A 142,425-nucleotide genomic window follows, 5' to 3' on the forward strand; every position below is an offset into this window, starting at 1 on the left:
TACTCCCATTTGAATGCAGAGTTCCAAAGAAGAGCAAGGAGAGATAAGAAATCTTTCCTCAGCAATCAATGCAAATAAATAGAGAAAAACAACAGAATGGGAAAGATTAGAGATCTCTTCAAGAAAATTAGAGATACCAAGGGAACATTTCATACAAAGATGACCAACCTAGACAGCATATTAAAAAGCAGAGACATTACTTTGCCAACAAAGGTCGGTCTAGTCAAGGCTATGGTTTTTCCAGTGGTCATGTATGGATGTGAGAATTGGAGTATAAAGAAAGCTGAGCGCCGAAGAATTGATGCTTTTGAACTGTGGTGTTGGAGAAGACTCCTGAGAGTCCCTTGGACTGCAAGGAGATCTAACCAGTCCATCCTAAAGGAAATCAGTCCTGAATATTCACTGGAGGGACTGATGCTAAAGCTGAAATTCCAAAACTTTGGCCACCTGATGCAAAGAGCTGACTCATTGGAAAAGACCCTGATGCTGGGAAAGATTGAGGGCAGGAGAAGGGGACAACAGAGGATGAGATGGTTGGATGGCATCACCGGCACAATGGAAAAGGTTTGGGTGAGCTCTGGGAGTTGGTGACTGACAGGGAGACCTGGCGTCCTGCAGTTCATGGGGTCACAAAGAGTCAGACATGACTGAGCGACTGAACTGAACTGAAAATGAACTGTAAAGTGGTGATGAATATTGGGGTGGTGTGCAGTGGGCGAGGATGCAAATGACAGGAAGAGCATAACTATCAAAGCTGTTAATGAGCATTCACTGAATTATTCTGCAGGTTTTACATTTTAAATCTTCTATAATAAATTGTTAAAATAACATCAACACTGGAATGCAAGAATAATAAAGAAAAAACTGAGAATGATTTTTTTCATTTCCAGGTGAGATCTTTGGAATTGTCTTGGTCAATGTCAAAAAGTGAGACAAGATTTTTTTTTTTGCTCAAACTTTGGAAAATGGGCAAAAAGTAGGCTTCTCATGACTTTAATTACTTCCTTACAGACCGTGCACAAGAAAAACCCAAAGGCAGCCGACATGCCTGCTATGTGGTATCTGGTTGACACGGTGGGGGGAGAGAACCTACTGGTTTTGCATGTGTGGTTACCACGCCCACTCCCTTCCATGGTTTCCCCTTATTGTTCAGCATGTCTGACTAGCAACCACAGGTAAAGCTTCTACATTTCTGACCAGAGACAGCAAGTGCAGACCTACATGGTGGATCTCACATGTCTTGGTCGGGTTAGTCCACACAGCGCTGAAAGACATGTGGTTTTATGGTCATTTATTACGAAGACTCAGTTTATCAAATATCAGCGGTATGTATTTAGTCTAGGTAAAGTGAAAGTGAAGTCACTCAGTCGTGTCCAACTCTTTTTGACCCCATGGATTGTAGCCTGCCAGGCTCCTCCATCCATGCGATTTCCAGGCAAGACTACAAGAGTGGTTGCCATTTCCTTCTCCAGGGGATCTTCCCCACACAGGGATAGAACCTGGGTCTCCCGCATCGCAGGCAGACTCTTTACCATCTGTAGGTACATAGTAATTTTTTTCCTGAGCATTTTAATTTTCTTTTTTAACTTGAGTGGGCAGAAATTGGTCTTTTTTTCTGGTTCTCTTCCTAATGAATTTAATTGAAAAAGAAAAGCTAAGAGTCACTCAAGATCCAACTGTGTGGAATTTTTGCTTTTACAAACTGTGTCACTGAATTCTGAGGTACTTCCACTGCCAGAAAATGTACTGACAGCTCCACACTGGACGATAAGAATATAGGTCTCACTTGTTGCTCCAGAAGAATCAGAAGCTGGGTTTCTCAGTGCCTCGGTCACAGAATGCAAAGGGTTCCCAGATCTTTTAGAATGTGTATTCCATCTCAGAAAGGGTCATTAACATATAGGGGATGGGTCTTTATATCACATTTTGGGGCTAATTTAGGAAATCGTGGAAAATGAAAAGAAATTGGCTCCAAAGGGTTTCTGCTGCCTTCACCTATGGCCATAGGGATCCTTTAAATCTTATTTAATCTGAAACTAGGCTTCCCTGGTGGTTCAGTTGGTAAAGAATTTGCCTGCAATGCAGGAGACCCAAGTTTGATCCTTGGGTTGGGAAGATCTCCTGGAGAAGGAAACTACTACTCACTCCATATTCGTGCCTGAAGAATTCCATGGACAGAGGAGCCTGGTGGACTACAGTTCATGGGGTCACAAAAGTCAGACACAACTTAGCAACTAACCCAGATGAAACTGATGGAATAGGAATCATGGAATAAAAGGACAATAACGCCCAGAAACCATGTGCCCTCCTGAGAATCAACCCCAGGAAGAGGGTGCCCATCAGACGTTGTGGGGACAGCACACACAGAGCCACCGTGAACTCATGTGAGGCACCAGAAACCTCTCACCCCCGAGAGTGACATTACAAAGTCTGGAGTGAGATAACATTAATTTGATCTCAGGATGAAAATAAGAGAACTTGGTACTGTGACCTTTCGCCCCTCCACGCAGATGTGGCAAGGGAATGGGTGGAAAAGTTTTGAGCTCAAATCTTCCCAGCTTGTTATTTTCCAAGAGAGAATCAAGTCAAGGGACAAGTAAAACGTTCCACTGGGGACACGATGGTTCTGTTGTCCCCAGCCAGATCTTGTCACATTTCTACAGACATGAAAATTACAGGCCTGCAGAGAGATGAGGTAATGACATCCTTCCTTAAAACTGTGTGGGTCCTTCTCACATGCACAGATCACCCCACACGCATCTGGGTAAGTGCCTCTTTATTCCACACACTTAGAATCGGTGCGTGGGTAGGATCTAGACAGGGCACGGAAGGAGGAAATCAGGTCTACAGTGAAGCTTTTTGGTAGCCTCAGATTAGGCATCCAGCTAGCCATCTACCACAGCTCAGAGGACAGCTTTGTCTACAAGGCAATATGAACATTCTAAATATACTTATCATTTAATTTGATGACTCATAAAAATTACTTGATTCTCAAATGAGTAGTCAATTAATTTTAGGTACCCATTCAATTTTTCTGAATAAAATGACTCACTTATTAACTGTATCAGTTCTCAAGTTATATATGATTATATTATCTACTCATTTTAGGCTGAAATTTTACTAATTTATATTTATACTCACCATGAAAGGATAAATTTTAGCTCTGGCTTTTAATTAAACATACTCAGTTTAATTCTCTTCTAGAAGCAACTAAAACTATTATATTTATTGTGTCTTCTGTAGTTGGTATAATTTTTAAAATTTAGATTCCTTATGAGGAAAGTAGGTTCTTTGTTCAAAAAACTGTTTCATAAAGAGACTTTAACTGTGCATAACTATAAAATATTTACAGTATTTTTTCATGAAAACTTTTTTTGTCTTGGTTTTAATACCACAAATGTCAATGGTGTCAGCACTTAAACCTATGTTTTAGCAGCTAGAAAACTTCAAATCAAGAACAGTGAAAGTGAGGCTGCAGTTATATTAAAAATTAAGAAAATAAAGTGATGATGATGATAGAGATTTCCTATGCTCGTATAAGGATATTATCTCCCAGAAATTTGTGAGGAGAAAGACTATTTGGATCCATTTGTTTATCTTTAATCCATATATTATCTCATATTCATTAAAAGATTTCCATTGGTAATGGATATGCCAGAACAAATTTCATTAGGAAGAAAATCATAACCCTTATCTCTATGCTTGGGTTTTACATTTTCTTTTTCTTTTCTTTGTGATTTTTCAATTGAGGCATAATTGATACACATTATATTAGTAATTTATATTTGTATATGTTGTAAAATGATCACCACAGTAAGTCTAGTTAACATGCATCACCGTAAATATTTACAGAAATATTTTTTTACCTGTGGTGGGAACTACATTTTACTTTTCAAACTGTATCTTATCATGCATTTATAATAAACAGATAAATGTGAACCAATCTCCCTTCTACTAAATCTCCTTCCCTACTAAAATACCAAGATTGTGATGATAAATGTAAGTAAAAGCAGTTTAGCAAGAAGGACTTTCTGCTCTTATTTTGCCATTGATTGATTAGGGAAACCAAGTCTTACACAGGACTCTTTGTATTCCTGAAGTTTGACAACTTAATATTTGTGACATGTAGTGCCTCTGGAGTTTTAATGTTCCTTTAATTGGAAAAATAATTACTCTTCTCATAATAGATAAAAAATATTTACACTATAAATACTGTGGTTCAAGTGAACACCTGAGATTGGACTTCACAGTCCTTTCACTTAGGAAAATCAATAGATCATTCTCACCCATGTCTTCTGAGAAATAGCTGCCATCCATCAACTCACAGACTCCCCAGGTTTTTCCTCCTCATTCTGGGGTTTATAAGTGTCATAGATGCTCTGCACACTGCACTGACGTCTAGCTGATGCTTGGGCTTTCCTGAGAGTGCTAGCTGGCTCTCTACAGTTCTCTTAGGAATTTTCCAGCAACAGCTGTGCTTCAAGGTAGAGAATATACCCAATATGCCCACAGCCCCAAACCCACTGGAATGGTACGTGATCAACTGCATCTTATAAATGCCTTTGGACCATTTTAGCTTGATTTGTGGATGACAAATGTAATAACAAAGATGAAGCTGACCTATAAAATAATGATAAACCAAAATGTACATGCTCTTTCACATGTCTCAGGCCAATTCCTGAGTGCTGACATTAAACATATTATTTACACATCATCTCCACCCTAATAAGTGTGCATTATTATGATTCTGTTGCAAATGAAAAAGTGCATGTCCTTTCTTCTCTTCTTTTAACCTGTGTCTATGAAATATTCAAATCCTCCAGGATGTTTTCTAACAAAAACACTCTGTTAGCACAGAAATGGCTACATATCTTCATAATGCAGTCAGTCCTCTGTATGTGTGGGTTTCATATCCACAGATTCAACCAACCAGGGTGGCAAATACTTTTTGTAACTCCAGAGAATTCCAAAAAGCAACACTTGAATTTGCCACATGCTGGCAACCAGTTACATAGCACTTACATTGTTTTAAGTATTATAAGTAACCTAGAGATAATTTGGGGCTTCCCTGGTAGCTCAACTGGTAAAGAATTTGCCCGGCATGCAGGAGACTCCAGTTCAATACCTGGGTCGGCAAGATCCCCAGGGGAAGGGACAGGCCACCCACTCCAGTATTCATGAGCTTCCCTGGTGGCTCAGCTGGTAAAAAATCTGCCTGCAACATGGGATACCTGGGTTCGATCCCTGGGTCGGGAAGATGCCCTGGAGAAGGGAATGACAGTGCACTCCAGTGCTCTTGCCTGGAGAGTCCCACAGACGGTGGAGCCTGGTGGAGAACAGTCCACAGAGTCGCAAAGAGCTGGACACAACTGAGCGACTAAGCACAGCACAGCACATCCCGAGCAAGTAAGCATCAGAGAGCTCCTTGCTAAGTACCCGTGAAAATGTTACAGCCTCATTTACAGGTAACAGATCTGTGAAAGTGTCTAAAGCCATTTTATGATGCCATGTACCTCATATTTATAAGACTTGACTTAAATACTTGCATCACACAGATAAAATATCCCTATAGGCTATCACCAAATTCTTGAGTATGAACTGTATGCTCGGTCCTCCTGACTAGCGAGATAGCACTGCTTGCTTCAAGGACACCTGCCTGCTTGAACTCCTGTATTGAAGCCCTATGAAAGAAACCTCCTTCAGGGTGGGGTGAACACCAGATTTCTAATTAAAACCTGCAAAGAAAACAATCCAGAATCTATTTAAACTGCTGTTATATTTACTCACCCTGGTACCACAAGTCAAAGGATGGAGAGAAAAGAAATCTGTTCCTGCTAATGATTGACAACTCAAAGAGTCATAAAGTAGTGTTTTCAGGTTAGATAATGAAATATATGTAGGATGTGAAGTTATCTTTGAGGATTCCAAGAAAAGACCAACACTCCATCAGGGCCCTATGAACAGATATTTTTCAAATGGTCCACAGTTTTGGTAGTGATTCCCCCTCTCCTCTGAGGCAGGAGCAGAGCTTAGGAATTATTAAGAGAACTGTGCCAACTCTCCCAAGTCACATGTATGAGGAACTAGATAATACTAAAAACAGTATCTAACATTTCTGTAGAGACTCTTACACATCACACACTCTTCTCCACTTGGCATGTTTCATCTGTTTATTCTCATACTATTTCTAGCATAGAGGTAATGTGGTTTACCATGTTCCACACAAGAGATAAATAATTGAGGCTCAGATGTAAAGTGGCTGCTTGGAGCCACACTTGGGCTCAATGTCCAATCACACATTTTATTTCAAGCTGCCAATTCAGGGACCATGCCTCTCAACATTTAGTCTTTGTATATTTGGTCTGACAATCAATAAACTAGAGGAAAGATAGAACCGAGATAAAACAACTCTGTGCATGGCGATCTAGTTGACATCCTTTGTTTGAGGACCTGATGTCCACCTGTAGACATTTCTCCTCATTCTAATTCAACAAAAATGATAGAGCTCTTTTTATATGTAGCATTATATCGCGTTTCTGCAGATAAAAGGCAAACCATTTTTTACTATAGAGGAAATCTCAAGTACTATGCAAGTACAGCAATGAGATACACAAACCAGTGAAGCCTGGGAAGTAGTAAGACTAGAGAAATACTGGGGATGGTATTTGGGCAGAGGGTAAGTAACACAGTCTTGTGCACTGAATAGTGGTAAAGTATAAATTGGGATCAACCCACCTACTTATTTTTAATATTCATTCATTTATGTAGCTGCACCTGGTCTTGGTTACGGCATGCAAACTCTTAATTATGGCATGTGGGATCTAGTTCCCTGACCAGGGATGGAACCTGGGCCCTCTGCATTGGGAGCTCAGAGTCTTAGCCAGTGGACCACCAGGGGAGTCCAACCCACCTATTCAGATGGTGGCAAGAGTGCCAGTTGAGGTTGTTGACACTGGTCATATTTGTGAAAAAGAATTTTTCTTGAGTTTCTCCACAGGTATTGACTACATGCTTATTTCCCTCCACAAAAATGAATAAAAATAGACTTTCCAGTTTCATTGACATAAGAAATGCCTTTTTCTCCGAAGTTGCCATTGGGATCTTGGCCAACACCATCCTTCTTCTCTTCCATGCCCACAACTTCCTTCTTGAGCACAGAACCAAGTCCACTGACCTGACCATTGGTCACTTGGCCCTAATCCACATAGTCATGCTACTAACCGTGGCATTTATGGCTACGGACACCTTTGGGTCTCAGAAAACTTGGGATGACATCAAATGTAAATTGGTTGTCTACCTGTACAGTTTGATGAGGGGCCTCTCCATTTATACCACCTGCCTGCTGAGTGTCCTCCAGGCCATCACCCTCAGCCCCAGAAACTCCTGTTTGGCAAAGTTCAAACTTCAATCATCCCATCACAACCTGTATTGCATTCTCTTCCTGTGGGTCTTCAACATGTTCATTAGTGGATACTTCTTAGTGTCCACTGTTGCCACCCCCAATGTGACCTCAGCCCATCTTCTACATGTCACTGAATCCTGCTCACTTCGTCCCATGATTCACTTCCTCAGGTATGTGCAGTTTGTACTGAGGACCTTACAAGACGTCTGCTTGTTGGGACTCATGGCCCTCTCGAGTGGATACATGGTGACTCTCTTGTACAGGCATAAGAGGCAGACCCAGCATCTTCACAGCACCAAGCTTTCTCCAAAAGCATCCCCAGAAGAAAGGGCCACCCAGACCATTCTGTTGCTCATGAGTTTCTTTGTGGTCATGTACTTTTTGGACATAACTGTCTCTTGGTTCTCAAGAATGTTGTGGAATATCGACTCTGTGCGTATGTGTGTCCAGATGCTTGTGGGAAATGGCTATGCCAGCATCAGTCCTTTGGTGCTAATCGGCACTGAAAAACGAATAATTGAGGTCTTAAAATACATACGGGTGAAATGACATTAAATATGTAATTATTCTGCAATGAAAGTGAAAGTTGCTAGGTCATGTCCAACTCTTTGCGACCCCATGGACTGTAGCCCACCAGACTCCTCTGTCCATGGGATTCTCCAGACAAGAATACTGGAGTGGGTAGCCATTTCCTTCTCCAGAGGATCTTCCCAACCGAGGGATCGGACATGGATCTCCTACACTGAAGGCAGATTCTTTACCATTGGGCCACCCGGGAAGCCCATTCTGCAATGAATGAACCATTTAAAAGATGATTTAAGGTACTGACTTCAAAATTATTTTTTTTAATGCACCACATCCTCTGTATTTTTATTTATTTATTTATTTTTGGAGGCTAATTACTTTACAATATTATATTGGTTTTGCCATACATTGACATGAATCTGCCACAGGTGTACATGTGTCCCCATCCCATCCCTCTGGGTCATCCCAGTGCACCAGCCCCGAGCACCCTGTATCATGCATTGAACCTGGACTGGCGATTCGTTTCACATATGATAATATACATGTTTCAGTGCCATTCTCCCCAACCATCCCACCCTCACCCTCTCTTACAGAGTCCAAAAGACTGTTCTATACATCTTGTCTCTTTTGCTGTTTCACATACAGGGTTCTCGTTACCATCTTTCTAAATTCCATATACATACGTTAGTATACTGTATTGGTGTTTTTCTTTCTGGCTTACTTCACCCTGTATAATAGGCTCCAGTTTCATCCACCTCATTAGAACTGATTCAAATGTATTCTTTTTAATGGCCGAGTAATATTCCATGGTGTATATGTACCACAGCTTTCTTATCCATTTGTCTGCTGATGGGCATCTAGGTTGCTTCCATGTCCTGGCTATTATAAACAGTGCTGCAATGAACATTGGGGTGCATGTGTCTCTTTCAGATCTAGTTTCCTTGGTGTGTATGCCCAGCAGTGGGATTGCTGGGTCATATGGCAGTTCTATTTCCAGTTTTTTTAAGGAATCTCCACACTGTTCTCCATAGTGGCTGTACTAGTTTGCATTCCCACCAACAGTGTAAGAGGGTTCCCTTTTCTCCACACCCTCTCCAGCATTTATTGCTTGTAGACTTTTGGATAGCAGCCATTCTGACTGGCATGAAATGTACCTCATTGTGGTTTTGATTTGCATTTCTCTAATAATGAGTGATGTTGAGCATCTTTTCTTGTGTTTGTTAGCCATCTGTATGTCTTCTTTGGAGAAATGTCTGTTTAGTTCTTTGGCCCATTTTTTGATTGGATCGTTTATTTGTCTGGAATTGAGCTGCAGGAGTTGCTTGTATATTTTTGAGATTAATTCTTTGTCAGTTGCTTCATTTGCTATTATTTTCTCCCATTCCGAAGGCTGTCTTTTCACCTTGCTTATAGTCTCCTTTGTTGTGCAAAAGCTTTTAAGTTTAATTAGGTCCCATTTTTTAATTTTTGCTTTTATTTCCAATATTCTGGGAGGTGGGTCATAGAGGATCCTGCTGTGATTTATGTCAGAGAGTGTTTTGCCCATGTTTTTCTCTAGGAGTTTTATAGTTCCTGGCCTTATGTCTAGATCTTAAATCCGTTTTGAGTTTATTTTTGTGTATGGTGTTAGAAAGTGTTCTTGTTTTATTTTTTTACAAGTCGTTGACCAGTTTTCCCAGCACCACTTGTTAAAGAGATTGTCTTTTCTCCATTGTATATTCTTGCCTCCTGACTTCAAAATTATTAATCAGAGTGTACAGTCTGTGCTCTCTGGGTTAACTGAAATATGTGGACTTAGGCTTTGTCTGTTTAGTGTCTTCACTTTGATACATGTAGCTCACACATACATGGCAGGTCATTTAACAACATATCTATTTGAGATAATTCATGAGTTTCATTCAAATCCCAGTCTTAAGAACTAAACCCCTTACCCAGTAACGAACTGTAAAGTGATAGAAAGGATATCAGTGACTGTCTGGGAATGCATGAGGGGAAAAAGAAAAGCAGAGTTAAGATTTTAAAATGGCATGAAGAAAATTTGGGGGATTGTAACAGTTGTTTTACATGTCTAATACACATTGAAAAGAATCCACTGGTATGCTTCAAATTCGTACAGTTTACTATATATCAGATAAATAAAACAAGGTGTTAAAAAAAAAAGTTAAAGAAGAACAAAGACCAAAGACAGAACAAGGAAAGAAGTCATAAAGATCAGGCAGAAATAGAGCCAGAAAAAAAAAAGGGCGGGGGGGGGGGGCGGAGAAAAGATTAATGAAACCAAAAGCAGTTTTTTCTTAAAGATAAACAAAATTGGTAAGCTTTTCAGTTCAGTACAGTTGCTCAGTCACGTCTGACTCTTTGTGACCCCGCAGACTGCAGCACACCAGGCCTCCCTGTCCATCACCAACTCCTGGAGCTTGCTCAAACTCAAGTTCATTGAGTCGGTGATGCCATCCAACCATCTCATCCTCTGTTGTTCCCTTCTCCTCCTGCCTTCAATCTTTTGCAGCATCGGGGTCTGTTCTAATGAGTCAGTTCTTCACATCAGGTCGCCAAATAATTGGAGTGTCAGCTTCAGCATCAGTCCTTCTAATGAATAATCAGGACTGATTTCCTTTAGGATGGACTGGTTGGATCTCCTTGCTGTCCGAGGGACTCTCAAGAGTCTTCTCCAACACTACAGCATCAATTCTTTGGTACTCAGCTTTCTTTATAGTCAAACTCTCACATCCATACATGACTACTGGAAAAACCATAGCTTTGACTGGATGGACCTTTGTTGGCAAAGTAATGTCTCTGCTTTTTAATATGCTGTCTAGGTTGGTCATAGCTCTTCTTCCAAGGAGCAAGCGTCTTTAAATTGCATGGCTGCAGTCACCATCTGCAACGATTTTGGAGCCCCCCAAAATAAAGTCTTTCACTGTTTCCATTGTCTCTCCATCTATTTGCCATGGAATGATGAGACTGGATGCCATGATCTTTGTTTTTTGAATGTTGAGCTTTAAGTCAACTTTTTCATTCTCCTCTTTCACTTTCATCAAGAGGCTTTTTAGTTCCTCTTCACTTTCTGCCAAAGGGTGATGTCATCTGCGTATCTGAGGTTATTGATATTTCTCTCAGCAATCTTGATTCCAGCTTGTGCTTCATTCAGCCCAGCATTTTGCATGATGTACTCTGTGTATAAGTTAAACAAGCAGGGTGACATTATACAGCCTTGACGTTCTCCTTTCCCGATTTGGAACCAGTCTGTTGTTCCATGTCCAGTTCTAACTGTTGCTTCTTGGCCTGCATATAGATTTCTCATGAGGCAGGTAAGGTGGTCTGGTATTCCTATCTCTTTAAGAATTTTCCACAGTTTGTTGTGATCTACACAGTCAAAGGCTTTGGCATAATCAATAAAGCAGAAGTAGATGTTTTGCTGGAACTCTCTTGCTTTTTCTATGATCCAACAGATGTTGGCAATTTGATCTCTGGTTCCTCTGCCTTTTCTAAATCCAGCTTGAATATCTGGAAGTTCATGGTTCACATTCTGTTGAAGCCTGGCTTGGAGAATTTTGAGCATTACTTTACTAGCATATGATAATGAGTGTAATTGTGCAATAGTCTGAACATTCTTTGGCATTGCCATTCTTTGGGATTGGTAAGCTTTTAGGCACTCCCACTTAAAAAAAAGAGGGAGGACCCAAATAAATGGAATAATACATGATAAAGGAAAAGGTATAACTAATATCACAGAAACACAAAGAGTCATAAGAGAATTCTATAAACAGTCATATGATAATAAATTGGACAACCAAAAAGAAATAGATTCCTAGAAATGGATAATCTTCCAACACTGAATCAGGACAAATAGACAATCTGAAAAGACTGATTACTATTGTATAGTAATTATAGTAATCAAAAAACTCCTAACAGTGTCTGAGACCAGGATGCTTCACAGGGAACTTCCACCAAACTTTTAATGAGGAGCTACTACCTATTCTTTTCAAATGATTCAAAACTATTTGGGAGGAGGGAACACTCCCAAGTTCATTCTACGAGGCCACCATTATTACCTTGCTACCAAAATCAGACAAAGGGATTACAAAAAAAGAAAATTATAGACCAATATCTCTGATAAATATAGATGTAAAAATCCTCAACAAAATATTAGCAAACCAAATTTAACATTACATTTAAAAAAAATCATGCACCATGATCAAGGAGGATTATTTTCCCAGGGATGTAAGGATGGTTTGATATTCCAGAAATCAATCAATGTAGGACACCACATTAACAAAAGGACAGGAAAAAAATCACACAATCATCTCAATAGATGCAGAAAAATCATTAGACAAAATCCAACATCCATTCATAATAAACTCTCCTATCAAACTGGGTATAGAGGGAACAAACCTCAATAAAATAAAGGTTATGACAAACCCATAGCTAGCATACTCAATGGTGAAAAGCTGAAATCTTTTTCTCTAAAATTAGAAACAAGACAAGGATGCCCACACCTGCCACTTGTATTTAACATAGTATTAGAAGTCCTAGCGACAGCAATCAGACAAGAAGTAAAAAGCACTCAGATTAGAAGGGAAGAAGTAAAGAAACCACTATTTTCTGATGACATGACACTATCTAGAGAACACACTAGAGTTTCCATCAAAAAACTATTAGAACTAATGAATGAATTGGTAAAGTTGCAGGATACAAGATTAACATACAGAAACCTGTTATTTTTCTATACACAATAATAAACTATAGAAAGAGAAAGCAAGAAAACAATGCTGTTTAAAATTACATCAAAAAATAATAAAATACCTAGGAATAAACTTAACTGAGGAGGTGAAACACCTGTACTTTGGCAACTGTAAACTACTGATGAAGGAAACTGAAGATGATACAAAGAAGTGGAAAGATATTCTGTCTTAACGAATTGGAAGAAATAATATTGTTAAAATGTTCATACTACCCAAAAGAATCTACAGATTTAATACCAATCTTATCAAAATACTCATGATATTTTTTGCAGAACTAAAACAATTAAGCCTTTGGGATTTTAATGTATACTAAACCACAAAAGACCCTGCATAACAAAGCAAACTTGGGGGAAAAAAGAAAGCTGGAGATATGCTCCCTAACTTCAGACTATACTACAAAGCTATAGTAATCAAAACTGCCTGGTACAGGGACAAAAACAGACATACAGACCACAGACAGCTCAGAAATAAACTCATACACCCATAGTCAACTAGTCTAGGACAAGGAGGCAAGAATACTCAATGGAGAAAAGACAGTTTCTTCAATAAATGGTGCTGGGGAAACTGGACAGCTACATGTAAAAGAATGAAATTGGAAAATTTTCTCACACCATATATAAAAGTAAATTCAAAATTGATTATAGACTTAAATATAAGACCTGAAATCACAAAACTTCTAGAAGAAAACATAAGCAGCATACTCTTTGATATTGTTCTTAGCAAAAAAAAAAAAAAAAAAAAAAAAACTGTATATGTCTCCTCAGGTAAGGGAAACTAAAGCAAATGCAAACAAACAGGACTATAAACTAAAAATATTCTGTGCAAAACCCAAAAAGACCACTTATTGAATAGGAGAAAATATTTGCCAATGCCATATCAGATAAAAGGTTAATACCCCAAATATACCAAGAACTCATACAACTCAACATCAAAAAATAAGCAACCCAGTTAAAAAATGGGCAGGGAACTGAATAGACATTTTCCCAAAGAAGACATACAAATGGCCAACAGGCACAATGAAAGATGCTCAACATTCTCATTGTCAGGCAAAGGCAAATCAAAACCATAAGATATCATCTCACACCTGGCTATTGTCAAAAACACAAAAAATAACAAGTGTAGGTGACGGTGTGCAGAAAAGGGAACCCTTATGGTGGGAACGTAAATTGCTGCAGCCACTGTGGAAAACAGTATAGAGGTTCCTCAAAAAACTTAAAAGACAACTGCCATAAGACCCAACAATGCCACTCCAAGGTATTTATCCAAAAAAGACACAAATACTAAGTAGAAAAGATATATGCACTTTATGTTCATTGCAGCATTATTTTTAGAATAACCAAGATATGGAAGTAACCTAAGTGTCCATGTGGTTTATATATACACAATAGCGTTTTACTCAGCCGTACAAAAAGAATGAAATCTTGCCATTTACAAGGCATGGTTGTACCAAGATGGTATAGATGAAATAAATCAGACAGAGAAAATCAAATACTGTATGATTTTAGTTATATGTGGAACTTAAAAAACAAAACAGATGAACAAACCTAACAAAACAGAAGCAGAATCATAGACATGGGAACAAACAGGTGCTTGCCAGAGGGGAACAGGTGGGGGGAAAGAGAGAAATAAGTGAGAGAAATAAGAGGTACAAGCTTGCAGTTACAAAATAAATGAGTCATAGGGATGAAATGTACAGTGTAGAGATTATAGTCAATAATTACATAATATCTTGGTATGTTGACAGATGGTAACTAGATTATTGTGGTCATCATTTTGCAATGTATAGAAATATTAAGTCATTGTGTTGTGCATCTGGAACTAACATAGTGCTGCAGGCCAACTGTAATTCAAAACTGAACAAACAAACTCATGAAACAAGAGATGAGATCTGTGGTTACCAGAGGTGAATGGGAGGAGAGGAAGTGTGAATGGGGTGAAGGTACTTAAAAAGTATAAAATTTCAATTATAAGATAGGTAAGTACTTGAGATGTAATGTACAACATGATAATATAAATAATGCTGCTGTATGTTACATAGGAAAGTTGTTAAGAGAGTAAGAAGAGTTCCCATCACAAGGGAAACATTTTTTCCATTTCTTTAACTTTGTACTGTATGAAATGATGGATGTTCACTAAACTTACTGTGGTCATCATTTCATGATGTATGTAACTGAAATCATTTGCTGTATACCTTAAATTTTTACAGTGCTGTGTGTCAATTATATCACAATAAAACTTGAAGAAAAGAAAAGATATTGGAAAACTTCCAAAATGTAAAGAGTAAACATAATAAATAACTTACTCTTACTATATTTCTAAAAATAAGTAGACGATCATCACAAAACTACCCAAATGTGATTACAAACATGGAATTTCATCAAACTTCAAACAGGAAAAATTAAAAGAAAACCATCCCTGGGCAGATCATGATTAAACTAAAGATAAAAAATACTTATTGGGAAACAATGATTCAAATGACCATAGACTTCTCCTCAGCAATAACAGACATCAAAAGACAGTGGACGATATTTTTAAGAGCCACAAGAGAAAAAAAGAAGATGAGAAACCCGGTTTTATACCCAGAAACAATATATTTCAGGAAAAACAGTAAAATCAATTAATTAAAGTACAACTGAGAGGATTTGCCAACCAATCAGCTCCTGGAGGAATGCTGAAGAACTTCATGCCGAAGGGAAACATGGTACCTCAGAAATTAAAAGAGAGCACAGAAATGGTAAACACCTGGGTGCCTAGGAAAGATTACTTTTATCTCTTCTCAGATTTTCATTCTGAGAACAGTTTAAAGCAAAATGTGTAACATGGACTAGTGGGAATTTCACTATATGTAATAAATGTAACAGCAATGGTGTTGTGATAAACCTATAGGGTGTTGAGATTCTGAGAAATTACATGAAGTGCTACTATGTTAATTCTAAACTGATTGGAAAAATTAAATATGTATATTGTAATACCCTGGGCTACAGCAAATAAAAATGTTCAAAGACATATTGCCAAAATGTCATTTTTAGCAGAATATTAATATTATTCAAATAGGGACTTCCCCGGCGATCCAGTGGTTAAGACTCTGTGCTTTCAATGCAGGGGGCAAAGGTTTGGTTCCTGGTCAGGGAACTAAAATGCCACATGCACACGGGGCAGCCAAAAAATTTAAAATTAAAAGCATATATTATTCAAATAATTCAAAAGAAAGCAAAGGGAGAGAAAAATAAACAGAGGAGAAAACTAGAAAACACATAAAAAATGATAGATCCCCAAATGTTAAAATCTAAAGCATCCAAATAAATGCAAAGATGGAGAATGATTTTTGGAAGTCCATATTATCTGCATTCTAAGATAGGAACACTTTAATACAGAGTGAGACAGACACCACACATATAGAGTGAGCAGGAGAAGTTTCTTTTTAATGTCAAGTAAAACAAACATAGGGTCACTGCATCTACTTTTTAAAAACTGGGATAAAATACACAAAGCAAAAAATGTAACATGTTCACCGTGTTTAAATGTATAGTATAGAGGAATTACAGAGAAGGTTATGGCACCCCACTCCAGTTCTCTTGCCTGGAAAATCCCGTGGATGGAGGAGCCTGGTGGGCTGCAGTCCATGGGGTCACTAAGAGTCAGACACGACTGAGTGACTTCACTTTGATTTTTCACTTTCGTGCATTGGAGAAGGAAATGGCAACCCACTCCAGTATTCTTGCCTGGAGAATCCCAGGGATGGGGGAGCCTGGTGGGCTGCTGTCTATGGGGTCACACAGAGTCAGACACGACTGAAGCGACTTAGCAGCAGCAGAAGCAGCAGCAGCATTGAGGCACTAAGTACAGACACACTGTTGTGCACCACCCATCTAAAGAACTCTGCACTTTGAGTAACTGAAGCTCTGTCCCCATTAAACGCAACTTCCCATCCACTTCCCCAACCCCTGGCACCCACCATCCTATCAGTGCTTTCTATCTCTATGACACTCACTACTCTAGGTCCTCACGTAAGTGGAATCATTCAGTATTTGTCCTTTTGTGTCTGGCTTATGTCATTCAGCACAATGTCCTCAAGGCTCATACTCACTGTAGAAGGAATCAGAATTTCCTTCCGACTTTCAGAGGCCCCTCCTCCTGTTTGCTCTTTGTCAGAACAACATGGTTTCCGTTATAACTTCACGAGAGAAAAGAAACGGGAAACTCACCCTCATGCAGTATGTATCTCCAAAGCACTCCCTCCATAACTGGCCCACTTTTGTTTACTTTTCAGAGTTCTTCAGAGTTGTCTTTTATACTTTGTTCAAAGATTTTCTCTGCAATTAGCAAGAGCAATGGGTTTCACCATAGCACAATTGAAACTTTTCCACCACATTTTCACTTCAGTTTTTTAACTTTTCATTTAATTTCTAGAATTATCATATGGATCTGGTAGTGATGAAAGTTTTCCTTTATGTTACTTGTGACTTCAGATTAACAAACGTATGTGATAAAGAATACATATTCTCTAGTTGTTAGTCCTCCAGAGCAAGAAAGAAGCAAATAACAATTCAATCATAAAACATTCTCCAGAGGAAGATGAACTATATATGAGTGGAAAAAACTAAATTTTCAGTACACTGAAAAATCAAATATCTATTGAAATTAATGAGGAAAGAACAATGTATCTCTAAAAGTACATATCCTGTAATGATCACGTACGTAACATAAGCATAAAAAACATTAAAGAAGTAAGTAAGGGAATTAAAAAACATGAGCAGAGGTCAAAAGACTTTAAAAACACATAAAAATAAGTAAGGTTCCTATTCCTTCTCTCTCATGGGTCTTTTTTCACCAATGAATTGGCCTGGAAGTGGTTATAGGAACCATATCCATCTGGCCGGAGGACACAGAAAAGATGCTTTTGAGGGCCAGAGAGTGTGGGAGGGAATTCCAGAGGGGAGAACCTACAGAGGGGTCCTAATTCCATGTGTGTGCCTGCAGGTGTCTCAGCCTAATCCCGAACACACACAGCTTACAGCCACAACAAGAGCTAGCTGAACTAGGCACACAGGTTGAACCACACCAGGCTAATTGCCTTCTACAGCAAAACATCTCAAGGGGGACAGAACAGGACTGAAAACATAATACAACATCCAAAATGTCTAAATATAATTTAAAGCTATTCACTATATAAAGAATCAGGATAATGTGACCAATTTTAAGGGATAAACATGATCAATGGATGCCAAACCTTCACCATACAGATGCTGAAAATGTTAGACATTTGTTATATCAGAAGATCAGACTTCAAAAATGGATTTAATGAAAAGCACAAAATTACAGAAAGAAGTCAAATTCATATTTCAGCATTATTTCAGATTTTTGGTAGAATGAGAAAGACTTCATTTTGTGAATTAAGGCTCAAATTCAATGCTTTTTCTCTATATACATAAGGAAACATTATGGAATTACCATGTAGATGAGCAACTCTATGACTCACTTACGACCCACATCTCAACATCTCTGAATCATGTTGGATCTTATAATCATTGAACTGATACAGATTAAATGGGAATTTTTTTTTTAAAAGGTCTTAGTGATACATAAAATCATGTTACTTCTTAAAATATGTAGCAATTCTAGTTTGATAATATGCAGTACATGACCCTCATAAAAACACATCTTTTTAAATTTGCTATTTAAAAGTGAAGTAAGATACTGAAAGTTATAACTTCCAGTTATAACTGAAACATATAGCTAAAGTTATATCCTATTATATTCCTACTCCATTCAAATATATGGAATTTTTACTCTGTTACCTGAATTATTTAACATGGAAAAAATTATAAACTTTATCCTGAAGGCTCATGGTCTTATAAGTTTTTATCTTTAGTTTGGTATCAAACGATATCAACTTTTGAATATGTTTATATGAGTTTCACATTTTCCCCAAATTAATAAAATAATTAGGTTTGTACACAACAGACATTTAGTGATGCACAAAGAGGTTTCATTTCCAGATGATTTTCCCAGACTGGTTTTTCCACCCACATGTATCTCACCTATTTTTTATTCACATGCATGAGTTCTTGCATGGTAAGGAACTTAGGTGCTTGCACACATTCTGATGACTTTAGTACATTAGTAAGGGTAGTGTGGCTTCCCAGGTGGCTCAAGTGGTAAAAAATGCAGCCATTATGGAAAACAGTAAGGAGGTTCTGCAAAAAATTAAAATAGAACTACCATATGATCCAGCAATTCCACTTCTGGGTATTCACTCAAAGAAAACAAAAACACTAATTTGACAAGATATCTGTACCTCCATGTCCACTGCTGCATTATTTACAATAGTCAAGATATGGGGAAAAACCGTGTATCCATCCATAGAAGAATAGATTTTTAAAATGTGATATATATATGAAATATATAAAATGAAATATTATCCAGTCACAATAAGGAATGAAATCTTGTCTTTGTGACATAGACAGACCTTGATGGCATTATGCTAAGTAAAATAAGTCAGGCAGAGAAGGACTGTACAAATACTATGTAGTTTCATTTATATGTGGAATCTAAGGAAAAAAAAAACAACGAAAGAAACAAAAAAAACCCCAACACCTCAGCTCTCTATGGAGAAGAGACGTGATTACCAGAAGTGAGGGTTGGGGGGCAAAATGGGTGAAGGGGATCAAAGGGCATAAACTTCCAGTTATAAAATAAATAAGTCCTAGGGATATAATGTAGACCATGGTGACTACAGTTAACAATGCTATATTGCAATTTGACTGCTGTTAAGAGAGTAAATCTTAAAAGTCCTTATCACAAGAAAACAAAGCATTTGTAACTATGTACGGTAACAGATGTTACCTAAACTTATTTTGCAATATATACTGATAACAGATCATTATGTTGTGCACCTGAAAGTAATATAACGTTATATGTCAATTTTACCTCAGTATAAACATATATTACTAAGTATGAAATCTTTGGGGTAAATGAACTCCTTTCCAGCTAAGGTTTTGTTGACATTATACTCTTGGGATTTCTGTTCAGTGTGCATTCTCTGTGGTCAATGAAGCATCTGAAAGCTTTTAAACATTGATTACCTTCAGAAGATTTATATACATTATGAATTTTTCTTATTGAATAAGAGAGAAGTTATTTTGAAAAGTTTTCCCCTATTAATTGCAGTCATAGATGACTTTGCTCCAGGATGAATTCTCTGATTCCTAATGAGGATCATTTAGAGTTGAAGACTTTCCTACCCTGTCTGCACCCAACAGAGTTCTTACAACTGCTGAAAAAGAGTTGAGCTATAGCTGAAGGATTTCACACATTTACTACATTCATAGAGTTTAATGGATTGAATGGTGTCTCCTTCAAATTTAGAGGTTTTATAATTGGTTAGAAGGTTACCCTATTTGGAAATGAAGTCTTTGAAGATATAACTATTTAAGATAAAGTTGTACTACACCAGGGTGGGTCCTAACTCCACTGACTGGTTTCCTTATAACAAGCGAGAGGACACACAGACACGTAAGAAAGAACAGCACCAAGGAAGGATGCTGAAGGTTACCGGTGATCCGGAAGGCTGGGAAAGAGGCGTGGGACAGACCCCTCAGAGTCTTCACGAGGAACTAACCTGAACTACACCTGTTTTTCAGCTTCAGGTTTATTGGCTGAGCTGTGAGAGAATAAACTAATATGTGTTCAAGACTGGGTGTGCATGCATGCTACGTCCATTCATTCGTGTCTGACTCTTTATGACTTCATGGACTGTAGTCCTCCAGGCTCCTCTGTCCATGCGATTCTCCAAGCAAGAATACTGGAGTGGGTTGCCATTTCCTCCTCCAGGGGATCTTCCCGACCCAGGAATCGAACCCGCATCTCTTAAGTCTTCTGCATTGGCAGGCAGGTTCTTTACCACCAGTGCCATCCCGGAAGCCCATTTATGTTCATATCTGAAAAATTAATTAGATACATAAAATTCATTGAGAGGTGTGCTAAAAAGATACAAGCTGCTAATAAAACAAGTTTTAAGTGTCTTTCTAAAAAGCCCAACATGTTCAGCGGGCGCTAGAGAAAGCCTTGCGCACCGTTCTGGCGCCATCTCGTGTCAACACCGAGTCGACCACTTCTAAATATTCTAAACGAGGGCGGGGGCGGCGGGAAGCAAAGAGCAGAGGGATGTAGCCAAGCGTTCCTGAAAATCCGGGGAGGGAAAGGAGATGCGCCTGGTAAGGCAGACTGGGCTAGCTCTGATGGAGGCCTTTACCTCATTGGCACTGAAGGGCTCTTAGCACCTAAGTGACACGATCAAATGTGTGTTTTAGAACAAACCATCCTAGGAATACAGGCAGGGACTGTGAGAAGGGATCAGATGGCCACGTGGACAGCTGGTCCAAGTTGTGCTTCTGCCTGAATTTTGGGGCCAGATCACAGGAATAGCTGCCTCCTACCAGAATGCAAGCAGGGTTATATGTTCTGGGTTATATGTTCATGTCTATGGGCGCCCCCCACCCCGCCCCCAGCTTAAACAGTGCCTGGCACATAACACTTTTTATTAGGAATTAAAATGGGTGACATCTTACCACATAAAGACCACAGGATAATACTGCCGAAGTCCTTACCCCAAGCATCCCCTAAGCCCCTTTCTGAACATTCCGAGAGGCGGGCGTGTCCCCCCATCTCACAGGTGACAACCAGGCTCAGGAAGGTCGCCCCTCGCCTGGGCCAAGGGACTCCTTCACCGCCCGGAGCCCAAGAAGCGCCTCCCGCCTCAGGTCCAAACGCCGGCGCAGCCCAGGCTCGGCTGGGGTCGTCTGTCCGTCCATCCCCCGCTCCGGACCGAGGACACATTCGCTAGACGACTAGGCGGGGACGCGCTTCTCCGAACAACCTGGCGGGCAATTTCAGCCCAGTAGGCCTGTCCCCCGGAACCCCTCCCAGGCTAACCGGGCCCGACGGCCCCAACCCAGAGAGGCGACACAGTCCCAGCAGACAGGGCACAAGGTCTCCACCATCCACCGCCCGAGCTGGGCAACCGGGAAATCGGCCGCCACAGGAAAAGACTCCTCCGACGTTACCTCACGGACCTGGCGAACGAAGCGCCCCTACCTCACGGACCTGGCGAACGAAGCGCTCCGCTTCCTCTGTTTAGACTGAAAAGGCGGTGTCTAAACGCGAAGGACCACAAGACTTCCAAAGCAGCTTCACTCCTACCAAGTCCCGCCACCGCCTCCACTAGGCAGGACCCACTCAGTCACCCTGCGGTCACCCGCTCCGCTCCTGGGGACTAGCTCGGCCCCGCTCGGCCCCGCTCGGCTCCGCTCGGCCCCGCTCGGCTCTACCCGATAGCTCTGTCCACCTGCTCGGTTCCGCTCGGTTCGCCTCAGCCCCGCTCGGCCCCGCTCGGTCCCGCTCGGCTCTACCCGACGGGCTCTGTCCACCTGTTCGGTTCCGCTCGACTCTCCTCAGCCCCGCTCGGCTCCGCTCGGCCGCGCTCGGCTCTACCCGACAGGCTCTGTCCGCCTGCTCCACTCCTATGGGCTCTCCTCAGCCCCGCTCGGCCCCGCTCGGCCCCGCTCGGCCCCGCTCGGCTCCGCTCGGCTCTACCCGACGGGCTCTGTTCACCTGCTCGGCTCCGCTTGGCTCTCCTCAGCCCCACTCGGCCCCGCTCGGCCCCGCTCGGCCCCGCTCGGCTCTACCCCACGGGCTCTGTCCACCTGCTCGGCTCCGCTCGACTCTCCTCAGCCCCGCTCGGCCCCGCTCGGCCGCGCTCAGCTCTACCCGACAGGATCTGTCCGCCTGCTCCGCTCCGCTCGGCTCTCCTCTGCCCCGCTCGGCCCCGCTCGGCCCCGCTCGGCCCCGCTCGGCCCCGCTCGGCCCCGCTCGGCTCTACCCGACGGGCTCTGTCCGCCTGCTCCGCTCCGCTCGGCTCTCCTCAGCCCCGCTCGGCCCCCCTGCTCTGCCGCTATCGACCCGTGGAACAATCGGGATTCGCGCGCTTCCTTGGCTGGGCGCTACGGTCCTTGCCGGGTCCGGCTCGGCCCTCTTCGGCCCCCCTTCGGCTTGTGTCCCGCACAGCCGTCTCCACCCGCAACCTCGTCGCCTTCTCCGGTCACCCGAGGAGCCCCCTGCCCCTGCCCACCCGTCAGCGGCGGGGCCGCTCTGAGGGAGCCGCTTGTACGCCACCCCGCAGGGGTCCTCGCGGGCTTCCTGCGTCGCACAGGCCACGCGGGCTGAGGGGCAGCCCTGGGTTTCGGACCGTCGCGGCCTCGGCTCGCGTCCAGGCCCCCACATCGCAGCCGGGGGGCCTTGGGGCCGACCCCTCCCCGCCGAGTCTCGGCCTCTGCCTCTGCGGACGGGAGCTGCTGATCACCCCGCAGTCCCAGGGCTCGCGGCGGGGCTGAGGAGCCGGGGAGCGCGTGTCGCGCTGTGAGCAAGCCCGAGGGTGGACGCGGGGGAGAGCCAGGCACAGGACAGCCAGAGCCCGGGCCCTGAGTGCGGGGACGTGCACGGAGGCCCGCCCGCTGCCTGTCCGTCCAGAGCTGTGCGTCTTCCAGGAAGCCGCCCAGTGTCCTCTCAGTGAAGGACCAGCTCCTTTACAAGCAAGAACTCTCTGTGGGCGCCCCCGCCCGGGACCCGGAAGAATGAGGTTGCACAGGTGTCCCATTGCGCGTCCTTCAGAAGGCTGGGCTGAGGGAAGGATAGTCCGTGGCCTCCACTGAGACTGATCCACAAACCTTTCCTGGCCTGGAACTCAAAGCTGGGGAGGCAGGGCAACAGGTGGGTACTTGAATTGCAAGCTGCAGAAACTGGATTTAGGAATTTAAATGAAAACAATTGTTTGAAAGGATATACTGAAAGGTTGGGGAATTAAGGGAGGCCTGAAGAAGAAAAAAAACAAACAGTAGAAGTCAGTAAAACAGAAGCTGGGCTGCCCCAGGTGGCCTCAGTACCCAAGACCTCTGAACAGTCACCCCGGACGCTGAGCTGTCACTACCTGGACTGTGTCCAGACTAGAGGATCTGATTAATGGGACGTTCGTGTCAGGAAATTCTTCACATTGGAGTCGGTTTTGGAGGATGAATAGAAGTTTGCCAAAGGGAGAAGAATGGGGTTTCCATGTAGGAGGAGCAGGGACAGGATGCGCTATGACAGGGCAGGGATCTGGGGGCCACACTATGCCAGGTGCTTTCCTGGTCATCTTATTCAATGCTCACAAACCCTACGAACTAAGTGCTGTTAGTTTTGGGGGGAAATGATTTTATCTTCATAAAATTGCTAAATGCCTTTCGCCTTTCTAAAGAATTCAAGCTAGATAGCAAGATGCTGCAAAAATTGGGGGTGGGGCTAGGGATAATCATAGCAAATTCTAGTACCCCAAATGTCCAAGATTAATATTAGCAACATCATCACAGTTATCTTTGTAGGCCTGTATATGGCAGGAGGCAAGAAGGAGAAAAGACTGGAGGGAGATTGAATGGAAGGGAGAGAGGGCAAAAGGGATCAAAGAATTCTGTGAAGGGGGATCACACTATTTGCTACATTTTAAAATAAATATATGAAGCTTATTATACTTGAATTTAACAAAATAAAAAGAATTTAAATGAAATAAAAGCAGTTTCTAATTTGATTTATTGTTTGCTACCATGACAGGTATTTCCTACAAGACTCCCCCCCTCCCAAGATTATGAAGAACATTGAGAAGTTGGGGGTCATTGTTTCTCTTTAAGTTACACGTTTTGCTCTTGGCTCAATTTTTCCCTACTATGAAAGTGAAGTTGCTCAGTAGTGTACAGCTCTTTGTGATCGCATTGACTGTACTCTACCAGGCTCCTCCGTCCATGGCATTTTCCAGGCAAAAGTACTGGAGTGGGTTGTCATTTATTTCTCCAGGGGATCTTTCCGACCCAGGGATTGAACTCAGTTCTCCTGTATTGCAGGCAGATGCTTTACCCTCTGAGCCACCAGGGAAGCCCTTTGCTCTACTATGGAGGAAGGAAGGTAAGTTCCTCACACTTTCTTCATGCCCACACCCAACATTCTGCTGTTGGGCTATTGTTCTCATAATGCCAAGGTCTTCAATATTACATTTACTCTGCCACCTCCCTTCCCTTGGATATTTAGTGCTAGTTCTGGGCTTATTTGGGAGCATTACTCACCTCTAGCCCTATTACCTTGACTTTTCTCCCTCTGAGTTCCATATTTAGTTTTATCTCTTGATGGGCATAGCCTCAACTGATGAATGTGAACTTCAAGCTTTGTTCAAAGACACGTTGCCTATGGCAGATCAGTGGAGGAGTCAAGATTCCAAGTTAGATTTTCCTGACTCCAAAGACTACCCAGGAAACAGGAGCTTTTGGTACGAGGTTAGCATCTGGGGAAGAGGAGAGTCACTCTCCTTGAACCTTCTGGGGAGGCCAGATGGGGCTGTCAAGACACACGGCTGGGTACTCTTTTGCCCCCTTCTGATGTCTATGTCAGAAGCTTTCTCTATCTCGTTTATACTTTAATAAAACTTTATTACACAAAAGCTCTGAGCCATCCAGCCTTGTCTCTGGCCCCAGATTGAATTCATCTCCTCCGGAGGCCAAGAATCCCGCGTTTTATCGTTCAACAACAACCTTTCATCTTGGGGGCTCGTCCGGGATCCTTCAGGACAAGATGGGAGCTAACAATTCCAGCCTCACTCCTTTGAACTGTATCCTGAAAAACTGGGATAGATTTGATCCCCAGGGCTTAAAGAAGACACACCCGGTCTTCCTATGTGATACTGCATGGCCGCAGTACCCACTGGAGGACGGCGAACGGTGGCCAGTTAGAGGGTCTCTTAAGCATTAACAGAACTCCGGGAGATGACTCCTGACCCAGCCTCTGAATCCAGCAAGCCTCTATTTGAGCCAGGAACCGAGGTCCTCGTAAAAACATTGGACTCTGGGGGCCCATCCCTCGAGCCCCTCTGGGAAGGCCCTTACCAGATGGGCCTGATAATCTATGTGAGCCTACTTCTGCTGACTCCAGAAATCCTGAGTCTGCCATTTGATCCTCAAGACAATGCCTTCCTGTCCTGGGCTCACTCCTATGCTGCATTCCACAATCTAACTGCTGGGTCTGTGGAGTGCTCCCCTCTTCATCAGTGGAAGGCTTCCCATGGTGGACATCTCGACTTCAAGGAAAAAGACTTTCTCCAAGTCTGCAAATACCTTCAACAATCCCATGTGATGCCTCTTCTTAAACTGATGACGTCTAACAACCTTAAGATGAACTGATGTAACTATGGACATAATGTGACTTTTCATTTTGATTTAAAAAAAAAAAGACACATGGCTAATTCTGCCCCAGGGCTCAGTTTCAGGGCTGGGCAGATGCCCTGTGGTGCCTCTGACCCAGCCCCAGAGGTCTGAGGAGGGAATGAGTGACACAGGCTGTTAGTCTTGTCCTAGGTTTACCTGGAGGCTGAGAGCTGTGGACAGAAAGTAGGACAATGAGGAAGTTCAAAGCATCTCCTTTGCTATTGTAGAAACAGAAATTCCCAACCAGGGGTGTAAACAATGACAAGTTTCTTTCACTTGGGGGAAAATAATAAAGCCCAGAGTTGGGCAGCCTGAGCTGCAATGGCAGCTCGACCATATCCCCCGATCCTTCTTGTTTCCAGTCTGCCGTCCTTCTCAAGATGGTGGCCAGAGGTCAGCAAAGAAGAGGGAACCCAAGGAACTAGGAGCCCGAAGACTTGCTCCTGAGTCTCCCTGGCCAGAACAGAGTTCTGCGGATGATGCCGGGAAATGCAGTTTTTTAAGTCAAAAGAAGGAAGCTTCATTTTCAGTGGTAACTTGTGTATTTCTTCATCACTTTTTAATCTATAGTCACAACAGCCTCATCATTCACTCACAGATGTTTGAAGTGTCAGCTGTGGGTCAGGTACAGACTTGTTGGATTTTTAGTGGTGACTAGATAAGGGTCCATCCTCACAGGATCACTTGAGTGCTCCCTAAGTGCCAAGCAGCTGGTAGCAATCACTCCCTTTAATTCCCCTACCAGCACTGGGAAGTGAGTACTATTTTCCCATCTGATGGACAAGTCAACGGAGGCTCTGAGAGGCTAATGATCTATTCAAGGTGCTGTCATTATATAACAGAGCCAAAATTCAAACCCATGTTGGTCTGCTTTAAAGCTTTGGCTATTCACCATTTTTCCCATCCTTCACTGTGCTCAGTGCCTGGGACCTACCCCTCAGAAATGCTGACTTACTGGTTGGAGGTAGAACCTGGGCATCCGTGTACTTGTATTACCTTCTTTAGTCTCACAGCAACTGGAGATGGTATTTTCTATTTAAAATTGGGGAAGTTAAGATCCGGAGAGGTAGACTCTCTTGCCCAAAGTCACAGAGCAAGTTCTCAGTGGAGCTGGGAGGTGTGTGCCCATCTCCTGACCTTCTCCAAAGAGCTGTCCTTGGCTCCAGAAAAAGATCGCTTCCACAACCTGGGGGGAAGCTTCCACAGTGGCCAGGCCCTCTGCCCCAGCCAGGCCGGAAGCCTCCCTGGAGATGTGTGTCCGAGGGGCAGGGCGCCGCGTGGCAGCCGGGTGATAAAGGGCCGGGCTGGGCCAGGATGTGCGGCGGACGCCCAGCCCGCTGAAGGCAGAGGCGCGGCTGGGCCAGGGTGGGGGCCGGACACAGGAATGCACTTTTTCCCCAGCACAACACGCTGTGGGTTTCCTCCGCCCCGACTGAGCCCTGCCTGATACGTCAGGCCCAAAATGGGTCCGCAGCCAGGGACTGGAGGACTGGCCGGCGGGCAGGGGCCCACGGCCAGACCCCGGAGGAAGTCACATGGCGGGGGGGTCACAGGCCTGACCCAGGAATGGTGGAGGGAGGGAGATATTTCAGGCCCGAGAGGAAGGACCCAGCCCATGAGATGAATCACCAGGGACAGATTATCCTGAGGAAGACCTTGGGGGCGGAATTGTGATAAGCACCTTCCTCCCAAGGTGACCAGAGGCCCACGTGAGCTGCCAGCAGTCCATGAGGTCTGCGTGGCTGGAGCACTCAGAGGTGTGTAAGAATAGCTCCAGGTGCTTTCCAGAAGGGGCTTCTCAGGGACCTTACAGCAGAAGGATGAGCACCTATGGCAGGAAGAGGAGAGAACAGCCTTGGGGATGAGTCGCCCGTTCAAGGTCACGGGGGCAGAAATGCTCTGAAGGGGGACTTGGCCTCTTCATCTGTTGCCACCACCACCTCCTGCTCCTGGTGTTCTGGCCTGGACGTGACGCCTCGCCGATAAAACCACTGGCTGCAGACTCCTCATGTCAAACCAGGCGTCAGGTCTCACACGTACCTCTGGAAGATGCACTAGACTTGCCCAAACTGCCCAGCTTACAGACGGGAAGGATGGAGTCCAAAGAGAATTCCGGTACCACCAAGCTCCAAGCTCCCCATCGCCTCCCACACGCTATAGTTAGTGTACAATGGCCTTGTAATGACTTTAACCCCAAGGTCAGTGGAAAATCCCATGTGAGGATCCACCTATGGGCTCGCAAACCATGACAGTCCTCGGAAGCAAATGTGGAGAGTGTTTCTTGAGCTTGAGAAGGCTGTCTATGTGCTCCTCCTCTGCACCAAATGTCCATTTGACCAATTTTTGTTACAGGCATACCTCACTGTAGTGTGGCTCAAAGATTTTTTTATTTTAATTTTTTACAAATTGAAGGTTTGTGGCAACCCTGTGTTCAGTAAATCTATCAACGCCTATTTTCCAATGGCATTTGCTTGCTTTGGGTCTCTGTGCCATATTCTGGTAATTCTCAAAATATTTCAACTTTTTCAACATTATTATATTTGTTAAGGTGATCTCTGATGGGTGGGCATTACGTTACTGTTGGAAAAAGGCCACAGCTCACTGAAGGGTCAGATGATGGTGAGCATTTTTAGCAACAGAGTATTTTTAAAGTGTGTACTTTTTTTGGACATAATGCTATTGCACATGTAACAGACTACCGTACAGTACAGTATAAACATAGCTTTATATGCACTGGGAAGCCAAAAAATTCTTGTGACTTGCTTTATTGAGATATTTGCATTACTGTCTGGATCATTGGTGGTCTGGAACCAAACCCACGATAACTCAGAGGTCTGCCTGTATTACATTGTTTAGTATATACTATCATAAAACTAAGTATAGGCTCTTCTAAAGTCAGCAAGTTACAGATTAAATATAGTCAATGGCAGTCAACACAGAGGTAAACTCAAGCAGCACAGTCAGCGGAGGGTGGCCTTCACTCAGAAAGCTGTCATCCCCAATCATCCAAGATCTGTGGATGTTCTAGTCACGTTGCACTGAAATAAGACAATTTTAAAATCCTCACTCTTGGACCCTTGAGCTTGTCTCTGGAAAACTAAGGGCCTGTAGAAGTTCCTTTGGGGGAGATGCAGACACAGGGCAGCCCTGTCTGAGCTGGAGGCATCAAGGCCCAAGACAGTGGAGACCTGCTCTTCCCACACCTGAATCGAAGTGAGCTGCCTCCTGGTGAGAGCTCTGGGCACAGTGGCCACCACTCAGCCAGGACAGGTCCAAAGGGGGATGGGCTCTGCGTGAGGCCTGGGCTCCAATGAAGCCAGACTTGGCTGGTACCTTGGGAGCTGGTTATGATCAGAGAAGCGATGCCCACCTCCACCAGGAAATCCAGGAGAGGACCTGGGCACTGGGTTTTTTTTTTTTTTTTTTTTAACCAAGTCATTCTGTTGCACCTGGAAGTTTGAAAAACACTGATCTAGATGACTTTTAAGATTCCTGAAGATTCCTAAAGGGCTGGATCCCGATATACAATGTTATCACCGAAATCATCTTCATCAGCATCAAACAGCGATCACATGCTGAGTGCATGATACCTACCAGATGCTCTGCTAAATGCTCACATACATGACAGCATATAATTCATGAGGGGGCGTTATCATCCTCACCCAGTTTACAGAGGAGGTGACAGGCAGTGACTTCCTCGGAGCCACGCAAAGTAGTGACCAAGGAGAACGTCACTCTCCTGGCTCCCACACGAGCGCCCTGCCCCATGCCCCACAGCTCTGCGCTCCTTGTGCTGGAAAGGGCCCAACTTCCCCCACAGGCTGCCCCAGGCAGCAGGTCACTGGGAGCCTGGCTCTTGGGAATCTCCACACCCTCCAAATACTTTAGTGATGAAAGCTTCGCCTCTGGTTTGCGTTGCTGACATTTTTCTCGTAAGCACAAATGAAGAGAGAGACCGTCTTACACACAATGTCCTTTCCTGCTTAGCAGTGTCACTGAGTGGCATCTGTGGCCAGCCCCATGGATTTAACATCCCAAATGTGTCCACAGCCCTTATGGTGCTCCAGGCCGCCTTCTGAGCACTTTATGTGAGCATCTCAAGCCTCACGAGGCTCGGAGGTAGAACCTGTAACCACCCCTGGTTTACAGATGCACTAAGGAGAGATGTGAAGACCTGCCCCAAGGTCACAGAGACAAACGTGGAGCCAGGCTTTGACCCCATCTAAGAGCCCACACTAAAGAGCTGATCTGGCAACCACCCCACCAGGTGTGTTAGGACCGATTACTGCAAGCCTTGGGAACCAAGCAGCCTCTCTCTGACTCCAGCAGGGGGCGCCAAAGCCCCCAGCCCTGCTCCAGGCCCGCAGGAGGTGGCTCAAGAGAGGGTCTCTAAATGCCAAATGCCCTCACCTCCCTTGCAGGGTCTGACCCTGCAAGCTCCTTGCTCCTTCCCGGCTCTCTCAGTGACTTCCAAGCCGCTCCTGCTGCTCCCGCCCCTAGCTCGTCCTTTCCATCATACTCAGCCTCTCTTTGGGGGCTCCCCCTGTGGCTCAGGCGGTAAAGAATCTGCCTACAACGCAGGAGACCAGAGTTCAATCCCTGGGTCGGGACCCTGGAGCAGGGAATGGCAACCCACTCCAGTGTTCTTGCCTGGAGAATCCCATGGACAGAGGAGCCTGTGAAGGCTACAGTCCACCGGATGGCAAAGAGTAGGACTAACACTTTCACTTTCACACTTTCAGCCTCTCTGCCTCCCAAGGCAGCGTCCCTATCCCTGCCTTGGCTTAACAGACTGCTGGCTGTGGAAACCTCAGTCACCCTCGGAAGCCCACACCCTCTCTCCCAGCACACGTTCACTTGTCTGATCAGTGACCTACAGGCACATCAAACCCGGTACCTCCAAAACGAAGTTCACGGGCCTCAGACCAGCTTCTCCTGCCCAGCTCCGGGTTGTCCTCATCAACCACCCTGCCTCCCAGGGCAGAAGCCCATCCTGGGGCCTCTTCACCCCGTCTCCCCTGCCTACAGACTGTCTGCATCTACTGGCCTCCTTGAGCCTTGTCCAACCTGAGCCCACTCTCCCCCCAGTAACCTCCCACCTCATGTCCTGCCTCCCTCTACTGGTCCCATAACAGCCGCCACCTGCCTTCTGAAGCACAAATCAGAAGCTGTCACGCCCCTGCTTCTCTTTCGGAGAAGGCCCATACTTAATTCACTTTCCTTGTTGTTCAGTCGCTGAGCTGTTCTGACTCTGAAACCCCACGGACTGCAGCACACCAGGCTTCCCTGTCCCTCACCATCTCCCGGAGCTTGTACCCTGAATTTATCCCCAGACCTCCTCTTGGGCCTCATCTCTGCAGCCCTCCCCACCCCATCCCCTCCAACACTCCGTTCATGTTAGCAAGAAGAACACCAATCTCATAGCATCGTGAGAGGACTAAATGAGTTAATATGCTGACGTTCTTGATGTCAGCACCTGGCATGCAGCATGTGCTACCTATGTGACGATTAAACTGGTCCTCAAACTACTTGCCTCTGGAGGGCAGGCACTGAATTATTTATTTGATCCACCTGCCCCAACATCCTGGTTGTGAACCAGTCCCTGGTTCTGAATGTCCCCTAACATTTGTGACCTGAGTGTGTCTTTGGTCTAAGAATGATGGTGCGTGCAGAGAAGAAAGAGCACGTTTGAGTGACCTTCTGGAGGCAGGCTGCTCAGGGCTGGGAGAAACACAGGAGGAGGATGGCTGCTTGTCTGCCAACGGAGCTCAATGGGGTCCACACGCCATCTCCCCCCTCTTGCCTCGCTGACCTTCCTTCTCTCTGGGGCACAGCCCTCATCTCCTCCTGGGGCTCCTGCCCACAGGAGAGCCTCTGTCCTGCCTTCCTGCTTCCTGCCCTGCTGGACCCTCTCCTCCCTGCCCTTCAGGTCTCACGTCTAAAATCAACCCTCCAGCCCTAGGGCTGTCTGTCCCCATCACTCTGTCTTATCATCTGCACCTGCCCCTCTGACGTCTCCAATTATGCACTGTTTACTTCGGGTCTGCCTCCCCCACCAGCTCGGAGAGAAGGATGTTGTACTTATTCCTTAAAATATCCGCGGCGCCCAGCCTGGGGCGTGGCACAGACATCTGTGCAACGGGAATGGACGCTAGAATAGGGGTTTTCATTGACCTTGTGTGATTTAGAAAAGCCATTCAGAAGTAATAGCCCTGGGGAGCCGGGAGCTGTTCACTAGAGTCACGCACGCCTTGTTTGCAATCTGGCTCGGCCACTCCTCCAGCTGGTGTCTTTAGGAAAACACCTTAGCTGCCCTGAGCTTCGATCTCTTCCGTTGCAGTCTGAGTCCCAGAGTCCCTAGCTGACTGTATCACGGGAAGGGGTCAACCCCTCTAGTAAGCTCCGACGCTGTCCCCGCGAGCGAGCCAGGCCTGTCTGCACTGCCCGGCAGGTGTCGCCGCGAGCGCGCGCTGAGCCGCCGGCTGCGCCCAGAGCCCTCGGGCCGCTCGAGCGCCACGCGTCTGGGTTGCGAGCGGGGCGTCCAGGCCTCCGCCCGACTCCGACTGTCCTCTAGGAGCGGGATCCGAGCGGAGGCTGTCTCACCTGGGCACCCACCTGCCTCCCCGCCTCGAATAGGCTGGGGTGAGGATGAATACGCTGAGCCAAGTCATCCTTCTCCGCCACTAGCCCTGCGAAAGGGGGCGCCCTCCCCCGAAGCTGTGGAGGCGGGTATTGGGGTGAGCTCCCCACGACACCCCCAGCTCCGAGCACTCGGCGGGACGGGGATGCGGGCCCGGGAGCGAGCGAGGGTTCTTGGCCGAGCCCCGATTTCCCCCCCAAACCCGAGAGCCGTCCCTGCGCGTCCGTTCACCCCGCAGTTGGCTAGTTGGCGCCGGAGGGGCGACTCGTGCGGACTCCCGTTGCCCCCCACCCGGCTGGGCGCCCGGGAGCCGGGAGGGGGCGCCGGGGGAGCGCGTGGGGCAAGCGTGAGCGCGCTCGGAGCAGGCGGCCCTGTCCCGCGGGCGCGGGGGCGCGGGGCGGGCGCTCCGGGGAGGCGGGCGGGGAGGGGGCGGGGGACGGTGGGAGGGGCGGGGGCGGGCGGCTGCAGCGCCCCCGCACGCCCCGCGCCTCGCACACTCGCCCCGGCCGCTCGCGCGCAGCCCGGCGTCGCCCCGCGCCGCGCTCGCTCCTCCCTCCTCCCCGGGGCTCGGTGGCTCCCGCGCTCCCGGCGAGGCTCCGGCGCCGAGCGCGCGGACGGGCGCACGACAGACGGCCTCGGGAAGCCTCGGCCCGCGCCTCCAGGGCGGGCTATGTGGATTGCCCCGCCAGGGCCGGCCCGCGGGATCAGCCCGGCCCGGCCCGCGGCCCCGGCGGCCAGCGGGGACTATGAACCGGAAAGCGCGGCGCTGCCTGGGCCACCTCTTTCTCAGCCTGGGCATGGTCTACCTTCGGATCGGGTAAGGGCCGCTCGCACCCCCTGCGCGCGCGTCCCAGCAAAGTTGGCGTGTCTCGGGGAGGGGTTGAGCCGCCCGCGAGCCGCCGCCGGCCGTCAACTTCCTTGGCTCCGCAGAGAGGCCGAGGGGGTGAGGTGCGGGAGCGGTGGGCGCACAAAGGGCCCCCGCAGGCGCGAGCCCCAGGGGCGCGCACAGCTCCAGAGACACGGGCAGGGGGACCGGCCGTCCTGGGAATGCCCGAGGGAGGAAGCCCCCAACCCCAAGCCAAGGACAACCGGCAGGGACGCTCCAGCGTGGGGGACTGTGAAGAGGGTCCCCCGCTGCAAAGAGTCAGAGCCTCCCAGGGACACTCAGACCGGGGCGTGGGACCGCCAGCCAGGACCACAGCCGCTCCCAGGGAGCTCAGCCCCCAGAGCCCGAGAGAAAGTGTCCAGAGAGGGGCGGGAACAGCCGCTCCTAGTGCAGGGCAGTCCCCGGGTGGCAGGCGGGGCGGGTCTGCGAGCAGGGAACAGGTACCCGGAGGGAGGGACGTTCGCTGGGCCAAAGCACAGAAGCCTGGGCACCACGCGTTTCCAGGGACCCTCAGGCCCCCAGGCCGAGGAGACAGCGCCAGCCACCCGAGCAGACGCACACAAGGGTAGAGCTGGAGATGGCTCGAGACACCCAGGGACGCAAGCTCGCGAGCCAGCGCCGGCGAGCGGCGGGACAGCCCGCCCCCTAACGCTGGGCACCCGCGGCGGCCGGCGCGTCCGCCGAGCGGCCCTCCCCGCCTCACCCCGGCGTTTCTAGGAGGTGGGCCGGGGGCGGCGCTCGGGCTGGAAGGTGGGAGGGGGCGGCCCGGGACGCGTCTTGGAGCTGCGTTTGCAGGGCCAGTCACCCTTTGTACTTCGGAGATAGCGCGCGTGAAGCGTGGGGGTGGGGGCTCCAGGGATGGATGGGGGTTCCGACGCGCCGGGGCCACCTTGGCGGGTTTCGCACGAGCGGCGCCCCCAGCTCCGCTTGGGGAGGGGGCGAACTGCAGGGTCTGCGGCGGGGTGTGTGTGTGTGAGTGTGAGTGTGATGGATCCTTTGTGTTTTGTCACTCGCTTCCCCCGCCTCCCCGCCCCGCGGCTCCGGCGATCTCGCAAGTTGACCGGCCGAGGCGGCCAGCAGGTGCTCAAGGAGCGGACCAGGCGGCTGCCAGCCGTGACCGCGGGCCGGGAGGCGGCTGCGGGACTCGCGCGCTGCCTGCCTGCGGCTGTTTTAAGTGTTATTGATTCGCCCGCGTCTGGGTGGCTTTGCTTTTCTTTTTTTTCCCCCTGCTTTAATCTTCATCTTGGCCCGCGCCCCGCCGCCCCGCGCGCATCCAGGAAGCCGGTGGGGCTGATTGGCGCTGGCCGCGTGCGGCTTTATCTCCTTTTTTAATTAGAAACGGGGCGGAGGGACCCGGGAGGGGAGAGAGAAAGGGAAAACAACAGAAAATAACCTCCTCTGGCCGCCCCGCCCGCCCGACCTCCCGCCGCCGGCGCCGAGACCTCAGCGTCCCCGCAGGGATCTAGCTGCCGGGAGGGACAGAGGGAGGGAGCCCTGGAGCCACGGAGGGCGCCCGCCTTCCGTCCCGCGGCCGCCCTTTGGGGTGGGGGCAGAGGGCCAGGTCAGGCGGGGAGTAGCAGGGTGGTTTGGGGCCAGGCCCTGCTGCTCTCTGCACCTCGGCTTATCCATCTGTAAAATGGACATGAAGGGAGAAGTTTCATGGCCCTCGCGACAGGCCCTCCTGTTTGATGGATGGCAAGGCACCTGTGTATTCTTATTTGGATAGTTCCTGTGACTCAGGCCCAAGCCTTTTGGAACATCAGACCCAATAACTACTACAGCAACTCATTTACCGAGTACTCACCGTGTGCCTGACACCTTTGGAGCACTTCCCGTGTTTAATTTTTCAGCCGCCCTTTGAGATGAGGTCTAGTTAATACCCTCATTTTAGCAATGGGGAAACCGAAGCCCAGAGAGGAGATGTAACTTGCCCAAGGTCACACAGTCTAGGTGAAGGAAGCTTCGGTAGCACCCTAGGCCTGAACGCTTAGCTTTGAGACTATTTGTGCCTGTGAATTTTTTTTTTTTTCCCCGATTATATAATTTCCCTCTCTGCCGGTGGAGAGGGTTTCCTGGTGGTCAGCTAGGTGTTCAGAGGTTTCTCCCGTCTTGTGGCCGGAGCATCTCTGCTTGACTTACTCTTTTTATGCTGCCTCTTCCTCCAATGGTGCAAACCTTCTAGCTCTGTGTTTTAGTGGCTGAGACGAAATGACTGAGAGCACTTGCCGGTTTCCGGGTCTCACTGTCTGTGAGCCTCGGCTTTCAGCTGCAGAGTGGACACGTGAGGTGAACGTGACAGGCCCTGTCCAGGAGGGCTGTTCAGAAAGGCCTCGTTGTCTGGTGTGTGTGGCGGCACGGCTGCCCTGCCTTTGCGTATAGTAGGTGTCCTGCAAAGCTCACGGATGCGTCCAAGGCATAGCTGGGGGTGCCTCTGCGTGGCAGGCACGCAGCCTGAGTGACGTTTCTGAGGCTCACGATTGGGATGGAAAGTTAGGAGGGATGGAGTGGGGAGGCAGGTTCCCTTAGGTGGGATGGTCAGGGAGGGGACCCTCGTGGTCACATGTGATGGCAAGAGGCCAAGCACGTGAAGCTCAGGGGGCGAGAGCTTCCCGAGAGAGGGACCGGCGAGGATCCAGGACCTGAGGCGGGAGGAGGAGGGCTGGTGTGTGGCAGGGGTGGCGGCAAAGAGGGCAGGGGTGGTCTGTTATGCGCTTGGAGAGCAGCGGGGGCCCCTCCCCTTGGCGAATCCCAATCCCAGAACGACTTCCCATAGCCAAGGCTGGGCAGGAAGGATGAGGCGCTTAGCTCTGCGGGGGCACTGATCTTGGCCGTGTCAACCAGAGCTTGATACTACAACCCGAGTGAGATCTTCTCGTTCAGAGGCTGCTTGATGGCCTTTCAAGGATTACACACAACGGGAGCTCCAGAGAAGCGGGCCATCTTTGTGTAAGCAGAGGGCTGGCTCCACGCTCCGGGCTGCCGTCGGAGCCTCTCTGGGGTTACCTGGATGCTAGGAGGTGGCCCCATGCTCAGGCCAGACACCCGTGGCTCACACGGTCGCCTGTCTTTCCCTGCGCCCTTGCCCGAGCCCTCCGGCAACGCTGGGCCACCCCACACCTCTGCCACCAAGGCCAAGCCGCCACCACCTCTGGCCTGCCCACGCTCCCTGTCCTCGTCCTGGAGTCCCTCAGTGCTCTCCCGCCCGGGGGTGGAGGTGGGGGGACCCTGCCAGTGACCGGCTTCCAGCCCTCCTGTGTCCCACGATGCACGGAGAACATTCCCACTGCCAGCCGTCTCCTCTCTCCAGGCTTTCCCCTTCCCTGAGCCCTGGTTCCCAGCTGGCTTCCGTGGTTTCTTTCTGTTCCTTGGCGATCCCAAGCTTGTCCCCCTCCTGGGACTTTGCATCTTCTATTCCACCCCGGCCTGGGATACTCTGCTGCAGACCTTCCCATGGCTGGCTCCCAACCCTTCAGGGCTCCGAGGCACTGTCACCTCCTCAGGGAGGCCCTCCTTGACCACTCCAGCTGAAGCTGGCCCTCCCCTCCCCTCCGCCCTCCGCTACTTGCTGTCACAGAGTCTTCACTTATTTTCTCAGTAGAGTGCATCGCTGAACGGCCTGTTGTGTTCATCTGGTGCGTGCGTTGTGGCCTTTGGTGGCCCCTTGAGGACAGGGCCTCGCCTGTCCAAGCCTGGTGCCCTGACAGGTGTCTGGTCTGGGCCTGTGCAGCGAGTGAGTGGGCAACACAGGAACCTCCCTGCCCTGGCCGTGAGCATGCTCTAGGCCACTCGTGCCTGGAGTGGGATCCACATACTCCATGGGCCTGCAGGAAGGAAAGACTGCAACTTTTATTAACACTTGTTTTTTATTTTTTTCTATTTTTCCTATTTTTTTCTTTTTTTCCCATTAAAAAAATTCTTTTCTGTTTTTTTTCTTATTTGTTTCTTTTTTGTTTTCTCTTTAGAGTTGCTTTTTAAAGGTGTGTTTATAATGAAACGCATACATCCACAATACATATATGACACATCTAAATGTTTTTTTCTTTAATGAATATCTGTGTACCCTCTGCCCTATTAGAGGCAACTGCTTCGTGAAACTGAGGGTTTACCTTTGTAGTTTCATCACACAGTTCAGTTCAGCCGCTCAGTCGTGTCCGACTCTTTGCGACCCCATGAACTGCAGCACGCCAGGCCTCCCTGTCCATCACCAACTCCCGGAGTCCACCCAAACCCACGTCCGTTAAGTTGGTGATGCCATCCAACCATCTCATCCTCTGTCGTCCCCTTTTCCTCCTGCCCTCATTCTTTCCCAGCATCAGGGTCTTTTCCAATGAGTCAGCTCTTCGCATGAGGTGGCCAAAGTATTGGAGTTTCAGCTTCAACATCAGTCCTTCCAATGAACACCCAGGACTGATCTCCTTTAGGATGGACTAGTTGGATCTCCTTGCAGCCCAAGGGACTCTCAAGAGTCTCCTCCAACACCACAGTTCAAAAGCATCAATTCTTCAGAGCTCAGCCTTCTTTATAGTTCAACTCTCACATCCATACATGACCACTGGAAAAACCATAGCCTTGACTAGACGGATATTTGTTGGCAAAGTAATGTCTCTGTTTTTTAATATGCTGTCTACGTTGGTTATAACTTTCCTTCCAAGGAGCAAGCATCTTTTAATTTCATGGCTGCAGTCACCATCTGCAGTGATTTTGGAGCCCAGAAAAATAGTCAGCCTCTGTTTCCACTGTTTCCCCATCTATTTGCCATGAAGAAATGGGACCGGATGCCATGATCTTAGTTTTCTGAATGTTGAGCATTAAGCCAACTTTTTCACTCTGTCACACAGACATGATCCCTAAATGATTATCAGTTCCATTTTGCATGATTCTAAACTTCGTCTGGATCAAATCTTCCCAAAGATGCAAAGGCAACTGGCTGAGTTCGTGTGGCAGTATGTTTGTGACTGGCGTCATCTTTCTTTGTGTCTAAAAAGGAAATTACGCCTAATAATGAATATACACAGATGCCGATGGGGATGATAAATGCGCGGACGTGGGCTGGGCGTGCAGTGTCAGAAGCTGAGAGATCCATGGTGGGAGCGGTGGGGAGGAGGCAGGGCTGGACACCCAGGCAGGGGCTGCAGGCTGGGCCCCGCCCCTCCACCTTGCTGGCCTAACGCTCCGTCTCTCTGTGTCCCCTGCTCCAGTGGCTTCTCCTCGGTGGTAGCTCTGGGCGCAAGCATCATCTGTAACAAGATCCCAGGCCTGGCTCCCAGACAGCGGGCGATCTGCCAGAGCCGGCCCGACGCCATCATCGTCATAGGAGAAGGCTCGCAAATGGGCCTGGACGAGTGTCAGTTTCAATTCCGCAATGGCCGCTGGAACTGCTCGGCGCTGGGGGAGCGCACCGTCTTCGGCAAGGAGCTCAAAGTGGGTATGTGCTACCCGGGCGCCCCGAGCAGGGTCTGACAGGCCGTGGGGAGACCAGGAGGCCTCAGGACTGCTCCGGGACCCCCTTCCCCTGCCCCAGGGTGAAACGCCCCAGCTATGAGATCCCGCAGGTGCGGCATTCAGGTCAGGTGATGGGGGGGTGGCGGTCAGCTCTCTGGTTTGAATCCACACCGCTATCTGTTCGTGGCAGAGCTGCAGACCAGGAGCTCACAGGTGAACTGGCTAATTCACCACTGATACTGATCTGCAAGTTGACGCCCAAATTTTAAAGTTATCCGTTTCACCTAAAAACATGAACTTGTGGCTGCTCTTGCAAAACTCGGAAGAGCTACTGATAGCTTCTACCTGTGTCCGCTGAGCTATCGATGGGCTGCAGCTGAGAACGCAGCGCCCTGTCGATGGAGCCTGGGCAGCCCAGTCACTGCCACAGGGCCCGTCCCTGCGCATGTCCACCCGCTGCCCTGATACAAGCCTCCTGGCCTCTGTGGGCATTCGGATCTCCAGCCCCTGTCTTATGGGACTGGTGCCTTGTGCAGTTAAACACACACAGACACGCGTACAGTGCCAGGCCACACATCCGGTCTCCACGGCGATAGTGAGGGAAGCCTGGTGGAAAGGGCATTGGAGTGATGGTGGCTGGGAGGCCCACGCTGGGTGGGGAAGGCCACTGTGTGTCTTCTCGCTGTGTGCATCTGGACCTGGGGGGCCGGGAACCCTGCAAGCCCACTGCTGAGCCGAGAGGCGGGGCGCTTCTCTGGAAGTGAGGTCAGCTGGGGTCCCCGGGCCACACTGGTTCACCCCAGCCCACTAGACTGCTCCAGGGACACCCCTCGGTTCTCCACCTCCTGCGGCCCTGACAGCGGCAAATCGAGTTCATGTCGGAAGGATCCAACCAGCTCTGCCCACTGCCCCGTGTCCTCACCCCAACCTTCGGGAGCACCTCAGGGCTCCCCAGGCACCCCCAGCCCCCTGCCTACCCCCGGCCGCCCTGAAAACCTCCCGTGGGCAGGACTGTCCCTTGTAAATGGAAACTGGACTCTGTCGTCTCCCACTTAACCTCCTGGGGAGGCTCTCCCGGCCTCAGGAGGAAATCCCACCTGCTTATCGGTCTCCCGCGGCCCCCGGTCCTCGTCTGTCCCCACCTTCTCATCCTCCCAGCCTCACCCTGCTCCCCGAGCATGCGACTCCAAGGTACGGCGCATCCCTTGCCCCTCGTCTCCTCTCCCGCCATCTTCTGAGCCCTCGCTCATGGCCCCTCATGCTTTTCTCACCTTCTCCTGTCCACGCCCCTACCCCCTGTTTCTGGGACCCAGGCCTGGGCTCTGGCATTTTAGCTGGATCTTTGTTAACAAGTGAGGTGTTACGTGTGGGGAAACCGAGGCTCGGGGGGACTTGCCCAAGGTCAGCAACAGTGAGTGGCACAGTCTCCTGGGGCTGGGCTGATTCCGGTCTCACTGGCAGTCTTGGAATAGCTAGCCTGTTGGTGGCATTGTGATAGTGCCAGGCATGGTGCAATAGTGGGGCTCCAGCGTAGGGAGCCCCAGGACAAAGGAGGCCCTGCTGGCCAGCGGCTCCCCAGCTGCCTAGAGCTGTGGAATTGAGGGGTCTGTTGCAGAGTGAGGCGGGGGGCGGGGGATACCACCAGTCTGCACTTCTCCTTTATACTACCAGTATATTCCCAGCAGGAGCGGAGGCCTGGGGCAAGGAGCATTCCTGCAGAGGAGGCTCCAGTAGAAGAGGTGGCCTCGGGGGTGGCTCCAGGAAAACCCCTGGGATTGCAGTTTTAGAGGACAGGCCTGCGAGCAACCTGGGGCTCACTCTGATTGAATCTGGGGCCTGGCTCGGGAGCGTCCGTCCATCCCGAACCATCACAGGGACCATGGGCAACAGGGCTGATGTGCGGGCCTGGGAGCCGCACGCCGACCATCTTCCAGGGAGCGGGGCGGCTCGGGCAGCCGTGCGAGGGCCGCAGGCTGGGCAGCTTCCACGCACAGTCCTGGGGATGGGGTCTGCAGTCGGGGCCCCGGCAGGCTGTTTCCTCCGGGGCCCCAGGGCTTGGTGTGTAGATGGTCACTGTCTTCCTGCGTGCTCACTCGGTCTTTGCAGGTGCCCTGATGTCTCTGCCCTCATCTCCTCTCTTAAGGACACTGGTCAGATTGGAAGACGGCTCAGCCTAGTGGCCTCATTGTGACTTAACCCCCTCTTTACAGTCCATGCCTCTAAATACAGACGCGTTCTGAGGTCCTGGGGGTTCGGACTGAGCGTATGACGTTTGGGGGACACAGCTGAGCCCTTAACAAGCAACCAGGCAGCAGGATGGTCTGCACTTTAGGGAAAAGCATACGAGGAGTGCCGGGTGCTCAGAGGTGAGACTCCAGGTGGGAGGAGCAGCCTGGACAGTGGAGATGGCCTTGCTCTGGGTCCTGAAGGGTGGGAGGGATTTCACTGGCCAGCGAATGGGATCCTGGGTGGAGGGAACCGCGGGGAAAAGACATGGGCGTGTGACTGCTCAGGGGAGGGGCAGCGGGGGTCTGCGGCCTCAGGAGGCAGGGGTCAGGAGCCTCAGGTGAGACCACAGGGCAGCCATCAGGGGCCTTACACACCAGGCATTCTATGACCTCTCATCAGGTTTATCAACAGTGTGGCCCCAGGGGACCCTGGAAGGCATTCAGCCCCCACTCCAGGCCTTTCCTCTGCTTAAATAAAGCGATGGCCTCCCCCTCGAATCCACCAAGATGACGAGGAGAGCACGTCGGTTTATACCCCTTGGGAGCATTTCTCAGGCGACTTCTGTCTCCGCCTCCCAAGTCACACTTTGCCTCTCCTGAATCTTGATGTCTGGTTTATCTACTGATAGATTCCCCGGAAGCACATTGTTTTGAGTTGTGTTTAATTTTACAGAGGAAAGGCATCACATAGTATGCGGTCTTTTGGAATTTACTTTTTTTTTCCCCATCGCCACTAACAAAGCTCATATGTGTCGTTCCTTCTGGCTGTTTTTTTAGAAACATATTTTTTATTTGGCTGCGTCGGGTCTTAGTTGGGGCATGTGGGGTTTGCGTGTGGCATCGGGATCTTTCGTTGCCGTACGTGACCTTCTACTTGTGGTGGGCGGTCTGCAGAGTGCTAGGGCTCAGTAGTAGTGGTGGGCAGGCTTAGCTGCTCTGTGGCATGTGGGATCTTAGATCCCCCCACCAGGGTTCGAACCTGCGTCCCCTGCACTGCAAGTGGATTCTTAACCGCTGGACCGCCGGGGAAGTCCCCTTGTGGCCGTGGTTGATTCGCGTCAGCCGTGGTGAATAGACCCCAGCTGTGCGCCCACACACTGGCTGAGGGGTGTCTGGGTTGTTACTCACAGGGCCCCTCCAGGCCTCCCTGTGCGCATGTCCCAGGGCCCCCGTGTGTCTCTGGCGTCTATAGTGAGCCGCGGAATTGCTGGTGGCAGCGGGTGAGGACAGACCTGCTTTCCCCAGTGACTGCGCACGTGCTGCTCCCCCAGCCAGCAGTGTTGACCTGCAGCCTCTCCAGCACCAGGGATCTCCCAGAGGTCTTCCTTGTTGCCTGCGGGGCGATGTGAAATGCTTTCTCACCGTCATCCTGATTTGCATGTCCTTGAAGTCACCAGGTTGCAATCTCTTCCTGTATTTGCTGCCTGAGCCGGTTTAGTCTTGGGTGAGTTGCCCATTCATTCTTGTCGCCCATTTTCCATCAGGTTGCAGGCGGTCGTGTCGTGTCACGGGTAGGGGGTGAGGGCTGCATCCCAGTTCCTGGGCAGGACCCCGAGGAGGGTGGGTCACCTGGGGCCTCACCCTCGCCTTTCACCTTCTCATTGAGCATTGATGGGGGGTTGGCAGAGTCAAGGCAGCCCTTCCTCATCCATCACCTCATTGGCTTCTCACACCTGCATCTCAGCTCAGCACCAGGTGGAGGCTGACCGTGTCACGTGGCGGTTTTGTGGCAAGACTGAGGTGGGTGGCGAGTCTCCTGTAGCCGCAGAGGTTCTTGTTTGTGTGGTCCTAACAGACTGTAGGGCTCTCGAGGCCGCCGTGGATCCAAGGCTGGTTGTGCCAGTGGGCTGTGGGGTGTCACCAGTGAGTCCGCGTCCCGCGGCCCCCCTCGCCAGGGGGCAGGCAGCAGCACCTCCTGGACGTAAGGCCCTGGCACTCGGAGGGTCTGGGCCATCGGGGGCGTCCCTTCACCCTCCCAGGAGGCCCCCGTGCCTCTCTGCTATGAAGACAAACTCAAGGAACTGGGGGCGCTCTGGAGTTTATTCCTGGTTATTCCAGGACAAGAAGATGTGGAATAGACAGGGGAGAGGCTGTCGCTCCCGTTTCTAACCTGAGCTCGTCATTTTGATTCTACGAAGCACATCGCCCAGTCTGTCCACTTCTTCCTACCTCCACCATCACCTCCTGGTTCCAATCTCCATCTTCAGAGAGCTGTCACCCAACTCCATCAGCCCCTAATACACTGCCCCCCGCCCCCAACCACACAGCCCCCAGCAAAGCCTCTCCTCTAGGTTGCTTGGACCACGGCGTCTCCCTTTGTACAACTCTTCCTGTTGCTCTGAGAACAAGATGCTGACCCTCCCCTGGTCCTTCGCTGACCTCTGTGACCTGCATCCTGACCCTGTCTCCCCCCACCCTCACGCGTGACAAGTCCTTCCCACCTCGGAGCCTTAGCCCCGGCTGGTCCCCAAGCTGGACGCCCTCTGCTCCTTCCACCCTCGGCTCGCTTGCCTGCGGCTCACCAGGACCTGCTGCGCAGTGTAGACTGTCGTCCCTAGTTGCCCCTCGCCTTCCGTGGTTTTCTTCGCATCACTTGCTATTCCAGGGCAACTCAGTGGAGGTGGGGGCCCCCCGGGGTACCAGTGCAGACTCCTGCCCCAGTTCCTTGTGGAACAGGGGTCAGAGCAGAAGGGCAACAGGGCCAAGCTGCTGAGCGATGGTGGGGACCTTGCATAGCCCAGCGTTGTGCAGGCCTCCACCCAGATGCTACCTCCTCCAGGAGGCCTTCTTTGACCACCTGGCCATGACAGGTGAAGGTCACTCCGTGCTGTTGCCTTGACAGCACTTACCACTTTCAGAAGTGACTGTGTGCTTTGGGAAGACTGCGTGTGTCTGACATCTGTCCCTGGCTGTGGGGAAGTCCATGGAACATGGACCTGTCAACCGTCTTCTCTGTGTGACCCCAGGGCCTGGCACCCAGTAGGTGCTCGGGAAACACGTGGAGACAGGCTTGCTTCCCAGGCAGGCCCGCTCCACTCTGCCCTCCATGTCCAGCCGCTCTGAGCCCTCCCGGGTCTTGCTCATCTTCAGGCCCCAGGTCTGGGTGCACCGCACACGGGGGACGCACCCTGTCCTCTTGGAGCGAATGCATTCCGTTTCTGAGCTGAAATGCAGCCCTGATCGTTCAGTCCTGCCCGTGGTCGTTCTGACCTGTCTCAGCCCAGCTTTCTGTTAGCTCTGTTCCCGCGTCTGCACTGCTTCAGGTGGAAGGAGTGTTGTCTAGGTCACTGCCTCGGGGAGGCCGCCCCCCACCACGGCGAGACTCAGGAGGACCTGTTACTCCGTCTCTTCTGGAGGACACAGGTCTCCAGCCCTCCCCACCCCCACCCGCCGCTCTGGGGTCAAAAGGAAGGCTCCCTGGATGATCAGTTTGGGAACTCAGCATGCTGTACTCTCTGCATTAGAGGCTCTGAGAAGTCCTGCAGACAGGAGAGCACCCTGAGCAGGCTTCCCTGGGGGTCCCCTCTCCCCAGACCTTGGGCTCACTGACAGTCTGCTGGAACTGCTCTTCCAAGGCACCCACCCCAGGGAACAGTGCTCTGGGGACCCTCATGGATGGGCCATGATCATCCCGGGGCTTTCGGACTAACCAGGAGTCCACCGGAAGTGTGTTCACCCGCCTCCGCGTCCAACATCCTTCCCCGAGGGCACAGGAGGGTGTGTCTGATGTGGACATGGACGGTGAGATCCATTCCATCCAGCATCGTTCTCCAAAGCCCCTTAAATCAGCCGCAACATTCAGAATACCTGGTCCTCTATACAAGTACCGGAAAACATTCCTGTGCGCGTGTAACATATGTACCCCAGACAGAATGAAGATACGCTGTGTGCAGAGTATTCACACAGTATTTTTTTCAAGATTCCACATATAAGTGAGATCACATAGTGTTTGTCTTTCTCTGCCCTCGTGGGCCGTCCAGGATGTTGCAGATGGCAGGATTTCCTTCTTTTTTTGTGGCTGAATAATATTCTGTTGTATGTATACATGCGTGTGTGTATATATATGTTTATATATGTATATGTATGGGCTTCCCTGGTGGTTCAGATAGTAAGGAACCTGCCTGCAGTGCAGGAGACTTGGGTTCGATCCCTGGTTTGGAAGATCCCATAGAGAAGAGAATGGCAACCCACTCCAGTATTCTTTCCTAAATTCCATGGACAGAGGAGCCTGGTGGGCTAGGTCCATGGAGTCACAAAAGAGGCAGACATGACTAAGTGACTAACACCTTCACTTCTTTTCATGTACACACACACACACACACCCCTATATGTATGTATGTATGTATTCATTATTCGTCTGTCAGTAGATTCTCAGGGTATTTGCATGTTTTGGCTATTGTAAATAATGCTGTGATGAACTTGAGGGTGCAAATATTTCTGAGTTAGCACTTGCATTTTCTTTGGCTGCATACCCAGAAGTAGAATTGCTATATGCTGGTTCTATTTTTAATTCTTTAAAAGAATATTTATCTCTTTATTTGGCCATGCCTGGTCTTGGTTGCGGCGTGATGCAGGGTCTCTAGTTGTGGCGTGTGAGCGTTTAGTTGTGTCACATGGATCTGGTTCCCTGACCAGGGATGGAACCCAGGCCCTCTGTCTTGGGAGCACTGTGTCCTAGCCGCTGGACCACCAGGAGTCCCTATTTTTAGTTTTCCGGGGACTCTCCACACTCTTTTTCCATAGTGGCTGCACCAGCCTACCATCCCACTGTACAGTATGTTAACCTTACTTCCGCTTTAGGTGCATTTGGTTGAATTCATGTGAGTGAAGTGCTCGTGGGTCTCCCCCGCCCTCGTGTCCACCCACTCATTCATTCATTGGCCCCACAGATATTTACTGGAATCTTCTGTGTGATAAGCGGCTGATGAACTGGCCACCAGGCCTGCCCTCGGGGTGCCCACCGTCTGCTGGGAACAGACAGCGAAGTCGGGGCTGAAGCGTGCCCTGGGAGTCTGCTGGAAGAGGGCTGGGCCCCAGGCGGATGGCACTGGCCTGCCTCATGGAAGGCTGCCCGCTGGGTCACCTAAAATGGGCCGCCGCGACCAGGGAGAGGAAGGGCGTGGTGGGGAGGGGCAGTCACAGGAGGCCTGCAGGTGTGACCCTGGCCAGAGCGGAGGTGGGGGGGGGGGCAGAGTGACCTGGGCACCTGCTGGATGCTGGGGGGCGGGCGGGGGACAGAAAGGGGCTGGAGACGGGTGGGGAAGGATCCTTCCAACAGGGTCTGCCAGGGGATGGGGGTGGGGAGAGCCCTCCGAAGCCCCTCTCTCTCCCCTGTGTCCGGGGAAGAGACAGGATGTGGGAATGATCAGATTCTTAGCACATATAGAAATCTGCTAGGAGTCCAGCATTATCATCAACAGAGAAACGGTGATTTCCTGACATGCGCTCCTGGGGACGGCTGCATTCTTTTTCAAATACTCACGACCTCCTGTTTGGTACGCCCCTGCGGAATTTTTCCAGGGAAGGGCTCCGGTGACCTAGGACTCAGGCGCTGGGGGCCACCCTCCTCTGCCTACCAGCCGGGCAACATGGATGTGTTTCTGGGCTTCTGCTCCCGTCCCACTTCACTGCGTCTCCTCCCGAGTGGTCTAGAGCAGCTCACCCCTCTCCCCGGGGTGACCCGCTGGGCCCAGGGTCCCAAGTCTGGGAAAGTGCATGCCTTGCACAATGGCTCCATCTTTCCCCCCATCTCGGGCTGGGCGGGTGGATGGAGCCCCTGTCTGGTGAGCGGATGACCGCTTGGAGGGGTGATTTGAAGACTTTTCCAGAGTGACACAGAAGCAAGGGGTGGGCCAGCTCCACTTTCTCTCTGCCATTTCTTAACAATACGCCATCTTGCCGGAGCAAAAGACCTATTCTTTCCCTATTCTTGTTTAGAACGCAGCTAACAAAGGACTTTTTGTCTCGTGTGCATTTTTTTTTTTTTTTTTTGCAAGCCTCAGTTCATCCTGGGTTTTAGCTCTCCTGACACTATTCTTTGAGATGACTCTTTTGTTAAAACGTTCTCTTGCCAGCTTTCCTCTGGTCGACAGACACACTTTCACACTCTCGCACGCCTTTACACGCATGTTCATTCATTCACCTGCCAAGGCATCGCAGATGAGTAATCTGGGTCCTCTGTATTGAACTCATCTTTGAATTCAACACAGAATAAGGATGGTGAAGGTGCTGAGCCAGAAGCCACAGAGGGGATGTCAGGAAGGCCCCTCGGAGGGGACCCCGAGCTGCGCCTTGAGGGAGATGGTAACCACTAACCCTCCTAGGAAGAGCCACTGCCTACCCACCCCTTCCAGGCGTGCTCTTGGCTTGGTGGCTGGTGCCTTGGCTTGTTTCATCTTCCTAACACCCTTAAGAGTCAGGTGCTTTATTATTCCCATTTCACAGAGGAGGAAACTGAGGCCTTGAGAGGTCAGACAACTCACCCCAGGCCCCACCCCCGGGAAGTGGAGCTGGGATGTCAGCCCAGCTGGATCAGCACTCCCCTGCCCCAGACCCTGCTCTGAGACCACTGGGCGACGAGGCCTGTCACCAGCTCGGTGGGAGAGGAAGGGTATTTGCAGGCTGAAGGCAGAAAGGCTTGGAGGAAGGAAGGAATGCCGTGAGTGTTTCTTTTTTTTGTAAATGTATTTACAGTTAAATCACAGGAAAATAGAGTATGCATGTGTGTGTTAACTGCTCTGTCATATCTGACTCTGTGTGACCCCATAGCTCGCCAGGCTCCTCTGTCCATGGGATTCTCCAGGCAAGAATACTGGAGTGGGTTGTCAATTCCTTCTCCAGGGGATCTTCCCGACCCAGGAATTCCTACATTGCAGGCAGATTCTTTACCATCTGAGCCAGTATCAATCAGTCATATGGCTATTTTGAATTAGATTCTGATACACCTACGGGCCAAATTATTGCAGTGTACAAGTATTAAAAAAAAACACAACTCAGGTGTTTGAATAATCTTCTGCAGGTTTGTTGTTGACCCTTGATGAGCGGCAGCAGTGTGCTCCAGCCTTGCTCACTGGGATGAGATGCTTGGTTGCAGTGGAGGCAGAAGAGAAGGGCAGAGGCTAGGGGCCAGAGGTCAGCTCTGAGGGCCTGTCCCGTCAGCCGGGTTCAGCCAAGACACGTGCCCCTGAAGCCCCCACTCTTCCGTTCATCCAGAGGCCCCCCAGTTCCTCGGCTCGGAGACAGCAGGTGTGGCATTCTGAGCCCACAGAGCGCTGTGAGCGCCATGCCACGGGCTGGCAGAGGCCACTTTTTTCCATCTGGTTTTCCAAATCATCATATATTTCGGCCGGTGTCACTGCAGATTGCTCACTCTCTGACCCATCGGCTTTAAATAGCAAAAGAGAAAAAAAAAATACAGTGCACTTTGTGGTTTCCAGTAAGATACCGTAAATACACCCAGATAATATTCCGGTTCAAACCATTTGCAGCGGCTGCGCAGGGCGGTGGAATGGAATCTTTCGGGCAGGCTTGGACACCAGTTCATTTCCTCTGTCCCCGCCGGGATCATTACGGAGCTGGAATGCAGGGAGGGCGTCAGCTGGGCTCCCCGGGTTCATCTCCCTGATAACTCCAGTCTTTACGAAGAAACTCCCAGGGAACTGGGCCTCTCTGAACAGAGAGTTTTCGTTTCATCTTCAGGGCAGCTGGGTCGTGTCCTCTGGGCGGTTCCCACTTCCCAGGTGGGGAGGCTGAGGCTGGGGAGCTGGAGTCCCTGCTTAGGGTCACCCCACTGAGTAGGGAGCAGCTAGGAGGGATGAAGACGCTCCATCATGGCCAAGTTCGGAGCTGAGGCCACCTGGGCTTCTGACTGGAAAATTACCTGGAGATGTAGGTGGCCTAGTGGAGGAGCCAGAGGTGGAGGTGAGGGCGGGATTCCTGCTTGTAGCCAGGAATCTAACCCTGTAGACCCTGGCTCTAACCCTCAGGTCTCGCTGAGTCACTGGTGACCTGGGCAAGTCTCCCGGCCTCTGTGAAGCTCTGGGTCCAGGAGGAACCCTGGGCTTTATGTCTGTGGCACGGGGTACTTTTCTCTGGTTCTGAAGACAGAGGGCCCTCTGCCCAGGCCGGGCGGCGGGGCTGGCAGGACCTCCTCCCCTGCCTGCTGCCACCGCTACCCGTGCCAGGGCAGGGCCACTGACCCTGGTGGCCGGGAGCCCTGTCTCCCTGGGCAGAAGCCCCGCCCCAGAGCCCCCTGCCCCTGTCACCTTCCTGTCCTGCACTTTGCAGGGTCCTGGCCGCCACTGAGTGATGCGATCTTGCTGTCTGTCCCCCAGAAGGCGAGGCCAGGCCTGGATCCCTCCTCTCAGGCTCCTCAGCCCCTGCATAGTAATCCCACCCAGGAGGTGCTCGGGAAATAGCTGTGGAGTGAAGGAACAGGGCTCTTGGCTTGGTCGGGGGGCGGAGGAGAGGCAGGGCAGATGGAGGCTTTTCCTCTGCTCAGGGACCAGAGGGAGACGGGGGTGGTCGAGGTGAGAGGGGGCCGAGTCTGCCCCTGGCGGGGATGGTCAGCAATGGCCAAGCCCACTGGACCCACGAGGAAGAATCCGAAAGGAGCCTGGCTGGGGGTCGGTAGGACTGGAGTGGGTGTCCTGACCTTAAGGCAGGAGAGAGGGTCAGACTCTGGGGCCAGGCTGACCGGGTTTGGGGCCTCGTCAGAGCACACCACCTCCCTGGGTCTCAGTGTTCACATCTGTAAAATGGACATAACGACACTGCACACCTCATGCAGTTCTTGCCAGAATGAGGTGAGTTGATCTGTATTGAGTTTTAGGAAAGAGCCTGGTGGACAGTTAGCATTTCATGACCTTGCTTTTCTTCTTATGAAGCGGGTGCCATTGGGTCGCCACCTCATCCTGTTTCTGCAGCGGTAAAGCAGACCCCCAAGGACCCCTCACAGACGTCCAGTGAGACACACCTACGCAGCATCGGGAAACCGCCCCACTGGAGGGCCTTCCCCAGGCTCAGAGAGGGGTGGTCCCGGGAGTACGCATGTGGTTGGGGTCAGGGGAGTCCTTCGAGGCTGTCTGTGACCTCCAGGTTGGCATCCTGGCTGCCCCTGGGCAAGTCCGCTCCCCGAGCCCCAGTTACCTACAGACACAATAAGGAACTGCTGTTCGCCTGGGGCGGGCGGAGGGCGTGTGGGCAGAAGGCATTTAAGGTGGCCTCTTATGCGGAAAGTCTGAGATTTTAAGATTTGGGGATCCTTGTCTACCTTCTTTCTGCCGTCAACCCTGTTCTCAGCAGCCCATCCCGTTTGAATGGGTCTTGTAAGTGACTTATTGATGTTTTAACCGATAACCACTGAATGGCAGAAATAAAGGCATTTTGATCGGGGTCGATGCCTTATGCCAAAGGAATCTCTCTCAACCATGGACTTTCCCACGCAGTGAGGAGCCAGGAAGGGAGGTGGGGGCCGGGACTGGGGGAGGACACTGCTGACCAGCCGGGGCCCAGAATCGCAGCCCAGGCTGGTTTGCTTCTCAGAGCCTCGGTCTCCTCCTCCTTGGTAACGTTGTGGAGAATGGTGGCCACCCGCAGGGCCATTGGGAAACAGCCTCAAGTATGGGTCTGGAGCAGAGCAGGTGCTTCACCAAGGTCCCTTTCCTTCTAACCTCTCCCTGCATCCCCAAAAGCCCCCAAACCCCAGGCCTCGGGCAGACTCTGTTCCGATGCCCTGAGTGGGGGGATGGGGAGGTTGTGCCAAACAGGTGCGGCCCATCCCTGCCCTGCACCTGCCAGGTCAGAGCCTCTCTGGACCCCGGTCAGCTAGGTTCCCCACCCACAGCTGAGCAGAGCTCTTCCCCAAAGCGCCAAGCTGGTAAGAAGCACTCAATGAAGTTTCCTCGGGTTTTGGCCACTGTTGGGAGCCTGCCTTCATTCATTCATTAAAGAGATGACGTACTGAGCACCCATTCCACAGCAGTCCCTCGGGATACAACACAGCGCTGCCTTGCAGGGGGTGAAGCTCAGAGACAGCAGGAGTGGTCGGTGCAGGGTGAGCAACAGCCAGCAGACAAATCTAACACGGCAGGAGGGCAACGGAGAACGCCAAGGCAGGGAAGTTTCTCTCCCTTCCTCCCGGGAGGCCTGGGATTCCATCTGTTACAATTATCATAATTCTCACCCCCGCTTATTCACGCGCTGGCCACGGGCCAGGTGAGTGAGACTCACAGATACGGACAGAGAGGTTCAGAGAGGCTCAGTGACTTGCCCAGGGTCACCCAGCTTCTGGCAGGGTGGAGTTGCTCATTCATTCATCCCTCCCTCACACGCTGTCGTGGGGGCTTTCAACAGTGGGAGGCAGACAGGCAGGTAACCCTGAGTCTGGCCGGGCAGCCGGATGCTGGGTCATTCCCACACACTGGCCTCCACATGGGGCAGCCGTGTCCTTCAGCCCCGGTGGTCCAGTGGCTAAGACTCTGCCCTCCCAGTGCCAGGAGATCCGGGTTCTATCCCTGGTCAGAGAACTAAGAGCCCACGGCAACTAAGAGCTCACATGCCACAGCTAAAGTTTCCGCGTGCTTCAGCTGAAACCCAGCACAGCCCAAGTACGTATATTCTTTTAAGAAAGATCTTTAATAACAGTCATAGCAGCAATGTCAATTGTGTCCGGAACAGTCACTCCATGCTGGGCGCAGTGAGTCAGCCCTGCGCCAGCCTATGACTCAAAGATGCTGTTACACCCATTTCAGAGAAGGAGCAATAGAGGCCTCGACAGGTATACAGGCTTGACAGGAGTTACGCGCCAGCCCCCTGCCCAGGGCAGCTTCCCTGGTGGTCAGTGAGGAGGGGGAAGTAGGGGGACTGGGCAGTCCTAGTCTCCCACTGGTGGGCAAGGTCTCGGTCAAGGTCAATGGCAGGAATCAGCAGCCGCCCTTCCACATCTGGACTTGAGTAGCCAGTACCTGGGTCCTGGGAGCTTGAAAGCTAAGAGTAATTGTCCCTTTGTTTCCTGGGGGCCATGGGTGCAGAGGTGAGGCCCAGCTTGGGGGCGGGGAGTCGGGGGAAGGCCATGGCCCATGATAGACGTCACCTGGGTCAGAGCATGACCTTGAACTCAGGGGAGCTGTGTGTGTGCAGGGGTAGTCGCCCTTCTCCCACCCGTCTGGGATATGCTGGGGGGATCCCCGGGAGAATGGAAGCCATCCGCATCGCTTTTGGGTTTGGGTAGGTGTCCTCCCTGAGCTTTTGGGTTGCCACGTGTTGCAGAGGGGCCTCAGAGGCCCGGGGACCCTGAGTGGGAGAGCCCCGCCCCCAGTCCCCGGCCCCGCCCACTGAGTGGGAGAGCCCCGCCCACGGAGTGGGACAGCCCCGCCCCCTGTCCCCAGCCCCGCCCCACCCCAGGGAGGAACCTGGGGGGCAGGGCAAGTCTCAGGGGTCTCAGGGGGCAGGGCAGGCTCCCCCCCCCCCCGCCCCCTCAATTTGCTGCTCTGCTCTGGGGCCGATAAAGGAGACACAGTGTCTGATCACCTGCCGAGGCCGCCAGCCGGGCCTCTGCCCTTTGCGGTCATTGGATCACTGGGGACAGGTCCCAGTCTGCACAGCTCAGCGCTGCCGCCCCACCAGTTGGGTGGCCTGAGCGAGCCAGACTTTTCTCTCGGCCCTGGATTTTCAATAACTGAAGACTCCTCCTCCTTACCTCACAGCGTTCTCCTAAGGGACTGTGAACTACTATCATCAGTATGAATTGTAATCAATCTGATACCGGGGTCACTTTCTCACGCGGGGCTTCCCTGGTGGCTCAGATGGTAAAGGGTTGGCCTGCAATGCAGGAGAGCTGGGTTTGATCCCTAGGTTGGGAAGATCCCCTGGAGAAGGAAATGGCAACCCACTGCAGTATTCTTGCCTGGAGAATCCCATGGACAGAGGAGTCTGGCGGGCTACAGTCCACGGGGTCGCAAAGAGTCAAATGCAACTAACACACTCCTTCTCACGCCAGGCTCTTTGCTAAATTCTTTGTTAATTTTAGCAAGTCCGCTCAACCTCCCTGACAGAGTGGGTGGTCCTTCTGTTTTGTAGTGGAGGCACTGGAGCACAGAGCAGTTAGGTGACCCGGCTGAGGTCACACAGCTAGAAAGTGGTGGAACGGGGCTTTCCTCCCCGTTTTACTCTCTATGTTCCCTTCACCTGGTGATTCTCTGCTGTCTGTGCGGCTCTGACCTCACTGTTGTCTCTCTGCTCCCGTGTGCCGTTTCCTTCTGGGTCTGATGCTCGGTAGTGTGAGCTGGAGCTTGAGCCTCAGGATGAGGAGGAGCTTGTTCGCATCGTGGGCTCTCCATGGCCAAGCTGGGGTTTGGACTCGGGCGTTTGGGCTCAGAGCCTCTGTGTGAGCAGGGCTGTCTTGGAATGCCAGGGTCCGGCCGTGGCACGGTGAAGCAGTGGGTCTGGCAGGTGGACTGGCCTGCGTGTCTGCAGGGTTGGGGGAGCGGGGGCCGGCGGGGGAAGGTGGCTGGGGGGCAGGGTGCTCATGTCCTGGCAGCCTGGGTGGGGGGCGTGAGAAAAGGTCTCCCTGAGTCAGGTGACAGTGAACTGGGGCTTGAAGCATCTTGGGGGTCACTGCCTCCTCCACCTCCCCGGCCCCTGCTTCAGCCACCATCATCCCCGCCCCGGTTCCTGAAATGCTTCTCTGCCCCCAGGGCCTCTTCCTCCAGGGGGCTTCCCTGACCCCCACCCACCCTGGCTCTGAGCGCCCACACCACATGCGGAGCCTGGGTTCCTCTCCTTCGCGAGTGGTCAGTGCTGCTCTCAGACCCAGAGGGGCTGGGAGGCTGGGTCCCCAGCCTGAGTGCTCCCCCGCTGGGTTCTGTCTCCTGCCCCCCAGCTACGCAGGACCCTCACGCCCCGCTGACCACCCCAGCGCCCTCCTGCTGGGCCCATGTACCTCCTTCCACGGGGCCTCCAGCTGCCCTCCCGGCCAGGCCCCGTCTCCACGTAGCTGGGAAAGCGTGTGGGGAAGCGGCCCCTCAGCGCTGGGTCTCGGCCTCCCCCCTGTAAGGTGGGGACCCCGTCACAGTGCCTTCCTCATGGGGACCCCAGGGAATAAGAGGTCGGAGTTTCGACCAGTGTCTGATGGTGGAGCACACCTGCTCCGAGATTGATTCAAGCCTGTGAAAGTGAATGGAGAGTGAGGACTCGATGCCACTGTGAGTGGGGTCCCCAGGACCCCGCTTCCCGAGGCCGGCCTGTCCTCCCGTCCCTGCGGGCGGTCCCTCTCCCCTCCCCCAGCCCTGATGGCCACGTCGGACGGAGGCTGAGGACGCAGGTCCCGGCCTTGTCTGCACATGCTCACAGTCTCGTGGGCTGGACCTCTGGACCACAGGTGACCCGGGCACAGCGGGAGCAAGACTCAGGAGTGCCGCGGGCAGGTGGGTGCCCAGAGCTGCAGACAGACTCTAATCTCTCTCTTTCTTTCTCTTTTTTGAATCCTTAGATTACTTACTTATTGACTGAGAAGTTGCTTTTATTATATTTGGTAGAGTTCTATTTAGATATTATTATTCAAAAAATAACAATAAAATATGTATTAAAGCATAAGTATAAGTTTGCACACCACGTTTTACAGAAGGTCCTTTCATCAGTTACTTGAAGGCTCAGCGTGGCATTGAGTCATCACTCTCCATTCACTTTCACAGGCTTGAATCAATCTCGTAGCAGGTGTTTTCCACCACCAGACACTGGTAATAAACCCTGATCTCTTATTCCCTGGGGTCCCCACGAGAAAGGCACTGTGGCTGGGTCCTTACTTTACAGTGGGGAGGCAGAGACCCAGGGAAGGGGTGGCGGCGACTGAAAGTAACAGAGCAGAGACTGATGTTCTGGGGTTTCGGCCCAAACCTGTGGCTCCAGAGCCTTTGCGCACTGTGGGTGCTCAAAATGCTGCTTGACGGTCACCAGGTCCTGTGTGTGTGTGCATGCGTGTGCGTGTGTGCACGCCGTGCATGCAGCCACGTCAGCGTGGAGAGTGGGTGGTAATCGGTACAGTGGGGGCCAGGCAAGAAGGTGCCCCCCTCCTCCGCTGCCCCCGCCCGCTCCTGAGGACGTTCAGTTACTGGGGATTGAATGGGGGTGCACGTGATGAGGGGCCCTGGGGGCGAGTGCCGGGCACTGTGTCGGTCCTGGCGGACCCCAGCAGAGCTCAGCCTCCCTCCTCACCCCGGATGCCCAGACCCAAGCCCAGTGTTTCCACTCTTGTCCCCGCAGGGAGCCGGGAGGCCGCCTTCACCTACGCCATCATCGCCGCGGGCGTGGCCCACGCCATCACGGCGGCCTGCACCCAGGGCAACTTGAGTGACTGCGGCTGCGACAAGGAGAAGCAGGGCCAGTACCACCGGGACGAGGGCTGGAAGTGGGGCGGCTGCTCTGCCGACATCCGCTACGGCATCGGCTTCGCCAAGGTCTTTGTGGATGCCCGGGAGATCAAGCAGAATGCCCGGACTCTCATGAACTTACACAATAACGAGGCAGGCCGAAAGGTAGGCAGCCGGGGAGGGGAGCTGGGCGGTTCTGGCTTCTTCGTTAACGGCTGGGGCTGGGGGTCGGGCGGTGGGCCGCGGGGCTCTGCCCTCAGCCTCGTTCAGCTGGAGTCCACGGTTGATCTGCTGCCGGTCGGGGGTTCTGTGTGGTATGATGCTTATCAGTGAACGGCAAGCCTGAGTAATTGTGTCCCTGTTAGAACACTGTAACTCAGCAAGATGGGACGAGGGGCGGATGTGAACTCTCATCCTGGGATCCACAAAATCAGCTGTAAAAACTCAGATTGTGGGGTGGGGGCAGTTCGGGAGTCAAAGTGAGTTCAGTAGAAGTCATCCCCATGGGGTAGTTGCCGTGGCTGGTAACGCATCCTTGCTCCGCTTAACCAAGATCTGGAGCTCACAATGATGGAGGTGACCACTCCCTCTTCACTGCCTCCTCACGTCCTCCGAGAGTCTGGGCTCAGCTTGGAAGACAGTCTGCAGTGTCCCAGGGTGGCCTCCGCCTCTGGTTTTAGACTCAGATTTTCATGCACAAGCACTTCATTTTTTCCCTGTTGGTTTTTAAAACTGGTCGTTACCAATGACTCTTGAAAAATGTGCAAGAGGGCCAAGAGAAAGAAGGTTACTCCAGGGGCTCAAACACGTGTCCTGGCGAGGGGGCCTGGCGCTGCCCGTTTGGCTTGCCTTGGTTTGCTCGGTCATGTCTAGGGGCAAGCAATCTTCTACCTCCCTCCTCACGGCATCCCTGTGAACGGCAGCGCTATTACCCCGTTTTGCAGATGAGGAGATTGAGGCACACAGGGGTTGACTGACGGGCTCTTCAGGGTCAAAGCCAGAATGTGAAGTCTGGGGTCTGGCTGGCGGGCTGGCGTCCTCTGCACAGCGTGGAGTGGCAGTGGGCCCCTGGGTTCTGATTATGGCCCTTGCCGCTCTCTTCCTCCCGGGAAGGAAGCAGAGCTGGCGGGACTGTCCTCGGTCCAGGGTGAGGAGGGGCGGGGAGGGGGCAGGGGAGCCCTTCCCAGGCCCTGGCAGCGCGGCTGGCCCTCAGCATGGGGTGGGTGTGACTGCAGATGGTGCGTACGTGTGGTGTAGGAGGGATCCGTCTGGTACCGACATTGGGGGTGGCCCGCCCGTCTCAGAGGGGAGCCGGGCTCCCTGCAGGCGGATAAGGAAGAGGTACCAGCAGCCCTCTGTCCCTCCCACTGCAGTCTTCGGCCACGTCCGCTGTGTCCGAGCCTCCCGGCTGGCCATGGTGAGTCACAGGGGCAGGTGCTTAGCTGGTCTGTCCCTGGTGATGCTGGTGGGTGGGGGGGTTAGACTGAAGGCCCTGCCGGTCCAGCCCTGTGCCGGGAGCGCCTGCCCAGGGCATCTGTCCCTCCCACTTGCTACGGTCGGAGCACTTCTTAGGGCTGAGGTCACAGGTCACGGGCTCCCTCCTAACCTTGAAGCTCTCATCCCTAGGGGGGTGGACAGGAGAAGGCAAAGTGACCTCCCTCCACCCCCGTTTCCTCCCACGTGGCTACCTGGTCCGGCCAGGGTGAGGGCGAAAGGAGAGAGCGCCTTGCCTAGCGGAAGGCAGGGGGAGACGGTTCCCTGAGCCGCCAGCTCCAGCAGGCCAGAGGGCCGTGCGTGCTCTTCAGAGCGGCTCTGGGGTGAGGCAGCGGATGGGAGCTGTCCAACATCGTGAGATCAACCTCAGGGGGCTCCCTGGAGTAGGTGGACCCCACCCAGGAAGCGAGTGAGATTGGGCTCAGCCTAGAAGAGAGATGGAGGCAAGCCAGGTCTTGTGTGGAGAGGTCATGGTCAAAGGCCCAGAGGAGGGGGCTTGGGTTCCGCTCAGTGTCCCAGTCTGGCTAGTGAGTGGGTCCCAGCGGCTGGGAGGGTGCGTGGTCGCCTTGCAGGCCGGGGAGGTGAGAACGGTGGGTTTCCTCCCAGAGCTGCTCCGCCCTTACTGGCCAGCTCCGCTGTGCCCCCTTTCAGCCCGTTCCCAGCCGTTTCCCGCGCGGTGCCTTGTTCCGGGGCCTCCTCCCCTCCCAGGTCCCAGGCTTGCCGAGGACAGAGACCTCACGTGTCACGTTCGCAGCTGCACCCCAGGGCCTGGTGGACAGAGGCACTCTGTGTCCCTGTGGCATGAAGGGGTGGGTCCCCGACGGCCCCTGGGGAGCCCCTGATGGTTATGGAGCAGGGGAGGGTGGGATCCCAGAGACAAGGCCTTGGCTGGGGTCAGGAGGGGGATCTGGGCATCTCGGCAGAGTGCGGGTTGGGCCTGACTTGACACTTCTGAGCAGGAATGGTTGTCCCAGCTCAGGGGTGCCCCTACACCCCCACATTGCCCCCCCTGCCACCACCCAGCCCCACTCTGGTTTGAGGGGACACTTGAGGGTGGCTTCCTGGATGGCCGTTCAGCCAGACGCTGTATTTCCCAGAGCCAAGAGGTAGAATCTGGGACTCCCCAGGGTACCCTGATTAACCCCCAGTGCAGCTGCTTTATGGTTCGGGGGTGCAAGCAGAGGCCCGGAGTGGGTCCTGACTGGCCTTCAGCTACCCAGGGTCAGTGGCCAGGCCCCTCGGTCAGAGCACGGCAGGCAGGGGTCTCCCTGCCCGCACCTCACCCCAGAACCGAGGCACCTCAAGTGCCCGGCCCCCGGTCCCAGCGGCCAGGAGCAGGGCCTCACCCTGGGCAGCCGAGACAGTATGTATCAGCCTGGAGTCCACCCCTCTGGGGGCCTCGCTTTCCTCATCTGTCCAACGGCACAGTGAGCCTCCGTTTGTTCTGGGGACTGGCGGGGGCACAGTTGTGGGACCCCCCAGGACCCTGCAGACATGGGACCCCATGCCAGAAACTGCCCACCCCAGGCTTCCGTGGGCCCCAGGTGCGGTGGAGCTGGAGGTCTTGGTGAGCTGGAAGTCCTGCTGAGCGTCTTGGAAGGAAGCACAGATGTGTTTATCACCGGCTCCCTCCCCTGCTGAGAGGAGACAAGACTCAACCTGACCACGGAGCTCTGGGCTTGCTGGCAGCTGGTGCGAGAGAAAAGGGGGGAGGAGGACGGGGTGTGCGTCCCGGGGGCCGGGGCGGTGGCAGACCCCACGAGGGGTGGCGCTGGAGGCTGCAGGGGCGCCCCGACCCAGCTGACTGATGAAGAAGAACGTGCGGGGAGCACCCTGTCCCCAGCTTGGTCCGGGGGGCGCTGAGCCAGGCTTCCACCTGCAGATGTGTCCGAGGGGCTGCGGCGGGTGGGGGGGGGGCGGCACCTCTGCAGCCCGTGTCCCGCTGTCTGTGTAATCGTGTGGTCAGCAGTGTCTAATCGGAGGGCCAGGTTAGAAGACAGAGCCAGCAGATCCTCTGGAGATGTGATGTTCCGATCAGAGTTACTATTGGGATTTTGTTGTTGTTCAATTCCCAAGTCGTGTCCGAATCTCTGTGACCCCACAGACCGCAGCACGCCAGGCCTCCCTGTCCTTCACCATCTCCCGGAGTTTCCTCAAACTCATGTCCATCAAGTCGGTGATGCCATCCAACCGTCTCATCCTCTGTCGTCCCCTGCTCCTCTTTCCTTCAATTTTTCTCAGCACCAGGTCACCATATTTCGGAATTTTAGGGTCACTGTATTTTGGGGTTGAAATCACAGACTGTTGAGGTTGGGGCTGTACAATGTTAATGTTTACACCCTCACACTTTGGGTTTGAAATCAAGGTCTTTGGGAGGGAGAGGGGCATCCGAAGCGGTGGGTTGGAATCTCTGGATGGTGTTGGGGTCTTTGTGGCTTTGGGCCGTCTCTTTCCCACCTTTTGGGCAGTGAGGGGATGAGCGCACCACTCATTTTGCCCTCAAGGTGCCCAGTCTGGTGAGAGAGGCGGGCAGAGGAGCTAAAATGATGGTTCGGGACGGAACGGTCAGGAGACGGCAACTGCTCAGGGGGCTCATGAGGGCTCAGCGGCGGGAGCAGCTTCTTCTTGGAGAAGTCCGGACACCTCTGCGGCAAAGAGGAGGGACCCTGGAGCAGGGCTTTAAAGGATACGGAGGAGTCCTCCACGTGGACAAGGCAGGCAGGAGGGAGGGAGTTCAGGGAGAAGTCACGGCCACTGGAAAAGCATGGTGTTGGTTGCCCAGTCGTGTCCAACTCTGCGACCCCATGGACTGTAGCCTGCCAGGCTCCTCTGTCCGTGGGATTCTCCAGGCAAGGACACTGGAGTGGGTTGCCATGCCCTTCTCCAGGGGATTTTCCCGACCCAGGGATTGAACCCGGGTCTCCTGAGTTGCAGGCAGATTCTTTACTGTCCGAGTCGCCAGGAAAGCTCTCCAGGGGCATGAAGTCCTCCAAAAGCATGGGCCTGTGGGGGCAGACTGCATACACACGGGGAGAGGGGCCCGAGGGTGACGGGGCTGCAGAGGGGGCTGGGGTCAAGTGCAGGCCCAGGAGAAAGCGTCCCCCTTGGGCTGGCGGTTCTTGCAGAGGCTTTGCAGGAGGGGTGCCAGGGCAAGTCTCTGGGGCCAGGTGGGGACAGTGCAGGGGGCGGGGTGGCAGCCGGTGCCCCAGCCCCTCCTGGCCCATAGGTGGGCAGGAGGAACTGCCGTTTAGGGGGCCAGAATGGGCGGGAACCCTCCACGGGTTGCGTCTGGGGTGGATGGGTGGGAGCCCACCTCCCTGGGGTCAGGCAGTGCGCCAGGGGGAGACTGGACATGAGGGGCGATGGTTATGAGGGTGCTCTCGGGCTTGGGAGTGGGGGACCCCACAAGCAGCAGGTGGGGAAGCCCCAGGACCGTGGGTGCCTGGAGGGAGGTCTTGGTTGGAGCCGTTTCTGGGAGCCACCAACGGGAGGTGAGAGCCGACGCCCTGGGGTTTAGCAGAGCAGGCTAGTTGAAGACGGTCCTGGGAAGGCCCAGCGCCGAGCTCAGCCCTGGGGAAACGGGCACTGGGGCAGGAACACATGGGCTGCAGAAGACGGGGAGGTGGGCCTTGGGGATGGTCCCTGATTGCTGCGCTTGGAGCTGGCTTTCTCCTGCGGGTCTGGGGGTCAGTCTGCGCCTCCGTGATGCTCCTGAACCGGGCTGAGCGTGCCTTTGAGGCCTCGCTGGACACTAAGGGCCACACGTGCAGAGGAGCTCTGGGGGCCCTTCCTGGGCGCGCGGTGCCTGAGCCCCGCGGAGGCAGCCCTGGGGATGGGGGCCCAGCCGGGACGGGGCTGGCCCCGCTGGAATGTGCTGCTTGCTCCAAGGGAGGTGAGCTCAGGGAGATGGAATTCCACCCGAACGGGAATCGCCTCCCAGCCCCTGCCCGGCCCCTGCCCGCCGAGGGTGCCGGTCTTGCCCCTTCCTGCCCTGCCCGGTCTGGGCTGGGTGCTCCCGGGAGCGGGCTTCCACCCCGCCCTGAGGACGGCAGGGCGCTGGCCCTGGGTGGCTGGGGCGGGGCCCAGATAAGGCTGCTCAGCTATGCTCCCCTCCGCTCTTCTGAGGGCCACTTGCATATTTGATCGGATGGAGTGGTCAGGTGGTACGCCGAGGGCCTGAGCCCAGCCAGGTCCCTCCTGTCTTGGAGCCGGCCGGCCGCCCAGGCTGGGCTCTGGGGAGGCCTCCAAGAGCCTCCATGTCCCTCCCAGCTCTGGGCTGGTGCCCGTGTGGGTTCTTCCCTTTCCAGATGCGACAGCTTCCAGCCGGAACTTGAGGGACATGGACCACGGGTGGCTATGGGCAAACCCCGACCCTCCAGGGCCTCCGTGTCCTCCATGGCGGGACTTTGAGTGTCAGAAGGGTCTTCTAGTTCTGATGTGAGGGGGTGGGGGGAGGACAAGGTGCTGAGGACCGACTGGACACTGGCCGTGTCCCCGGCCGTGTGCTCCAGGAGTCCTCCAAGCTTGTGTTCCTGCCTCAGGGCCTTTGCACGGGCTGTTTCCCTGGTCTGGCATGCCCTTTCCCTCAACCGTCTGCGTAGCTAATTCCTGCTGCTCTCTGCTCAGAGGACCCCTTCCCGGGGAATCCCTCCCTGACTTTCCACCTGTCTGTCCACCTCACCTCTGTACACTGTCCTGCTTTATTTTCTTCATCACACTTAGCGCTTTGTGAAACCATCTTATTTACACAGTTATTTACGTCTCTGTTCAGGGCTTTCCTGAATGGCTCAGTGAGCAAAGAATCTGCCTGCAATGCAGGAGACACAGGAGACATGGGTTTGATCCCCTGGGTCAGGAAGATCCCCTGGAGAAGGAAATGGCAGCCCACGCCAGTATTGTTGCCTGAAAAGGCTGTGGTCCAGAGGTGTGCAGAGTCAGACCCGGCTGAGTGAGACATTTAATGCCTCTGTTCCCTGTCTCTTCCCACGAGAACGTCAGCCCCGCGAGGGTTGGGATGGCCTGCGTTTGCAGCTGTATCCTCTGTGCCGAGCACGGGGCCTGGCACATCGTGAGTGCTCACACAAGATGTGTGGCCTGGTGAGTGATGCGCCAGCTGTCTCCTCTCACCTGCGGGAATTTCCCAGGCCAGGGGATGCCAGATAAAGAACAGGCCTCCTGGTCCAATTCGAGATAACGAATGGTTTTTTAGTACAATTGTGTCTCCAATGTTGTGTGGGGCACACTTCGAGCAAACATGTATTCATTGCGTATCTCACATGAAAACATCAATGGATTTCTTGCGTTTTTACATTAAAATTTTATGATGAGATGTCAACCCACATGCGGTTCTAAGAATTCAGAAGGCTCCTGCGTGCCCTTGGCTCGTTGTTCCCCGGCAGCTCGTAAAGTTATCTAACACGGCATCCCAGCCGGGTGTGGGTGAGCGCAGTCAGGACACGGATGGTTCCACGGTGAGGATTCCTGTGCTTCCCTTCGGCAGCCAGATCCGCTTCCGTCCCTCCTTATACCCTCCTCAGCCCTTGTTCAGTCACGTCCCTGTCTTTGCCACGGACAGAGTGGACTGCAGCACACCAGCCTTCCCTGTCCTCCTCGAGGAGTCTTCCAGAGTTTGCTCAAGCTCATGTCCGTAAAGTCGACACCATCCAACCATCTCATCCTCTGCCGTCACCTTCTCCTCCTGCCTTCAGTCTTTTCCCGGCATCAGGGTCTTTTCCAGTGAGTCAGCTCTTCACATCAGGTGGCCAGAGGACTGGAGCTTCAGCATCAGTCCTTCCAATGAATATTCAGGGTTTATTTCCTTTAGGATGGCCTGGTTGGATCTCCTTGCAGTCCAAGGGACTCTCAAGAGTCTTCTCCAGCACCACAGTTCGAAAGCATCAGTTCTTCGGTGCTCAGCCTTCTTTATGGCCTTCCTAGGCCCTGGCAGCCACTAATTTCTTGTCCATTTCCACATTTTATGATTTCAAGGTTGTTATATAAATGGAATTGCACAGTAGGTAACCAGTTGGGGTCAGCTTTCTTCGCTCAGCATAATCATCTCATGAGTCATTCAACTTGTTGCGTCGATGGAGGGTTGGTTCCTTTTTATGACGGAGTGTGGTTTCACGGTATGGAAGCCTTCCCCCGTTAAAGGCTGTCTGGGTAGTTTCCGGGTGGGGGCTCTGACACACGAGGCGGCTGTGAACATTGGTGGGCAGGTTTTGGTGTGAACGCGGGGTTCCAGGTCTCTGGGGTCAGTGCTGGGGTTGTATGCTGAGCTTTGTGAGAAGGGGCTACACTTCCGCAGAACGGCTGTGTCGTCTCAGGTGACGGCCAGCGGTGCGTCAGGGAGCCTGTCTGCATCCTCTCCAGCGCTGGGAGTTGTCACTGCCATTCGTTTTTGCCGTTCTGAGAGGGGTGTGCAGTTCCTCACTGTGGTTTTAACGACTGTCCCCTCATAGCTAGTGACGTGGACCACCTTTCCACGCATGTATTTGCCAAACGTACAGCCTCTTCCAGGGAGTGTCTCTTGTGCCTCATGCCCATTTTCTGCTTCAATCAGGTTTTTTACTGCTGAGTTCTGAGAATTCCTTGTATGTTCTGGATACTCGCCTCCTGTCAGACACACGGTTTGCAGACCCCCTGCTCCAGTTTATGCCTTGTCCTTCCGCCTTTTCATAGGTTCTTTTGCAGAGCAAAAGTTTTTAATTTGAATAAGGTCCAATTTATCAGTTCTCCCTTTTACGAATAGTGCTTTTGTGCTGAGAACTCTCTTCTGAGCCCTCAGTTCCGAAAATTTTACCCTGTGTTTTTTTTCCTCTAAAAGCTTTGCAGTTTTATATTTGAATCTGCCTTTGGGGGGCCTTCCCTGGTGGGCAGAGATGGTGAAGAATCTGCCTGCAATGCAGCAGACCCGGGTTCGATCCCTGGGTTGGGAAGACCCCCCTGGAGAAGGGAGTGACAACCCACTCCAGGATTCTAGCCTGGGAAATTCCATGGGCAGAGGAGCCTGGCGGGCTTCAGTCCACGGCGTCGCAAAGAGTCGGATACGCCTGAGCGACTTAACATACACGCGTGGTTTTAAATATTTTTATAACGTATCTGTTACGAAGTAAAACTCAAAAACCGAAGCCCCTACCCTGGTCCCCAGTCCCTACTGCCCTAGTCTCCAGACGGCGCCGAGAACCATGCCCATTTAGTAGACGGGAGGCGGTTCCCATCACAGAGACCCCGGCCGCGGCCAGACGCAGCGGGGGTGGGGGTAGGATGTGCGCCCAGTCCCCGCTCCCAGCTCAGCCCCCCTTGCTCTGTGCCCCCCAGCCCCCTGTGGCCGGCTGAGGCAGGGGGTGGGCTGGACGGGGTGCTGCCGTGGGGCTGGGAGGCCCCGGGGACAGCCCGCTGGGATGGCCAGGCCGGGTGTGCAGGCCCAGAGGAAGGAGTCAGGCAGGTCCGGAGCGGAAGCCGCGAGGAGGGGCTGGAGCGGAGCCCGCAGGGGCCAGGGGAGGATGCCCGGGAGGCCTGAGTGCTTTTTTCCACTTCTCCGGGTGACACAGAGAGGGCAGGGCGCAGCCAGGTCCGGTGGGTGATGCTGCGGCAGCGATAGCAATGGGAAGGGCGGGGAGGCAATGCGGGGTGGGGGCAGCCCCAGCCCTTCCCCGGAGAAGGGAGACGTCTCCGGGGCCCCAGCTCCGTGGGGCCTGGTCCTGGGGCTTGGCCCCAGGTTGCTGAGACCTCCTCCCAAGCCCAGGGGTCTTGGGAGGAGCTTAGGGCCTGAGGCAGGTGGCCTCGGAGAGGCTGTCACTGTCCCCCGGTCAGCGAGGGGCCTGGGGCGGGGCGTGGGGAGGCCGCCGGGAGGACCACTGGGCAGAGGAGGCTGGGAAGAGGCTGCCGCTCGCAGCTCTGACGATGGGATGAGCCGGAGGGCAGGTGCCTGGTTGCTGGGAGAAGGTGGGGGCTGGGTTCTGCCTTCTCGCCGACTTCATCCCCACAGGTCCCAGGAGGCTGCTGGTCTCCATTGCCGTCTCCATCTTACAAATGGGGAAACAGAGGCCCAGAGAGGGCAAGACGTGACCCAGGTCACACAGCAGGCAGGCGCTGCCTTGGCTCTGGATCCGAGCGGTCTGGCTCCGGGCCCGGCTCTTAACCTCTGACAGCTTCTCCCGCTCCAGGACCTCTTGGACCCAGACATGTTTCTCCCCACTTCTTACATGCCGTGGTTCCAAGACGTTGTCCTGAGATTCTCCAGTCCCCTGTTTGGGGCACCTCGGAGGCTCTGGGGTCCCCCGCCGCCCCAGAAGGCCCCAGTGTCTGAGGTTTGGGGATTGTAGGTTATTCGCACACCCCCTGTCCTATCCTCGCCGCTGCAGCGCTGGGGCAGCCCTGCCTTCGTCCTGGGAGAGGACTCTCCGGGATCAGGAAGGAGCAGGGCCATGTGGAGAGAAAGCTGTGCCCGTTGACCATCGCCAGCAGAAGAGGGGCCTGGGCCATCCCGGGGTGCAGGAGCTGGACAAGGAGGTGCCCAGGGTACCCAGGTCCGTGCCGGGACTCAGCACACCTCCTGTCATCGTGGGGCCTCTGGGCTGGCTCAGCCTAGGGAAGCTGGCCGGGGACCCCCATCCTGTCCCTCTGCCGACTCTCATCCCTCTGGGTTGGCATGAGAGCCACCTCGGCACCTCCCGGAGCCCGCCCTGGAGGCCGGCGCCCAGTGGGTGTGCTCAATGAGGTGGGGCGACCTCAGTACGAGACCCGCTGTCCAGAAGGGGTCCTGGGGGGCTCGGGGGCTGCAGGAGCCTGTCCCCTGCCTTCCTGTGCCAGCCGTGTAGCGGAGGGGCTGGGCTGAGGCTGGCTTGTCCTGGTGTGGGGGGCGGGCTCTGGAGACAGTGCCCACCTTTCCTGTTTCCGGGCTGTGTGACCTTGGGCGTCCTAACATGCCTCTGTGTGCCCCAGTGCCTCCCTCTGCAGAACGGTGGCAGTCACTTTCTATTATGAGAGTTGGAAGAGCAACGGAGTTGAATGTGCTCCTAGCCCTGCTGTCCTGTGTGGTCGCCACAGGCTCCGTGTGGCTGCTGAAGTTTGAATTTGTTGCCAATGAGGAAGACGAAGCATGCCCCTCAGTCCGCGTTTCCAGGGATTAGGCGGCCACGTGGCTTGTGACTCGGGCAGGAAGGCCCAGTGCACGGGCTGGCTAGGGGCGGCGGGCATGGGCTTACACCCCCGTGTCACTTCTCGGGGGACCTGGAAAGGTCTGGCAGCGAGGGGTGCAATCCTGCCGCCTCCCTGGGCCCCGGCCAGCCCAGGACAGGGCCTCGCAGAGGGGCCACGGGTGGCGGTTCTCTTGGAAGGCGTCCCCAGCGTGGCTTCGGGCCCTCCGGGGGTGGTCAGGGGGGGACACGTATTTGAAACCAGCCAAGGTGTGGGGGGGCGGCGGCCTGGCGAGGCCCCGTGAGGCCTCCCAGGTGGGGCACAGAAGAGGGGGCTCGGTTTCAGCGCGGCGGGACCAAGTCAAAAGGCGCCCACCGGGGACAATCGCCACCTTTGTGCTCTGCGGGGGGAGCGGGACTCCGGGTGTTATCAAATCTGCCCAGGCCGGGAGGGGGAGCGGAGCAGTGGGGGTGGAGGACTGGGCACCCGGGCGGCAGTGCCGCTTGCCCTGATCCTGACACTTGGGTGTCCCTTGAGGAGCAATCAAGGCGCTGTCCTGTCCCCCAGAAAGGACCCCTGGCCTGACAAGGGGCTTCTTCAAGTCCTCACCCTGCAGCGTGCCTTCGAGACGCGAGTCCTGTGGTCTGTCGACATGAGGGTGTCCGTTTCACCGGCCTGACCACCTTGGGGGGTTTCCTCGTGAGCTCCATGTCACAGATGGGCAGCCGAGGCCCAGATTCCAGGGCTGCCGCAGGCCGGGGGCTCACCTGACCTCAGGGCCACCCCGGGACGATGTGGGGAGGCGGCGGGCCAGGACCAGCTGGGGGTGGACAGGGCCAGCCCAGCCTGCTGCTCAGCATGCCTCTTCCAAGGTCTGTCACACCGCGTGTTGCTCTGGTGCCTCTGGTCTCCATAAATGAGCCCCCGACCCCAACCCCCCGGGAAGGTGGTATTGGTCCCATTTTACAGATGGGTAGAGTGAGGCACAGGCAGTTAAGGGGTAGACTGAGGTTGCCCAGGCAGAAAACATGGAAGCAAGCTTCCTTCTCAGCCAGCTGCCTCTGTGGCCCACGCTCTGCCTGTCTCTCTGGGTCTCTTCTTAGCCAGAGAGAGAGAGAGAGAGATTTGGGAAGATCCCCTGGAGAAGGAAATGGCAACCCACTCCCGTATCCTTACCTGGAGAATCCCATGGACAGAGGAACCTGGCGGGCTGCAGTCCTTGGGGTCGCAAAGAGTTGGACGCGACTGAGCGACTTTCTAACACATTTCCTTGGTCAAGCCTCGCAGTTTTCCTCCAAGCAAGCGGGGTAATTGTGCCCGTTTTGCAGGCAACCTCCTTAAGGCTCTGGCCTGCGGGCTGGGCGGTTCTGCAGGGCGTCAAGTCCTGGGTCGGGGGCAGGTCCAAGGCTCCTCACCACACCGAGCTCTTGACCCAAGAGGGGACGCTGGGCTTCTGTTCTGCACTGGGAGGTGGGAATCACAGGCTGAGGAAGGAGGTCAGAAGAATCCCGACTTTGCGGTTTGCCATGTGATCTGGGGAGGTCTCCCCGCCTCAGCCTTGATTTCCTCCCTGGGAGAGAGGCAGTGATAGCCTGCACCCCGGAGCCGTCGTGCAGAGTGAAGATGAGGCCCCGGAAATAGAGGCCCATGCTCTCCTGTGACGGGCGCTAGGAAGACAGTGGCTGCTGTCATGAGCATTGTTTTTCCTGTGATCAGTGGTGGTAGCTGCCATGGTCATTTTAAAGCCCCACTTGGGTTTTAATTCCTATGTTTGAAATTCCTTAGGCTCTTTCTAGCTCTGAAGCTCTGTGTTTCCCATGGACCATTTGGTGGCCCTTTGGGGACTTGGGGAGGAGGTGTGTGGGAACTCGTGGAGATTGATCAGTCACTTCACTGGACAGAGGTGAGGGGGTCGCTAGGGGCAGAGGGCCCTGCACGGGCCCTCCCTGCTCCGTGACAGGTGAGGTCCACCTGGGTCTCTCAGGGGTGTCAGAGCAGCGCCCCCAGGAAACAGCTCTGCCCAGGCCCTTCCCAGCCCACCCGGAGGTTCCCAGGCACCGCCACATTCTGGGACCTGCAGAGCTGTCCGTGGGGTCCAGTCTCCTGCCCAGATGTCTGTCCAGACTTGAGCCTAAGCTGCCTGCTCCCCACTCCAGGGGGTCTGCTGGCCCGGAGCCCACCTGCCCCAACCCTCACTGCAGCTCCTTCTCCCACAGACGCGCCCTGGCTTCCATCCGCCCGCCAGCTCGGGGCGGGGAGCAGCCCTGTCCTCCTCACCGTCCACGCCCCAGACCCGGGCTTCGTCCTGACCCCTGTCACTCCCTACATCTGGCACGTTGGGTTCTGCCTACATGCGTGCGTGGCTTCACTGTCCATGCCCCATCACCTCCTCCCTGGCGCAGTATGGCAGCCTCCGAACGCGTCTTTCTGCTGCCACCATGCCCCGGCAGCCTCTTCAAATGGGATATTTTTAAAAATATTTGTTGATTTATTTGGGGCTGTGCTGGGTCTTTCCTGCTGTGCATGGCCTTCCTCTAGCTGCAGGGAGCGGGGGCCGCTCTCCGGTTGGGGTGCGCAGGCTTCTCACTGCGGTGGCTTCTCTTGCTACAGAGCACGGCTCCAGCACACACGGGCCCCCACCCCTGGGGCTCACAGGCTCCGGAGGGAGCACTCAGCAGTCGTGATGTGCAGTCTTCTCAGACTAGGGATCGAACCACTCTCCCTGGCATTGCAAGGCGCACTCTTAAACCCCTGGACCCCCAGGAAAGCCCTTCAGATGTAAGTTACCTTATCCACTCTCCACTCCCAACCTTTTATCAGCTCCCAGCTCGCTCAGAGGAGAAGCTGAAGTCTTCACAAAGGCCGGCAAGGTTGTTCCCGACCCGGAGCCCGGGGACCCTCTGACCTCATCTGCTCCTTCCCTTTGCTTACTCTGTTCCGCCTGTGTGAGTGCTTGTGCATGCTAAGTCACTTCAGTCGTGCCCGCCTCTTTGCGACCCTGTGGACTGTAGCCCGCCAGGCTCCTCTGTCCATGGGAGTCTCCGGGCAAGAATCCTGGAGGAGGTTTCCATGCCCTCCTCCAGGGGATCTTCCCGGCCCAGGGAACAAACCATCTCCTGCATCTCTGCATTGGCAGGCAGGTTCTTTACCACTAGCACCACCTGGGAAGCCCACCCTTATCTTACTCCAGGCTCTGTTCTAAGTACTTGATGTATATTAAGTCATAAAAATCTCATAAGAGCCTAGTGAAGCATTATTTTTAAAAACACTGTAGTTGGTTTACAATGTTGTGTTAATTTCTGCTGCATAGCAGAGTCATTAACTTGTATGTACACAGAGTCTTTTTCGTATTCTTTTCCACTATGGTTTATCACAGGACGTTGGGCATAGTTCCCTGGGTCACACAGTAGGGCCTTTTTTGTCTCTCCATCCTGCATCTAACAATCTGTGTCTGTTAATCCCAAACTCCCAACCCTTCCCTCCCCTGACCCTTGGCAGCCACGGCTGGTCTCTGTCTGCAAGTCCATCTCCATTTCGTAGACGGGTTCACATGTGTCCTATTTTAGATCGCACGTATAGGTGATGTCATGCGGTGTTTCTCTTTCTCCTTCTGACTTAGGAAGGAAGTGCTGTGATCTCCCTTTTACAAATGAGGACACTGAGACACAGAGAGGTTCATTAACTCACTCAAGGTCATACCGCTAAAAAAACACGGGAGAGCCAGGATGTGCCTCCAGGCAGTATGGCTCCAGAATCCCTACTCTTGCCATAGTTCTCTCGTGTGCATGCATTGGCTCATTCATTCATACGGATAACACACCTTCTTTGCGTCAGGTGTGAGATTTTACAGAGCAGCAGATGACTCGAAAATGGTCTCGGCCATCAGGGAGCTCACAGTCTAGTAGGAAGTGCAAAACAAATAAATATGGGGAAAAGAAAAATATGCTCATCCAGCAAATATTCGCTGACGTCTCCTCCATGCCAGCCGTCTGTTAGGCACTGGGGATCAGAGAGAAGACACAGTTTGTGCTTCTGAGGTGCTGACATTCTAACAGCAGAGGGAAAGCGTGGATTACCACGTGGAGTCACGACAGCACGAGCTGAACTCGGTGAAGGAGGGCGGGAGACTGTGGACCTGGCAGGAGAGGTCCCAGCATCTGGGGGCTGGTTTGGGTTGGCGGGTGACGAGCAGCTGGGCAGGTGGACATGTGGGTCAGTTCAGTCGCTCAGTCGTGTCCGACTCTTTGTGACCCCATGGACTGCAGCACGCCAGGCCTCATTGTCCATCACCAACTCCCAGAGTCTACCCAAACTCATGTTCATTGAGTCGGTGATGCCATCCAGCCATCTCATCCTCTGTCGTCCCCTTCTCCTCCTGCCCCCAATCTTTCCCAGCATCAGGGTCTTTTCCAATGAGTTGACTCTTTGCATCAGGTGGCCAAAGTGTTGGAGTTTCAACATCAGTCCTTCCAATGAATATTCAGGACTGCTTTCTTTTAGGATGGACTGGTTTGATCTCCTTTCAGTCCAAGGGACTCTCAAGAGTCTTCTCCAACACAGCAGTTCAAAAGCATCAATTCTATGTGTGGATAGTTGGATGGATAAATAGATGATAGGTTGTATTTGGAAGGATGGTCAGATTAATGGTTATATGGATGGACGGATGTGTGATTAGATGGACAGATATTAAAAGATGGTTAGGTGGATGGTTGAACGGTTGGTTGGATGGATGAATAATGTAGGCACGGCATGGATATAGACATGGATGAATAATAACCACGGCACCTTGGCATGATTCACTTGCTCCCCAGTTCTTTATTTATGACTAGATGGATAGACATTAGAAAATGGTTAGGTGAATGGATATGTGGATGGACGGATAGATGTTTGGAAGGGTAGGTGGTGGTTGTGGTTTAGTCACTCAGTCATGTCTGACTCTGCCACCCCATGTAGCCCGCCAGGCCCCTCTCTCCCTGGGATTCTCCAGGCAAGAATACTGGAGTAGGTTGCCATTTCCTTCTCCAGGGGATCTTCCCGACCCAGGGATGGAACCTGCATGTCGTACATTGCAGGTGGATTCTTTACCACTGAGCCACCAGGGAAGGAAAGATAGATAGGAAGTATTTGGAAGGATGTTTGGATGAACAGTTATGTGGATAGACAGTTGGATGGATGGATGGACAGATATTTGGAAGGAGGTTGTGTTAAATGGACGGGTGAAAAGCTGAGCTCATGGCTGGCAAGTTGGACCCTGTCCCAGTGAGATCATGAGACCAGCTGAAAGAACGGGATGGAAATCCATGCATTCACTCTTTCAACAAATGTTTATCAAGCGCCTATTTCTGTGTCTGCTACTGTTTTAAGCTCTGGGATTAAATGGTCCTTGCCTGTATGGAGCTGGCATTCCAGACGGAAAGCAGGGGACAAACAATCACATATATATGGACTCTACTGTCAGGGTGTAATCAGCGCCGTAATGAGAAGGGAAGGCAGGGTGAAAGGGCAGAGAGGACCAGAGGTGGGGCGAGCGTTTTCTATCAGGGAGTCGGGACAGGCCTCTGCTGAACGGGAGGTCAGGAAGCCAGCCGCGTGGGGAACAGCATCCCAGACAGAGGGAATGGCAAGTGTAAGAGCTTGAGGCCAAGAGGCCAGTGTCGCTCACTGACTGAGGGAGACAGGAGATGAGGTCCCAGACGGTGTGTTTGGGGTCTGGGGTGGGGGCGATGGGCAGATCACCTCCTGGACCCTGGAAGGAGTGTGTGTGGCCTGGCTTATGTCTGGGAAAACCAAGGGCAGACTCTGAACCTGGGCTGCTCTGCGTGTAGAGAGGCCCCGCCTCACCCACTCCCCTGGCAGGTCCCAGCCCGGCTCCCCACACCCCCGCCCAGCCTGTTCACCATCGGGAGGCCTATCGGCATTTTGATTCCAGCACCCAGCTCTCAGCGTTTATAGCTCGACCGTGAGACAGTCCTGGGCCCCGGCACCTCAAGTGATTCACTGGCTCACCAGTTCTATATTTAGTGCCGTTGAACACCTTGGGGCCAGGTTTTCAGAGAGAAAAAGGAGGAGGAATTTAGGGAGAGTTGTTACGTGTTTTTTGTTTTTTTTTTGTAACATGCAGATTCATTTTTCAGTTGTTTTCTGAGATTATTTCCCAGCCTTTACCAAGTTACAGGGCTTCCTTGATAGCTCAGTTGGTAAGGAATCCACCTGTAATGCAGGAGACTCTGGTTTGATTCCTGGGTCGGGAAGATCCGCTGGAGAGGGAATAGGCTACCCACTGCGGTATTGTTGGGCTTCTCTTGTGATTCAGCTGGTAAAGAATCCACCTGCAGTGCGGTAGACCTGAGTTTGATCCCTGGGTTGGGAAGATCCCCTGGAGAAGGGAAAGGCTACCCACTCCAGTATCCTGGCCTGGAGAATTCCATGGACTGTATACTCCATGGGGTCACAAAGAGTTGGACACGACCGAGTGACTTTTTCACTAGGATGCCAGCGAGTGGTGGATTTGGGACATGGTGCGTTTCGAGGAGAGCCCAGTCCCCGTTAAAGTACCCTTTTCTCTTGAAAGTTTGTGTGAGTTCTTGGTGAGAGCCCGCTGGTAGAAAGGACACTGCAGACCAAGCGTGTGGCTCAGGGGCTGAGGTGTTGGTTATCTAACATTCCACGGAACACGGCTGGACTTCAGGCTGTTTGCCCCCACTGCCTCTAAGCCAAGTCCCCCAGCCCCTGGATCAAGGCACCTGCAGGGCGTCTCAGATATTCATTCGCACACACATCACCTGAGGGGTGTGTCAAGGTACAGCTCAGGGATTCTGACCCGTGCTGTCGAAGAGAAACTAATATGAGCCACATATGTAATTTCAATTTTCTAGTAGCCCCATCAAAAAGGGCGAGGGGATGACATTAAACTTAATAATATCTTTAAAATGTCCAAAATCCTGTCATTTATTTAATATGCAATCAATATGACAGTGGGCTTCCCAGGTGGTGCTAGGGGTAAAGAACTCACCTGCCAATGAATGCAGGAGACGTAAGAGATGACGCAGGTTCGATCCCTGGGTGAGGAAGATGCCCTGGAAGAGGAAATGGCAACCCACTCCAGTATCCTTGCCTGGAGAATGCCATGGACAGAGGAGCCTGGCGGGTCCAGTTCAGAGGGTTGCACAGTCAGACACTCCTGCAGTGACTGAGCAGGCATGCAGTATGAAAACATGGGAGGGTTTACTCATCTTTTCTTCCCCGCCCCCCACCCATAATGAGTCTTGGGAATCTGGCCATCACTTTACACTTAGAGTACGTCTCTGTTCAGACTAGCCCCAGTTCAGATGCTCGTGTGGCACGTGGCTCCCCTCTTGGATGGCACAGATCTCAGTCTGGCTTGAATACCTCTGGTGACAGGGTGCTCACTCCCTCCTGGATGTTCACTCCATCCCCACAGGCTCTTAGTTGGGAGTTATCCCCAGGCCAGCCGGGAAGAACCCAGCATCCCCCCCTGCATCCCGAGGCTGGTTGGCATCCTCTGCAGGGAATAAACAGTCCTGCAAACGTGGGTGCGGAGGTCCCCTCCTCCAGCTCCCCCCGGCGGGCGGGCCCCTCGGTACCCTACCCCAGCTGTGGTCTCTGCTGTTGTTCCTTCTCGTTGAACCAGGCTCGGGGATTTTAAGTGTCCCCTGATCACCCAGCCAGGATGCGGCAGAGCTGGGACTCCAAGTCGGGATGCGCACGCCTCTCTTCTGCCGTGAGAGCACCTGGTCCTTGGTGTGACACGGTTTCAGTGGATCCCCGGGTCCTCCCGAGCTCCTGTGCTGACAGCCCTCCCAGACACCGGCACAAGGGGAGCTTCTGCTCTGGGGCGGGGGCGTTCGGGGGGCCTCAGTCGTGCCTGGTCACCCGGCGCCGCAGAGCAGTAAGGAGCCGGCTCTCCCCGCACCACGCCCGCCCCCTGCCCCGGGGATAGCCCCTCACCGCTGCTGGAAACTGCCCTGGGACAGAGATAACCCGGGGTGTTTTTCCCTCTTGTCAGCCTGGAAAAAACCTGCCTCCAGCGGGGACAGGAAAGAGGCTATCTCAGGGGAGGTGTCCCCGCTCCGTGTCCCCTGGGCAGGCTGCCGGGCAGCAGGGGCTGAGGCCGGCCCGCCCACCTGCCTGGACGCCGACGCAGAGGGCACCTCTGCTGCGGGGTGGGGGCGTTCACAGGGCTTCAGCCGTGCCTGGTCACCGGGCAGGACCTCGCAGGGGTCCCGGCCATTCACCTGGGGTGACCAAGGGCACAGAGGGTGTCCAGGCAGTGGGGCCTGGGCCCTGTCTCAGTACTCTGGGGAATCCGCTCCTCTGTCCTCTGTCCCAAAGCCGCTCCCTGGGGCTTCAGCTTGGTCTTCTGTGGACTAAGTCAGGGGCCTGTCAGACCCCACCATGAAGGAAAAGGCCATCCGGACTCCCGAGCCAGGGTGCCTTCATTCATTCATTCACTCACTCGTGCACTCATTCATTAATTCACTCACTCATGCACTCACTCTTGCATTAATTCATTCACTCATTCATTCATTCACTCATTTCTTCATTCACTCATTTATGAATTCATTCATTTATTCATTCATTCACTCACACATTCATTTATTCATTCATAACTCATGCACTCATTCACTCATTCATTCACGCACTCATTTATTCATTCACTCTGCAAACACTTGCTGAACACCTTGGCCCCCTCTGGATGCCTCCTGAACAGGGCAGACAAGAAGCCGGAGGAAGGGTATTGCAGGCAGAGGAAACCGCAGGTGCCGAAGCCCTGAGGGTTGGAGTGGTTCAGAGCGGCCTGGCATGAAGTGCGCACAGCGGGCTTCCTGGAGCCGTGCAGCCATCATCACAGTCCATTCTAGAACTTTTTACCGCCGTGAAAGGAACCCCCATGCCTGTCCGTGGGGACTCCCTGCTCCCCATTCCCCAGCCAACTAGCAATCTGCTTCCTGTCTGTATGGATTCACCTGTTCAGGACCTTTTGTGCAGATGGAATCGCTATAATATATGACCTTAGGGGTCTGGCTTCTGTCACCGGGCATCACGTTGTCAAGGTCCATCCATGTTGTAGCAGGTGTCGGCACTTTACCTCTTTAAAAAAACTGTTCTTAAATTCTTTTGGCTGCACCGGGTCTTAGAGGTGGCACGCGGCTCTTCGATCTTCACTGTGGCATGCGGGATCCTTTTAGCTGCAACCTGTGGAATCTAGTTCCCTGACCGGGGATTGAACCCAGGCCTCCTGCATTGGGAGTGTGGAGTCTCAGCCACTGGCCCACCAGGGCGGTCTCCACTCCATCCCTTTTTAGGGCTGAGTGATACTGCCCTATAGTCTAGACCACATCTCGTTTATCTGTTCATCCGATGCTGGCCGTTTGGGTTGTTTTACCCTCTGGCTGCTGTGGACACGCGTGGACAGGTTTTGCGAGGACACGTGTTCCTGGTCTGAGTGTTGCGTTGTCCTTGTGCTCAGGTACCACACGTCCTTGAAGTCCATCCTCTTCGGGGTTGTCCCTGAAAGAGCCCAGCTCTGTGGGTCAAGAGAGAAGGAGGGTCTGGACGGACGCAGGCAGGACCTGTGCCCGGGTGCTCGGTCCTGCCTCTCTGCGGGGCTGGCCGGGGCCACGCAGCCCGGGTCCGTGGGGGGAGGCGAGCGGTTCTCTAGCATCTCTGCTTCCCGACTTCCCTCTGCAGTTGCCCCTGGCTGAGCCGCGTCCTCCTCCTCCCCGCGTCTGCTCGGGTCTGTCCTCCCCATGGTGGCCTCAGGGAGCCACTGCGATGCCGAGTCCCCATCCCACAGGAGGTGGGCGGCCCTGCAGCTAGACCACTGGCTTCCTCCCCACTTTGGGGCTCCCCGGCTCCCCTCCACGCAGGCCTTTGCCCGTGCTGTTCCCTCCGCCCGGCCTGCCCTTTCCTCCTCTGCACCCAGCCTGGCCCTTCTCATCCCGTGTCAGCTCGGGGATCATTTCCTCACCCCCCGCCCCAACTCTGGCCAGGCCTGCTCTCAGCCATTCACTCAGTTACTGAGCACCAGGCCTGCTCTGGAGGCCAGGCTGGGCGCCGGGGCCGTGGCAGGAGTGGACAGACTGAGTCCTTGCCCTCGGGCAGGTGGCGTTCCCGTGGTAAACAAGAGAAGCCAGGGACAGCAATGTGCGCTATGTCAGATACCGATGCCCGCGGGGAGCAAGACGAACCAGGGCAGGGGTCAGGGAGAGTCCTGGCAGAGGTGAGCTCTGAGGGCGGGAGTGCAAAGGAGAGAGCGGGCGTGCAAAGGCCCTGAGGCAGGAGCATGCCGGGCGCATGGGAGGAGCCTCAAGGAAGCTGGGGCGATCAGGGCAAACAGAGGAGGTGCCGGTTAGCCAGAGGCGGCAGGGACCGCGGGGGGCGGGAGGGGGAGGGAGGGGGACCCACGGAGCCAGCACTTGGCCAGCAGCCGCCGTCGTTCCGGTGTCCTCCCCAGGCGCCCCCAGACCTGGAGCAGCCGGAACAGCCCCTCCACGCTGCGTGCCCCCCCACCTGACTCAGCTGCTCCCGTTGTCTTGGAAGCACTTTCCAGTCGGGCTGTGGGGGGGCCGGGGGCCACTGCTGGGGGTCCGTGAGCACGGGAGGGGCCAGCAGGCATTCTTCTTCAGAGCTGCCAGTGGGGTAGGCCAGCATCAGCCTCGTGCCCGTGCGACAGTCGGGTGCAGGCCGCCTCCCCACCCAGGGCGTCAGCTTCTGGTGAGAGGGGCCTGGCCTCTTTCTGCCACCCAGTCAGGCCTGCCCGGGACAGTGATTCAATGAACACGTGGTAGAAAGTTGAAATTAGCAACTGAGTGAGCGAGTGGATGGGCGTCCCCAGTGGCTCAGCGGTAAAGAATCCGCCTGCAATGCAGGAGACGCGGGTTCCATCCCTGGGTGGGGAAGATCCCCTGGAGGAGGAAATGGCAACCCGCTCCAGCCTCTTGCCTGGAAAATCCCACGGACAGGGGAGCCTGGCGGGGTGCAGTCCATGGAGTTGCAAAGAGTTGGACAACAACTCAGCGACTAAACAGTGGGTGAGTGAATGAATGAATGAATGCCAAGGCCAATCCAGTGATGTGTCAGAAGTCGGGAGGAACGTGTTCTGTGGCTCCGCTCACTCCCATCAGCCTCCTTGCCCCTCACCCTATAGTTAGGGGCACCTGGCTGCCTCACTTGGGGCTACAGTCCACGCCCCAGGGCACGGAGCTTGCGCGGGAGGTGGTGACATGTGTGCTCTGAGTGTGCGAGAGCCAGGTCAAGAAAGAGATGAGTCTGGGGTGAAGGCCGTCTGTCCCCGAGAAGCAGTTCCTCCCAGGCCCCACCATAGGCAGAGGCTGGCCAGCCCCAGACCCCGGGCTTCAAGCCCTGGATGACAGGGAGCCAGGGATGGCGTCTGAGCCACCGTCACCCGGCCCACGCTCACTTCGGCAGGTCCCAGTCCAGACCCGGGAGCATCTCCCTCGGGGAGAGGGCTGACGCTGCTCGTTCCAGAGGCCCCAGCCGGAGTCCGCGCCCCTCCCCGGGCCAACCCGGCCGCATTCCAGCAGCCTTGCTCTGTGGAACGCGGCCTCCCCGGCCATCCCCACCGGAGGCAGGCAGGAATCCTTGCTTGGAGTCAGTGCATCCAGAGTGACTCAAAGAATGTGACCAAGGAGAAAATACTCCACGTGTTTACCAAAAAAAAAAAGCTGTCTTTCCCCTCTTTCATCTGAGTCGCCCAGAGGAACACAGCTGCAGCTGAGTGAAGTGAAGTTTTCTGCTCATGATGGATCGACGTGTGTGCAGGAGGGGTGGCGGAGAAAGGTGTGGGAGTTGGGGGGTGGGGGGCCGGGGATGGGGGGCCCCGCAGCCCCCTCCCAGGGCAGCGCTCACACCTGTGGCACCTCCCGTGTCTCGGGGGCAGCGTTCTGCCCACGGGGTTCCACGGTGCCCTAGACCAGGGTCCTCGGAAAGGGCCCCCGACGTGGACACTCACCCGCCGCGCATTTCCCGGGAAGCGGGAGAGAGGCCAGGCAGGGATGCCGAGGCTGCAGAGGTTCTGGTGGGTCCTGGGAGCGGCTCTGGGCTCCAAACGTCCCTTTAGCGTCGTCCCCGGGGGGAGGCAGGGGACCCCCCCCAGGGACCCAGCATCAACCAGGCACTGGCCATGGCCGCCCTGCCGAGGGGCTGTGAGCTCGGGTGCGGGGGCTCCTACGCGTGCTGCGTCCCATCAGTCGTGTCAGACTTCGTGACCGCATGGACCGTAGCCCACCAGGCTCCTCTGTCCAGGGGATTCTCCAGGCACGAATACTGGAGTGGGTGGCTGTGCCCTCCACCAGGGGATCTTCCTGGAGGATGATTCCAAGAGGCTGTGGGCCTCACAGGCCGACACCCTGGGCAGCTGGCTGGTGAGTGCTCGGTCCTGGAAGAGGGCCTGGGTGGGTGCCGTGGCGTCCACTGACTGTCCAGCCCTGTGACCGTGGCCTGGGGGGACAAGGCCGACCCGGCACACATGCCTGCCTGCCATCTGTTCAGCTGTGTCCCAGAGCCCGATGCCTGGGTTCACACCAGCCCAGCGCTGCCCACCTGTGAGGCCCTGGCGCCTCCGCTTCCTGCCCTGGAAAGGGGCTGGCGGGGATGAATGTGCCTGGCGGGGTCACCAGGCGGCTTCAGTGAGTCGCTGCCTGTTGAGTGCTCGGGAAGCCAGCCGATGCTGTCGGCGGCTCGGACTGGAGTCCGGCTCGGTGGTGACTGCCCTCGAGGGGTGGGGGGCGCTCACAGTCTGGCGGGAGGGAGAGGTGCGCAGATGGGAAGTTGTGACGCTGGGCAGCTTGGCGTGGAGTGGGCACGGGGCCCTGATGGGCAGTCGTCCCTACGCTCACCCCCGGGTGACGCCCGGCAACACGGCCGCCCTTCCAAGGGCTCCTTGGACCCGGGACCTCGCCGTGGATCACCGGTCCTGATGCAGCCACCACAGCCCGTGTCCCCTCGAACGTGGAGACAGAACCGAAGCCTGTGGTGGGGGCAGCTCACCCCGGGTCCCAGCCAGAGACAGGGGGCCTGGTGGACAGCACAGCTGGGGTAACACAGGGGAGTTGAGTGAAGGGGTTACTTACAGGCGCGGGTGGCATCAAGGCGCTTCAGCACCCGGGCTGGCAACTGGGGTTCCCCTGATTGGGCCTGGCCGGAGGCTGAGCATGGGGCATCTGTGGGTGCAGCAGACACAGGCTGGCCTCGGGGGGCAGAGAAGGGGGCACAGAGGTGCCCGGCACACCCAGGCCCTCGGCCTTGACTCCAGCGGGGCCCCCACCTTGTCGGCTCCTTAGGAAGTAGGCACGGGGTACCCGGCACAGCACATGGCCCTAGCGCACAGTGAGGACACCTTGGATCACACGCAGAGGCGGAGGGCCCCGTGCGGGCCTCCCTGCAGCAGGCCGTGTGGGCCATGTGCTGCCTGGAGATGGGCAGCCGGGGCCCGGGGACCATCCCCCTGCCCACGTCCCCTCCCTTGGTCCAGCCCGGCCCTGGGAGAGGATGCCTCCACGCCCAGCGGCTCTGCCCCCTGCTCTCTGCTCCCCCCAGCTGGTGCGGCCTCTCCCAGGTGGTTGGCCACCTTGAGGGGGCTTTAAGAAGGTTCCGGAGCCAGGTCTCCTGCTGGGAGGGAGTGGTTGGAGTGTGGGCGTGGGAGGAGGCACAGTGTCCCCATGGATGATGGGCAGGGATGCGGCAGGGGCCAGGGCAGCGTCCACGCGGACGGGCAGGGGCGCGGCGGGGGCCGGGGCAGCGTCCACGCGGACGGGCAGGGGCGCGGCGGGGGCCGGGGCAGCGTCCACAGGGACCGGCGGGGGCCGGGGCAGCGTCCACGCGGACGGGCAGGGGAGCGGCGGGGGCCGGGGCAGCGTCCACAGGGACGGGCAGGGGCGCGGCGGGGGCCGGGGCAGCGTCCACGCGGACGGGCAGGGGCGCGGCGGGGGCCGGGGCAGCGTCCACGCGGACGGGCAGGGGCGCGGCGGGGGCCGGGGCAGCGTCCACAGGGACGGGCAGGGGCGCGGCGGGGGCCGGGGCAGCGTCCACGCGGACGGGCAGGGGCGCGGCGGGGGCCGGGGCAGCGTCCACGCGGACGGGCAGGGATGCGGCAGGGGCTGGGGCAGACGGCGTGTGGGAAGGAGGCGGCGATCGTGCGGTGCGCCCGGGCAGGCAGCAGGAGCTGGGCGTGGGGGTCCGACAGGAGAGGTGTCCGGTGTGGGGGGAGGCTGGACGGAGGCGGACAGGCTGCAGTGGGCGCTCCCAGTGCCTCCCACCCCGGGGGAATGGTCACTCCCTCCCTTCTGTGTCTGCTCCTGCCCCAGCGACACCTGGGAGAATGTGCCCGTCTCGTCCCTCTGTGTCCCTGTCTTCTCTCTTGGGAAGTCCCCTCTGGGGCCTTCGTCCTAGAGGCAGAGGAGACCGGGGCCCAGAGAAGGAAGGGGACTTGCCAGCAGCCACACAACAACATAGGCGCAGAACCAGGATTTGGGCCTGCCTGCTCCCTCTGCCCCACGACCCTGCCCCCCACTGCTCGTGTCCCGTGCCGGCTCACCCCAGCATTCGTTGTGCAGAGCAAAGAAAACTCGAAGAGGCCTTTTAAAAAAATATTTATTTGGCTGCACTCGGGATCTCTGATCTTCCCTGTGGCAGGAGATATCTGTACTTGGGGCATGTGAACTCTTGGTTGCCGCCTGTGGGACCTGCTTCCCCCACCAGGGATCGAACCTGGGGCTCCCTGCATTGGGAGCTCGGCGTCTTAGCCAGTGGGCCACCAGGGAAGGCCCGCCCTTCTCTCCTCAATCTCCACGCTTTCCTCTGAGGAAAGACTTGCTCCTGCTTGACGACAAGGAGCAGATCTCTGAAGGTGCAAGGTGCCAAGTACCAGAATACCTCATGAGGTGTGGCTTCGATGATAGGAGTTGGCTTTTTCCTGCAAAATGGAAGTCTGGATACAGTTCCTTTCAGAGGCTCTGCAGACTCTGCAAGGCCCGAGCGGTTTCCATCCTTCCGTCTGCCCTCGTCACCTTGTCGGCCTCTGGTTCTCTCGCCTTTGGGTCACAAGGCAGCTGCCTAAGCTCCCGCAGTCACACTTTCACACCACAGCATCCAAAGATAGAAAACGGAAGTTGCCTTCTCGGGTCTCTCTTTATCAGGCAGGGTCCAGTGTTTTCCCTTCTGTGGTCAGAGGCAGCCAGCTGTGGTCAGGTCGTGGGGGGGCAGGCAGGCAGGCAGTGTGCCCTGTTTCCTTTGGCCATTTCTGCCACCACCAGCGTGTGGTGATTGAGTCTGATTGCCTGGACCGAAGCTGGAGATGCCCAGCAAGCCAGAGGCTCTCAGCTCTGCTTCCTGCTATGACTTCACACCCACCAATTAGGGACTGGCTTTGGGGTTTACATGAAGCATTGCGCTGCAGACAGGAGGACCTCTCGGCCAGGTACAACATTTTAATCCATGAGGACAGAAGCCCAACTCAAGCCAGCTTAGAAACAAAATGGGAATTCATTAGTTCACGGAAGCAACTGGTCCCGGGGTAGCGGATTCAGGGCCAGCTTGATCCAGGGCACAAATGATACTCCCAGGAGCCACGTCCACACACCCCTCCTCCTCTCTGGGTTCCTCAGCTCTGCCTTCCTGGTCAGACCACGTGGCTGCGAGATGCCCGCCCGTGGCTCTGCCCTCTGTAGCCCCTCCTGCTCCTCTGGTGGGAAATTGTGGTTCTTGTTCTGAAGGCCACACGGCCAGGCCGTCTCCTCCTGTGTTATGAACCTTAGACCACTGTTGATACGGCTTCAGATGGTTGCCTTTTTAGCAGCCTCTTAGTTCACAGTGAGCTGGTGGTCGTCTAAAGCGTTCCATCTCGCTCAGTCTCTGGCCGAACCCCAAGGACTCTCCCTCTGATTGGTCCCGACCTGCCTGAGTCACAGCCCGGACTTGGCGGTGACCAGTGGGAACTGGAGAGATGACTGGTGGCAAGTGGCAGGGAGGACTGGGCTGGGGCCACTTTAGTTTCCGTGGCTGGAGAACGCCTCATCGGGCCGTCCACGTTTGCAGAGCTTGGAGGCCACGCGGTTGGCGGTAAACAGGGGCACAAAGAGAAGGGTGTCGGCCTGGGAGAGGTCCGTGCTGGAGGAGCCCTCCTGGGCTGGGTGGGGCAAGGGCAGGGCGCTCCGAGGAGGAGGAGGTGGCATTTGCAGAGGCCCCAGGAGGGCTGGACTGGGCCGGGCCGTGTGGGGATGAATGGAGGTGCATTCCTGGAGGAGGGCCGGTCACCGCGAGGTGGGGAAATCGTCCTGGGCCGGGTATTCCCCGGGCGGGGGCTGCAGTGTGGAGGGGCGCAGTGGAGCTCAACACTGGCCAACAGCTTTCGGCTTCCGTACTCAGGCCCTCGGTCACTGGCTGACCTCCCTCCCCGGAGGACCCCTTCCTCCTCCAGCAAGTCCACCCCCAGATCATCCAGGCAGCCCCAAGGTCTGGGGCGGCCCAGGAGGCCAGCCTCGATAGTATCTGTTGGGTGTCATGAATCAGGAATTTTTGCCGGAGCCGAGTTTCTCCCGAGGCCCCTCCCAGGCCTGGGGGCCCCGCCCTGGTAATTCCGGGCTCTGGGCAGCACCTGGTACATTGTTGGCACTTCCCGGGGGACCTGTCAGGGAGAGATTGATTTTTCTCCCTCCAGCGGTGCAGAAAATCCTTCCTATTACTCCAGACAGGTTTGGTTGCTGGGCTGGGGGACAGAGGAGCAGGCTAAGAGCGGCCCCGCCCCACCCAGTTCAGGAATGGCCCCTGCAGACCCCAGCTGCCGCCCCCCTCACCTCCCAGGACAGGAGGTCCCCACCTCCCGCGGCCCCTCCAGTGCCGGCCAGTGTGGCGGGGTCTCCTGGCTTCTCACGGAGCTGGGATCTGCTGCAGGGATCCCCTGCAGCTGGGGTCCCGGTTCTGACCTCTGGACACACAGCCCCTCCCATTTACCCCACCCCAGGACAGGCCACCAGGATGTAGGGGGTGGTGCGCAGGGCCCCAGAATCTGCCTTCTCTAGGGGGGCCGTTCCAGCTCCGTCAGCCTGGGCTCTCCAGCCCCCTCGGTAAGCGTGCTCTCTGGTTCTGTCCATCCGTGGGGGCATAGCCCACTTCTGAAAGTCACACAGCCAGACTGTCTGCTCCCATATCATGAACGTTAGACCTCTGTTAATATGGTTTCAGATGGTTGCCTTTTTAGCAGCCTCTTAATTCATAGTTAGCTGGCGGTCGTCTTTCTCATTCTCTCGTTTCTTGTACTTTTGTAATCTTTTTTTTAATACCCAAAATGATGGAGGTGGGTGTCCTACTTCTGGCTGTTTTCATCCACGTTTTATCGAGGCTTTAGAAGTGACTGGATCCTGACCGAGATTGTCCACTGTGGTTGCTTAAGCTGACCGGGGCCAGATTTCTGCTCCCCCAGAGGCCCCTCTTCCCGACCGCTCACCGAGCCTGAAATGTCCCCATCATGCCCTCGACACCTGCCCTTCCCCGAGCCTGGCTCCCGGCCTGGTCCCTGGCGGCCTCCGTGTCCTGCAGAGGCCCGTGAGTCACCCGGGGCCCCGCGCTCCACCCCACCAGGCGTCACCGCCCCTGCCCCCCACTGCCGCCGTCTCCATCGGGGCCTCCAGCGTCTCCAGCCTGGGTGATGGGGACAGCCTCCCCCACCCTCCACTCTGCCTCTCTGATCTCATTTCCCCCCCTCTCTAGAGTCGGCTCTCAGGGGGTCAGCCAGATCTGATCCCTTCCTGCAGAAAGGCCCCTTCCTGGAACCCCTGCGCCCGCAGCTCATCAGGAGCGCCCCTGCCCTGAGCGTCCAGCCCCACCGCCCCCACACGCGGCCCCAGCCCCGTCTCCTCCCGCTCCTCCTGGGGGCTGGTCCGCATGCCGCCTTGGCACGTGCTGTTCCTCCATCTCCCCCAAGTTCGACTTTTTAAAAACTTTTTATTGCAGTATTGTTGCTTCACGGAGTTGTGTTTCAGGGATATAGCAGAATGACCCACCTAAACATACACATGTTTCTATGTTTCAAATTCTTCTCCCATTTAAGTTATTACAGAATATTGAGTGGAGTTCCCTGCTCTGTACAGGAGGTCCTTGATAGTTTTATTTTTTTAACGTCAGGGCTTTTCATGTGGCTCTGGTGGTAAAGAAAGACTCCACCTGCCGTGGGGGGTGACCTGGGTTCCATCCCTGGGTTGGGAAGATCCCCTGGAGGTGGGCATGGCAACCCACTCCAGTATTCTGGCCTGGAGAACCCCATGGACAGAGGAGCCTGGCGGGCTACAGTCCATGGGGTCGCAAAGAGTCGGTGTGTCTGAGTGACTAAAAGACACATATATTTAGAGAAGATTTTGGTTTCTTTTCCTTTACGTTTTTACATTTCTTTGCTTCTCTCAGGTTCCACAGAAACTTTTTAATATTATTCCAAGCTTGAATTTTCTTTAAAAAATTGTTTTATTTTATATTGGAGCACAGCTGACTAACGACGTTGCTGTTACCTTCAGGCATACAGTGGAGGGATTCAGTTATACACACATCCATTCTCTCTTTAGATTCTTTCCCCATGTAGGTTATTACAGAATGTTGAGCAGAGCTCCCTGGGCTATAGCGTCGGTCCTTGTTGGTTATCTATTTTAGATAGAGCAGCGTGTACACGTCCATCCCAAACTCCCCATCTGTCGCTCCCCCCATCCTTCCCCGTCGGTATCCATCAGTTCATTCTGTGTTTCTGTTTTGTAAGCTCAGTTGTGTCATGTTTTAGATTCCACCTGTAAGCAGTATCCCACGGCATCTGTGTCCTCTGACTGACTCCACGTGGTCTGATCATCTCCAGGCCCGTGCATGTTGCCGCAAATGCATTATTTCATCCTTTATGGCCAAGTCATGTCCCGCTGTGTATATGAGCCACCTCTTGTTTACCCGTCCGTCTGCCGTGCACGTCTGGGTCGCTTCCATGTCCTGGCTGGTGTTAAGCAGTTGAACATTGGGGTGCGTGTGTCTTTTGGAATTACGGTTTTCTGCAGATATACGCCCCATACTGCGACGCTGCGTCATAGGGTGGCTCTGCTTTTAGTTTCCCAAGGAAGCTCCACGCTTTTGCATACTGGAGGTACCAATGCGCATTCCCACCGACAGTGTGGGAGGGCTCCCTTCTCTCCACACCCCCTCCAGCGTGTATTGTCCGCACACTTGTTGATGACGGCCATTCTGGCTGGCGTGAGGTGATACCACGTTGTAAGTTTTGATTGGCATTTCTCTTCCTGATCATCTGTGTGGAGCGTCTTTCCCTGTGCCTCTTGGCCATCTGTGTTTTCCTTGGAGAAGTGCCCGTTTAGGTTTCTCTGCCCAGTGTTGGATAGGATCGGTGCTTGTTTTATTTCATATTGAGCCCCCTGAGCTGTTTGTAAATTCTGGAAGTGGATCCCTTGTCAGCTGCATTGTTTGCAAGTGTTTGCTTCCATTCTGCGGCTTGTCGGGTTTTGTTTTTTATTGGAGTATAGTTGCTTTCCGGGGCTGTTAGTGTCTCGTCTACACCACGGTGACTCAGCTACACGTACACACATGTCCTTTCTGCTCTGGGCTTCCTCCCCGTTTAGGTCGCTACAGAGCCCTGAGCAGAGAGCCCTGTGCTGGACGCAGGTTCTTATGAGTCGTCTACGTTACACACGGAGGTGTGTGTTCATCAATTAATCCCTCCCCCAACCCGCCTGCTCTCATCTGTTCTCTACGTCTGTGTCTTTCTCTCTGCTTTGCAAACAAGTTCACGCGAACCATTTTTCTACATCCCACCTATAGGTGATACGATACGGTGTTTTTCTTCACTCTGCACGACCGTCCCTAGGGCCATCCATGTCTTTGCAAAGAGAATAATTTTGTTCCTTTTTATGGCTGAGTAATATTCCACTGTAGGTACATGCCACATCCCCTTCATCCGTTCCTTTGTCGATGGACATCCAGGTTGCTTCCATGTCCTGCCTGTTGTGAGTAGTGCTGCAGTGAAGATTGGGGTGCATGTGTCTCTTGGGTTGATGGTTTTCTCTGGGCATATGGCCAGCAGTGGGATTGCTGGGTCATAAGGTAAGTTCTACTTTTAGCTTGTCAAGGAAGCTCCATACTGTTCTCCATAGTGGACATACCCATTTACATTCCTACCAGGAGTGTGGGAGGCTTCTCTTTTCTCCACACCCTCTCCAGCATTTCCTGTAGATTTTTGCGATGATGGCCATTCTGACCCGTGTGAGGTAATACCTCACTGTAGTTTTCATTTGCATTCCTCTGTGTCTTTTCATTTTGTTCATGATTTCCTTTGCTGTGCAAGAGCTTTTGAGTTTAACTAGGTCCCATTTGTTTAATTTCTGTTACTCTAGGAGATGGATCCAAAAAGATACGACTGCAATTTATGTCAAAGAGTGTTCTACTTACGCTTTCCTCTAAAGCTTTTACAGTATCCAGTCTGTCATTTAGATCTTTCATCCATTGCATGGTGTTAAAGGGTGTTCTGTGTCCATTTCTCTTCATGTTGCCGCCCTCCCGGAACCTTTTACTGAGGGGACTGTCTTTCCTCCCCTGTGTCGTCTTGAGTTTGGTGGATTCTCACAGGTCCTGCTTGGCTTCTGGTCCTTGCTACACACGAGGCAGCTCCTCCCGGGTCAGGTTTCATTTGCTCCCTGTCTCGCTCCGTCACAGCACTCTCCGACTTCAATCTGGGGCGGTATTAATTCCAGGGCTGCTCGTCTGGGTCCGCAGGCTCAGGGAAGGCAGGATGGCCGTGTCTGTCTCATGGACCCCCAGGGCCTCCGCAGCAAAGGTGAACAGGTGCTCCGTGCAGACCGGTGAGACTGAAGGAATGCGCACGGGCGCAGAGGCACAGCGGGTCCCCTCTCCCCTCGCACTGGCCGGCACCTCCTCCGCGCCAGGCTGTCTGCCCGAGGCTGCGGGTGGGGGGAGTGTCGCCGCTGGGGGCGGGGGTGGTCTCCTCGTTCTCTCTGCCCAAGGAGCAGAGGCTGAGATGGAGTTCAGTCCAAGCTGTTCATGGGGAATCAGTGAAGGGGGTTCCCAGGCGGCTCAGTGGTAATGAATCTGCCTGCCAATGCAGGAGACGCTGGTTCGCTCCCTGGGTCAGGAAGATCCTTTGGAGGAGGAGATGGCAGCCCACTCCAGTATTCTTGCCTGCAGAATCCTATGGACAGAGGAGCCTGGCGGGCTACAGTCCATGGGGGTCACGGAAAGTCAGACACAACTGAGTGTGCACACGCAAAGCGGGCGGAGAGAACAGGGCGGGGGCAGAAGTGTCCCTGCAGCATGGGGCCCGGCAGAGCCTCGGCGGGAGCTCCAGCGCGGGCATTGCCCGCCAGGGCGGCCGGACCTTGGGACCCCCGCCTTCTCTGTCCCCGGCTGCAGGGAAGGCGGCAGGTATGTGGGGCTGGGACGGCCCCTGCAGGATCTGACAGCTGGAGGCTGCCCGGTCCCGTGGTGTGCTGGAGCTGGCTCCTAGCACTCACAAGACCCCGTGTTAAATGTTGGAGATGTGCAAGCTGATGGTTAAACCACTGGTAGCTTAAAACTGGCGGTGGGGGAGCATTTATCCCACACTGGGCTCTTTCCTCCCTTGGGAGCCGGTTTACCAGCACACCACCTCAGGCAGGGGGGCTGGGTGGCAGGGCTCCATGTCCACCGCAGGGAGCTGCTGGGCTGACGCCAGAGGCTGTTAATAACTGACATACGGTCACCAGAGGGACAAAGTGAAGACTGCCCAACAGCCCAGGACAGGGATGGAAACCATGGGGGAGTCCGTGACCGCCCTGGCAATCCGGGAAGGCTCTGTGGAGGAGGCGACGTTTTTCCGACCTGGCCAAACATTCAGATGGCAGCAAGAACAATCCTACGACAAGGAAGGTGCCAGGTGCCCTCTCCAGAGGCCGCTGCTCCTCCCAGCGTCTCCCTGCTCCTCCGGGCATGTGCTCTGTGCTCTCAAGCACACACACACAGGCCTTTCTCTCGCACGAACAGCTCGTGCTCCGCATACTTTGCGCACCTCTGTTCTCTCCACCGTTGCGTCTCACCGGAAGGCACAGGGCCGCCTCGTCCTCTCCGGCAGCTCGGGACATTCCAGTCCACCGGTGTCCTGTGATTCACAGAACCGGTCCCATCAGTGGATCCCGAGAGCCTTTTGGCCTTTTGATGTTGCCGATAACGCCTCTCCGAGGCTGTCATTTTACACATGCACGCACCCACCCCGGAGGGTACATGTTCTGCGGTGGAACTGCTGGGTCGAGCCTCCGTAATGGCAGTAAAGATCGGCCTTCCAGATAAGGGCCGGCAGGTGCAGGGCCCAGAGCTGGAGGGAGGGGAGAGCGCGCGGGCTGGGAGTCGAGGGGCGGCTCGCACCCGGGCCTGCCGCAAGGAACCAGGGGGTAGCACCCGGTCAGGGCCGGGCGGCCGACACACTCCGACCAGGAAATCCAGGACAGGTTCAACCAGAGAGCCTGCAGGCCAACAACGGTGACTGGGCGGATAGAGCGCCGCACGGCCCGGCCAGGGAATATTATTCAGCCATGAAAAGGAGCGGGGTGCTGACAGCTGCTGCACCGTGGGTGAGCTTTGGAAGCATTATGCTGAGTGCAGGGGACCGGACACAAAAGGCCGCACGCTGTGTGGGTCCGTTTATACGAAATGTCCGGAATAGGCAAAAAAAAATCTATAGAGAAAGCAGAAGAGTAGCTGCCAGGGCCCGAGAGGAGGGAGAACTGGCGTGGCTACTGCTGGGCAGCGTGGGCTTTCTCGCGGGTGACGACACGCTCTGCCCTTGGCCCTGACGGCTGCACACTCTGCATATACTAAAGCCAGAGACGCGCACACGTTTAGGAGGGCAGATTGTGTGGCTGTGCATTACCCCGCAGGAACGCTGTTTTATTAGAGAGAGGGGCTAACAGAGGACACAGGTGAGGGACTCCAGAGGGAGGGTGCACCCCCTGGGGCTGGCAGCAGGGGGCCCGTTACTCCTCGGGCCGGATGGGCCGGGGGGTCGGGCTGCTGGACCCCCGTGGACGCACAGAGCATGTGGGAGCAGGAGCTGTGACCTGTGACCTGGGCAAGGGGGACGCGGCCGCCCCGTGGGACTGGCGGGGAGGAACCAGTACCAGGACTTGGCCCTGCCCCCGGGGCTCCCTCCGGGACCTTCCACTGGCCAGAGCCCCCTGAATTCACACCTTCCCGAGGCAGGTGTGCTCGGGGCCAGACCACTCACCCCTAGGAACGAGAGCCAGCTCAGCGGTGCAGCCTTCCGGGCCAGTCTCCTGGGAAGGGGCGGGAGGCGGAGGGTGGGGAGTGCTCCAGACAGATGTGTGGAGGAGATGCGGCCTGCACTGCGGTCTTGAGTCCCTTTCCTTCTCTGAGCCTCAGTTTCCTCACCTGTGAAATGGGATGGAAGTGCCTATCTCTCAGCAGGTGTCAGACCCCTGAAAACACTTTGGGTTGAAGAGCCGTGTCGGTATGAGGTCAGGATTCTTAGAGTCAGAAGCAGCCTTGGGAATCATTTAGTTCAAACCCTTGAGTTTGAAATGGGGAAACCCAGGTCCAGGGAGGCCCCCCATCCCAGCCCGTCAGCAGCAGAATCAACCAAGTCTGGACTCCAGGGACTCTCCCTGCGTACAGCCTCTCGCTTGGGATTTTTTAAAGACTGTTTCAGACACATTTTAGGTTCGCAGTGAAATTGAGCAGAAGGTGCAGAACTTTCCCAAATACCCCTGGACTCTCACACACAGTCTCCCGGCACCAGAGTGAGTGGTGCCTTTGTTTCAGCCAATGAGAGGACTTTTAAAAATCATAAATCCTGCTCCTGGCCGCCACTGGCTGTCCTGTCCTCACACAATAAAACCCCATCTCCCGGCCCAGGGAGACAGGCGGACTGAATGCCTTGGGTGGCCTGGAAGGGCTCCTGGAGCAGGAAGGGGACAGAAGGTACCAACCCAGGGGTCCGAAGGAAGTGTGGACTTCACTTAACAAGCGAACGTTATAAGAAGAAAGTGGCTCAGTCGTGTCCGACTCTTTGTGAACACATGGACCATACAGTCCATGGAACTCTCCAGGCCAGAACACTGGAGTGGGTGGCCTTTCCCTTCTCCAGGGGATCTTCCCGACCCAGGGATGGAACCCAGGTCTCCCGCATTGCAGGGAAGCCCTTAGCTCATTCATTAATGCACTGTGCTAATAAGCTGACATTGTACTGAGGTGAGATGTTAGTCACAGGCAAAAGGAGGTTGTACTGGGACCAGTAAAGGATGTACTGGGACCCTCGGTACTATTTTGACATTTCTTCAGTAAATCTGGAACTCCTCTGAGCTTCTCTCCCTCCCTGCCGTCCACCCCGCACCCCAGCCCTCTAGCTCATCGCAGGGCCCCGAGCTGAGCCCCCGTGCTGGACGGCAGTTCCCCGCGAGGCACCTGTTTGCACGCGGCAGTGGGTACACGTCAGCGCTACTTGTGGTTCGTCCCACCCCGTCTCTGCCCCACTGTGTCCACGAGTCCGTTCTTTCAGCTGCGTCTCTATTCCTGCAGGGCTTCGTCAGCACCGTTTTTCTAGACTCCACGTCTGTGCGTAAACATGTGTTTGTTTTTCTGACTGACCTCCCTCTATGACAGGCTGTAGGTTCACGCACATCGCTTCATATGTGTGGCTGATGGACGATGCTATACACCAGGAACTCGCATTGTATTCCACTAAGAACAGAAAAACCCAGCCCCAGCTCCGTAGCGTGGTCAGCAGAGCCTGTGGGATGCCCCCCTCCTGGGCTCCGCACGGCCCTGACCCTGTTCAGCAGAAGCCTCGGGCCCTCTGCCCTCCGGCCGCTGGCCGCAGTGTCTGTCCTTTGAGGGAGAATGAAAGGAGGGAGCAGGCTTGTGCCGCCCCACCCCGGCCTGCCCTGGGCCTCTGCTTCTGCTGGAGCATCCCCCCCTTCAGAGAGGATGTCCCCGCCCGGCGGGGTCACGTGGCCGCCTGCCTCCCACCCCCACGCTCCACACCCTGACCCAGCTCCACCGTCTTTGTCTCGCTTCTTCTCTTATTTGAGGCGGGGGCCTGCACCCTGCTTCCCCACGTGCTCTTGGCAAGGGCACAGCTTCAGTGGCTCCGGGTGAGTCCCTGGTTGTCACCCGGAGCGGCTTCCATGAAGGCTAGTCCATGCCCTGCCTGACCGGCGGTGACAGGTGGGGTGAGGGGCAGGAGGAGAACTCGGAGGGCCTCGTGATCTGCTCTCTCGGTGGCCTTTCCTTTCGTCCCAAGAGGTCTCTGCATCAAGGATGCTAACGTGGCATCACCTGGGAAGTCTCAGGGGCCCAGCCGTTAAGCCAGGAAGGAGCCAGAAGTGCAGCCAGGGGCGGAAACTACTGACAGCGGTCCATTCGGGCGGCTCCAGGCCCCCACTGCCCCTCCTCGGGACCCCTGATCTCCCCTCCATCCGGCAATGCAGGGCCCCCAGACGCTCGGGCTGGGTGCTCAAGCCCCGGGTACCAGTCATGCCAGGGTGTGAAGGCACCTGTTGCTGACTTCTCTCTGACTGCCTCCTGAGCGCACCAGCCGTGGGTCGGGCCAGGCCACGGGGAAGGTGCAGACCCATGACTGACTGACCCAGAACTGCAGCCCAGGCCCCAAGTGGGAGGGGCCCCGGAAGGCCCCCAGCCCTGGGCGGCTCGGAAGCTGGCAGCCAGCCTGGCCTTGGGGGTGGGAGCTGAGCCTGGCTTTGTCCCACACGTGATTCCTCTGCTCGCGCCCCCTTGCCTGGGGCAGAGGGCTCGGTGCCCGTCCAAGTGACCAGTCCTGGCCAGCGCGGCTGTGATTCCGCCCAGCTTAATGTGGACTTAACGCGATCACCGAGCTCTCAAAATGCAGAGTCTGCAGGGTTAATTAACGGGCTGTGTGTCATGCGATCAGGGGCCCATCCAAATGCTGCCAGAGCCTCAGGCCACAGTGGCCCCAGATGAGGAGGGAGGCGGTGAGCTGGAGGCGGTCTCCCGGGCGTCTGGCCCTGGCGCTGGGGCTCGCTGCCCGGGGGGTCACCACCAAGGACACACAGTGTCACCCAGTGCTTCCCCACAAGCGACCAAGGACTTTTCTTTTCTTAAAGCCAACTTAGTTACAGTCTACTGCGTACACCATGGCGTGGCCCTCACTCAAAGGGTACAGTTCCACACTGTTTGATATCTTCCCATGTATGCACAGCCATCCCCACTGTCAGCTTACCTCCAGAAGAGCCCTGCACCCTTCAGCACTCACCCCCCACTGCTCTGGTCTGCCTTCTGTCTGCGTAGCGCCAGACGTTCCCGGACGTCGCCGGTAAACGCGATCAGACCGGACCTGGTCCCGTGGGGCTGGCTTCGGTCACTGAGCAGCCCGTGGCCGGGGTCCACCCGTGGTGCGGCAGGGGTCGGCACCTCTTCCCTCTCTATGGATGTTATTCTGCTGTGTGGATGGACCGCATTTTATCTCTTCACCCGTCGGTGGCCATTTGTGTTGTTTGCACTTTGGGGTTATTGTAAAGGATGCTGATCTAAACATTGTTTTCATCAGTCTTTTAATGTGGATGTGTGTGGGGGGGCTTCCCTTCTGTTGGGTGTATTGACTTGCTGGGGTTACCTCCCCCTGGAGGCCGAGCATCTGGGGTCAAGGGGACCCTGGAGATGGGGATCTGACCTGGTCATCTCTGTGTCCCCAGCACCCACAGAGGCCCAGCCCAGAGACAGAACTAACGGCGACTTTTGGAATATCTGTTCTCTCCTGGCACTGCCCCCGCCAACTTTTGCCACAAAAGATCAAACCTGAGACTCAGAGAGGGGGAGGGACAACCCCAAAGTCACACAGCAGATAAGCAGCCAGCAACCACTCCACTCACACCACTCGGCAATAAGACCCTGGCCTCCGAACACAGCACAGACCCGCTCTAGGAGTTAGCTGACCCTTAGATTTTGCCCTGTTAAGTGGAATCGTGGAGTTACTAAGACACCACATATAAAGGCATGGACCCAGGTGTGCCCAGGTGATGAACAGATGTCTCGTTATCCTTGCCCTAACATCTTACGGAAAGACTGAAATGAACTCTGTGGCCAACCCAACACCCAGAGGGAGAATTGCTGGGTATCTCGGGCTGCCCGAGCAGCTCCCGCAGTGTGCCCCAGACTGGGCGGCACGTGAACAGACAACAGAAATGTGCTCCTCCCAGTTCTGGGAGCGGGGAGCCCGAGGTGCGGCTTTTGCCCTGGTGAGGACCCACTTCCTGGCTCACGGCCGGGACCTTCTCTGTCCTCCTGGGTTGGAAGGGTCTCTCTGGAGCTTTGTTCATGAGGCACCAATAGCATTCATGAGGGCTTCACTTGTGACTGAAGACCCTCCCTTTGGGGGCTAGGGTTTCAGCCTGAGACATGAGGGGTGAGGAGGGGAGACCAGACGCCGGGAGCACGGTCCCCAGTCATCTGAGGCGCTGCCGGGCTGTTTCCGGGGCCGCGCCTGCTCACATCACCCCAGCAGCACACGGCGGTTCCCACTGCCCCACGTCGTCCTAGAACAGCAGTCCTCGCTGCTTCCTCTCGCGGCATCCGGGGGGTGGCACGTGCGGCTCACCGCGGTGCTGGCTTGTGTTTTCCCGGAGCTGCTGACGTGCACTCACTCTCCATGTGCTTACGGGCTCCTGCGCCTGCTGCATTTTCATAAATCGCAAGCACAGCTCATGTACAAAAAAAGCTCTCAGATCATCCACAAGGACCTAAAGGAATAAAGTGCCCAAATCAAGGAGCAGAAAGCTGCCAGGACCCCAGGAGCCCCCGGGTGACCCTAGCCAACCCCAGCCCCTCAGTTCCTACCCCAGGGACAGCCACGTTCCCTACAGTCCAGTTTTGCCGCCTTTGAGCTTGACACACACGCAGTCATTCTGGGCAGAGCTCCCACGACCGCCCCCTCCCCTCCCCATGGTGTTCCGAGGTTGACCTCCGCTGCTGTGGCTGTTCAAGGTCCCTGTCCTCGAGGGCCCCATTGAGCCCACTCTCCTCCGTTCATCCGTCTTACCGTGGACGGACATCAGCTTGTGCCCACAAAGCTGTCCATGCACGCTGCTGGCAGGAACATCCCTGAATCTGATTGCGAGCACGCGGTTTCCAGGGCAAACACCTCGGAAGGGACACTTCCGAACCAGAGCTCTGTGTGTCCGCGTCCTCACCCCCCCTCAGTGTCAGCACCTGTTCTGAATGCCCCTCACCCCAGGCATCTGTGGGGGAGGCTCTGATGCTCTGAGATCCACCGGCCAGGGTATCGGGCCCCAGAAACGCCTGCTGAGCTCTGCCCTCAACACACACGACGCCTCTGCTTTTTAGGCCAACATGGAAAGTTGACACTTGGGGGCGGTCTGCTCACTGACGGAGACATCTGTGTGACTTGGGGGGCTGCTCCCCCCACCACCGGCTGCAGCACGTGGGGGTCACACCACAGTACATGCTCTGTCTATCCCATCGGGTGTCCTGAAAGCAGGCATTCAGCTGAGTCCCAGAACACTCTGGTGTGTTTGAGTGCCGACGCTGTGGGCTTCTCTTCTGTTGAGTATCATGGCCAATCACCTCCTGGACTCAGAGCGTCTAGGGCCGAGAGGACCCTGGACACAGGCCTGTCCTTGGAGACAGGGATCTGACCTGGTCACCTCTGTGTCCCCAGCACCCACACAGGCCCAGCCCAGAGGCAGAACTAACAGCTACTTTTGAAACATCAAATTCTATTCCAGCCCCCTTAACTTTTGTCAGAGAAGATGGAATTGCCATCACTGCTTGTTCACTGAAGGCAGCTGAGGCTCAGAGAGGGGGAGTGACAACCCCAAGGTCACACAGCAAGTATTTGGCCACCAAGCTCTTGACTCGCACCCCTCGGCAGTAAGAGCCTGGCCTCCGAACACCGCACAGACCCGCTCTGGGAGTTAGCTGAGCCTTGGTTTTTGCCTCATTAAATAGAATCCTGCTAACCTCACAGAGTTAAATAAGACGCCAGTGCACAAGCTTTCCTGGGGGCTCAGTGGCAAAGAACCCACCTGCCAGTACAGGAGATGCAGGTTTGATCCCTGGGTCGGGAAGATCCCCTGGAGAAGGGAATGGCAACCCACTCCAGTCTTCTTGCCTGGAGAATCCCATGGACGGAGGAGCCTGGTGGGCTGCAGTCTGTGGGGTCCCAAAGAGTCGGACACAAAACTTAGCAACGAAAGAGCAACAACATAAACGCATGGACCCAGAGTGCGCCCAGGTCGCTTACTCCGTCGTTCACTTAGTCTGTCACTGGAACAGGCAGAGGCAGCAGGACAGTGTGGACGAAGGACCACGGACACGCTCACACGCGATGACCCAGAAACGACGTTCACCAGCACACGCCCATCCCAGTGCCTGGCACACAGCAACGAGGGTCTGTTAGGATGACATCAGGCTAAAGATGACCCGGAAGTAGGAGACACTTTAACTCTAAAGATGCCTCTTCACGCAGAGTTTACACCAATGAACAACAGAAAGAAAGGAGGGAGGGAAGGAGACAAAAACTGGGGGGAAAAAAAAGCCTAGATAGCAACATAAATATCCTGTCCTGTGGGGAATTTGGTAAACATTGTCTTCTTTAATTGTTGGGATATTCCAAGAGCTGCCTCATTGGAAGAGGCCCTGATGCTGGGAAAGATTGAGGGCAGGAGGGGAAGGCGGTGACGGAGGATGAGATGGTGGGATGGCCTCACTGACTTGATGGACATGAGTTTGAACAAACTCCGGGAGATGGTGAAGGACAGGGAAGCCTGGCATGCTGCAGTCCATGGGGTTGCAGAGAGTCGCTCAGTCATGTCTGCAGCAGGGGCCAGCAAAATCCAGGCCATGGGCCATCTCAGCCTGTAGCTGAGAATAAAGATGCCGTGGACCCCAGTCGTTAGCTTTGCCTTTCCTGGAACTTCCTGTCACTGCCATCACATACTAGATTCACTTTTGCACCCAGCTTCTTCCATGCCAAACTGTGTCTTAGACAGCTGAGCTTCCTGTGTGTCTCAGAAGTCCACCCTCTCTCCCTTCTGACCAGCGTCTCACTGGAGGGTTACAATGAAGCACAACCATCACCCTGATTCTGCACACGGGGAAACAGCAAGCTGCCTGAGGGTGCTCAGCAAGTTCATGTTAGATCTGGGACTTAAACCAGTCCTTTCAGCCCCAGGGAACAGTAGGGACTGGGGCGAGCTGAGGGCTGCCAGCCCCGGGGGGAGGCGGAGGCTGCCTGGGAGGCCGAGCTGGCCGAGGTGAGCCAGACGCTGCTGGGCCACCATGCTGGCCTCTGTGGCCAGCTCCCACGCCAGCAGGTCAGCGCCCAGCTGCTCTGGTTATGAAATAATTTTGAGCATCACTCCAGAGTTGCCGGGTACCTGTTCTGTCAGCCTGGCAGAAAACCCGGAAGCCTGTCTTTGAAAGTCTCCTCCTGGCTTTCAAACGTTGGTTCCCAAGTGATTTTAAGCTGGCGCAGCCGGGAGAGAACCCACATGTGATCGGGACCGGCCTGCACAGATCTAAGCAGCGGCGTGAGGCTCCCTCGGGGTCGGGAGCAGGGAGGGCAGGCGAGTCCCAGGGAGGCTTTGCATCCAGGTCTGAGCTTCCGGCACCAGAAAGACAGCGAGTGAAAGTGAAAGTCGCTCAGTCTGTCCGCCTCTTTGCGACCCCATGGACTATAGTCCATGGAGTTCTCCAGGCCCAGAATACTGGAGTGGGGTAGCCTTTCCCTTCTCCAGCGGATCTTCCCAACCCCGGGATCGAACCCAGGTCTCCCACATTGCGGGCATATTCTTCACCAACTGAGCTACCAGGGAAGCCCCCCAGAAAGAAAAGCGCAGGCCACACCCAGCCTGGCGGGGCAGCGGGGGCGGGGCAGCGGAGGTCGGGGGCACGGGGGCGGGGCCGGTGGGTGGTCCCAGGGTTGCCCCGCCCAGCCTTGCCGTGACCCGTGACCCGCTGTGCTCTCCCCGCCGCCCCCCGCAGATCCTGGAGGAGAACATGAAGCTGGAGTGCAAGTGCCACGGCGTGTCGGGCTCCTGCACCACCAAGACCTGCTGGACCACGCTGCCGCAGTTCCGCGAGCTGGGCTACGTGCTCAAGGACAAGTACAACGAGGCGGTCCACGTGGAGCCCGTGCGCGCCAGCCGCAACAAGCGGCCCACCTTCCTCAAGATCAAGAAGCCGCTGTCCTACCGCAAGCCCATGGACACCGACCTGGTGTACATCGAGAAGTCGCCCAACTACTGCGAGGAGGATCCGGTGACGGGCAGCGTGGGCACGCAGGGCCGCGCCTGCAACAAGACGGCGCCCCAGGCCAGCGGCTGCGACCTCATGTGCTGCGGCCGCGGCTACAACACCCACCAGTACGCGCGCGTGTGGCAGTGCAACTGCAAATTCCACTGGTGCTGCTACGTGAAGTGCAACACGTGCAGTGAGCGCACGGAGGTCTACACGTGCAAGTGAGCGGCGCCCGGCCTCCGCGGCGCTGCTGAGCTGGTCTTGTCTGCTGTGGGGGGCGGGTGCCCCTGCCGGTGGAGGGGGGCGCGGGGGACTCCTCCCGGGCCCGAGTCGCCATCCATGCCGCACCCAGACGCCGCCCTCGGCCGGAGCAGAGCCAGAAGCACCGGACCCCGGGGGCCTCGACAGTAATAGCAATATTTAACAATTTATTCTGATATAAAAAAAAAAATATTAATTTATTTAATTAAACAAGAACCCTTCCACCTCGTCGGGATCCGTTTTCTGCAATCAACGTGGACCGCTGGCTTTCCCTGTGGGATGATGGTTCTGCCGCTAGGACAAGGAGTGGAATAGAACTGTACATAGTGATTCTTCAGGCAGATCTTTTTCCTAGCTGATTTCGCGAGGACCCCCTTGCCGCACTAGATGTTCAAGGGCAAGGGCAGACATCCTTTCTACGTATATAGATACACACACACACACACATATATTTTTTGCTGTTTGCTGCTAATTCTCCAGAGATTTAAGCTGGTCTGGAACTGGGAGACGTTTTCTAGAATATGGTTCCCAGCCTATAGTCCTCCCCAGCTCAAACCTCCCATTAGAAAAGTCCAGTTTGGAACAGAGAGAGAGAGAGAGAGGAAAGGTAATGCTAAAACCCCCAGCTGTTCCCACCTTCTGGAAAGTGAGCCACTGGATAAGAGAGAATATTTTGTAAGAGACTATTTTTATATGAATATTTTATTTATATTGAGTCTGCCTGTATCATTCCACGACCTGTGCTGCTCCTTAATCCCAGTACTCCCTTTGGGGTAAGGAGGGGCCAGGCCTGGGTGTGGGGTCAGGCCCCACGGAGACCCTGACTTACACAGCTGGGCTCTCCAGCCCTGCTGGCCAAGTGGGCAGGAGCGGCCCCAGACGCCTGGGCCGTGCGGTCATCGGTTTCCCCGAGGAGGAGGCAGGGCCCTGGCCCTGGCCCGTTGAGCTCCGGCCTTTTGAGCAGGGCCCCCGAGTGGTGACCTCGAGAGGAGCCGTGTGGAGGGCAGGCTCGTGTCCTGGGCCCCACGTGGCTGTCACAGGGGCACGTCATGACCGCCTGGCAGAAGCCAGCTAAGGGAGCCCGCTCCTCCTCAGGACACCCTGCCGCTGCTGGGCATCCTCCGTTACGGGGCAGCAGAGCTGGGTGAGGGGCTCCCTCGAGCAGCAGGGCTTCCTGGATGGCACAGCCCCAGGGCGCAGAGTGGTGTGGATGAGGCCTCTACACTGGGTCCACCGACATCCAGTGCCTCTGAACCTGGAAGTCTCTCCTCCAGGAGGGTGTGGGTGTTCTAATGCGTGTCTGTTTGCATTTCCCTGTGTGTGTGTGTGAGAGAGAGAGAGAGAGAGAGAGAGAGACACTTTAGGGATCCTCAGCACTGTCGTGTGACCGCCCCCTCGAGCCCCTTCCGGGTGCTGACGTGTACGTCTTGTGCGCTCCTGCATGTACATGGCTATCTGTGCATCTCTCTCCACGAGCCTGGGAGATTCAGGGTGCTGTGTGCCTGTTGATCTGCTGTGGTCCCAGGGGTATCTGCTTACGGGTGAGGGCTTGTGGTGTGAAGCAGGTTGCTGGGACCTTTGGCGATTGTGATGAGCCACCAAGAAGAGATGGCATCTCTGAACTCTGTGCCCACAGACACTGGTGAAACTCAGATACCTCTGAGACAACAGTCCCCTGGCCCCACACACTGGGAGCCCCTCGGTGTCTCTAGGCAGTGTCAGACTCCCCAGTGTTAGCACTGGGCCTGGGTCACAGCATGGACAAATAAAATGACTGGACAGTGGCTTGACTTCTTCCCTTGGACCTTTTTTGTCTTCTTTACATGGGTGTCTGGATGTGTAGGCACATAAAGGAATGAATGGATGGACGGATGAATCAGTGAGCGGATGGGTGGCTAGAAAGATGGATGGATGATGGATGAGTGGGTAAGTGGATGGGTAGATGGATAGCTAGATGGATGGATGAGTGGATGGATAGACAGATGGATAATGGATGGGTAGGGAGGTGGGTGGTCAGTGGACAGGTGGTTGGATCATGAATGAATTGATGGATGAATGAATAGGTAGATGGTTGGATGGATGGGTAAGTGAAAGGATAAATGGATGGATAATAGATGGGTGAGTGGGTGAGTGGATGGATGAATAAGTGGATGGTAATGGATGGGTGGGTAAGTGGGTGGATGGTGGATGAGTGAGTGGATAGGTGGATGTATAGATGGGTAAATAATGGGTAGGTGGGTGAGTGGGTCACTAGATGGATAGGTGGATGGATGGATGAGTGTATGGAGGATGGGTAAGTGGATGGATAATGGATGGATAGGTAAGTGGGTAGGCAGATGAATAGATAGATGGGTGAGTGAGTAGATGGATAGATGGATAAAAGGTGGGTGGGTAGGCGGATGGTACATAGATTAGTGAGTGGGTGGGTAGGTAGATGGATGGATGGATAATGAATAGGTGGGTACATGATTGGGTCACTGGATGGGGAGAGGGATGGGTGGATGGATAGGTAGATGGAGGGATGAATGAGTGGGTGGAAGATGGGTAAGTGGATGAATAATGGATGAATAGATAAGTGGCTGGGTAGATGGATGGGTGGATTTAGTGGCTAAGTGGATGGACAGATGGATGGATGATGGGTGGATAGGTGAGTGGGTAGATAGATGGATGTATTATTGGCTAGTAGGATGGATAAGTGGATGGATGGATGGATAAAGGGTGGGTAAGTGAGTGGGTTGGTGGATGGGTAAATGGATGAATGGATGGATGAGTGAGTAGATGGGTGACTGGACAGATGGATAAATAATAAATAAGTGGGTGGGTGGATGGGAGATGGGTGAGTGAGTAGATAGATGGATGGATAATGGATAGGTACACGGGTAGGTCACTGGATGGGCAGATGGATGGGTGGATGGATGGGTTGATGAAGGGACAGGTAGATGGATATATGGATGGATGAGTGAGTGGATGGAAGACGGGTAAGTGGATGGACAGATAGATGGATAATGGGTGGGTAAGGGGCGGGTGGGTGGATGAGTGAGTTGATGAGTGGATGGATAAGTGGATGAGTGGATGCTGCTGCTATTTAGTCACTAAGTCACGTCTGACTCTATGACTCCATGGACTGAGGCCTGTCAGGCTCCTCTGTGCATGGAATTTTCCAGGCAAGAATACTGGAGTGGGTTGCCATTTCCTTCTCCAGGGGATCTTCCAGACCCGGGGACTGAACCTGCATCTCCTACTTGGCAGGTAGAGTCTTTACTACTGAGCCACCTGGGAAGCCCAACTGGATGGATAGATGGATGTTAATGGATGGGTGGATAGGTGGATGGATGGATGGATGAGTGAGTGAATGGGTGGATGGATAAATGGACAGTTAGATCATTGGATAAGACAGATGGGTAAGTAGGTGGGTTCTTGAATGGGTAGTACAATGGATGGATGAGTGAGTGAATGGGTAGATGAGTGAGCTGATGGGTGGGAATGGGTAAGTGGGTGGATGGATAAGTGGGTGGATGGATAAAGGATAGGTGGGTAGGTGGATGGGTAGATGGATAGCTGGATGGATGGATGAGCAGATTGATGGATGGATAAATGATGAGTGGGTAGGTGGGTGAGTCAGTGGATGGCAAGATGGGTGGATGAGTGGGTGGATGAATAGGTGGATGGATAATGGGGGAGTGGGTAAGTGGGTGGGGGGTGCATGGGCAGATGGATGGGTGGATGGATGAGTGAGTGGATGGTGGATGAGTAAATGGATGGGTAATGGGTGATTAGGTAAGTGGGTGGATAGATGAATGAATGGGTTAGTAGCCAGGTGGATGCATAAGTGAGTGGTTAAGTGAGTGGGTTGGTGGGTGGGTAGAAAGATGAATGGATGTATGAGTGAGTAGATGGGTATATGGGTAGATGGGTAAGTAATAGATAGGTGGCTAAGTTGGTGGGTGAGTGGATGGGTAGATTGATGGATGGATGAGAGTGGATAGGTGGACGGACAGATGGATGGATAATGGATAGGTGGGTAAGAGGGAGGGTCACTATAATGGTAGGTGGATGGAGGGATGAGTGAGTGGATGGAAGATGGGTAAGTGGATGGATAATGGATGGGTAGGTAAGTGGGTGGGTAGATGGATGGATGGATTAGTAGCTAGATGGATGGATCAGTGGATGAAAAAATGGATAGATAATGGATGGGTGAGTGAATGGGTTGGTGGGCAGATGGATAAGGGGATGGGTGGATGTGTAGATGGATGGATGAATGAGTAAACTGGATTGGTGGATGGATAATGGATGGGTGGGTCAGTGAATGGGTAGATGGATGGGTGGATAGGTAGGTGGATGGATGAGTGAGTGAATGGGTGAATAGATAGATGGCTAATGGATGGGCAGAAAAGGGGTCAGTAGATAGGGGGATGGATAAGTAAATAGCTTCTGCTGCTGCTAATCACTAAGTCAGTCCAACTTTGTGACTCCATGGACTGTAGCCCACCAGGCTCCATTGTGCATGGAATTTTCCAGCCAATAATCCTGGAGTGGGTTGCAATTTCCTTCTCCAGGGGATCTTCTGGACCCAGGATTGAACCCATGCCTCCTGCTTGGCAGGTGGATTCTTTACCACTGAGCCACCTGGGAAGCCCAATTGGATGGACAGACGGATGTTAATGGATGGGTGGGTAAGTGGACAGATAGATGGTTGGATAATGGATGGAGGGGTAAGAGGCTGGGTTGGTAGATGGATGTGTGGATGGATGGATGGATGGTTGGATGGATGGTGGATAGGTAGATGGTTGGGTGAATGAGTACGGGTGGATGAATGAGCTGATGGGTGGCAGGGTAAGTGGACAGATGGATGAATGGGTGGATAGGTGGGTGGATAGATGGGATTAGGGAGAGCAAACACACGGAAGTTTCTGGCACCCCACCCCAGGTCACAGGTTTATCTCTACCTCGGAAAATCTACAGCATCTACCATGAGTAGAGGCTCCCCAATCCTGAGGTTCTTCTGCTCCTGGTCTCATAGCACCTGAGAAAGGGGAGGGTTCTGACCAGACTCCCCAGACCATTTAATGTTAATCAGACCATTTAATGTTAATCACATAACATGATATCAGAAGTCACCCCATGACTTTCCTTCTCTCTGGGTAAGGAATGGGCCTGGCATGAGGGAAACCAGGCCTTTGAGAAGAATGCCAGCCTTCATGTGTCATCTTCAGTTCAGTCGCTCATTCGTATCCGACTCTTTGCGACCCCATGGACCGCAGCACGCCAGGCTTCCCGGTCCATCACCAAATCCTGGAGCCTACCCAAACTCATGTCCATTGAGTTGGTGATGCCATCCAACCATCTCATCCTCTGTCGTCCCCTTCTCCCGCCTTCAATCTTTCCCAGCATCAAGGTCTTTTCCAATGAGTCAGCCCTTCGCATGAGGTGGCCAAAGTACTGGAGTTTCAGCTTCAGCATCAGTCCTTCCAATGAACACCCAGGACTGATCTCCTTAAGGATGGGCTGGTTTGACCTCCTTGCAGTCCAAGGGACCCTTGAGAGTCTTCTCCAACACCACAGTTGTGGCACCTTAGAATAATGTTAATTCCCAAGCCTGGGGCCTGCTTTCTCTCCAAGATGCCCAGCTCAGCTGTGCTCTGAGCCCCAGCTTCCTCACTTGAAAAGTGGGGAATAATCCCTACTTCACAGGGCTGTTGTGAAGGGCCTCCCTCCCAGTAACAACTGCAATGGCCCTTTCAGTGGCAGAGCAATGGATCAATGCTAAATATTAGTATTATTAATTATTACTATTGCTGTTATTACTATCCTCCCCATAAGGGTGAGATTCTTCAAATACAGTGTAGAGTAATAAATATCTGACTCTGCATTGAGCAAAGGTATTTTTTCCCTCTTGAGTTTATTTCTAAAGTGGTTTTTCAATAAAACTGACTCTAAAAAGGCTAAAATCATAGTAGCTGAATCGAAACTTAGAAAATCCAGGACTGTGGTGCTGAATGCTCAGATGCCGGGTCCCGGGTGTAACAAAACCAAGGGAAGGCAGTCACTCAACACAGGCCCACTGCAGTCACCCGAGTCCCCACGGCACAGAGTCCCACACAGGGCAAACCCAGGGAGAAACTCGCCAAGACACATGTGAATCAAACTAACAAAAATCAAATTCAAAGCAAAAAATCTTAAGAGCAGCAAGGGGAAAGCAACAAATTGCATACAAGGGAATCCCCAAAAGGTTACCAGCTGATTTCTTCAGCAGAAACTCTGCAGGCCAGAAGGGAGTGGCCAGATATATTTAAAGTGATGAAAGGGAAAAACCTACAAACCAAGATTACTCTAGCCAGCAAGGATATCATTCAGATCTGATGGAGAAATCAAAAGCTTTACAGACAAGCAAAAGCTAAAAAAAAATTCAGTACCACCAAACTAGTTTTACAATAAACGCTAAAGGAACTTCTCTAAGTAGGAAACACAAGTGAAGAAAAAGGCCTGCAAAAACAAACCCAAAACAATCAAGAAAATGATAATAGGAACATACATATCAATCATTACCTTAAACGTAAACGGATTAAATGCTCCAACCAAAATACATGGGCTGGCTGAATGGATACAAAAATAAGACCCATACAAGACACCCACTTCAGACCTAGGGACACACAGAGACTGAAAGTGAGGGACTGAAAAAGATATTCCGTGCAGATGGAAGTCAAAAGAAACCTGGAGGAGCAATACTCAGTCCAGTTCAGTTCAGTCGCTCAGTCGTGTCCGACTCCTCGCAGCCCCATGGACTGTAGTACACCAGGCCTCCCTGTCCATCACCAACTCCTGAAGCCTACCCAAACTCATGTCCATTGAGTCAGTGATGCCATCCAACCATCTCATCCTCTGTCGTCCCCTTCTCCTGCCTTCAGTCTTTCCCAGCATCAGGGTCTTTTCAAATGAGTCAGCTCTTCCCATCAGGTGGCCAAAGTATTGGAGTTTCAGCTTCAATATCAGTCCTTCCAATGAATATTCAGGACTGATTTCCCTTAGGATGGACTGGTTGGATCTCCTTGCAGTCCAAGGGACTCTCAAGAGTCTTCTCCAACACCACAGTTCAAAAGCATCAATTCTTCGGCACCAGCTTTCTTTACAGTCCAACTCTCACATCCATACATGACCTGGATGGATGGAAAAACCATAGCCTTGACTAGACGGACCTTTGTTGCTTAAAGTAATGTGTCTGCTTTTTAATATGCTGTCTAGGTTGGTCATAACTTTCCTTCCAAGGAGCAAGTGTCTTTTAATTTCATGGCTGCAATCACCATCTGCAGTGATTTTGGAGTCCCCAAAATAAAATCTCTCACTGTTTCCCCATCTATTTGCCATGAAGTGATGGGACCAGATGCCATGATCTTGGTTTTCTGAATGTTGAGCTTTTAGCCAACTTTTTCACTCTCCTCTTTCACTTTCATCAAGAGGCTCTTTAGTTCTTCACTTTCTGCCATAAGGGTGGTGTCATCTGTGTCTCTGAGATTATTGATATTTCTCCCGGCAATCTTGATTCCAGCTTGCGCTTCATCCAGCCCAGCGTTTCTCATGATGTACTCTGCATATAAGTTAAATAAGCAGGGTGACAATATACAGCCTTGAGGTACTCCTTTTCCTATTTGGAACCAGTCTGTTGTTCCATGTCCAATTCTAACTGTTGCGTTCTGACCTGCATACAGGTTTCTCAAGAGGCAGGTGAGGTGGTCTGGTATTCCCATCTCCTTCAATACTCATATCAGATAAAATAGACTTTGAAGACTGTTACAAAAGACAAGGAAGGACACTACATAATGATCAAGGGGTCAATCCAAGAAAAAGATACAACAATGATAAGTATGTATCCAACATAGGAGTACCTCAATACATGAGGCAAATGCTAACATCCATAAAAGGGAAAATCAATGGTAATACAATAATAGTGGGGAACTTTAAATATTTATTATTTGACTGCGTCGGGTTTTTGTTGCATCATGCAGAATCTTTTCTTTGCAGCTCACAGAATCTAGCTACAGAGCACAGACTCACTGGTTTATGGAGCACGGGCTTAGCTTCTGCACAACACATGGAATCTTATTTCCCCAACCAGGGATTGAGCCCACGCCCCATGCATTACCAGGTAGACTCTAAACCACTGGACCACCAAGGAAGTTCCTAGTGGGGGACTTTAATACCCCTCTTATACCAATGGATACATCATTTGGAGAGAAAGTTAATAAGGAAACACAGCTTCAAATGACACATTAGACCAGACAGATGTAACTGATATTTATAAGACAATCCATCCAGAATCAGAAGAATACACTTTCTTCTCAAGTGCACATGGAACATTCTCCAGGACAGAGCACATCTTGGGTTACAAATCAAGCCCTGGTAAATTCAGTAAGAAACCTGAAATTGTATCAGGCATCTTTTCTGACTACAACACTACCAGATGAGAAATCAGTGACAGAGGAAAAAAATTGTACAAATCACTAACACATAGTAGCTAAGAAATATGCTACTAAATAACCAAGAGATCACCAGGAAATCAGAGAGGAAATAAAAGGATACATAGAAACAATCCACAGTGGGAACATGATGACCCAAAACCCATGGGAGGCCACAAAAGCAGTTCTAAGAGGGCAGCCTTATAGCAATATAATCCTACCTCAAGGAAAAAGAAACATATCAAACAACCTAACCTTACACCTAAAGCAACTAGAGAAAGAAGAAAAAATGCAGAGTTAGTAGAAAGAAAGAAATTATAAAGATTGGAATAGAAATAAATGAAATAGAGACAAAGAAAAAAGGCAAAAATCAATGACACTAGAAGCTGGTTCTTTGAGAAGATAAACAAAATAGATGATATCACTGATGATACAGCCATAGGGTCACAAAGAGTCGGACACAACTTAGTGACTAAACAACAACAAAACCACTGATGATCATTGATGCAAAATTCCTCGACAAAATACTAGCAACAGAATCAAAAAAACATTTTTAAAGGATCATACATCATGAACTAGAGGGATTTTTCCCAGAGATACAAGGATTCTTCAGTAAATGCAAATCAGTGTGATATACTATATTAACAAATTGAAAAAAACATATGATCATCTCAATAGATGCAGAAAAAGCTTTTGACAAAATTCAACATCTATTTATAGGAAAAACTCTCCAGAGAGTGGGCACAGAGGGAACCTACTTCAACATTAGTTCAGTTCAGTCTCTCAGCTGTGTCTGACTCCACAACCCCATGAATCGCAGCACGCCAGCCCTCCCTGTCCATCACCAACACCCAGAGTCTACTCAAACTCATCTCCATTGAGTCGGTGACACCACCCAACCATATCATCCTCTGTCGTACCCTTCTCCTCCTGCCCTCAATCTTTCCCAGCATCAGGGTCTTTTCAAATCAGTCAGTTCACACCAGGTGGCCAAAGTATTGGAGTTTCAGCTTCAGCATCAGTCCTTCCAATGAACACCCAGGACTGATCTCCTTTAGGATGGATTGGTTTCATCTCCTTGCAGTCCAAGGGACTCTCAAGAGTCTTCTCCAACACCACAGTTCAAAAGCATCAATTCTTCAGCGCTCAGCTTTCTTTACAGTCCAACTCTCACATCCATACATGACCATTGGAAAAACTATAGCTTTGATGAGACAGACCTTTGTTGGTAAAGTAACGTGTCTGCTTTTTAATATGCTGTCTAGGGTGGTCATAACTTTTCTTCCACGGAGTAAGCGTCTTTTAATTTCATGACTGCAATCACTATCTGCAGTGATTTTGGAGCCCAGAAAAATAAAGTCAGGCACTATTTCCACTGTTTCCCCACCTATTTGCCATGAAGTGATGGGACTAGATGCCATGATCTTAGTTTTCTGAATCTTGAGCCTTAAGCCAACTTTTTCACTCTCTTTTTTCACTTACATCAAGGGGCTCTTTAGTTCTTCACTTTCTGCCATAAGAGTGGTGTCATCTGTGTATCTGTGGTTATTGATATTTCTCCCGGCAATCTTGATTCCAGCTTGTGCTTCTTCCAGCCCAGCGTTTCTCATGATGTACTCTGCATAAAAGTTAAATAAGCAGGGTGACAATATACAGCCTTGATGTACTCCTTTTCCGATTTGGAACCAGTCTGTTGTTCCATGTCCAGTTCTAACTGTTGTGTTCTGACCTGCATACAGATTTCTCAAGAGGCAGGTCAGGTGGTCTGGTATTCCCATCTCTTCAGAGTTTTCCACAGTTTATTGTGATCCACACAGTCGAAGGCTTTGGCATAGTCAATAAAGCAGAAATAGATGTTTTTCTGGAACTCTCTTGCTTTTTCGATGATCCAGCAGATGTTGGCAATTTGATCTCTGGTTCCTCTGCCTTTTCTAAAACCAGATTGAACATCTGGAAGTTCACAGTTCACGTGTTGCTGAAGCCTGGCTTGGAGAATTTTGAGCATTACTTTCCTAGCATGTGAGATGAGTGCAATTGTGCAGTAGTTTGAGCATTCTTTGGCATTGCCTTTCTTTGGGATTGGAATGAAAACTGACCTTTTCCAGTCCTGTGGCCACTGCTGAGTTTTCCAAATTTGCTGGCATATTGAGTGCAACACTTTCACAGCATCATCTTTTAGGATTTGAAATAGCTCAGCTGGAATTCCATCACCTCCACTAGCTTTGTTCGTAGTAATGCTTTTTAAGGCCCACTTGACTTCACATTCCAGGATGTCTGACTCTAGGTTAGTGATCAACGATCGTGATTATCTGGGTCGTGAAAATCTTCTTTGTACAGTTCTTCTGTGTATTCTTGCCACCTCTTCTTAGTATCTTCTGCTTCTGTTAGGTCCATACCATTTCTGTCCTTTATTGAACCCATCTTTGCATGAAATGTTCCCTTGGTATCTCTAATTTTCTTGAAGAGATCTCTAGTCTTTCCCATTCTGTTGTTTTCCTCCATTTCTTTGCACTGATCACCGAAGAAGGTTTTCTTATCTCTCCTTGTTATTCTTTGGAACTCTGCATTCAAATGGGAATATCTCTCCTTTTCTCCTTTGCTTTCGCTTCTCCTCTTTTCACAGCTATTTGTAAGGCCTCCTCAGACAGCCATTTTGCTTTTTTGCATTTCTTTTTCTTGGGGATAGTCTTGATCCCTGTCTCCTGTACCTCAACATAATAAAGTCCAAATACAACAAACCCACAGCAAACATCATTCTCAATGGTGAAAAACTGAAAGCATTTCCTCTAAGATCAGGAACAAGACAAGGATGTCCACTCTCACCACTGTGATTCACTATCGCTTTGGAAGTTCAGCCATGGCAATCATGAGAAGAAAAAGAAATAAAGGAAATCCAAATTGGAAAAGAAAACTGTCACTGTTTGCAAATGACATGATACTTTATATAGAAAATCCTAAAGATGCTACTAGAAAACTACTGGTGCTAATCAATGAATCTGGTGCAATTGCACGATATAGAATTAATGCACAAAAAACTCTTGTTTTCCTACACACTAACAATGAAAGATCAGAAAGAGAAATTAAGGAAATAATTCCATTTACCATTGCAAAAAAAATACCTAGGAATACACCTACCTAAGGAGGCATAAGACCTGTACTCGGAAAAGTATAAGATACGGATGAAGACACAAATAGATGGCAAGATATACCATATTTCTGGATCGGAAAAATCAATATTGTGAAAATGACTGTACTACCCAAAGCAATCTACAGATTCAATGTAATACCTATCAAATTACTAAAGGCATTTTTCCCAGAATTAGATGAAAAGATTTGACATTTTGTATGGAAACACAAAAGATACCAAATAATCAAAGCAATCTTGAGAAAGAAAGACAGAGCTGGAGGAGTCAGGCTCCCGGACTTCAGACAATACTGCAAAGCTACAGCCATCAAAACTGTCTGGTGCTGATGCAAAAACAGACACACAGATCAATGCAGTAGGATAGAAAGCCCAGAGATAAACGCACACACCTCTAATCACCTCATCTGACAAATGAGGCTAGAATACACAATGGACAAAAGACAGTCTCTTCAGTAAGTGGTGCTGGGAAAATTGGACAAGTAAAAGACTGAAATAAGAACACCTCCTAACACCATACACGAAAATAAACCAAAAATGGATTAAAGACCTAAATGTTAGACTGTACGCTATAAAACTCTTAGAGGAAAACATAGGCAGAACACTTTTTGACTTAAATCACAGCAAAATCTTCTTGACCTACCTCCCAGAGTAATGAAAATAAAAACAAAATAAACAAATTGGACTTAAAAGCTTTTTCACAGCAAAAAAGCTTTTTTACCATAAAGATGAAAGATCATATTCTTCTCTGAATAGGAGAAAATATTTGCAAATGAAGCAACAGATAGAAATTCATCTCCAAAATATACAAACAGTTGTTGCAGCTCAATATCAAAAACAAAACCAACAACCCAATCAAAAAATGGGTGGAAGACCTAAATTTCTGCTCTAAAGAAGACATACAGATGGCCATATGAAAAGATGCTCAACATCCCTAATTATTAGAGAAACACAAATCAAAGCTACAATGAGGTATATCACCTCGCACTGGTCACAATGGCCATCATCCAAAAATCTACAAACAAACGCTGGAGAGGATTTTTTGGAGAAAAAGAGCACCCTCTTTCACTGATGGTGGAAATGTAAACTGATACAAGCCCTACAGAGAATAGTACGGAGGTTCCTGAAAAAACTAAAAATCACCACATGAGCCAGCAATCCCACTCCTAGGCACATACTCCAAGGAAACCAAAATTAAGAAAGACACGTGTATGCCAAGGTTCACAGCAGCAGTATTTACAATAGCCAGGACATGGAAGCAACCTGGACGTCCATCGACAGATGAACGGATAAAGAAGATGTGGTACGTACACACAGTGGAATATTACGCAGTCATAAAAGGCACAAAACTGGGTCGTGTGCAATCATCGCGGAGCGCTGAGATGGACTGCCTGCGCTGACAGCGGTTTCCCACTAGCTGTCTGTGTACACGCTGGTGCATGCATGTGAGTGCCAGTCTCTCAACTCACGCCACTCTCTCCTTCCCCGCTGTGTCCCCGAGCCCACCCTCCACATCCGTGTCTCTGTTCCTGCCCTGTGGATAGGTTCGTCAGCACCGTTCTTCCAGGTTGCACACACTGGTGGTGGTGGTTTGGTCGCTCAGTCGTGTCCGACTCTTGCGACCCCGTGGACTGTAGCCCGCCAGGCTCCTCTGTCCATGGGATTCTCCAGGCAAGAGTACCGGAGTGGGTTGCCATTTCCTTCTCCAGTTCCATACACTGCCACGTGTAAAACAGGTTGCCAGTGGAACTGCTGGACAACACAGGGAGCTCATCTCGGTGCTCTATGATGACCTAGAGGGGTGAGATGAGGGGGTGGCAGGGAGGTTCATGAGGGCGGGGGCAGATGTATTCATGTAGCTGGTCCACGGCGTTGTATAGCAGAAATGAACACAACATTGTCAATGACAACAGGCATTCCTGGTGGTCCAGTGGTTTAAGAGTCTGCCTTGCGATGCAGCGGACACCAGCTCGACCCCTGGTCTGGGAAGATCCCACATGTCACAGGGCAACTAAGCCCATGTGCCAGAGCGACTGAGCCCACGCTCCAGAGCCTGCGAGCAGCAACTAGTGAAGCCTGTGTGCCCGAGAGCCGTGCTCCACAGAAGCAGCGCATCGAGAAGTCCATGCGTCACCGCTAGAGACGAGCCCCTGCTCACCGCAACTAGAAAAGGCCCACGGGCAGCGATGAAGACCCAGCACAGCCAAAAGTAACGAGATGAAATTATTTTTTAAAAGACAATAGACAGTCAATATATTTTATATTAAAAAAGAGATGAAAAGACAACTATCAGAATGGGAGAAAATATTTTCAAATGAAGCAACTGATGGGGATTAATTTCCAAAATGTATGAACAGCTCACGCAACTCAATATAAAAAACAACAACAAACAACACAATCAAAATTGGGCAGAAGACCTAAACAGACATTTCTCTAAAGAAAACATAGAGATGGCCAACAAATACATGGAAAGATGCTCAACACTGCTCATTATTAGAGACATGCAAATCAAAACTACAATGCGGTACCACTTCACACCAGTCAGAACGGCCATCATCCAAAAATTTACAGACAGTAAATCCTGGAGAGGGTTTACTTGAGAAAAAGGGAACCCTCTTTCACTGCTGGTAGACATGTAAATTGATACAGCTACTATGAAGAACAGTGTGGAGGTTCCAGAAAAAATTAAAAATAAAACTACCATTGACTCAGCAATCCCACTACTGGATGGTTATACCCTGAGAAAACCGTAATTCAAAAAGACACATGTAGCCCAGTATTCACTGCAGCACTCTTTACGATAGCCGGGACGTGGAAGGAACCTAAATGTCCGTCAGCAGATGAATGGATAAAGACAATATGGAACATAATACAATGGGATATCACTCAGCCACAAAAAGGAACTAAACTGGTTAATTTGCAGAGACATGAATGGACCTAGAGACTGTCATAAAGTGAAGAAAGTCAGAAAGAGAAACAAATACCGTATATTAACACAGACACACACACACACACGGCATGTACAAAGGTGGTACAGATGAACATATATGCAGAGCAGAAATAGAGACACAGCGTCAGAGAACAAACACACAGACACCGCGGGAGGAAGCGGGAGGTGGGCTGGATTGGAGATGAGGGTTAGCACACACACACCACCACATGTAAAACAGGTAACCGGTGAGAACTGGCTGCGTGGCTCAGAGAACGCCACTCAGGCCCTGTGGGCCCTAAACGGGCAGGAAGTCCAAAAAGGGGAACACGGACACGTACGGCCGATTCACACTGGTGTACGCAGAAAGCGACACGTCGTGAGGCACCCTCACTCCAGGGAAACAAAAAACAGAACACTAGTATACTGCTCCCGCTATTCCCCCCGCAGGGACGAGATTCCTCAAACACGGCACACGGGAATACATACTTGGCTCTGTGTTGGGCAAAGGTATTCCCCCCCTTGATTTATTTCTAAAGTAGGTTTTCAACAAAATAGACTTTACATAGGTGCAAATCCTAAGAGGCCAAATCAAGAATGAGGAAGCCCAGGACTTTGGTGTTGAAGGCCCACGTGTAACAGAACTGTAGGAGGTGAGCAGCTCAGCGCGGGCCCGCTGCGGCCGCGTGGGAACGAGGGCCACCCTGTGGCCAGACCATGTGGTTTTTCCAGAGGGGCTGAGTATTCAGGTTTTCAGAATAAAACCTCCTTTTTCTGTATGTTGACAAACACCACGAGGAAGGAGCAAGCGTGACTGCAAGCTGAGCGTGGCATTTGTGCAAGCAGCACACAGCCTGGGACGTGCACCAAATCTCTTGTTTTAAGACAGAGAAGCTGAAGCCCAGAGAGGCGCAGGCTTCTACCCCAGACCGCACAGCAGAGGGGCCACCAAGGCCAGGAGTCGTGCCTCCTGGGGGAGCCCTTTCCAGACACAGGGCACCCCAGAGGCGGCAGAGTCATCCGCACGCGGGTTGGGAGGATAAACTTCCCATGTGTTGTTCAGACGTACGTATGTGAGCACACGTCTGTGTGCACGCACTCACAGGTCCTCTGCAGTTAAGTTTAAAACCAGCTCAAGTTTCCCCGGGGTGGGAACTGGGCCTTCCCAAGGCCTCACAGGGATGGGCTACGCCCTGCAGAAGGCCCATGGACCCCAATCCTCACAGACTCCCTGCCTCTCCACTCAAGGGACTCCCTCAGTGAGACCCGGGTCAGGGGAGTCCTGTGGAGATGTTTTTCTCCACCTGAGTTGCAGCCGAGCCCTCCAGCTTCAGAAGAGACCATGACATGTTCCCTGAGCCCCTAGGAGGTCGCTCATCCCCAGGTTCAGGGGAGGACAGTCTTGGGGATGAGAACTGACAGCTTCAAGGCCCCCCCACCAGGAGGAGAGGGGACGAGGGCTCTGGTTCAGGCTGTCCCATGTCAGCCCACACATGGGGTCCTGAGCCTCCACCAGCTCCAAGGAGGCTCAAGGAAGACAGAGTGGATTCAGGCCGGGGCGCCCACACCAGGCATCGAGTGCCGTCAACTTCCCCCAGCCACCTTAGCAGGTGCCTCTGACAGCTCACCCAGCTCTGGCCCTGCTTCCCTGGGCGCCCCACTGTCTGCCCACCCTCTTCACTGACCTGCTGTCGGCTCTCCCCCGAGGAAGTCACAGCCTCCTCCCAGGCCTCTCTGCTTCCACCCAGGCTCCGTCAAGCCAGCCTCCCAGCTACAGCTAGGAGAATCCATTCCCAACATGCCGTGTTCTGCTCTGCCTCTGGGCCTTTGCACATGCTCGTCCCTCTGACTTCTGCATGGCTGGCTCTTTCTGGTTCATAAGACTCAGTTCCAATGCCAACACTTCAAGGACACAGCACCGACCACCCTGGCTTCCAGCGCCCCTCACCCTCCATTGTTGTCTCTTTATGGCGTGTACCACTATCTGAGATGCTACTTCTCACTTCCTAGAGGCTGTGCAGTATAGTGGTGGTTAAAAGCATGGACTCTGGAGCCAGATGCCCCGTGTTCAAGCCAGCCTCTGCTATTTATGGCTGTGTGGTTTAAGGCAAGCAGCATAACCTCTCTGTGCCTGCCTGTCTCTATTTACAAAATGGGAGCGGTGATAGAATTATCACAGTGATTGAATGAACTAACACACGTAAATTGCAAAACACAGGGCCTAATGCACTGCAAGGACTGAGGAAGCATGAGGTTTAATTTACATGGTATTAAATTTCCTTAAGGCAGGACTTTCTGTCTTTGTGGCCACTGGGTCTCCAAGGCCCAGCACATAGCTGAGGGTTAATATTTGTTAACTAAGAATGAATGATGATAAAACGGACAACCTAGGGGAAATGGACAAATTCCTAAAAATGTACAATCTCTCAAGACTGAGTCAGGAAGAAATAGAAAATATAAACATACAAATTACCAGCAATGAAATTGAATCAGTAATTTTAAAACTCCCAAGAAACAAAAATCCAGGACTAGATGGCTGCAGAGGTGAGTTCTACCAAACATTTAGACAAGAGTGAACACCTATCCTTCTCAAACTATTAAAAGAAAATCACAGAGGAACACTTCCAAACTTATTCTAGGAGGCCAGCATTACCCTGATACCCAAACCAGACAAAGATCTCACAAAAAGAAAATTAGAGGTCAATGTAACTGATGAACATAGATGCAAAAATCCTCAACAAAATAATGGCAAACCAAATCCAACAATAAAGGGTCAGACGCCATGATCAAGTAGGATTTATCCCAGGGATGCAAGGCTTTTTCAGGATCCATAAATCACATCGACACATCACACTGACAAATTGAAGAATTAAAATCACGTGATCATCTTACTAGATGCAGAAAAAACTTGTGACAAAGTTCAACATCCATTTATGATTTTTTAAAAAACTCGTTTTAAGAAAGTGGGTATAGAGGGAACATACCTCAACATAATAAAGACCATCTATGACAAACCCATAGCAAACAGCCTTCTCTGTGTTGAAAAGCCGACGGCCTCTCCTCTAAGACCAGAGACAAGACCATCATGTCCAGCCACTCTCACCACTTTAATTCAGCACAGTTTTGGAGGTCCTAGCCATGGCATTCAGAGAAGAAAAATAAAAGAAATTCAAGTTGGAAAAGAAGTGAAGTGTTCACTGTTTGCAGATGACGTGATGCTACACATAGAAAAACCCTAAAGACGCCGCCAGAAGACTACTAGGGCTAATCAGTGAGTTCAGTGAAGCTGCAGGAATCAAGACTAGCATACAGGAGGCGGTTGCATTTCTATACACGAGCCACACACTACAGGAAGAATTCAAGGAAGCAAGCCCATTTACCACTGCATAGTAAAGGTTAAAGCGCCTGGCAGTAAGCCTACCTCAGGAGGCAAAAGACCTGTACTCAGAACACTGTAAGAGTCTATGAAAGAAACCGAAGATGATGCAGATGGAAGGACAGAACACGTTGGACTGGAAGAGTTAATACTGTTAAAGTGTCACACGATATCACTCTTAAGTGGAATATAGTTTTTAAAAAAGAGATACCAACGAGCATGTTTACAAAACAGAAACAGACTTAAAGACAGAGAAGACAAACTGATGGTCCCCAAAGGGAAGACATGCTGCGGAGGGATGAATCAGCGCTTGGGACACACACACACACACACACACACACACACACACCACTATATACAAGAGAGAACACCAACCAGGAACGCGCCTCGGTATTATGTGACAACCGAGATGTGAAGAGAATCTTAAAGACAATGAATAGATGTGCTTGGAGGTGTTGCTGAGTTGCTCAGTTGAGTCTGACTCTGTGACTCCATGGACTGTAGCCCACCAGGCTCTCTGGGGGTTCTCCAGGCTGAGACCACTGGAGTGGGTTGCCATTCTCTTCTCCAGGGGATCTTTACCCCCCAGGGATTGAGCCTGCATCTCCTGCAAGTCTCCTGCATTGCAGGCAGGTTCTTTGGACTGCTCAGCCACCAAGGAAGCCCGAATAGATGTATATGTGGAACAGAATCAATTTGCTGTGCCCTTGAAACTAACACAACATTGTAAATCAACTCTACTCCAATAAAATTACTTAAAATATACATATACTGTTAAAGTGACCACACTACTTACTCAAGGCAATCTACAGATTCAAGGCAATCCCTATCCAAACACCAAGGGCATTTTCCACAGAATTAGGGCAAGTAATTTTAATATTTGTATGGAAACACAGAAGACCCCAAGTAGCCAAAACAATTTGAGAAAGAAGACCAGAACTGGAGGAATCATGCTTCTTGACTTCAGACTATCCTACAAAGCTACAGTAACCAAAGCTGTCTGGTACTGGCACAAAAACAGAGGCATAGATCACCACGACAGACTACACAGCCCAGAAATAAACCCACACACTTACGGCCAAATATTCTACAGCAAAGGAGGCAAGAATACACAACGGAGGGGAGACAGTCTCTTCCGTCAGTGGTGCTGGGAGAACTGGACAGCTACATGTAAAAGAAACAAATGAGGACATTTTTTCACACCATATACAAAAATAAACTCAATGGATTAAAAGGTTTAAATATAAGACCAAAACCCATAAAACTCCTAGAAGAAAACATAGGCAGAACACTGTTTGATATAAATGGTAGCAACATTTGTTATGGATCTGTCTCCTAAAGCAAAAAACAAACAAATGGGACCTAATTAAAGGTAAAAACTTTTGTATAGCAAGGAAAACCATCAGCAACATGAAAATACAATCTACTGATGGGAGAAAATATTTGCAAATATGACTGATAAGGGGTTAATATCCAAAGTATATAAACAGCTTATACTGGAAACAAACAAAAACAAAAAAACTGATATAATTAAAAAAAAAAAAAAACAGGCAGAAGACCTGAATAGCATTTTTCCAAAGAAAATATACAGATGGCCAACAGGCACATGAAAAGATGCTCAGCATCATTAATCACCAGAGAAACACAAATTAAAACCATAATGAGCTATCACCTCATATCTGTCAGAATGGCTATCATCACAAAGACTGCAAATAACAAATGTTGGTGAGGATGCAGGAAGATGAGGCCCTTGTATCCTCTTGGTGGGAATTTAAATTGGTGCAGACACTGTAAAATAATACGGTGGTTCCTCAAAAAACTGAAAACAGAACTACCTTATGACCTAGCAATTCCATGCCTGGTATACATCTAAAAAAATGAGAACAGTAATTGAGAATAATACATGCGCCCCAATGTTCATAGCAACTCTATTTACAATTGACAAGACATGGAGCGACCTAGGTGTCCAAGAATAGATGAACGGATAAAGAAGACGCGGTACATACATGTGTGTACACACACACACACACACACAGAGACACACAGAGACACACACAGGAATGCTACTCAGCCATAAACAGTGGGCTGAGGTGGGCTTCTGGGGCCCAGGCCTGGGGGACGAGAGGCCTGGGGGCTGCTCAGGGGGTGGCAGGGGCAGCGGGAGCCCCCGGACGCGGTCACAGGCCCATCTGCTCCATTGACAAGGTGGCCACTGGTTGCCACGACGACGCGCCTGGCCCCAGAAGGATGTGCTGGAGACAAGGGGAGAGCCCGCAGTCACCCCCGGCTCAGCCCCCAGGATGGCAGGCCGCCTCTGACGCAAAGGAAGCGCCGCACACGCGCTCATGGGCGGGCACGCACAGACCCGCGGCCACACACGGGACGCGCCAGACACCCAGAGGGGCCTGCACGCACCGCAGGGCTCCCGCCAAGGCAGAGACCAGACGCCCACACGGCGAGGGCAGACTGCACCCCAGACAGGCCCCCGCGAGAGGCCCCCGCCCCCAGGGCCGCTCACAAGACGCACACCCACCCAGAGGCCAGACGGGCCAGGCAACCAGCATCACCCGGGAGGCCACATCAGACCTCGTTCACCTGCGGCCCCGGGAACCCGCTCTGCGCAGGCCCCCAGCGAGTGTGTGTGTGGTGTGTGCGGTGTGTGTGTGTGTGTGCGTGTGTAAAGAGAGACCACCTCCGAGGCCCGAGCCCTGCCCCCCACAGGGCAGGGACCACCCCTCCTCACCCCCACAAAGCCCGGCTCTCAGCCCAGGACGCAGGCCTCCAACCACAGCTCACCCCCTTACCTGGAGAGACGGGGGGACAGATGCAGGTACCGGCAGGACACCCCATTGCCTTCAACACCGACAGTGGCTGGGGAGGCCCGCCGCGGAGCGGGCAGCGCCCGGACCACACCTCGACACCCAGGCCTGGGGCAGCCCCACCGCCATCGCGGCCGGGTGAGGCTCAGGGGGCGGCGGGCGGGGGGCGTCTTCCCAAAAGCAGTCCCAGACAGTGATTCTCAAAGCAACGTCCCGGAACCTCTCAGGGCATCCAGAGATCAAACCGTCAAAACTGCTTTCTTGACCATAGTAAGAGATGTGCATTTTTCACTCCCACCTTCTCGCAGGCAGGCGTTTCACGGAGTTTTCCAGAGGCTACGTGAGGCGTGATCTCTCGAGAGGCTCAAAGCCGTGGCAGGTGTGAGAACCCAGCTGGCCTGGTGTTAACCTCGCATTCAACAGACCTGCAAAGTGAACCACAAGGCCGCTCTTTGGGCTGCTTTGCTGGTTTTAAAACACAGCTATTTTTCATTAAAAAAAAAAAGTGCATTATTTCTATAAGCACAGTTGGTTCGTTGTCATTTAAAAACAAACGCATAAAGACCTCTATTTTTTCCCAGCTTTAATTTCCATCGCTGTAAATATTGATACAAACATTCGCAACAGTCGGTCTGCAATGATTTTTTTTAATGCTAAGGGGTCCTGAGACCCCCAGTGTTTGAGACCTGCTGCCTTAGATACGTGGCTAGTGATTGATTACAGTTCCTCTGTGCACCCAAACTCAGTGAATAACACACATGGGGAGCATGTATTGAGTTCTTTCTGCGCCCAGGCCGCAACTGAAGGCTTTAGGTCATCTCAGGGAATCCTCACACCAGCCTTACGTGGGCGGTAAGGTCAAGGCTGAGGAGGAAAGCCAGGCTGAGCCTCAAGTAACCCAACAGGGTTGTGGGGCCAGTGAGGGGCAGTCAGGACTGAAACGCAGGCCTTCTGGCCTGAGAGACCCCAGACTGAAACCCCACCGTCTCCCACCCCTCCCTGTTCCAAATAAGACACGAGGCGCCCAGGTAACTCTGAATTTCAGATAAGCAAAACATTTAGTACAAGCATGTACTCAGCATTACATGGAACACACTTACCCTAATTCATTGTCTGAAGTCCAGATTTAACTGGTGACCTGCATGTTTATTTGCTAAATCTGGTGACTCTAGCTGTGCCAGGCCTGCTCTGGGTGCTCGGGCCTCTGCCTGCTGGGCCTCCGTCCCTGGCAGCGTGGCCTGGCCACTTTCTGGCTGTGCACCCTGAGGGCAGTCCCTCCCCGTCTCTGATCTGCCTTATGGTGCCCCTCCCCAGGGCCGAGATGGAGGGGTGGTGGGAGCAGAGTTGTAATGATCACGGGTGTTTTTCATTCTAGAAACCTTTCCGCTAAAATCCAGTGTCCACAGCATCCTTTCACCCACCCCACACACCCGCCCTGGCCCCTCCTCTAAAGCCGGTCAGGGCTACTTGGAGGGGTCGTCCCAGAGCTGTTGCAAAATGCACGCCCCTGCCCCCGCCCTGGGTGTCCCGGAAGGACTGTGGGCTCTGCAGCCTCACCCTGACCCTCTCTGACCTCCCGTGGGGCGTGGCTAGGGAGGGGCCACCCAGCAAGAGGTTCCTGAAAGGCCGCAGGTCCTGGAGCTTCCTCATCAGAGAGGTACCCATTTTACAGACAAGGAAACTGAGGCTCAGCTCTTAGGGCCTGTGAGTTAGTGCTGGATTAGGTGCCAGGCCACTGCCTCCTGAAACACCAGGCTCTCTCTCCAGGGGAAGGTCTTCTGTCTGGAGCGGCCTTCAGCCCACCTGCCTCCGGCCCCTGCCCGCCAGCACAGCTGGATGGCGGCAGAGGCGACCACTGGTGGACATGCTGACGCATCTCTTGCCGATGGAAGGCAGCCAGCGCTGCACATCCACCAGGGACTCGGCGATGCTGAATCACTGAACACACCGGTGGACTTTTTCTACTTAGTACATAATTACTTCCTTGAGTAACAGCCTTCCTCCGCCAGCCCGGCCCCCTTCTCTGCTTTCGCCATTTCCCTTGACCTCTGAAAGGATGACCGATTGGTGTGGTTGAGCCCCAGCTATGGGCAAAGAAGGCCCAGAGTGGCAGGAACCCAGCAAAGCGCCCTCGGGAGGGGACTTAAAAACTGGAGCTCAGTAGGGTCCCCAAGAGATCAGGCACCCAGGAGCTGTGTGATCCAGGGCAAGTTGCTTAACCTCTCTGGGCCTCAGCTGCCTCATCGGTGATGGAGTGAGGCCCTCTTCTAAGCACTTTGCACATCTTCTCCGATGTACTCCTCTCTATGTGAGACAGGACTCTTCTCAGCCTTGGTATGAGCACCACAGGCTCGGTGGCTTAAACAGCAGAGATTTATCACCTCTCCGTTCTGGAGGCTGGAAATCCCAAATCACGGCATCAGCAGGCGGGTTCTTTCTGCGGCTGTGACAGACTGTCTGTTCAGGCCTCTCTCCTCGGCTTGTATATGACCCTATCCACACTGACTGCCCTCAACGCGTGTCCGTGTCCAAATTTCCTCTTTTTATAAGGACTCCAGTCATACTGCCAACAGTCCTTTTCCAACAAAGGTCCGTCTAGTCAAAGCCATGGTTTTTCCAGTGGTCATGTGTGGATGTGAGAGTTGGACTATAAAGAAAGCTGAGCACTGAAGAATGGATGCTTTTGAACTGTGGTGTTGGAGAAGACTCTTGAGAGTCCCTTGGACTGCAAGGAGATCCAACCAGACCATCCTAAAGCAGATCAGTCCTGGGTGTTCATTGGAAGGACTGATGCTGAAGCTGAAGCTCCAATACTTTGGCCACCTGATGTGAAGAACTGACTCATTTGAAAAGACCCTGATGCTGGGAAAGATTGAGGGCAGGAAAAGGGGATGACAGAGGATGAGATGGTTGGATGGCATCACCAACTCAATGGACATGAGTTTGAACAAGCTCCAGGAGATAGTGAAGGACAGAGGAGCCTGGCGTGCTGCAGTCCATGGGTCACAAAGAGTTGGACGTGACTGAGCGACAGAACGACGATAATCAAGGAGGTCTGGTTGGCAGGCACTGGCACTGCTCACACATAAGCTGCCTCTCCACCCCTCAGGCGCGTCCAGGGCCACGCTCCTGCCTTGCGGCTGGCCATGTGACCTGCACTGGCCAGTTTGCAGGGGAAGTCATGCGTCTCATGTCCAGGCGGACACCCTGGGAGCCAGCAGCAGCCCCTGCATCGTTCTCTTTGCCACAGCGACTGGCAGCATTCCCGACGCTGGCTGCCCCGTCAGCCTGACTCGACTGCACACAGCAAAGCCACAGTGGGCCGATTTGGGGCATGCTGAATGGGTGAAAAGGAAACTTTTGTTGCAGTAAAGCCGCTGGGGATTTGGGGCTTTTGTTACCGCAGCAAAACTTGGGCTCTCCTGACTTGACGGTCCTGACGAATGGGATTCCACGGCCCACAGGCTGCCCGGAGGAGCTGCAGGAACAACAATGCCAGGGGCTTATCCGCGTTGTGTGTCTAATGCCCCGACCAGCTCGCCGCACAGTCGGGCCAGGCACTGCTGCGCCCCGCTGGTGGCGGGACACTTGCCCCGGGAGCCCCGGGAGGTAGGCAGGCTGTGAGCTGGCCCCCCAGTTCCTGTCCCTGCCTCTGAGGGTCGGAAGGTGCCAGCCGCCGCAGCCCAGTGGCCAGCTTGGCCCCGAGGAAGGCTGGCGGCTCAGTGCCTGGCCTTTCTGCTCGGTTTGGGCCCAGGCCGAGCGAGGGTGCCAGATTCAAGGGTCTTTGCTCAGGCAGTTACGTGGGGTGCGGCTCTGCAGCCCAGAAAAGGGCTGGGGCCCCTGGCTGCTGCGAACCCCTCAACACGCCCCCAGGTCCGGGTGCAGGTTTGCTCACACCCCCCTGGGGAGTCTGCCTCTCCCCCACCTCTGCTCTTCCATCCAGAGCACGCAGGGCTCCTGGCCCCCGGCAGGCAGCTTTGCTCGGGTAGAGAGAGTCTGCGGCCCTGCTGGACTGTCTGCCTAACAGGAGGGATGGAGGCCGGGGTGAAGGCCTGGATTCAGCTTCTGCAAAACCTGTTTCCATGACCCCTGCACCTCTGAGAAACCTTCCTTGCTGAATTTTTGGGTGGTGATGGGAGAGTTCCCCCATGTGCCTGGGGAGTAGGGAGAAGGAGAAAGAAGAGTTGTGTCAGGAGTTGGCCCAGGAAACCTCACTAAGGCTTCTGAGGTGGGTGGCCCGTGCCCATCTCACAGATGGGAAGCTGGAGGATGCCGAGCAAAAGGGCGACCGGTCTGAAGTTTTACGGCTGCTGAGTGGCAGAGCCAGGACTCACACTGGGATCCTGTTCCATCGCTCAGTCGTGGCTGACTCTTCGTGGTTCCATGGACTGCAGCACGCCAGGCTTCCCTGTCCATCACCAACTCCTGCAAGCTTGCTCAAACTCATGTCCATTGTGTCGGTGATGCCTTCCAACCATCTCAACCTCTGCAGCCCCCTCCTCCTGACGATGGCCAGGGTGCAGCCCGCACGCCCACCTCCTGCTCGCTTCTCCGCCACCGTCCATGCAGAAGGGGCCCCCGTGATGGGAACTGGGTCAGGAGCTGAAGACACACGACAGCTGCCTCAGGGTCAGACCTCAGCTCCTGACACTTGGTGCCTCAGGCACCAGGGCTCCGAGCTGCTGAGCCTCAGTCTTCTGGGCAGTACAATGGGCACAACAAGAGGGATTCCTTCTCAGTGGAGCCATGAGGTCAAGTGCGCGTGCCTGTGAGTCACGGGCACCCAGGTGCCTGTCAGCTCACTGCCCCAGAGAGCACTGCAGGACGGGGGCTTCATAGGGACCCGTGAGCAAGTCTGCGGACAGCTCCAGGAGCAGAATTGCTGACTCCCGGGGAGGGGGTGCCTCACGTGCTTGAGCCCCGGAGGTGGCCCCACCAGCTACTGTTCCCACGCAGGGCACCAGGGGCCTCGCGCCCACGCCCGCACCGGGCATTGCCCAGCCTCCCCGCCCAGGCCTAGTGGATGCAGGCGAGACCTGGCTTCCCGGGTCACCGGTGAGTTTGCCCACCTGGGCCTTTTCCGTCTCTGCTGTGAATGGCCTGCTTACACCCACGGCTCTATTTCTACCATGGCGACTAGCTGAGAAAACCCTCCCGAGCCCCCGGCCTGGCCAACCTCCCTGCTCCGAGGCATCGTCTCCTTAGGAAGCGGGCAGGGGTCCCACGTCCGCGGGGCGCCTGGACTCAGGGGGTTGGCTGTGCTCGGCTCTCCCTGCTGGGACGGACCACACTGCCTTCGCACAACCGCCTGCTCCTCTGCCTCCGTCATGCAGCCACTGTGACAGGCTGTCATCAAACTGGAATAAATTCAAACTCCTTACCATGGCCAGAGGGGCCCCAGGACGGGGCTCCTGCTGCAGCCCACCTCTCCTGACTGGCCTGCAGCCTGCCTAAGCAGGGGCTTCCAGGCTGGTTTGACCTGTCACGCTCATCCCCACCCTGGGGATTCGGCCTGTCGCTCCCTCTGGGCCGGTTCCTATCCACAGAGGCAGCCCTGGTCTGTCTCACCATGAGCTTTCTGGAGACTCAGGAAAAGCAAGGAGCCGGCCTTGGTTGCATGAAGCAGGCGGCAGCGTCTGTGAAGAGAAGAGATCTCCTTGCAGTCCAAGGGACTCTCTAGAGTCTTCTCCAGAACCAGAGTTCCAAAGCATCCATTCTTCAGTGCTCAGCCTTCTTTATGGTCCAACCCTCACATTCCAGCACGTGACTACTGGAAAAACCACAGCTTTGACTAGATGGAACTTTGCCGACAAAGTGATGTCTCTGCTTTTCTAATACACTGTCTAAGTTGGTCATAGCTTTCCTGCCTGCTAAATGTGGGGGTTCTGGGTCAAACGGTGGTGGCTTCTACATTCTGTTGGGACCGCCACAAGTGGGGTGGTCTTCCCCCAGGGTGACTCTGGCTCAGCCCTGGAGAGCCCCTGAGGGAGTGAGCTTCTCTTTGTTGGAGGAATTCAAGGGGTTTTTAAGTCACCCCCCCCGCCCCAGGGTGAGACCTGCATGAGTTCCCTTCACAGCCACGGTGTGAAGGTGGGGAGGAGGCCATCTGCTGAGGGAACGAGAGCCGCCTCAGCCTGGGGTTGACGCTCCTCCGCCCTCCTCCGGGACGGCCCTGTGAAATCCACAGGAGAGCCGCAACGCCTTGCAGTGCCTGATCAGGGCCACTGTTTGGCACCAGATGCTCCGAGGCAGGGGTGCTAATTTATGCAGGCAAGTGGGAAGGGGGCTTCGAGGAGGAGGATGCGCGGGCTAGGGAGGCGAGAGAGCCCCATGCTGGGCCCGGGCAAGAAAGTGCATCCGTGTCTGTTGCAGTTCAGTCGCTCAGTCGTGTCCGACTCTGCGACCCCATGGGCTGCAGCACGCTGGGCTTCCCTGTCCATCACCAACTCCCGGAGCTTGCTCAAACTCATGTCTGTTGCGTTGGTGATGCCATCCAACCATCTCCGCCTCTGCCACCCCCTTCTCCATTTGCTGGTCTTTCCCAGCCTCCTAGGAAGGACTGAATGAGGGGGGGACCCCAGGACGTTCAGGGGCTCCCCGGCAGTGAGACGTAAGGAGCCTGACAGTAAGGAACTCTGATTTCCCTCTGAGATCTCGGAGTGCTATTGAGAATGTCTGTCTTCGGTTTCCTGTATCCAGCTCTGCTTTAAAATGTTCCATCATGTGATTCTGAGCCCCTGATTCCATGTGACAGCTTCAGAGGGGGCCACACAGAGAAGGTGGCTTTGGGCTGAGGTTCCTGGAGATCAGATCTAACCCCCAGGAGTGGTGAGAACTTGGGGCTCTACCTGGCGGCTCTGTGCCTCGGTTTCCTGGCTGGTCGTTGGGGAGAAAAGGTACCCGCTCATAGTGTCCCAGGGAAAGTTTGAGGAACCGACCTCCGTGGGCCGCGGCGAAGGGGGCCAGGCACACAGTGGGTGCTCGGCAACGCGGGCGGCGGCCGCTCCTTAATGACTCAGGAGGACAAGAGCCGAGTCTGGGAGCTGAGTTCGGGGACTGAGCTCCGGGGCCTGGGTCCACCAGGCAGCCAGCCCTCCACAGCCAACAGCTGCTGGGAAGCTGAGCAAACTCACAGAGGGCGGGGAGCTCCCAGGGGCTGCGAGGGAGCAGACAAGGGCCGCTTCCTCCAGCCACGCGCTGCAGACACTGGCCTTTCCCAGGCTGCTGTTTGGGGGCCCTCCTGGGGCGCCCGGCCTGTGTATGGGCAGCTTGAGGGGCGCAGGGTCAGAGCAAGCGGAGATGCAGAGAGCCAGGCCTGGTCAGCCAGCGTGGCCCCACCCTGTCCTCCCCCCAGGCTGGGCACCATGGGCAGTCTTCCTGGCTACACGCTCGGCCGGGCCTGCGGGGCTCCCAGGATGGGGGCGCTGGGGTTGGGTATCCAATGACATCAATTATAATAATTATTATTTCTTTCCCCATTTCCTTCTCCGGGGGATCATCCTGACCCAGGAATTGAGCCTGAGTCTCCTGCATTGCAGGCAGATTCTATACCAACTGAGCTACAAGAGGCCCATAATAATAACTAGCATTGGTTAAATGCTTACCACTGAACACCTTCCGACCTGGGCTTGGCGGGGGGTTCATCTTCTAGTGTCATATCTTTTTGCCTTTTCCTACTGCTCATGGGCTTCTCCAGGCAAGGATACTGGAGTGGATTGTCACTTCCTCTGGCAGAGGACCGCATTGTGTCAGGACTCCTCACTCTGACCTGTCCATCTTGGGTGGCCCCGCACGGCATGGCTCACAGCTTCATTGAGTTACACTGGCCCCTTCACCACAACAAGGCTGTGATCCTTGAAGGGGATCGTTTCACCGACTCAATGGACATGAATTTGAGCAAACTCCGGGAGACGGTGGAAGACAGAGGAGTCTGGCGTGCTGCAGTCCATGGGGTTGCAAAGAGTCGGACATGCTTGGAGACTGAACAACAGAATGCTTACCAGGGGCCGAGAACTGTGCTCAGTGAGGTATGCAGAGTATTTCGTTTAATCTTCACGGTATCCCGTCACTACTGTTATTTTACGGATAAACACACTGAGGCACGACGAATTACTCCTATAGTCCAGATGGTCCTGTTCTGGATACCACACCATCGCAGACCACGCGCTGCCTTTCAAGGGATTCTGACAATGATGCCAACGGGGGCATTTTCCGAATAACCTGCTTGCACTGAAGCCTATTAGGTGAGCATCATTAGGAGACCCATTTTCCAGCTAAAGTAAACTGAGGCACAGAGAAACAGAGCCAAGATTACGCACTTAGAAAAGGTAGCAGCTGGGACTGAAACCTATTTCTATCCGCACCGAAACCCGTGATGCTGACCACGATGCTAGTGTATTAGACTTCTCTTGCTGCTGTGACAAATGACCACAAACTGAGCGGCTTAAAATAACGGAGACTTACCCGCTTCGAGCTCTGGAGGTCAGAAGTCTGGAGTCACTTTCCCTGGGGTGGAGGCAGGTGCCAGCTGGTTGGTCCCTTCCGGGGCGTCTGAGAGGAGGACCCGTGCCTTTGCCTTTTTCAGCTTCTGGTGGCCGCCTGAACCCCTTGGCTCCTGGCCCCTTCCTCCTGCCTTCCTCACGAAGTCATGATGATGACATCAGGGCCATCTGTGCAACCGAGGCTCACCCCCCATCTCAAGACCCTAGATTTATCTGCATATTCAAAGCCCTTCTGCCACTCGAGGTTAACACACTCAGGCTCCAGGTTCTAGGACACCTGTGATTTGGAGGGCCGTTTTCCTGCCTGCCACAGCCATGAACAGGTTGGGCTGTGTCTTGCTAGAGAGGAGATAGTGACCTCCCCGTCCCTGGATGCATATGGAGCACATCTCGGGTCCACGCAGAACCCTGGCGTTGGGAGTCGTGGGCACTCACCTCATACCTGAAACTTCGGCACTCACTCTCAGCCCAGCCTGCACATTTTGGGGCGGAGAAATGGAAGCATCCCTTGCCCCAGTTGTGGGCGGAGGGGACTCATCCACACCAGTTCCCAGCACCCGGCCTGCACCTCTCTCGGGGGTCATCACCCCCAGGGCTGTGTTACCCCCATGTGCCTCTGCTGTGTGCTGTGAGCTTGGCCAGGGCCCTGCTCTCTCTGCTGCCAGCCGCGTGCATGCCCCACACACGCACGTGGGGAGAGCAAGCAGTGGGGCTCAGAGGGCGCCTCTGACCCTCCGGTTCGCAGGGTTCCTGCGGGGCCTGGCACACGGGCAGGGGCCCAGCACGTGTGTATTAGTCTACTGCCCCCAGGCTCGACGGCCGCACCATCCCAGAGACCGTTCCACGTGGAACAATGTGGCAACTGCGGCCACGCCTGGCCAGGAGTGCGTGAAGCGCGGCCGGTGTGACGGAGCCAACACTATTTCATCTTTCTCAAGTGTGACTCGCCGCACGGGCAAGTGGCTACTGCAAGGAGAGTCCGGCTCGCCACCCGGCCCGCCCAGACCCACAGCCTGTTTTTTGGGGGTGACAGGCCATGGTGTGGGCTGAATTCCCTCAAGAACCCCAAGCCCTGAGACTTGCCTAGTGGCTCAGTGGCCAAGATTCCGCACTCCCCACACAGTGGGGTCCCCGGTTCAATCCCCGCTCAGGGAACTAGATTCTGCAAGCCGCAACTTAAAAGACAACGCGAGCAAGATCCAAGACCTCACGTGCCTCAATGAAGACCCGGTGCAGACAAGCAAATACTAAAAAAGCAAAGAGCCCTGAGGCTCGGCCTGCAGCTGGGCATCTCCAGGGTGCTTCCCCATGCCCCTGAGAGGTGTGGCTTGAAAGGCCTCAGGGGAGCCTGGCCTCTGCGTGCCCCCGTGGGGACCCCGTTACGAATCCCAGCCTCCCGTGCGCCACGGCAGAGAAACTTCCAGAGCAAAGGAGCTGGCATCCGGGGGGCAGGAAAGAGACAAAATCAAGGCCACCTGAGGCGACAGCAGCCTCGCCCCTCGCCCAGCGGTACCCCCACCCCGACCCCGCCTGCCTCCAGGCCTGGCGCCCCAGCCCGCCGGCCGGGATCCGACGGCCCTCAGGGGGCAGCAGTCTCCGTGGGCAGAGGTGGGACAGCCCCTCACCCGGCCAGGCCCAGTTTCGTCCAGGCCCAGGAACAAAGGGCTTTCACGGGGTGTAACCCAGGCCCGAGTGTGGGGGGGCAGGTTCACACGGAGGGGAAGAGGCAGCCGCGCGGCCTGGCTGGCACGGGGGGCCGGTTCCGGCCGCTCCCCGGGCGCTGGCAGCCGCTGAAGGCCCCGTTTGTGCGCCCTGTCGGCAGGGGAGGGCCGCCTCTCCGAGGGGTGAGATCGTGTGGCCCGATAGCCGGCCGGGGCCTCTCCCTGGGCGGGGGGCCGGGCCCCCCGTGGGGACTGTCGGCCATTGTTAGCCGCCCTCGTGTGAAGGGAAACGGGACCCAGGCGGTGAGCTGATACCTGTGCGATCCGGCCCGGCTGGGCTCCCGGCGCTGCGACTCTGGTTACACGGCCCGGGTGGGGTGGGGGGCGCCCGCCCGGGAGGGGCCGTGAGGTTGCTGGCCCGGCGCGAGGCCCCGCGTGTCTCCAAGGGCGGATGGAGTGACCCCCACACACCCCAGAAGGAAGGGCACGTACCCTGAGGCCACAGAGCCCCCGGACCCGACACCCCTCCGGCCGAGAAGGGAGGACCCACACGCAGCCTCCGGGAGTGCTGGGCCACGTCCGCCCACCAGCCACGTGGCACAGGAAGTCGAGGTGGGTGGCCGGACAGGCGGACGAGGCCTCACGTGCCGGGGGTGGGGGGCGCCTGCTGCTCCTCGCGGACCGTGGGCACTCAGCCTCTCCCCCGCACACGTGGGCATCCGCGCCACTCGGGACGGGCAGGGACAGCCCGGCTGGTGCGCGTGCGGAGTCCTCACGTGCGAGGCGCTCTAGTAACTGCCACTCGCAAGTTACAGGCGAGGCTCAGAGAGGCTGAGTCCCTGACCCCAGGTCACACAGCTGCCACACGGCCGAGACGCGACTGGGGACTCCAGACCGTCCGGCTCCAGAGTCCGAGCTGTTGACCGCGGCGGAGCCCTCCCTGCCCGCCCCCCGCAGCCTCGTTAAACAAGAGCCAGCCGTCTGCCGGGCGCGGGCGATGGGCTGGCCACGCCGCTGGGGCGAGTTCTCTCCCTTAACCTGTTCGGCAGGGTGTGGCGCCTGTGAGCACTCCCATTTCACAGAAGCCGAGGCTCAGCTAGCTATGCAGGGGGACTTGCCTGGTGTGTCGGACGGGGTCCTGGCGGGGAACGGGCAGCCCCGTGGGTGGGTGATTCACACGGTGTCAGAGGCGCAGGCCAGAGAAGCCAGGAGGATATGGGGGTGGGGCGGGGGCGCGGCAGAGGTGGGGAGACGCTCCCTCTGAGGCCTGAGGCTCGGAGAAGCTGGAACCAGCAGCCGGGGCAGCAGCGGGCGGCCAGGCAGGATCACGGGCCCTGGTGGATGCAGTGCCCCCCGCCCCGCTGCCAGCCTGCGGGAGGGGCAGGGAGCCCGGCTCACCCTCCGCCCAGCAGCTGGGAGGCGGTGGGAGCCACCCCGAGGTCAGCCCCCAGGGCCTGGAGCAGGGCTGCGAGGTGGTCTGCAGGGGCCGAGGTGGAAGAGCCAGCCCAGCCATCTCCACAGAGCGGGCGATGGCCAAGCCGGGGCTCCAAGGGCGCACGACCTGCCCACAGTCACGCTGCCAGGAGCCGGGTCCAGCGCTCAGGCCTGGCACTGGCCACAGAGATGATGCAGAGTCCTGGGTGCAGGGCTCCTGTCTCGCAAGAGTGTTCTTCCATTTATGAAACGTGTCTTCCTGCCCCGGGGGCTGCGGGCACCGTGCTAGATGCCTGCCGGGCACAGAGTGACCCACGTAAGCCCCAGAGGCTACAGAAAGCGCCCCCCTCCGTTCACGTCAAGCCGCCTCACCCGGGCATCCAACTGGCAACCTCTAACAGTTTCTACAAACTGAAGATGCCCCAGCCACACCAGTTTATATACATAGCTGTGTACACGTGTAGACGTGTCTATATGCCTGCTATGTGGATGCATACAGATGTGTGTGTATACACGTGCATGTAGTGTCTCTGTAATTATATGTAGGTGCGTGTACATGTGTGTGCACACAGTGGATATATGTAAGTGTGTGTGTGACTATGACTGGCTCAGGGGTGAAGAATCCGCCTGCCGATGCAGAAGATACAGGATATGGGGGTTCGATCCCTGGGTCAGGAAGAGTCCCTGGAGGAGGAAATGGCAACCCACTCCAGTATTCTGGCCTGGAAAATCCCACAGAGCTACCTGGGAAGCCACACACACACACAGACAGACATCCATGGACAGAGGAGCCTGCCGGGCTGCAGTCCATGGGTATAGTGCGCTATTCACAGAAGCTCACAGATGAGGGAGGCACAGGGGCCGCTGTGAGGCTGCACACGTGTGGGCTCGGGACACAGCCGCAGGTGGGACCTGGGTGTTAGCCCCACTCGGACAAGGTGGTGATGCCAGAGCTCTGGGGCGATGAGGCGGGCTCCGGGCTCGGGGAGGACTGTCTCAGCCCGTGCCACGTCCTGACACCCCAGACGCAGGGCAGCCACTGGCCTTACTGCTGACCTGAACACCCTGCAGCCCCCGCTCAGCCCCGCTGGGCTCCGAAGCCACCCGCTCTCTGCCTTCAAGCCCCGCATCCGTGGGCTTTGTTTTAAGGACACACACCCCGCCCCACGCCCACCAAGACGGGGTCCCAGCACAACCACCCAACAGGGTGCCGTCGGCCAGCAGCTTCCTCCTCCGGGCCTCCTTCTCCCTGGTGGCCAGACTGACAGCGTGGATGCGACGTCACGGGGTTCCGTCGGGTGAAACGAGCCCCACCTCCGCCCACAGCAGCTGCCACGGCGGCTGCTGCCCGTGGTCACACCTGCTAACTTAACGCCGTTTGCAGCAGGAATACAATGCAGACCACCTGTGGCTTGAACTTCTCTAACACTGAAAAGAAACCAGTGCAAGCAACTCTAATAATATATGTTGTTTAACCCAATATAGCCCCAATACCGTCTGAAAACACAGTACCAGCTACAGGTGAAGGACTCAGTAGCCACACGTGGGCTGGTGGCTACTGCATAGAACAGCACAGGTTAAAGAACCCACAGGTGAACGTGAATGAATCAAGGAGGGTTTTGCTGCAGCCTGGACCCCTCCAGAGACTTTCTGCATTGGCCCTGGAATTGCAGGGTGAGTTGATATGACCCTGTGAGGATGGGGTAGGCATCACCCAGGCACGTGCCGTTCCCATTCTACAGATGTAGAAACTGAGGCCCAGGGAACCTGAGAGCAAGAAGCCCTGAACTGCAGGGATGAGGCACAGTACGTGAAGGTGAGCGGGGAACAGCTGTGACCCTTCATGTGAGTGCGGGGTTGGTGGGAGGGAGGGAGAGGGGGAAGGAGAGAGGGAGGGAGGGAGGGGAGAGTGTTAACGAAACCGGGAGGTGCAAAGGGGAAGGGAGGGTGAGAGGTGGAGAAAGGATGTGTGGAGCCCTGAAGGGAAACCATCTACGGCTTTAAAAGATCCGGCTGCATCCCGCTGCTGCTTAAGATGCTCAGCCTGCTGTCGCCTTGGTAACGGGAGAAAAATCACAGACCAATTTGTAGTCAGCGGTGGTTCCCGCTGCTCCCTGGGAACACTATTCCCCGCTGGAGGCCTGCATCTCTGAGCAGGAGGGGCCCTGTGAACCCGGAGGCCCGCCCCCACTCCACACCAGGGCCCACTTTTGCGTCCATCAGCCTCCACGTGAGGCTCCCCGAACGTGGCGCTTCCCCCTTTGTGCACCAGCCCGCCCCATCCTGCCGAGCCTGCCTGGGAGGACACGCGCCCTCACACCGAGCTAGAGCCCAACTCTACTCTGCCCACTGGAGCCCCTCCTGGCCCTCTGGGCGCAGGGCCCCACCTCCTCCCCTACCCGGGGCAGCCAGCAGAGACTCAGACGGAGCCGGGCATCTCCCCGGCCTCACTCACAGAATGGTGTGTGCAGTCGCCTCCCAAACCTGGTTGGCGCCTCTCACCCAGCTCCAGGCACAGGACCCAAGAAGGGCTGGGCTGCCTAAGCACAACTTCACCTCCCTTCTCCTAGGTATAGACCTTGATTAATGGGACCCGGGTTCAAGTCAGCCCAGGATATGAACTCATCCTCCCTTCTCTCTGCGTGTCTGTGTCCAGGTGATCTCACCCATCCCGGTGAGATCAGGCCTCCCAATGCCTGCGTGTCCGGTCCTTGAAGGTCTCCCTGGACGAGGCCAGCGTGGAACCCCTCACCGTCCCCCAGGTCTCCCCGCTCAGGCCCAGACCTAAGCGCTCAGGGTCGAGGGTCAGACCAGCGTGTCCTGAAGGGCTGAGGCTCTAACGCTCTTCCTCACATGGCCCCCAACTGCTCTGTACTGGTTTAGCTGCTCAGTCGTGTCCAGCTCTTGCAACTCCATGGACTGTAACCCGCCAGGCTCCTATGTCCGTTGAATTTCCCAGGCAAGAATACTGGAGTGGGGGTTGCCATTCCCTTCTCCAGAAACCAGCTGTAAAATTCACTCTCTATGCTACAGATGAAGAAACAGACTCAATGGGAAGCATCACAGAGCACATAAAGGTGAAGAAACGTGCCCTGCCTCCTTCGGCAGGCGGAGCAAATCCAAGGCCAGGGAGAGGGCAGACTTGGGAGCCTCGAGGCTGGACCTCCCAAGTGCTGGGGCAGGTGGGCGACAGCGTGTGGCTCAGGCTGCTAGGAGGGTCCCCAGGCGGCTCCGGACCAGGAGAAAGGGTCCCGGACTCTAGAGGTCACTTATTCTGTGACCCTGGACAAGCCCCTTCCCTCCTCCAGGCCTCAGTCTCCAACTTCGCATAATGGAGCTGCCTGGCCCTTCTGGGTGGTGGTGGATGGGGGCGGGAGGGCAGCTCAGAGGCTGGGGCGTCAGGGAGAAGAGGGGCAGGAAGGCGGAGGGCGGGGGCGCCCCACCCCTGCATGTCCTGGCCCCCATCACCTCCCCCAGGCTCGCCCCCTGAGTCTGGTGGCTGCATAACTCAGTCTGCGGTCCGTTACCAGCCGTCCCCGCTCCGGCCCTGGAAGGTGTCCAGTCGCAAATGCACTGGCTGAGCAGGCGAGCCTGCGGTTCTGAGGATGGGAGCCTCCTGTGATCAATGGGGTCTGGTGAGGGTGGTGGAGGGGGAAGGAGAGGAGCGCTGTGTCCAGACCCACCCCCTCTGCCCTCCCAGCCCCGGCCTGGGGACCACCCTTCAAAGCTTGCAAATGTGTCTGCCTTCCCGCCGCGGGTGCAGAGACCCTGGACGTGCCCGCCGGAAACTGCATGAGGAGGCCAGTGACTTCCCTGCCACTGCTCAGCGCACGCGTACCAGAGGCCGCCCCACCCAGCTGCCCCCCATCCAAGCTTCCCCACCCGCCCGGGGCGGTAGTAGCCCTTTCTCTTTGTAAGTGAAGGAGCTTCACAGATCTTTGAACAGACTGGAGTGGGGAGGACTCTCCTAGTTGAATGTCGACGAGGGGCAGCTCAGAGAGTGGCTCAGCTCCGCCCTCCCTCCACGTGCAAACGGGCCTCTGTTTCCACATCTGCAAAATGGGTGCAGCGAGGGCATGTCCAGCAGAGGGACTGCTGCCTGGCTTGGGAGATCCCCATCTTGTCCAGCCCGACCTGCACCACCCCGGCGCCCCCGCACAGCCCCCCAGAGGGGCGGGACAGGAGCTGCGGGGTCTCTGCTGGTGCCTGAAGAGAGGAGGGGCTGCCCCGGCCAGGGTCTGGGGGGGCAGGCCCTGGGGGGGGGTGGGTGGAGGCTGCAAAACAATCGGGGGGTGGGGGGTTGCACAGGGAAGCCCTACTAGGGTGCCTACCCCTGAGGAGCCACCAGCCAGGGCCCTGGGGATCGCCTTGCTCCTCTCCATCACCAGGCTGTGAAGGGCTCTCCAGGGGGGAACCGACCCCCAGAGAGGTGGAGCAGCGGCCCGGGGTCACGGGGGAGGGTGGGCGTGCCCGCTGGCCCCTGCAGACCTGAGCCACCCAGCACGACAGCCACCAGCCACGTGTGGACCCTCAGCAGATACAAGAGGACTGGATGTGCGGGGGCGCGGGGGTCTGGCACCCACCAGATTTCAAAGGCCCGGTGTGTCTCAAAAATACAGTGTCTCGTTAATAGTATTTCCAGTAGAGGTTACGTGCTGAACTGAGATTTCGGGCAAGTCCCATGAGCTGTACTCCTGAAATGCATTTCACCTGTTTCCCTTCCCTTTCTTTTGCTGGGACTGTGTGGAAGTCACACACATCATGAGACGTCTGGCTTGCACCCCGTTTCTGCCGGACAGCACTGCCCTCCTCGCCCCCCGCAGCCCCCCGCCACGCCTCCTGGGCCCCCCGAGGCCTGGTGACTTGGGCTGCGGTGCAACCATCGCAAGCTGGAGGCGGTGCCGAGTCCGGCCCAGGCCACCGTGGGGCTCAGAGCAGGCCCGCCTGGCAGGCGCTCCCTGCGAACTCTCAGAAATGCTCCTGCTGGGGGCGGGTGTTGTCACCGAACCCCAGAGGGGAGCGCCCGCCCTGGCGTCCCGCAGCGGCCGTGGCCTCTCCAGGGCGGCGGCCCGGGAGCCCCTCTACCCACACCCGCACGTCCGCGCCTCGTGTCGGGAGGAGGGCGGGAGGGGGGAGCAGCTGGGGGGCCGTCTGAATTGTTCAGGTCCAAGCTCCTGACACAATGGAAGCACTGACCGGACCAGGCCGGCGGCCCCCGTCTGCTTAGCATACCAGGCGGGGCTGCAGGCGCAGCCGTAATGTCCCGCTGTCGGACAATGCATGATGGAGGGCCTGTCACATTTTTGCCCCGGTTACTGGGGTCCCCATTCACGGCCACTGTCACCGAGCTCAGAACAAGCCAGGCCTGGCAGCCTCCTTTGCATTAAAATGGGACGAGAAATAAGCCTTCTCCGCTGTTCAGCTGGGCAGAAAACGGGATTAGTCCGAGGGACGGGGCTCCAGGCCCCTGATGGGCTCCCCCGGAGAAAGGGAGTGTCGACTGCTGCCCCCAGACATTCCCCCCACACCCCGCTCCAGGCAGGGCCTCGTCCTCCAAGCCTCTCTGCCGGGACCGCGGGGTCCCTGGATCTAGAACAAGGAGAAGGGCCTTCAAATGTGGTTCCACAGCTGAGAAACTCCACATCTGCAGGAAAAGAAAGCCATCTAAAACTAGACAGCGCGGCGTTGCCCCAGCTGGCTGGCGCCGATCGGGGTGGAAGGGGCAGGGACCAGCCCATCTGTCCCTCTTCTTACCCTTGACGGCATTTCCCATCAGTGCCCTGAACCAGGGCGGGAGCCACAGGATGGGTAAGGCTTCTCTCTCTAAAGCAGAGCAGGACAACCACTCGAAAAGCCGCGGAAAGAGCGAAGGATTGAAAGCAGCGGGGAGGCCCAACACTGCGGGGCAGGCCTGGCTGATCGGGGGACCTCCCCACTGCAGCAGACACGCGTGCCAGGGGGTCACACAGACACGCCCGTGCAGCGTGGCCCGGGGGAGCGAAAACCAGAAACTGCCCATCGTCAGAACATGCGGGTCAGGGGGGCAGCTAAATAAATCATGCGGCACCCAGACCGTGGAACACCATGTACCCCGAAAACCAACGGGGTGATCTGTGAACTCTGCAGTGGCAGGACGGTCAGCAAACACTAGTAAATGAACAGAGGAGACGCAGACAAGTGTGTCTCGAGGGCAGAAAAGGTGTGCAGTGAAGAGTTCACTACAGTGGCTGCCTCTAGAGGATTCAAGAGGTTGACAAGGAAAATGTTACTTTTACTCGATATAATTATTTATTGCTTTATATAATATATATTTCCCCTTGTGAATGTTTCCTTTTTTAAACAAAAAATTCAAAAGCATCTACCTAGGCACGGAGTCCCCCAAGTCCCCCCTCTCCTCGCTCGCTAATCCAAGCAGATCAGTTCAACCAACATTTAGGAAGTTCTTCTGAGCAGCTGTGCCCATTGCAGTTATGATGCCAGCCACCAATGTGCCCCCAAACACTCCCACTCGGAGACAGAAATGAGCCAGTGGCCTCGTGATTGTGATGCCACCAGAACAGGCAGCACTCGAAGGATGATGCCCCTGAGGGGGAGGAGAGTAGCCAACACTGGACCGAAGAGGGGGAAAGCAGCTGGGTTTTGAAGGATGAATAAGAGTTTGCCAGGCAGATCGGCAAGGAAAGGTTATCCAGGAGAGGAAGGGGAGACGTGTGCACCCGTGCAGAAACACGGGCTAGCCTGTCCTCCCCTTTACCCACAGCTCTCTCCCAGCACACAGTGCAGACTCACAGCTGATATTTCTTTATATTGAAGCCCTTCCTATTCATGAACTCATTCCATGGACTCTCTGAGCTAGGCAGCAGTCCTTACAATCGTCCCCATTTTTACAGACAGAGAACAAGGGTTGTCCAAGGGGAGGCAAGTTCAGGAAGCTCACGGGTGGCGGGCTGGGATGGAAAGCCAGGTGGCTGGCTCCAGAGCCCACGCTCTTACCCACGATGCTAGGCTGCCCTTGCAGCTGGAGAACGTGCTCCCTGAGCCTGCAAGCTGAGCACTCTATGCATGCACCTGACCTCACGCCCGAGGCCACTCAGTTGGCAAGAGGCAGCGGGCAGAGTTCAGTCCTTGGGTGTCCGGCCCCAAAGCCCACCTCCCTCTCAGCAGGGGCGCTGCCCCTGGACGCCTGCAGGCGAGTCGGTACCACCGAGATCCAGGCGGTAAGGGCGCAAGTGCGCGTGAGAGGCAGGGCCCTGCGGGGCGACCTCCGGGGCCGAAGTGGGATGTGGTTACGAGGGTGTGGGCGCCCATCCAAGGCGCTCAGCTCTGCCCCTTCAGAGCGCTGTGCGTGCGAAGTCACCTCAGTCGTGTCCGACTCTTTGCGACCCCGTGGAGGGCACCCCGCCAGGCTTCTCTGTCCCTGGGATTCTCTAGGCAAGAGTACTGGAGCGGGTTGCCATTTCATTCTCCAGGGGATCTTTCCCACCCAGGGACTGAACCCGCGTCTCTTACATCTGCCTGCATTGGCAGGCGGGTTCTTTACCACTAGCACCACCTGGAAGCAGCCCAAATAAAACGCACCCACAGGCGCACCAACTGGTCCTCCCCGTAGGTACGAAGGAGGCCTACACAGCCAAGCCCTTGTCTTGGGGCTCCCACCTGCCGAGACCAGCCAGCAGGCCGACCTTCCCGCTCGCCCTGCGATCTCTGCCGGCTCAGTCTGGGTTTGACCTCAGCCTTTCCTGTTGCAGTCTAAACCGGAACCTGTGTGCAGCCCCTCTTCACGGCCGGGGGCTGGGGGTGCAGAGCAGCTGGCCTTCGCAGCCCAGCTCCACACTATTCGCCTCCCCGGCGGGGACATCACAAGTCAGACAGAGGACGTTCCCAGCGCCGTGCCCTGGTTCGCGCCCCGCAGACCCTGGCCGGGGCGCTCCCCGTTAGATTAAACGGCATTTACGGCAGCTGTAAGCACGTTTTGAGTTGATTACCCTATAATTTGTATGCAGTTGCAGGTCATTACCAAAATTACAATTAAACGCTGGCACCCTGTAATTAGATGTTTTCATGAATTAGGTCCTGCGGTATTAATGTCGGATTTCCACGCTGTGCTCCTCCCCCGACTGCTGCCCTGGCCCCTGCCAGCCGGCGGCCCAAGTGACCCCTGGGCTCTTCTGAGCCCTGGGCTGGCTTCGGCCAGAGGCTGTGCCACGTCCCAGCTGGCCGTCCCCACTGCCTGTGTCTACTCTCCCCCCAAGGACCGACATGGCTTCCCATATCCTTACTCCAAGCTCACGGCACGAGTTCACTCCGTGCAACTTTGTTGAGGACCTTCTGGGGGCATGAGCAGTGGAAGTGAAGGCAGTGAATGTACCAGATAAACAGACAGACAGACAGATCCCCCAAACCCTGTCCTGCTGGAGCGGATCGTCCAACAGCAACCGCAAAACTGAGTGATGTGTCTGGGGTGCCTGGTGTGTGGGAGCCCCAGTGAAGCGGGAGAGGAAGATGAACATGAGCTTCAGACGTGGTACCCAGAGGCGGGCTCCCTGACGCCTGACCTGCAAGCTCTGCGTATGGGCATCTTGCAGGAGCGTCACCGCCCGGGATGTCAGGCCACACGGACCTGAGGCTGTCTCCTGCGAACTGGCTTCCCTGCACCCCCGAGGCACTCCCCTGAGTCCCCACTGCCCCACCAGGCAGAGAAAGGGTGCCTCGGGTCTCCCCTACCGCCGGGACAGCTGTGCCCCGACACCACGGCACAGCCTTCCACATCCCCGAGAGATGGAGCATCTCTGGCAGCCCCACGAGACCGCCCTCCCTTCACTCCAGGCCCAGAACTGGCCTGGCTTCCTGGACGGCAGCCGGCAGGGGCTCAGGGGCAGGGAGGATGAAAGAGACCAAGTGAGTCCTCGGAGGCCCCAGCCCGCCGCCCCAGTCCCTGAGGCAGCTGCGCTCAAACCTGGCGCAGGTGGGGTCTACGGGGCTGCTGTCTGATGCCCCCGCCCCAGGAAACCTCCCGTCTTCTTCTCCCACCGAACCCGTCACGGTCTGACTGGTCCCTGTCACTGAACTGAGTGGGTAAACAGTCTGGAATCCCTAAAACAGAGGTTTCTGGGGTGCTGACAGCAGAACTTCCAGATATTCAAGCTGGTTTTAGAAAAGGCAGAGGAATCAGAGATCAAATTGCCAACATCCGCTGGATCATTGAAAAAGCAAGAGAGTTCCAGAAAAACATCTATTTCTGCTTTATTGACTACGCCAAAGCCTTCGACTGTGTGGATCACAATAAACTGTGGAAAATTCTGAAAGAGATGGGAATACCAGACCACCTGACCTGCCTCCTGAGAAACTTGTATGCAGGTCAGGAAGCAACAGTTAGAACTGGACATGGAACAACAGACTGGTTCCAAATAGGAAAAGGAGTAATTCAAGGCTGTATATTGTCACCCTGCTTATTTAACTTATATGCAGAGTACATCGTGAGAAATGCTGGGCTGGAAGAAGCCCAAGCTGGAATCAAGATTGCTGGGGGAGAAATATCAATAACCTCAGGTATGCAGATGACACCACCCTTACGACAGAGAGTGAAGAGGAACTAAAAAGCCTCTTGATGTAAGTGAAGGAGAAGAGTGAAAAAGTTGGCTTAAAGCTTAACATTCAGAAAACTAAGATCATGGCATCTGGTTCCATCACCTCATGGGAAATAGATGGGGAGACAGTGGAAACAGTGTCAAACTTTATTTTTGGGGGGCTCCAAAATCACTGCAGATGGTGATTGCAGCCATGAAATTAAAAGACGCTTACTCCTTGGAAGCAAAGTTATGACCAACCTAGACAGCATATTAAAAAGCAAGAGACATTACTTTGCCAACAAAGGTCCGTCTAGTCAAGGCTATGGTTTTTCCAGTGGTCATGTATGGATGTGAGATTTGGACTAAAAAGAAAGCTGAGCACCAAAGAATTGATGCTTTTGGACTATGGTGTTGGAGAAGACTGTTGAGTGTCCCTTGGCCTGCAAGGAGATCCAACCAGTCCATCCTAAAGGAGATAAGTCCTGGGTGTTCATTGGAAGGACTGATACTGAAGCTGAAACTCCAATACTTTGGCCACCTGATGTGAAGAGCTGACTCATTGGAAAAGACCCTGATGCTGGGAGGGATTGGGGGCAGGAGGAGAAGGGGACGACAGAGGATGAGGTGGCTGGATGGCATCACTGACTCGATAGGCATGAGTCTGAGTGAACTCCGGGAGTTGGTGATGGACAGTAGGCCTGGCGTGCTTCGATTCATGGGGTCGCAAAGAGGAGGACACGGCTGAGCGACTGAACTGAACTGAACTGAACTGGCAGCAGAACCGCAGGGCAGGCACCCGATGTAGGACCGCCTTCAGGTACATCCGCGCCCCTTGGTGAACAGGGGACCACCGCAGCCCAGCTGGGGCTTCCCCAGTGGCTCAGAGGTAAAGAAGCCAATGCAGGGGACCCGCGTTCGATCCCGAGGTCGGTGAGATTCCCCTGGAGGAGGACAGGGCAACCCACTCCAGTGTTCCTGCCTGGGAGACCCCACGGACAGGGGAGCCAGGCGGGCTACAGTCCACGGGGTCGCAGAGAGTCAGACACAAATGAGCGACCCAACAAGTGCAAAGGCCCTGAGGCAGCACGTGCTTGCGGCGGCAGAGAGTGAGCGAGAGGCTGACGCGACACCTCTGAGGGCCTCGGCGGCTCCTCTGAGCCACGCGGGGAGCGGAACAGACAGCAGGCCTGCCCGAGGGGTTCCTGCAGAGTGCTGCCCATCGGCGTGTGAGCGCAGCTGTGAGCCCTGGCCCTGCCGGGCCCCAGCGGTGTGACCGTGAGGCCTGTGGCAGCGCCCACGGCAGCGCCTGGCGGGCAGTGGGCATCCCCTACAGGCCAGCGTCCCCCACTGCTCTGTGGGTCCGAGTCTTCTCCAGATGCCGAGGCTCTGGGTCCTCTGCTGCCCCAGGGAAAGGCACAGCACCCCCCACCCGGCCCCCTCCCTTCTCCTCTGGCTTCACATTCTTGGAATTGCCACAGGTGATGAATGGCTCCAAAGCCAGGCTGTCCGCAGTCCTTCTGACTTGGTAGCCTCCGGTTCCTCCACGGTGCTGGTTGGGGGGTAGCCAGGGAGCCCCTCCAGTCTCTGGGCCCTGGGCTTTCCCGGCCCCAACCCGGAGGGACAGCCCGGCCTCCGAGACTCCAGCCTGGACGGTGGGTGAGGCCCCGCGCTCCCTGGCCGGCGCCATCCTCCTGCCTCTGCACACCGCGCTTCTTCCCTCTTTCTTTTGCCAGCAGGAGCAGCCGCTGTAGCCCATGGGGCGCGGGGTGGGGAGCCGACGGGCAGAGGCGCTCACCTCCGGGGGGCCGGACCTCTGGGCTGCCGGGGTTACTTAGTGACCCCCTCATTTTCTGCCCAAGTGGTGCACCAGTACAGAATCGCCTGCCGATGCAGGAGATGCAAGAGACTCGGGTTTGATCCCTGGGTCAGGAAGATCCCCTGGAGAAGGAAATGGCAACCCACCCCAGTACTCTTGCCTGGGAGACCCCATGGACAGAACCCGATGGGCTACAATCCAAGGGGTTGCAAAGAATCAGACATTACTTAGCACTATCCCCCCCCACACCCCTCATTTGATGGGGTGCCCAGAGCCCCTGACCCTTCTGACCAGAATCCAGTGAAGACCCTCTTTCTCGCCTACCTCCGCAACTCAAGACGGCAGCTTCTTGGGGGTCCACTGCTTTGGAGGACGGGACCCAACGTGAACTCCATGAGGGGGGCTTAGGCTCTACGGGGACTTACTGATTCCCTGGGATAGATCTGAAATAAGAAATGAAAAGGTGGGGCTTCCCGCTTTCTGTGGAAGTGGAAGGAGACGCTCTGAAACCTCACAAAGCCTGTGTATAACGGCACCCACCTCCTGGGGAGGGAGCCGGCTGAGACCTTCCACCGCCTCTGCTTTCCCGTTCTCCAGACTGTCTACGACCCTTCAGCGTCTACTGGACGGTCATGGTATTGAACCCAGCACATGTCAGCCTCCGGCAGCGCGGTGTCCCGCTGGCAGGACTGGGAACTCCCCAGCCGAGCGGCGGTGGGGGTGTTGGTGACTCGGGAGTCAAGGTGGCCTCGAGCTGGGCGTGGGGAGAGGGGGAGGGGCTGGGCACAGTGCCAGGGAGCAAGGGGGTCGGGAGGGCCAGGCTGGACAAGGCGTGGTGGGCAGGTGAGTGGGTGGCGGAGGGTGAGGCGCACGTAGGCTCAGGGGACCCAGGGCCCTGCATTAGTCCCACAGGCCCTGGGGAGCCGTGGACGGCGTGTGAGCAGAAGGCTGGGTCTGGGAAGGACAGCGGGCATCTCCCAGGTTCCTTTCTCCTGCTCTGCAGCATT

General features: G+C 54.0%; 1 protein-coding gene and 1 long non-coding RNA gene across 2 annotated transcripts; one reads left to right on the forward strand and one right to left on the reverse strand.

The window, feature by feature from the left end:
• Positions 1 to 16,585: 16,585 nt before the first annotated feature.
• On the reverse strand, positions 16,586 to 21,980 carry LOC136166944 (uncharacterized). The gene is made up of 3 exons (XR_010663025.1): positions 21,778 to 21,980; positions 20,294 to 20,612; positions 16,586 to 16,985 (listed from the first exon to the last, which is right to left on the reverse strand). It is a non-coding gene; the product is annotated as an uncharacterized lncRNA (long non-coding RNA).
• An 11,355-nt stretch (positions 21,981 to 33,335) lies between these two features.
• Positions 33,336 to 97,685, forward strand: WNT7A (Wnt family member 7A). Its single transcript, XM_065935446.1, has 4 exons — positions 33,336 to 33,406; positions 38,674 to 38,900; positions 55,405 to 55,676; positions 97,206 to 97,685. The coding sequence occupies exons 1-4, from the start codon at positions 33,336 to 33,338 to the stop codon at positions 97,683 to 97,685; spliced, it is 1,050 nt and encodes a 349-aa protein (XP_065791518.1).
• Positions 97,686 to 142,425: the final 44,740 nt, after the last annotated feature.

Source organism: Muntiacus reevesi, chromosome 4, assembly GCF_963930625.1.
Source record: "Muntiacus reevesi chromosome 4, mMunRee1.1, whole genome shotgun sequence".
NCBI classification, from domain to species: Eukaryota; Metazoa; Chordata; class Mammalia; order Artiodactyla; family Cervidae; genus Muntiacus; species Muntiacus reevesi.

What these genes read in the sequence shown, in the direction of transcription:
- WNT7A (XM_065935446.1), top strand. Translation starts at nt 33,336, where the DNA reads ATGAACCGGAAAGCGCGGCGCTGCCTGGGCCACCTCTTTCTCAGCCTG. An exon ending in CGGCAAGGAGCTCAAAGTGG is followed by an intron (nt 38,901 to 55,404) that starts GTATGTGCTACC and finishes TTGTCCCCGCAG; the next exon opens with GGAGCCGGGAGGCCGCCTTC. An exon ending in ATAACGAGGCAGGCCGAAAG is followed by an intron (nt 55,677 to 97,205) that starts GTAGGCAGCCGG and finishes CGCCCCCCGCAG; the next exon opens with ATCCTGGAGGAGAACATGAA.